Source organism: Talpa occidentalis, unplaced genomic scaffold (assembly GCF_014898055.3).
Source record: "Talpa occidentalis isolate TD23 unplaced genomic scaffold, MPIMG_talOcc4v2.1 talOcc4.17, whole genome shotgun sequence".
Classification (NCBI taxonomy): Eukaryota; Metazoa; Chordata; class Mammalia; order Eulipotyphla; family Talpidae; genus Talpa; species Talpa occidentalis.
Window position 1 is genome coordinate 38,544,055 of NW_023601754.1, and position 137,815 is coordinate 38,681,869.

A 137,815-nucleotide genomic window follows, 5' to 3' on the forward strand; every position below is an offset into this window, starting at 1 on the left:
TGACTTGCCCGCTGCTCCCCTCAGCAGTGTATTTCATCAGTCTGCCTGTTCTGTTCCCCATTCTGTCTCTGGTGGATCGTCTCACCCTCCGGCATATCTGGCCTGTACCCTGATTCTTGTACAAATAAATAAATAAATAAATAAATAGATTTTTAAGGGAAAAAAAAACAAACAAACTAAAAATGGAACTACCCTAAGTTCCAGCAATCTCATTCTTGGGCATCCAGCCAAAGAATATGAAGTCATCAACACAAAAAATGCCATGCGCCACATCGTCCATAGCAACATTATTTATCAATACAATAGCAAGGACATGGAAGCAGCTAAATGGCCGTCAATAGACAATTGGATCAAAAAAGAGTTTGTGCAATGTACATAGTAACCAGCCAGCTCAAGAGGATGCTAATTAATAACTACGTAGTACTCTAAGTTGGCTGAACGTTTATTTTATAAATTCTGGGGATTACTACTTAATGACTAAGACCGTTCTGGTGAGAGCACCAGAATAGGAGTTCTAGCTTGAAAAGTAAAAAGGTCTGCACCCCTAGACCCTCAGGCCTTACTCTAGGTCAATTAAATCAGAAAAAACCAAACCCACACAATATACAACACGGAGAATGAACCCTAGTGTAAACCAGGAACTGGTGATGATGATGTATCATTGTAGGGCCACTAATTCTAACACTGGTGTGGGATGTCGGGGAGAGGGGCTGGTCTTTGTGGGCACAGGAGTGTATGAGAACTCTCTGTCCTGGCTGTTCAGTCTGCTGTGAACTGAAAACTGTTCTAAAAAAAATAATCAAGTCTTTTAAAAATTTACAACACGGAAGGGAAAGGGGTGGAACAAGACAGTTAAAAATGGAATATGGGGCATGTTTTGTCTTAGGCTGCTTCTGCAGGGGTGGGGAGGGCTAGCAAGGACAGTCCTGGCCATTTCTTCTGCAAAGTGATAGAAACTTCTCATTGTCTCGGGGGCCACCTGCGGGGGGACTGACACCCCACTCTGGCCTAGGGGTGCTGACCTTCACTTGTAAGGTCACAGAACTCTACGTTTTCTGAATCTCCTTTTAAAATGGACATCAGGGGGCTTCCCCTGGTTCCGCAGGCGGTTGAGCAGTGCTGTGAAGCTGTCTTTAGCCTCTGCAGTGCTGGTTCGATCCCGGTCAGGCATTGAGGGTCCCACATGGTGAGCAGACCTCTCCTGTCTCGCCCGCTGCTCCCCTCAGCAGTGTATTTCAGTCAGTCTGCCTGTTCTGTTCCCTACTCTGTCTCTGGTGAATCCTCTCACCCTCCCACGCATCTGGCCTGTACCCCGACTCTTGTATAAAATAAATAAATCTTAAAAAAAAAAAAAAAAAAAGGACATCAGGGCCTCCTTGGTGGCACAAGGTGTTAAGCGTCAGCACTCTGAAGCTGTCCACAGCCACCGCAGCATGAATTTAATCTCTGGCCAGGGAGCTGACCCACCGGGCGCAGCAGACCTCTCCTGCCTTGTCTGCTACTCTCCTCAGCAGTGTATTTCAGTAGATCTGCCTGTTCTGCTCCCCACTCTGTCTCTGGTGAATCCTCTCATCCCTTCCTACCTCTGGCCTTCCCCCCATTCTTGGATGCATAAACAAAATAAATGCTTTGAAAAAATGGACATCAATCCTCTCACCCGCCCCCAGCCTACACCCCAGTTTTATGCAAAAATAAAATAAAATATAAATATTTTAATAAACAAAATGGATATCAAAGCCCACCCCACCAGGGCTCAAAAGCCTCCGGGAGCTCCCATCTTACTTCAAATCGGCTCCTAGGCTCTGCCCACAGCAACCTGCCAGGGAGCTTCCTCCTGCCAGCCCGCGGGCCTCTGTCCTGCAGGACAGCTTTATATGATGCAGCTAATCAAGGGAGTGACACCCCAATCGTCACGAGATTCTGTTGGTTAGAAGTCAGGCACTGGTGCCGTCCACACTGACGGGGGCACCAAGAAGCAGAAGTCTGGGGCACCTGAGGGTCTGCCTGCCACTGCGGGGCACCAACCACTTGGGTCATGGGTGGTGGGACTTGGGTCACCCCTGGGTGTTGGACTCTTGTGAGGCTCAGGCTGAGCCCCCTCCGGTCACGACCCAGACGGGGCAGCTGACACTGTGGGCTTCCTGGGAGCAGGTGGCGGTGGGGGCGGGAGAGGCAAAGATCATCGCTGGCCCCTTCCCAAGTTCACCATGTACCCCCAGGCAGGTTGATGGAGCCCTCTGCACCTTGATTTCTCAGCTGCAAAGCAAAGTCCACGGTAGCCACAGCCTGAAAATGCTTGTGAGGGGTTTGGTTCTGACCCTGCCAGGAGGCCCACGGGTATTCACTGTTATCATGATTCTCTGCCTCTGCTTCCCAGTGGACCTCCCACCATTTCTGCAGGAATCTTTGCATCTCTAGCACCACCCGAAATGAGGGGTACACTCTGCCTTCCCCTCTGGGACAAAAGCTCTATTCTGGAAGTTTCAAATCTGTTCTGTGGTTGCCTCACAATGGAATCTCAGGATAATGAATCTCAATGGCATGAATATTTTATCTCTGGCTCTTGCCCTGTGCTAAACAGTGCACATAATTTCTGGGAACAGCCAGGCCTGGTGATTCCCGTGGGTTGGCTGGGCCAGGTCTGGCGCCTTGTCTGAGGGGGAGGCCTGTCTCCCAGCTCAGGGTTTCTTCTGAGGGGTGTGTGTGTGTTGGTGGGAGGGGTGTCTCCACTGCAAAAGCCAGGAAGGGTGACACATGCCTGGCAGCTCCTGCTCCAGCAGCACCTTTTGAGTTGGGGTGCTATAGCTAAGCCTGAAGGCCCTAGGCACAAAAAGGGGCCGGTGAGGCAAGCAACAGGAAGAAAAGGCCCAGCCCAGACTGGTGGCTCTGGGGTTACCCACTCCCATTTCCTGTGTCTCAGCTCTTATCCTCTGGGGAGTGTGGCGAGTGAGGTTTTCCACACCTGAGATTCACCCCCGAAATGGCCTTATCCCATTCTCCTGCCTTCCTCGCTGTGAGGAACACAGGGCTTGAGCTGGGCAACTTGGGTCAAGAGACAGCTTGAACTAGAGCCCCCTCCAATTAGCAGAAAGTGTCTTGCCTCAGTTTCCCCATCTGTGCAGCAGTGGTAGCTAATGAGTTCACTGAGCAGGACCCAGAACAGGGGAGGTTTCGGTGGCCCTTAGCTGTGGCCCCAGGCCGGTCTTGTCCACACCCATCTGGAGTGGGGTGGGGGCAGGCACGAGGGCTGCCAGGGGAGGCCAGCGAGGCCAGCAGGGGCGGGAGGCGGGTCTCGGCATGAAGCCTTGCTTTATTGCACCAGCAGCACCTGCTTGCTCCTCTTGTCCTGGGAAGGGTGGAGGAACTTGAAGAGCACAAGGAACAGGCCAAGGGCCGTGCCCACCAGCAGCATGAGCTTCAGCCCCCTGAGGACTGAGTCGGCCTTCCCCTTGTGCGTGTCCTCCTGGGACTCAGCCTCCTCTTTCTGTATGACCAGGATCTCGGGGTCAGGCTTGGGGTTGAAACGTGCCACCAGCTCCTGCTGCACGAAGCACTTGTAAATGGCTGGCTGGAAGATCTGTAGCCGCCGGCCGCCATTGGAGGGATCCAGGACCGTGCTGCTGGTCTGGCCCGAAAGCTGGCCCTGCCATGTCAGGGGGACGCTGTTGGCTTCCCAGATGACGGGCCTGCAAAAGGACAAGGTCAGCTGCAGCACTCCGAGGGGGAGAGGGTATTTGAGAGGGGGTAGGCCGGGCTCAGCTCCCTCCCTTGGGAACGGCACACAGAAGGCTCCCCCCGGAGAGAAGAAGCAGGGCGCTGGGAATGCTCAGAGCCATCCCTTACAGAGTGGGAGACCCGGCCACAGTCTTTAGCTCCAATTCCTCATCTGAAAATGGGCGTAAAGACTGCACCTACCTCAGCGGCTTACTGGGAGGATTAGCAAGAACTTTCCCTAAAGGATTTATGCCTCTCTTGACCAGCCTGGCCTCCTTCCTTCCACCTTCCTGCTCACTCACCCTGCCTGAGCCTCAATGACCTTCTAGATGCTTCTCTACTAAGCTGGCATCTAACAAGTCCGGCCTCAGGGCCTTTGCCCTGACTGTTGCCTGACCTAGAACGTTCTCCCTCAGTCCACGTGGCTCCCTCCCCCCGCCAGTCTTGGCCTAAATGCCTCCTGCTCAGAAGCCACTCTATTTAAAACTCTCCCTCCCCACTCCTGTTACCCCCTCCTGCCCTATCACCATCTGAAATACTGTATGTTTTATTCACGTAACTGTGTCTTGCTCCACGGGGGCAGGAATGTCAGTTTTGTTCTTCGCTGCATCCCAGGTACCTAGGACAGTGCTCAGGAGAATCCCAGGTCCCACACGCCCTGGCGGCTGTGGACCGAGCGCTCCACAGAGCACACTGACAAGGCCAGAGGCCGCGCCCGCACTGGCTGACACCCCCTTATTGTCAGCCATGGGACCGGCACACGAGTCGTGCCTTTACTGGCACCACCTCAGACATCACCATCACCCCATGAAGCCAGGGCCAGCACAACCTCTGTGCTGAATCTCATAGTGTCCCCCCCTCCCCCTGCCATCCATGGCCTCACTAGAGCCTCAGCCCGTGACCTTATCTGGAAATAGGGCCATGCAGGTGGGACTAGTTAAGGTGAGCTCATGCTGGGGTGGGCCCCAAATTCAAGGTGAACTGCATCTTAGAGAAAAAGACGAGCCGGAGACCCAGAGACGCAGGCCCGGGATGGTGGAGGTCAGAGGGAGGCAGCTTGGATGGCAGAGGTTAGAGCAAGGCAGCCTCGAGCCAAGGAAACTGGAGGAAGGAGCCCGCCCGCCTGGGGTGGGGGCAGGTGAAGCCTCGCTGACACCTTGATTTTGAATTCTAGCCTCCAGAACTGCAAGAGAAGTAACTTTTGTTTTAAACCGCCCTGCTTGTGGTATTTGTCCTGGCCGCACTAGTAATAAGCAAAATCCCGATTGTACAGACAGGGAGGCTGAGGCCCCCAGGGCAGCCGCAGGTCCCAGGCCCCAGTCTATAAAGCAGCCTGGACTGGTCTGGTTGAATCCGGAGCCCAAGACAGAGGCCTTGGGGACCCCCTCGGTTTTCTCTTCAATCTCCCCAGACAGACGGGGCACGGGAGTTCCTAGTCTGGCAAGTGGTGCGGAGTGGGTGCCCAGCCCAGTGCTGGGGCGGAGGCGGGGGTGGGGTGGGAGGGGTGTAGTGTCACGGGTCACATTCACTTCCCTGCACTTCTGAGTTGTGGGGTGTTTTTAGGGAATGGGGGCTACTTTTATACTTAAAGGAGGAGGAAGCAAAGACGGGGCACAAATGGGCATGAGAGAGAGAGAGAGAGAGAGAGAGAGAGGACTAGGAGTCCCAGCTGGAATAAATAAGGGAAAGAAAACCAGATGGAGGTGGGGCCAGAGACCACTGTGCCTGGAGTGGCAGAAATGCCAGAGGCTGCTCGGGGGCTCCCCTCTGACCAGTGTCCCCTGCAGAGGAGGAGCTGCCACTGCCATGTGAGGAAGGAGGTGAGGAGGGCCCCAGGGCCCCATGCATGTGGGGTTTAGGGTCTGTGCGGCCACTCCCATCATGGATCCCCTGGCAAGGATGCCCCTCCAAGCTGCAGTTTCCCTGTCTGTTGTATGCACCTCCCCACCCTGAGCTCCTGGGGCAGGGGAGGAGGGACATGAGAGGATGCGGTCCATGAAGAGAGGTTGCCCAGGCACCAGCCCATGATGAAAACACTGCACTGAGTGGTAGTAGGTCATATTACTAGAGTAAGAGCAGGTGGGTGAGGGAAGAGGAGAAGGGGAGATTTCCCAGGGGCTTCAGGCTGAAAGACAAGAACTCCAGGGGTGTCCCTGAGGCACTAACCTCTCTGCTCAAAGCTTGCTAATGCTCCAGATGAATCAGCGGTCATAAAGCCGCACAACCTCCAGCCCCGCCCCCGGCCCCCATCCCAGCCCCGAGCACCCTGGCTGTCTTCCTCCTTAGGCCGTGGGCTTCCGAAGGCAGGCCCTGCCGCTGTCTGATGCCCACTGTGTCCAGAGTCTGGCCCAGAGCCAGGCAGGGCAGAGTCAGCCAGGCCCTCCCTGAGTGCTGGTCCTCATTCTACCTGTTCCTCAACAGTGCGTGGCCCCCAGGGGATCGTGCCAAAGCAACACCTAAGGCAGGGAAGAACGTGTGGGGGAGGGGTTGACCTGCATGGACGCCACCCCCCTCCCCTCTGGATTGACCTCACAGTCTCCAGGCTGGGAGCCTGGTGGGGCGGGGGATGCCGGTGTCAGCCTCTGTCACCTGTAGATGGACCCCAAAGGGCAGGTGAGCCACACAGATTCTGACTCCTCATTGAGCTCAAAGTTGTCAAAGACGACGTACTCCACGTGCAGACTCTTGCACTGGATGCGGCAGGCCTCCACCTGCATCTCGGGCCGCATGCGGCTGGACCACAGCTTCAAGTGTCCCATGTACAGCCAGCAGGGCACCGGCTTCACGTCCAGGGGATCCTGCACGTAGCAGTAGCCCAGCCGTTTCCGCTCCCCCGGCTTCTCGCAGTGGTTACAGTCCTGCCAGGGTTCCCAGAGGGTGAAGATGAACGCCTTACTGCCCAAGCTCAGACTCTCATTCTGCAAGGGCTTCTGGCCCAGGCCTTTGTGCGTGATATGCAGGGTGTTGGCATCCTGGAAGTCAATCCCGTACACCACACTGCTGTTGCCTTTGTTCCTGCACTGGTAGAAGCCGGTCTGGGAGGGCAGTGGACTTCTGATGAGGAGGCCCTCGGGTGTCAGTCCTAGGTTGGGGACCCTGGTGAGGTTGCTGGACCAGCCGGCACCATCTTGCAGGAAGACGTAAAACCACTGAGCCCCAGAGATGTTGCAGCGCAAGAGGATGTCATTGTCTGAGAGCAGTGCCTTTTGGCATTGTTTGTCTGTGGGACAGCTGATGGACATCTGGGAGCGCAGCACCGGGAGGGCGGAGCTGAGCAGCAACCACAGGACGATCGACATGATGGACTGGGACTGGGGCAGTGGGCGGGCACCACCCAGGCATTGTGAGGTCACCCATGAAACTCAGGCACAGCCTCTGCAGCAGGGTGAGCTGGAGTGCCCCCAATGGGGGCACACAGCATGATCCCCTTCTGCTCTGTGATGCGTTAACACCTTATTTCATTTCTCTTCCCAGCCTCCAGTCTGCTTGGACAGGAAGAAACTTAATTATTGGTTCAGAGTTTCTCTACCACCACCCTGCTTGGGTATTAAAGTGTCACAGGTGAGCATTCCACACTTTTCTTCTGGACACTACTATGTTCTGGGCACACTTTGCACTGGATGTAGTGTGGGGAGTCAATCCTGTCTGGTTACTTCCTGCTCTCTCCCTGGAAACCCTCTTTTTGGGTCATCCAGACCTCTCTGTTGTGCCCAGAGCACAAGCTAAAGGCTCTGCTGGCCTCAGGACCTTGGCACATGCTCATTCCTGGCTCTTTCCAGGAATTTGATTTTGTTTAAAATCAAATTTAAGATGAAATTTAATAAAATCAACTTTATTTTACTTAAAATCGATTTTACTTATTTTGAATAAATATATATTTTCCTCAGTTGCACCTCCTGAAACCCTTTCTTTAACACCTTCTCCGTCCTGTAATTAAAAGTAGTGATTGTGCAGACTTGACCTGCCCTTCACAAATGCTGACGGAAAGCAAATGTTGGCTGTTGTGACCACAGTAGTAAATAGGTTACGCAAAGCCTCTGCCCTCCTCGAGCTCACCTTCAGTGGATGAGACTGATAATAGCAAATACGTCACACCTCATGTGAGATACAATCAGTTCTCATTATTCCCTGCAGCTCCGGTCTATAAAGTTGTCATAAACATCAAATTAGCAAATACTAAGAGGTTATTCGTAAGGAAATACAGCCTTGGGTCATAACATTTTTGTCAAGTGATCAACACATCACCTGCTTTTATGTCCATTTCTGTGTGAAGACACTTTATTTAATACACACTGATTTATTAACATTGGGCTTGTAGCCAACGGCCCTAAAATCAAGCCTGAACAAAGCTTATCGAGCAGGTATCTGCTCCACGAGGCACGTGGCTGCCCTCCTGCACTTAGGAACATGAGCCAACACCTCAGCCTCTGCTTAGGGGCTTTCAAAAAAAAAAAAAAAAGATTTATTTATTTATGCATTCAAGAACTGGGGTATAAGCCAGAGGTGCAGGGAGGGGTGAGAGGATTCATCAGAGACAGAGTGGGGAGCAGAACAGGCAGACTGACTGAAATACACTGCTGAGGGGAGCAGCAGGCGAGTCAGGAGAAGTCTGCTGCACCATGTGGGTAGGTCCCTGGCCGGGGCTCGAACTCATGCTGCAGTGGCTGTGAATAGCTTGATAGTGCTGTGTCTTTAGCCCCTTGTGTCACCAGCGAGGCCCTTGGGGGTCATTTGAAACAACAAACTTACCAAGAAAAAGCACAAAAGTAAAAACGACAACAAACATGGCACCAGGTAGATGGTGAAATGGCTCCTCAGTTATACAGGAAAATTGAAACAACAGGACCAAGTGTGGCCTAGTCAGCCTCAGCTGGGAACGTGCATGGTGAGGGACGCCAAGCTGTCAGCACTCTGCGATGCTATGATTTCTAGGGCATCTATATACTTGATTATTTAGATAGCCCATATATATTTCTCACACATTTGGTCTTCATTCACAGCTCCTGGCTCACAAGTCCCTAATACCTTGGGATTTCCTAAGCATAGAGAGGGAAAGGTGTCTATTATGTTAATGAGGTGACTGGGGGCTCACCCTGGGATGGGGGGCTGGCTGCCAGGGGAGCCAATCTTGTGATTAGAGGATTGGCCCTTCCAGTCCCATCCCTGACCCCCAGGGAGGAGAGGGAGGAGCTGGAGGTTGAGGTCAATATTGCTGATGGCCAGTGACCTAACTGACTATGCACCGTGTAGCAAAGCCTCCGTAAAAGCCCCAAGGGAGTGGCTTCCAGGTTGGTCAACATCTGGAGACCTGGGGGATGACACACCTGGAGAGGACACAGAAGCTCTGCTCCTTTGCCCTCTGCCCTGCCCTGTGTCTTTTCCATCGGTTGCTCCTCAGTTATATCCTTTGTGATCAATGGGTGATCTGGTGTGTAAATGGACTTTGATCCATGTGGTGCGTAAATGGTGTGTAAATGAGTTGTTCTAGTGCATTATTCAAACCTAAAGAAGGTGTCCTGGGCCTCTGATCTAGAGTCAGTCAGAAGCACAGGTGACATACCACCTGGGCTCCCAAGTGGGCGTGGTCTCAGGAGACTGAGTCCTTCACCTGCGGAATCTGACGCATGGCCAGGCAGGCAGCTGAAGTGAGTTCAATTCTTGGGCATCTGAGAAGTGTCTGTGGGGGTTGGGGAGCCTCCACAGCCTCATGGCAGGGATTGTGCTGCGGGAACCTTACGCTTCTGTAAATGACACCAAAAGCGCCATGGGCATTGACTTGGAGGTTACAAGGAAATTTTGGCAAGAAGGTGAGTTCACAAGCATTGAATAATGAAGATTGACTGTCATCATTGCTAAAAACAAAACAGAGCAGGAAATGGGGAGAGACAGTGAGAGGATGGTGTGCGGGCGGGAGCTATTTTAGGGAGGATGATCAGGCCTATCTGAGGCCTCTTGGGATGGGAAGTTTCATAAATGCCTGAATGAAGTAGGATAATGGACCATGTGGGTATTTGAAGGAAGAACGGTCCCAGGAGAGGACCAGAGCCAACATGCTGGGGGTGAGTATATTTAAAGGGTAAGGAGGCCAGAGTGACTGACAGGAGTGGACAAGGGAGATGGCGAATGGATGAGGCTAGAGGTTCACTTAGGTCTTGCTAAGACATCTTGCCTTGCTTCCGAACCTGGGGCGCCCTCAGTCATGGTCCTGAGCCCCGGGGGGGAACCTCCACAGGTTATATTTAGCATAAACTGTATGCCTAGAGCCTATAACCATTGCTTCTATGACATCTTTCCAACAGGGAAATATAATGGACCCAAGTTGGTATGAGCCTAAAAACATATAAAGTAAAACCTGATAATTTTGAATGTTAGGCAAATCCACGTGAAAAAAATAGTAGAGATATAAAAAAATTGATCTAGGGCCTCCCTGCTGGCGCAAGGGATTAAGTCACAGCACCATGAAACTATCCTCAGCCACTGCAGTACGAATTCGATCCCCAGCCCAGGAGCTACCCACATGGCGCAGCAGACCTCTCCTGTCTTGCCTGCTCCTCCCCTCAGCAGTGTATTTCAGTCCATACTCCTATTCTGCTTCCCACTCTGTCTCTGGTGCATCCTCTCAACCTCACACCTCTGGCCTACACCCCAGTTCTTCTACACAAAAGAAAAAAAAGTACAATAAAGAAAATCAACAAACCAAAAAAGTTTGTCTGAGATTGTTCTTCAAAAAGGTGACTGAGATTGATAAAGCTCTTGAAGACTGATCGAGGAAAAAAAGAGAAAAAGGCTAAATAACTAATGTCAGTAATGAAAAAAGACACATCACTTCAGATCACCTTACAGCCATCAAAGGATGAGAGGAAATTATAACTTTTGGCCAAAACTTTTGAACATTTAGATAAAATGGATAAATTAATTGAAAAACAACCCTGGCACATGAAAAAGTCTATATTTACTCTTAAAGGGATAGAATCTATACTTAAAAACCCATGCACAGCACACTTCTAAGCCCAGAAAACTTTACCAGTGGATTCTTGCAAAAATTTCCCACCAATTAAGAAATAGCATCAAATTTTAAAACCTGACCAGGTGTCAAAAAAGATGGAACATTTCCACGCTTCTGTGAGACCTTTCATAAAGATGCACACAATGTCTTAAGCAAAATATTAGCAAATTGCCCCCAGTAATAAATAAAATAAATTCATGACCCCATTGGGCCTACTTCAGGGAGGCAAAATAAACAGTTGCTCAAACTAAACACTTAGTCATGATTCAAAATTTTGGCCTACTAAAGAGGAATTTTATTAACCTGATCACACTTTTCTATTAAAAACTTAGGAGCAAAATTATACTTAATAGAGAAGTATTAATAACATAAGCGTGCCTGCCACCAACTTCTCCGTTTAGCATTTTATTGGCGGTAAATTTAACAAATTAATTAGGTGCGAGGGCAGACACAAATACTGAACATGTTTCTATTTACCGACAGCTAAGATGAAAGATGAAATTTAAAGGATTATTTGTGATCGCATGAAGAAATCAAATCTGCAGGCATAAATATAATCAAAGACAGGTAAAACCTCTAAATTAATAACTACACATTACTGGGAGAAATTAAAGAAAGCCTACGTAATGGAAGTTTTTGTAACGTTCATGGATTGAAAGATGACATATACCGCATCTACCCAAATTTATCTTTCGATTCAATGAAGTCCCAATTTTTTTTAAATAAAAGTTTTTGGATAAAAACTACAATCTGTTTCCAAAAGTTCTACACAAGGAGCCAAGAATAACCACATTATCCCAACAGAAAAAACTGGAAAACGAATGCTACCTGGTATTTTGACTTATTTTAAAGGAATAAGAACTAAGCCATGGAAGTATAGGTGAAAGGCACTTAGACAAATTGTGTGAGTCCCCTAAGATGACAGAAGCCACACTAGCCTCTATGAGGGCATAAACACGGGCTGGAGTGTCTTGGCCTCTAGGTTTTTACCTTTGGTCTCCCCCTAAATATGAGGAGCCTCTGCCGGAAGAGACTAGGTCTTTGTTGGTCACTTCTGTGTCCCCAACATGCCCTGCCCAGGCCCTGAGTCAGAAGGGGTACTGGGAATTCTCGCCGAATGAACGGTCAGGCCCAGTCAGTGTAGGGATCCCCCACCCTCCACCTCCCCACCCCCCCATCCCCCCACCCCTGTTCCTCCCACACTGAGCATGAAGACTGGGCAGGGAGGCAGAGGCTGCTGGAAGGTGAATCCCTGGCTGGGTGGACACAGGCGACAAAGCCAGGTGGGGGGGTCAAAGACAGGGCTGGTGCCCTGGTGCTGTCACCTGTAGATGGAGGCCAACGGGCAGGTGAGCCATATGTTGTTGGTCACCTTGTCCAACTGGTAAATGTCAAAGATGAAGTATGGCTGGTTAATTTCTTTGATGTGCTCGCAGGGAACATCAAGGCAGGCTTCGACCTGCAGCTCGGGCCGCAGGCGACTGGACTGCACCTTCTTGGCTCTCAGGTAGAGCCAGCAGGGAATGGGCTTCTCCAGGGGGTCCTTGATGTAGCAGTACCCCAACCGTTTGCGCTCCCCTGGCTCCCTGCAGCGGTTACAGTCCTGCCAGGGCTCCCAGTGGGTGAAGACCACCTCCCCGGCCCCTAGCTGCAGGCTCTCATTCCTCAGGGGCTTCTGGCCCAGGCCTTTGTGTGTGATGTGCAGGGCGCTGACATCTTGGAAATCGATCTCATAGTCCACCACGAGGCTGCCATTGCTGTCCTGGCAGTGATAGAGGCCCGTCTGGGTGGGCTGAGGGCTGGTCAACTGGAGGCTGCCCCCAGGTAATTTCTTCACGTTAGACATAAAGGACAGCAGCATGGGCTCCTCCTCCAGAATGGATGAGAAGTACCAGAGTGCTCTGGGCTGGTCGCACTGTAGGACCACGTCGTTGCCCGAGAGCAGGGCCTGCTGGCAGAGACTCTTGGAGGTACAGCTGATTAGTTTCTGGGTCCACAGAGTGGGGAGAGAAAGGCTAAACAGCCACAGTGGGGCCAGCATGGTGGCCCGGGACTATAGAAGGCGGCCGGGAGCCACCTATTGTGAAGTCACCCACAGAACTTGGGAACCAGCCTTGGGCCAGTGCGGCCTACAGCACAGTGCCGTTTGTATTGCCCGATAGCATGGGCTAGGCCGCGGGCTCAAAGCTCAGCTGTCCACAGCAGCTGGACAGGAATGAATCAAACTGAGCGAGAACAAATGAGCTAAAAAGCCAAATCATTTGCCCTCTGCAGACCCAATATACAGTGGCGGGATGAGACCTAATGGGAGAAGGGGAGACGCAGAGAAAGGATTGGGCTGTGCAACCTCTAAAACTCAGTGGGAAGATACAATGTCTTGTAGATGGGGAGGATTCTTGAATTAGCACCGAAAAAGACATCATCGTCATCATCATAAGCTTCTGGGGACAAGCAGGTGGGATGGGGGGCTTCTCAAACCTTTGTTCTCTATGGCTCACGTCTTCACTCTCCAGGAGAGATGTCCTTTTCTAGTATCTTCTTTGGCTCCATCTGAGGTAGTACTGGAAGATCTTCCCACCTTGGCCCAGGAGCAATTTCTCAACATGCTTTCTCTGTCCCAAAGTTTGGGACCAAAGGACTCTTGTAAACCTCTAGGCAACTCCACGTTCAAAATAACTATATTCTGGGGTCTCCCTGGTGGTGCAAGGGGTTAAGACACAACCTATGAAGGTGTCTGCAGCCACTACAGCACAAGTTCAATCCCCGGCTAGCCAGGGAGCAACCCACATGCGCAGCAGACCTCTCCTGACTCCCCCACTGCTCCCCTCAGCAGTGCACTTAGGTATCTTAGTACTCCCATCTTAATACTCTCGTTCAGAGATTTTAACAATGTTTAATGATGATTTACTTTGTGCTGTGTCCTTCCTTGATTTTTACCCCTGACAAAAGCTGAATTCTAATCAGACTCTATCTCAAAGGCCTTCCAAATTTTTACCAACTCCAGTCAACATTCACCCCTAACATTCTACATTCCAACCATTCCCCCTAAAGCTTCAGGTTCATTAAATCCATTATCTACCTTTCAAAGTGTGTCAGACATTAGTCTCTATCCTTCTGGTTTCAAATATGTTTTCTTGTGTGCTTTGCTCTGTGTCTAAGCCAGTGCCATGTGATTTTAATTTAAATTACAGCACCTGCCCTCACCTCCTGCAATATTCAAAGAGCTGAAATAAAAAAAAAAAAACCTTTCAACCAAGAATTGTATAACTGAAAAAACTGTCTCCTTCAAAAATGAAAGAAAAATTAAAATATACCCAGATAAGCAAAAGCTGAGAGTGTCTGCTTACTAGAATTGCCTTGTAAACAGTGCTAAAGGGAATCCTTCAGGTTGAAAGAAAAGAATGCTAGACAGTAACTCAAAGTCACACGAAGAAATAAAGATCTCTAATAAAGATACGCAATTATAAAATCCAGCATTATTATACTAATACCCTACCTTTAATTATCTACATGACTTACAAGAAAATACATAACACCAACAATTAATCTGTGTTATGTTTGGCAAAATGTACAAACATGTAATTTGTGACATCAGTAACAAAAAGATGATGATAGAAATGTATAGTAGCAGAACTTTTATGTGCTATTAAAGCTAAGTTGATGTAAATTCAAGTTGAAGTGTTATAACTTTAGAGATAAATATGTAAAGTAGGGAACTTGGAAGCCAAGAAAACAGCTATAGAATATAATAGGAAATGAGAAGGGAATCAGACATGTCACCATGGAAACATTAGCTAACACAAAAGAAGGAAATGAGGAACAAAAGAAAACCAAACAAACAACAAAACCAAACTCTGAGGCATTTAGAAAACAAACAGCAAAACATAGATGTCCCTTCTTATCAGCAATTTCTTTAAATCAAAAATCAGACATTGGCAGCATGAATTTAAAACAAAACATGATCCAACTATGTGCTGCCTACAAGAGACTCACTTTAGATTCAAAGACACATATAGGTTGAAAGTGAAAGGCATGTTTATTTATTTATATATTTTTAATATTTTTTTAAAAAGATTTATTTATTTATGCATATAAGAACTGGGGTACAGGCCAGAGGTGGGGGGGTGAGAGGATTCACCAGAGACAGAGTGGGGAGCAGAACAGGTAGATCCACTGAAATACACTGCTGAGGGGAGCAGCAGGAGAGACAGGAGAGGTCTGCTGTGCCATGTGGGTTGCTCCCTGGCTGGGGATCAAACTTGTGCTGCAGTGGCTGAGGATTGCTTCATAGGTTGCATCTTAACCACTTGCACCACCAGGGAGGACAGAAAGGAATTTTTAAAGGATATTTCATGCAAATAGTTGCCAAAAGAGAGCTGAAGTGGTTATATCACAGAAGACAGAAGAGCCTTTAAATTAAAAAAGGTTTCAAGAATCTAAGGACATACTGTTGGCGTAAATAAATTGAGGCAAGCAAAAATTAAGTGAGTTTATCAAAGAATCAAGACTGAGGACTCTAGCCAGTTACAGCCTCCAGATAGTTCTGGAAAAGTTGTTGGGATTCAGAGTTTCACAATGAGAATTTTATAGAGCCTTCATAGGAAACATTTTACATTTTTCAAGGATTTTTACAGAGAAAGTGTGTGCAGATTTCTGATTACTGTATCTACTTGACATTGTTCATGCATTGGGGACAATAAGGAGGGTTGTTCCAATTTACTGTTCAGAGCCTAATCTTTTGGGAACAGGGAGTTTTAGCAACATCACATCTCTCAGAGTGGACATTTACTGAAGCTTCTGATTTTTCTGGAGGAGGCAATTTCCAAACACTTCTTTTCACAAAGATTGCAATTTTTTCCTGGGCAGTTTCTTTACAGGTCCTGACCAGCCATGTCACAATTTTCTGTTTGTACCCCATTAGTTGGGACCAGGGAGAGGGGTAGCCACTTAATTGTTAGCTTTGGTTAACAATATATTAATAGGGTTCTCCCTGGTGGCATAGGGGTTAAGTTGCCCTGTCATCACACTATTACCACTGCTGTGGACTGAGTTCCATTCCCAGCCAGGGAGCTACCCACATGGCGCAGCAGACCTCTCCTGTCTCTCCTGCTGCTCCCCTCAGCAGTGTATTTCAGTCAGTCTGCCTGTGCTGTTCCCCTCTCTGTCTCTGATGAATCCTCTCACCCCCCCCACACCTCTGGCCTGTACCCCAGTTCTTGTATGCATAAATAAATAAATAAATAAATAAATATTTTAAAAAATAAATAAAATGAACAAACTCCTTAAAACATATGCTTACGTAAACCAATTCAAGAAGAAATAAGGAACCTCCATAGAGGTTCCATAACAAGAGATTGAATGAGTAATTAAAACCCTCCCAGCAATGAAAACTCCTGGAAGCAATGGTTTCATAGATTAGTTCAACCACACATTTATTTATTTTTTTTTTAAAGATTTATTTATTTATTTATGCAAGTACTGGGTACAGTCAGAGAGCAGGACGGTGAGAGAATTCACCAGAGCCAGAGCAGGGAACAGAACAGGCAGACCGACGAAATACACTGCTGAGGGGAGCAGCGGGCACGGCAGGAGAGGTCTGTTGCGCCATGTGGGATCCTTGCTGGTGGCCAGGCATCGAACTGGTGCTGCAAAGGCTTCGGGCAGCTTTGCAGTCCAGCGCTCAACTGCCTGCGCCACCAGGGGAGGCCCTCAACCACACATTTAAAGGACAGTAACATCAATCCTCCCAAGCTCTTCCAAAAAGTTGAAGAGGAGAAATATTTCCTATTCATTCCACACAGTCAGCATTACCCTGACACCAAAGTCAGATAAAGACATCACAAGAAAAGAAAAACACAGACTAATACCCCTTATAAATATAGGTACATTCTCATGAAAATATTAGCAAAGAAATCCAAGCTTCACAGCTTATAAAAAAGGACTATTTAGCATGATCAAGTGGGCTTTATTCAGTATATAGGGGTAGTTCAACCTAAGAAAATCAAAGTAATACACCACATTAACAGAACGAAGCTGGACCCTTTATCTCATGCCATATACAAAAAAAACCCCTCGCAATTGATCAAAGACCTAACTTAATAAGAGCTAAAAAAATAAAACTCTTGAAAGAAAATAATGGGGAAAATCTTCAGGTGTCTAGATCTGGCAGTGATTTCAGGGATATAACAAAGCACACTCAAGAACAACAAAAATAGATAAATGAATAAATAAATAGATAAATAGATAAATGAAACTCTACCAAGAAACTCTGTGCATCAAAGGACACAATCAAGGAAGTGAAAAAACAAACCACTGAATGAGAAAAATATTTGCAAAATATATATCTAACAAGGGATTAATATTCAAAATATAAAAAGTATGTACTCAACAATAACAAAAAAAAACCCCACAAACCAAAACAAACACAACCCAGTTCAAAAACAGGTAAAAATTTGAAGAGACTTTTCTCCGCAGGAGATATGCAGATGAACTATAAGGGCATGAAGAGTGTTCAACATCACTAGGTCTCAGGGAAATAAAAATGAAAACTATGATGAGATGTTACTTCACACCAACTAGGATGGCTGTAATCAAGAATACAGAAAATAACAGGTGTGAGTGAAAATGTGGGGATTAGAACCCATGGACATTGCTGAAGGGAATGTCAAAGGTGCAGTAGAAAACAGATTGGCAGTTCCTCAGGATTAAATAGAAAACTACCATAGGTCCTAATAATTTCACTCCAAGGTATATATCAAAAGAATTGGAAGCAGATATCTGTATACTGATGTTCACAATAGTGTTATTTACAATAACCAGGGCCTCCCCGGTGGCGCAGCGGTTGAGCGCTGGGTTGCGAAGCTGCCCGCCGCCTCTGAGGCGCAGGTTTGATCCCCGGCTGCTCCCCGGCCACCGGAGGAGGGTCCCACATGGCGCGCAGACCTCTCCTGCCGCCCGCTGCTCCCCTCAGCAGTGTACCTCGGTCCTTCTGCCTGCTCTGCTCCCCGCTCTGGCTCTGGTGAATTCTCTCACCCTCCCGCGCTTCTGACTGTACCCAGTGCTTGTATAAACAAACAAACAAACAAACAAACAAACAAACAAACAAACAAATAAATAATACATGTCTCTTTAAAAAAAATTATAATAACCGAAAGGTGAAAACAACCCAAATGTCCAACAACAGATAAACAGACGAAATGCGGTTTATCTGTAACAATGAAATACTATTCAGCTATGAAAAAGGAACAAAATTTCGATTGTGAGCTTTACTACCACGTGGATGGACCTTGAAAACGTACTTAATGATAAACTAGACACATAACGACAAATATTATATGATTCCACTTAGACGCGGCATAGAGAATAGGAAATTTGATACCAGGGCTGGGCAGATGGGAATGAGGAATTATTGTTTAATTGGTAGATTTTATATATTAGGGATGATGTAAAAAAAGTAGTGATGAGAAGTACACAACCTCGTGGATCACCAAAATGATAAATACGATGGCATGTACATTTTATCACAATGAAAATATTTTGAAAAAGGGGAGGGACCTGTATGGAGAGGCGCATGAAAGGGTTGACATTTTACAAAAAGTGGCCAGGGAAGGTATCGATGCAAAGGTGACCTGTACACAAAGCCCTAAAGAAGGTGAGCGATCACGTTGCCATCTGCTGGCAGAGGGAGTGGCAGAGGCAATGAGCCTGAAGTGGGAGTGTGATGATGGGTAAGTTCCAGAACACCGAGGAGGGCCAGCGTGGCTGACACTGAGTGAACCAGTGAGCAGGGATTTCAGGTTGGAGAGGGATCAAGCCACTGGTTTCTGCCTGGAAAGCGGTGTCCCAAGAAGGTAAATCGACTTGTGGCCGAATAAAACAGCCCAGGGTACAGGACCCACCAGACCGCGGTCAGTTTGTGACTCCCGGAGGGGCCCAGGGTTACCCAGGACGCGCTTCCCGAGGCCGCCATCGAGGGGCAGCAGAGCCACGCAGAGCCACCGCGTCCCGCCCGCCCGGCTCCGCCCGCCCGGTGCCGCAGGTGGCCGGGTCTAGGGGAATTCTTAGGCTGAAAGGGGTCCCATGCCTTGCACCCCACACTTCGGTCCCTTTACGAGCCAGAGTTCCCCTAGGCCGGACCTGGGGGCCAGGGATGCCTGGAGGCCACACCACAAGTCGGGAATGGGAAGGCCGAGGAAACTTGGGAAGGAGAATCCCAACTTTTCCAGGGCCTGACCCTGCTCGGGCGTCCCCAGGGGGGCAGAGCCTCCCTTCCAGGGCCTTCGCTCGGGTCGTCAGGTCATCTGCGCTGAAGGCACCAGAGGCCCGCGGGCACCACGGCCCACCGGGACCGCGGCAACCCCAGCCTAGTGGAAAGGTCAGGCGCCACCAACGAACCTCTCCAGCGCCAGGCGCGCTCAGCCTCGCCCCTCCCCGCAGGGTGTACCCAGGCCGGTCCATCGACCGCGGGGTGAGGGGTGTGGGCAGGGAGGGAACAGGTGCGCGGCGGGGCCCGCCCCCCTCACCAGGTGACTCATCCCAGTCGCGTCTAGTTCTTGTGAGTCACGCTCGGGCCGGCGAGGGCCGAGCAGGAGCGGGCGGGACGGGATCCCGGGTCTGCTGCGCCCTCCCCGCGGCGGTCACTTGGTTCCAACCCTCGGGGCCGGGGCGCACCTGGGTCTGCCCACTTCCGGGGAGGGCGCAGGAGGAGCCCGGCCCCGCCGCCCACCCCGGGCCGGGCCCCGGGTTCTCACCCAGTGCACCTGGGCAGATCCATTCCCCAGAGCGCGCGGGGGTAGGGGTGCCTGGCGGAGCCGCAGTGGGCCACGCAAGTTTCTTCGCCCAAGCTGGACGCGTGCACCTCATCAGCGTTATTTCTCCTCATTGAAACCCTAAAGCAGGGCAGGGTGGGCTGGGAATAGGGTCAAGGAAAGGGAGCGGGAAGGGGAGGAGCATGCACCCCTCCCGGGCTTGGTGCGCGCCGCGCCCCCTGCTCTCCCGGCACCTGGGAGGGGACGCGCGAGCCGAGGGCGCCCAGTCGGCCTCGATGGCGCCGGTGGCCCGCGGGCTCCATCGGGGGCCAGGCGCCTGCCCGGCCACCCCTGCTCGCGGCGCGGTCGTCGTGCTGTGGCTGTTTCTCGGCACCTTGTGCACAGGTACGGCTCGCGGGGCCGGGCGCACGGGAGCGGCGGGAGGGCACCAAAGAAGGGGATGGAGGGAGCGCGACGCCGCCGGATTGGCGGGAGAGCTGGGGGTCGGGGAGCTCGGAGACAACAGTCTCGGGATCCCAGGGTCTCGGGAGACCCCCCCGGTGCCAGAGTTGGGGATATTCCCCACCCGCGTCTGGGAGCGCGCCCCCGCCCGCCCTGGAGACGGCAGGAAGTGAAACTCCCGGGACCGCGAATCTTGGAGCCTCCGGAGAGCGAGACTCTTTGTGCCGCAGGGGTGAGGGACGACCGATCCTCGGGGAAGGCTGGGATGGGGGTAGGGGGTGCCCCCGAGATCTCTAAGGCTCGGGGTAACGGGAGAAGGCGCCGGAGAGATGGATCGGACGCTTCCTGCAGGAAGAGCTCCCGGAACGGCGCGCGGGCCTGGGTGGGTGCGGGATTGGGGGCTTCCCACCCGCACCCCAGAACCAACCTCGGCCGCTTCTGGTGGGCTCGGAAGTATCTGTGCTGAGGGTCTGGTGGGATGGACTTAGGAACTTGCAACCGTCTTGTAATGGCCAACTTGCACCCGGATCGAACGTCTGTTGGGTTGGGGGTGGGGTGGACTTTAAATTTCCGCCGCCGGCATTTTTGGTGTGTTTGTTGGAGATGACTCTGCTGGGTAGGATGAGGTGGGGGCGCTAATGGAGATATTGTGGGGGTTAGTTACTCCGTGCTAAGTCAGTTCAGTTAAACGCCAAGATATTCACCCCAAGTTCACTTGGAACTCTTGGTGGTGGTTCTTGCGGCTTGGAGTATGGGGGCATTGTGGTGGCCATGTGCAGGCGGCGGAGAGAACCCCTATCCCTGAGAGAATGGCACAGGGAAAGGAGGGCAGTCAGCTTCAGAGGCCACCCTTTGGGAAGAGGGACCCAAAGGGTGTTCCAGAGGAGCCGGCAGTGTGACCTTGCACCTGCCACTTCAGCCCCATGGGTCTATAAAATAGCAGATTATCCGGGCTACCTCGCCCATCCTGGGGATTAAGGAACAATGTGTGCCAGGAGCTCTGTAAACCCAGACACTTGTGCCCTGCCAGTGACAGGTGATGTTGCTCCTTTCTGTCCAAGCCCTACCCTGAGCTTACGTGGTCCCTGCGACTGTGCTTTTGCCCACAGCCCCTGCCAGCGCTGTCCAGGTGACCGTGTCAGACCCCTACCACGTGGTGATCCTATTCCAGCCTGTCACCCTGCCCTGCACCTACCAACTGACCACGACCCCCACGCCGCCCATCGTGATCTGGAAGTACAAGTCTTTCTGCCGGGACCGCATCGCTGATGCCTTCTCCCCAGCCAGCGCGGAGAACCAGCTCAATGCCCAGCTGGCGGCTGGTAACCCGGGCTACAACCCCTACGTGGAGTGCCAGGACGGCTCACGCACCGTCAGGGTGGTGGCCACCAAGCAGGGCAATGCTGTGACCCTGGGAGAGTACTATCAGGGCCGGAGGATCACCATCACAGGAAGTATGTTGGGTGGTGCAGGGCTCCAGGGGTGGACTGGCCTGGGTGGTGGTGCTGGCTTCCGTGGGCTGCCCTGGAGACCCCCCTGCCTGGAAGTTTGTCTGCAAGAGTCTGAAAGGAGGGCTCCATCCTTCTTTCTATCATTCCTTTTTTTTTTTTTTTTAAAGATTTATTTATACAAGAACTGGGGTGCAGGCCAGATGTGCGGGAGGGTGAGAGGATTCACCAGAGACACAGTGGGGAGCAGAACAGGCAGACTGACTGAAATACACTGCTGAGGGGAGCAGCGGGCGAGACAGGAGAGGTCTGCTGCTCCATGTGGGTAGCTCCCTGGCCGGGGATTGAACTCGTGCTGCAATGGCTGCGGATAGCTTCGTAGGTTGCATCTTAATCCCCTGCGCCACTGGGAGGCCCTACCATTCCTTTAGTTAACAAAGATTCATGGTGCAGCTAACACTCCAGCCCCTGTCTGAAGCCCTAGAAATACGCAGCAAATGAAGAGCGTCAGCTTCCTTCCTTCACGGAACTCATATTCCACTGAGGGAGACACCCTGTGAGCTTTTGAAGACAATGGAGAGAGAGGCAGGGGTTCTATAATGATACTAATAATGATAGCAATAATTAGTAACATTTATAGAAGTAACAACTTATCAAAAGCCTCCTGTGTGCCAGGCTTTAATCCAAGTTTACATGTATTAACTCATGCAGGCCACATAGTAATTATGTGAGTAGATTCCATTATTGTTATTTTACAGAGGCTGTATTCAAGTAGGCACTTGACTCAGGCCCAGAAAGGTCAAGTGACTTGCACAGGGTCACACAGCTGGTAATAGAACTGGGTCTCTGAATCAGCCACTTTGGATCTAGCCTCTCAGTGCCGGGCTAGACCCCTTTGCTTGTGCTGCGTAGTAAGCAAAACACTCAGGAGGAGGTGACAGTGGGAGATTTAACGGGGAAAGCCCATGACTTGCCAGGTGCTTTCGCATGGTCTCCCATTGGATCCTCACAACTGCATTTTACTCTCCTAACAGCAAGGCACAGAGAGGTGGAGGAGCACAGAGATGCATAGCTAGGAAAGAGCCGGGGCTGGGATTTGAGCCCAGGCTCCTAGAACCTGCTGTGAGCTCTGGTTTGGGAGCTGCCTGGGCAGAGTCTAATTTAAAGATATAGACAGAGCCCTCGTCCTTTACCTGATACTGCCTGCCCATGGGAAGTGCCTGTTGGGACTAGGTAAGGGGCGGTGGGGAAGGCATTCATTCATTCTACCCAGTACCCAGTATTTATTTGTTTATTTTTAAAGATTTATTTATTTATTTATTTACACAAGCACTGGGTATAGTCAGAAGCGCGGGAGGGTAAGAGAATTCACCAGAGCCAGAGCTGGGAGCAGAACAGGCGGACTGACGAAGTACACGGCTGAGGGGGGCAGTGGGTGTGACAGGAGAGGTCTGCCGTGCCATGTGGGACCCTCGCTGGCGGCTGGGGATCGAACTGGCGCAGCAGAGGCTGCGGGCAGCCCAGCGCTCAACCGCTGCACCACTGGGGAGGCCCTATTTAGTTATTTTTAAGATTTATTTTATTATTTATGCATACAAGAGCTGGGGTGTAGGCCAAAGGTGTTGGGGGGTGAGAGGATTCACCAGAGACAGAGTGGGGAGCAGAACAAGCAGAATGACTGAAATATACTGCTGAGGGGAGCAGCCGGTGAGTCAGAAGAGATCTGCTGCGCCATGTGGGTCAGCTCCCTGGCTGGGGATTGAACTCACTGCAGTGGCTGCAGACAGCTTCATAGTGCTGAGACTTTACCCCTTGTGCTACCAGGGAGGCCCCTCTACCCGGTATTTACTCAGCAGCTACTGAGTGCCAGTGGGTGTGGGGTGACAGTGGTGACCAGGACAACTGAGGTCCCTGGCCTCAAGGAGATGACATTCTAGTGGGGAGAGATAGGCAGTAAACAAGCGGATAACTATAAGATAAAGAGCGAGGGAATTTCAGAGAATGAGTCAGTGCTGCAAAGAAGACAGGCCCAGTTGGAGTGCTCACATCTTAAGACCTCTATGAGTGTGATTTGGGGAGAAACCAGGATTGGGGCTCCTAGAACCTAAAGTCAGAGAGGAAGATGATGGATGACAGTGGGTGAGGGTGAAGGGTCACCCACTGAATGGATTTATCCTTTCACTGTCTTGAACAGGGCTTAGAGCTTTAATGTTGTGTGTGGGGGCAGAGGGGGGAAGGGAAGTTCCCTCTGTAGACCCCCAAGACATCAGACGATGGGGCATCTCCATGCCCCCTCTCTGTCTGCACCTCAGACAGAAGGCAGCCTTCCAGGGACCCAGCCTGTCAGTCCTGTTCCGGGAGGGACCAGATCTACTTGCCCTAAATTTCCACGGGCAGCTTGGCCTGAAGCATTCTGCTGTTCTGGAAGTCGGAGGACTTCTTGGGGGCTCAGCCTGTACAGGCCTGCTCCCCAGGGAACCCCTCCAGCCTGGACGTGGCATGCCCACCCAGTGGCCCTTTTGGGATGGCCCAGGGACTGGAATTGTGTCTGCTCTGCTGAGTCCAGAGCTCCAGCATGACCCTCAGCTCTCATGTGGCAGATGCTTCAGGCTCCAGAGGCCTCAAGGGCCTGAGTCTTTCAAGCTGGGCCCCTATTTGACAGAGGCCATGGTTTGTAAACCTCCATTGTGTGCATGTCCTCTCAGGAAGCCCAGTCGCCATGGGAGTTTCCTCTGTTTCAGCTTTGAGGATGGAGAAAGGTGGGACCTCCCACAGGGGTCCTTATCCTCACCAGCTGCCGGGTTTGAAAAGTGAGAGCAGTCCCGGGCAAGCCAGTTGTTCAGCACAGTGACCCTCAGCGGGGGGTGCCGCGCCCCCCTCCCACTCTCCCCAGTTGTGGGGGCCACCTGGGCAGGAGTGGTGTTTCTGCCCCCTCAGGCCACTGGGTGCCCATGTGCCCCCCACAGGAGCAGAGTGCCCCTGGGACCCCTGAAAGCATGAGGCCCACCCCTGCTGTGTGCAGATAAGGAAGCAGAGGCCCCATGATGTGGAGGAGGTGCAGTCTGTCCCCCACTGGAACCCCAGCACCTGGAACAAGTGAAGCAGCGCAGGGCACCAAAGTGGGACCAGTGGCAGAGCGGGAACAGGGCGCGCCCCGCAGGAAGGGGGTGGGCCTGGGCCTCAGAAGTGATCAAAGAAGCCGGAAAGTCCTATTTTTCATGGGCTTAGAAAACATCATGCAGGCCAAACAAAACGCACAGAGGCCCCATCCAGCCACGGGAGCCCAGATTTCAGCTCTTGGCTGTGAACCTGGACCGTGGTAGGTGGTTCCGTCCGTTCCTCAGTGATGGCCTGGAACCTGCTGTGAGCTCTGGAGAGACTTGAGCAGGCTCTAAAGTTACAGACAGAAAAATGAGGGCCTGAGAGAGTCTTAAGGAGAATCTAGAGGGTGTAGGAGAAGGCTGGGTATATTTTGATGAGGATTCAGTGAACAGATATATGCAAAGGGACCCAGCACGGAGGAAGGGCTTGACCATTGGGGGCCAAGTGCACAACCGTGTCCGCCGCTCCTGCTCCGAAGGTCACCTTCCCCAGAGTCCTTCCCTGGCCACTTAAACTTGGACAACCCCACCTCCACAAGGACGCCTTATCACCATCTGACACGCCATATATTTGAATTTTGTATTTGTCTCTTTCGCAGTTGGACTCAGCCCTGTGAGGCCAGGGATTTGTATCTGCTCTCAAAGTGGTGGTCCTCAGATGTGTTCAGGGCACATTATACTCCTTTCATGCCCTTGATTACGAAGGTCCTCAAAGGACTTTTGTTTTTAATAGCTAGCAAGATGGGAGAAGTTCAAAAAATAGGACGAAAACAACAGACATCATCTTAAGTTACCATAAGTAACCTAATTTTTACCAAAAAGTAACCATGGTGTTCGAGATAGAACACTTGAATGTAAAGCGTGGCATCACTTTTTATATTTTTTTAATTAAAAGATTTATTTATTTATGCATACAAGAACTGTAGTACAGGCCAGAGGTGTGGGGGAGGTGAAAGGATTCACCAGAGACAGAGTGGGGAACAGAACAGGCAGATCGACTGAAATACACTGCTGAGGGGAGCAGCGGGCGAGTCAGAAGAGGTCTGCTGCACCATGTGGGTAGCTCCCTGGGTGGGGATTGAACTTGTGTTGCAGTGGCTGCTGATAGCTTCATAGGTTGTGTCTTAACCTCTTGTGCCAACAGGGAGGCCCCCGCTTTGTATTTTTGCAAGCCTCCCTGAAGTCTGGCTGAACAAAGCAGCTGGGTTTTCAAAGCTACTTTTGTTCAGTGATAGCACTGTGTCACGCAGCTTGGGGGCCGCCACAGGGCACTCATGAACGGTTAAGGGAAAAAGGCAAGTAGCATTTTAGTAGTATTATGAAAACAGCTTTGACATCAGGGATCTCCTGGAAAGATCTCCAGGTAGTCCAAGGTTACAGATCACACTGAGAACTCTTGCTCTCCAGCTGCCCCAGCTTCTACCGGGATGGCAAGCTGCCTCCAATAATTGCTTGTTGAATATGGAAGGGCTCACTCGAGTGCCTGCTTGAATGTCCCCACATCCCCAGGAGGCTGGGACAGACGGCGGAAGCCAAGGGAGGTCAGCCTGAGCAGGGAAAGGGTATGTTTCCAGGTCCTGGCGAAGCCCTGGGTCAGGCCTGGGGACTCAGCAGGTTCTGGCCAAGACAGGCCGGGTTCTGCTTGCACAGAGCCCATGGGGGTCGGCCATCAGCCTCTAGCTGGCTGGTAGACATTAGCACCTGAGCAGGTGAACCAGCACCGCAAGGGGCCAAGAGTACTGTGCCAGGCAGAGTGCGAGCCAAGGCGGGTGGGGACCTGGCGGGCATGTCTGGCTGGGGAAGGCAAAGGGTGGGATGAAACCTGCACCCAATGCCAAATGCCTTGTGGGCCTCGTCAGGCGTTTGGAATGGAGTGAGTTCTTCCCTCCAAAGAAGGTTCTTTGATTCCTTCAGTGTGCCAGGGGTCTAGACTGAAGATGCCAGTGTTGCCAGGTGCTGCAGACTGGGCACACAGTCAGTTCCCGCCCTGAGCTGTCACACAGAAGGGGTGTGGGTACCTGGGCAAGGTGGTCGGCAGGTCAGTGGGGTGCTGTACCCCCTCATCTCTGACCTGTTCCTCTCTCTTGTTCCGCTGGGCCTCTGGCAGGGTTACCAGTGGGTCCCACCCTGTCCGAGTTGATTAAGGGATTTAACTAATGAGGGCCCCAGGAGTAGAGAGGAGACCGGATGTGCTGAAAGACTTTCATTACTGACATAATTAACAGGCTCCTCGCCCGAGGCTGCTTCAGAAGGGAGCGTCCCCAAGCCCTGGGCCTGACCTGGAATGTGGGGGCTGCGGCTGGTGGATGGGCTAACTCTTTCTCTCACACCTACTCTTTCTCATGCCTGGGTGGCTCCTGATTCCTGGAATCTGACCTATTTATCTCTGAACCTGGCCCTGTGCCCCCGTCTGAGGCGGCTCCTTGGTGCTGCCTATTGAGGGGGGGGGGAAGTGGGGGAGTGTTAGCTTTTTGCTTGGCCAGATGGAAGAGGATGGTTGTGAGTCTGAAGCACTGGCTGAGGGGTCAGGCCATCCCAGCCTGCAGATTCCTTTGGGCTTTAAGTAATCCCATTTCCAAACAGGAAAGAGAACAGCACCCACCTCACAGACCTCTTGAAATCCCCGGTTGGAGTTTAGAACCAAGCCTAAAAGCCCACATGGTACAAATGATCTAATTTCTGTTTGATCCTCTGCAGCCTGCGCCCCTCTGTGGGAGCAGCCCTGCCTGCTGGGGTCACACCTTCTCCCCCAGATGCCCCCTCCCCCAGATGCACTCATACTTCTCTTTCCGACACAGATGCTGACCTGACCTTTGACCAGACAGCTTGGGGGGACAGTGGTGTGTACTACTGCTCCGTGGTCTCGGCCCAGGACCTGCAGGGGAACAATGAGGCCTACGCGGAGCTCATCGTCCTGGGTGAGTGGCTGGGCTGAGCACTTGGGACCTTCTAGCGCCTGCCCTCGGCCTCCAGCTCGCTCTCTGGTCTGTCGCCTGCTTTGCTTTCGCCTCACGGCACCGCCAGTCACTTGGGTTTATCTGTGCCCCACGCCCCAGGCGGGAACCCCTCTCCGGAAACATTTCAAATAAGCCAGAGTCAAGCTAAGAGTGGGGTGAGCTGGAGCCTCTCTTCTTCCCTGCCTGGTTGTTTTCAAACACAGAATGGCCAGGGCTGATGGGCAGTGAGTGAGGAGGGTGTTTGTGTGCATGATCAAGAGGAGACTGAACCCCCTTCTGCTACATCTCACCCAGAGTCCCTTGCCAAGGCACAGGGACTCCTCTGCGCTGTAAAGATGGTGCTGCATGGGCGCTTCCTTGAACAAGCCCTGGGGCCGGGTGGGGTGTCCAGCAGGCCCCGGTGGAATGGGTGGGAAGCTGCCCTTGGCCATTAGCCAGATGCTCTGCTCACCAGCACACATGGTTCCGCGCTGCGCGTGCCGTACATCCATTGCTATCATCACATGCATGATGCAAGGAAACACATGTGTGAGGGAAGATCTGTGACAGGCCAGCAGCAGGGGTGCTCAGACCCCGGGTGCAGTCCGGGCTTGTGCACATGGGCGCGTGCACACGGGCGCAGCACCTCTGCGGCCATGTGGTCTGCATCGGCAGGATCAGGTCATGCTTATCTGCTTAACAATTACAGAGGATCTCAGGGTTTTTGTGGGTTCTGTTCAGAGTTGCTGAACGTATTAGAAATTGACACTGGAAGCCGTTCAGGCACGAGTTCACCAGCACACATGCAGGATGTCCTCACACTTCCCAGGGCCTCAGGAAGCTCCATTCATACCCAGTGAGAAAGGAAAGTGAAAAAGGCAAATAGTGGCATCATGTTTGCATGAAAGTAGGGTGGGCCTCGTGGACAGGATCACACTTAGAGCACCTGTGGCTTAGATGCAAACCCCACTTTGGGGATGGGTGAAGGGCTCAGAGCCCCTGAGGGAAGTCACAAGCTGGACTTATAAGAAGCCACCTCCAGGAAACCTTGGGGTCACAGAGCTAGCACCACACTGACTTCTAGGAGGTAGAAACACTTTTGCCTTCGTGGGCCTCTTCATATTAAAAAGAAGAACATATTTTAGGATTGCACTGGTGTGAAGACAGTTCACTATTAGACATTTAGTAGTATATTTTTTCTTTGGGTTTATTTAAAAAAATTTATTTATGCATACAAGAACTGGGGTGTAAGCTAGAGGTGGGGGTGGGGGGGAGAGGATTCACCAGAGACAGAGTGGGGAACAGAACAGGCAGACTGACTGAAATCCACTGCTGAGGGGAGCAGCGGGCGAGACAGGAGAGGTCTGCTGCGCCATGTGGGTTGCTCCCTGGTCGGCTGATGCCAGGGATCGAACTGGTGCTGTAGGGGCTGGCAGTAGCTTGATAGCACTTTTTAAGCCCTGTGCCACCAGGGAGGCCCTTTCTTTAGGTTTTAAAAAAAATTACATGAGCCTAAGAGAGCTGTCTGTCCCCATCACCTGGGCCAGGAGCCTTCAGGATCTGTCTGGAGGAGATGGAATGCCCAAGCTGAGGTCAAAATCCAGAATCTCATGGGATCCTTTAGAGCAGCAGAGTGCCTGTGGTGTGAGAGAGTGAGTGAATTATGGGATGGAACCTTCTGGAAAGCAGCACCCCCCTGGGGAAGGAGGTGGAGCGCAAGAACCACAGGCTAGTACCTCCTGACATCAGCCCTTCCTGCTTCCGACACACCTTCACCCTGAGCAGCCTGGCCCTGGCCTTCAGAGCAGGGGGCCCCGGGGCTGGCCCTGGCCAGCATAATCTGTCTCTCTTTTGTCCCTCCAGGCAGGACCTCGGGGGTGGCTGAGCTCTTACCTGGTTTTCAGGCGGGGCCTTTGGAAGGTACGGGGGTGGAGTCCCCCATACATCACTTACTGCTTCTAAGTATTCCCTCCTGCCCTAAAGACCGCGTGCTGTGGCCCCCACTAACCCCGGCTGATGCCCACTCTGTGGCGTGTAGTGACCTAGGCGGTTGGGTGGGCCTGGGGTGTAGGCAGGGGGCCCCTGTGACTGGTGCCTGCAGTGCTCTTCTGGGGGTGGGGATCTGGGCAGCTGGTTCTGTCCCTTCTGAGGCTTAGCCTGTCTTGCTCTGATCAGGTCACCCCTCATTTCTTACCTTGTCCAATGAGTTCCCTAACTTTGGGATGGCCTGGGCTACACAGAGGCAGGTGTCCCTCTGCTGTGCTGTGCCCAGCCTCTGGCATGAGAATCCAGCAAGGGCTACAGCTTCCCCCTGAGTTTGTAAACAGCTTTGCAACCCCACCCCCACCCCAAATCCCCTGCCAGTGTCCCCGCTCTCTCCCAGGCCTTCTGCTCACAGCCTGTTCTCTCTCCGCAGACTGGCTGTTCGTGGTCATGGTCAGCCTGGGTGTCCTCCTTGTCTTCCTCCTCCTGGGCATCTGTTGGTGCCAGTGCTGCCCCCACACCTGCTGCTGCTACGTCAGGTGTCCCTGCTGTCCTGACAAGTGCTGCTGCCCAGAGGCCCGTAAGTGCCCCTTTCTGACTGTCCCCATTTAGCCACGCCTGGTCCCGGGGTGGTGGTGGGGGCAGCCGTGTAGCTGCCCCCCAGGATGGGGCCGCTGGCTGGTCAGAGGCTGTGAGGTGAGCCACTTGGGAGGAAGTGAGCCAGGGAAGACTTGCTCGTTCAGGTGATCACTTACATCCTTCAGCCTCCGTTGATTTTCAACTTGCATTTATTTGGAGTTTTTTCTTTTGAAAATATAATCCACCCAGTTGGTTAAAAAAAACATCAAATGGGACAGAACACTACTCCCTGGAAAGTCCAGCTTCCTTTAAATAAAACGACAAAATATTCAGTGAAAAAGGTAAGAAACCTATCATTTAAGCACAGGTTCGAAGCCCACACCCCACACACACGCCATAGGGTACGTCAGGGCGGTAATGTCAGGACAGTCGGGAATGGAAAGGGGCCAGCACCCAAGGAACAAAACGAGCAGGGAAAGAGAAAGTGAAAGGAGGTCTTCCTCCTCCCGCTGTCCCCTTTCTGTCCTCAGGGGGACAATAGTGCGAGGGGGATCCCCTGGTCTCCTGCATATGTTTGCTTTCCTGGCACCTCTGCAGGGTCCATGCTGCCAAACAGTGAAATCACGGGTTGGGGATTTGAGCAGCTGGTTCTGCCCCTTCTCTGACACTCATTTCATGGGCTGGCAGAAGTTCGAAGCTGGCTTGACCCCTTATCTGCTTGAAAGCCCAGAGAGAGTCCCCTTAGCCTCAGTTTCCTCTTCTCTAAAACAGACTGAGGCAGACTGTAGAGAGACTGTAGAGAGGCAGACTGTAGACAGTTTGGGGGTCCTGTGAACTGGGGTGTACAGCAGCTCCATGCAGGGCTCAGCCCATGTGACAAGCTTGCTGCCTGCTCGCTGCTAGAGTCTGCTGTTGGCGTCGGTGGTGACCGCCACCCGCGCCATGTGACCTCAGATAGCCTCGGCTCCCTCTTCTAGACTCTTCCTTCTCTGCAAGGCCCTGCCCTCCTGGGGCGTCATGAGCATTAGGGGAAGATGGGCGTGTGCGTGCCCAGTACGAGGTCACCCGTGCTGACTAATTTTATGGTCACTGAAGTCAGTCAGTGGGTTTCTCAAAGTATTGCTCCACTGCAGAACTTCCACTGCTCTCTGGAGACTTCCGCTACCGCCTGTCCCACTCGCCATTTTTAGTTGGTGGCATCTGCTCAGACACTGGAGTTCGTGCCTTTCACAGGTGGGGAGGGAAGCCCCAGGGCTGCAAGCAAGTTGCAGTTACCCCACTAAATGAGGCTGGAGCCAGGCATGCAGTGCCCCTCCCAAGGCCACATTGCCTCCATCCCGAGACCCTGTTTTCCACAAACAGAGGCCCCAAAACTCCCTGCTGGGTGTCCTGGTGCAGCAGCTCCCAGGGGAGTCACGAAACACCTGATCCCCTGAGCTAGAGGGGTTTCTCCCGGAGTGCTAAGCACCGAGCCTTCTGTTCATTATGCTGAAGCAGCAGAAGGGAGCTCTCTGAACCCCGCTGTTTCCCCGGGCCAGCCAATCCCAGGGAAGACTCAACTTGCCCTGGTCCTGGACTTGACAGCTCAAGGGTAAATCCTCCTGCTGCCCTCATCCCCAGGCCAGAGGCTGGGCTGTGGCAGCTGCCCTTGAAGCCAAGTCCCAGGGCCTGGGACAGGACGGGAGGGGCGCCCAAGTTGGAAACACTAGAGGAGACTTGGCTATTGGGCTCCTGCCTCAGACTGATTCCCATGGCGTCCAGGTCTGGAAAACTCCATGGGAAGGACTCAGCGGGCATGAGAGGGGAGTGGGGCATGGGCTCCCTCCTCCCCTGTGATTGCTTCTGCAGTAGGGGCTCAACTGCTAAAGGCAACAGATTTCAGCCGGGGTTCGGCACAGGGCCTTAATCTAACGGCCCACCTCCCCCCTGTTGCTCTGTAAGAGTGCAGGCGCAGAATGGCCAGAGAGAGTGCGAGTCTGTGTAAACCCTTATCCAATGTTGGGAAACCATCATTCAGTCTTAGTGGACCTATTGGCCTGCCATATCAGGGCCATGGGCTGCCGGTGGGTACCCCCGTCTTAAAGCCTCTGTGAGGAACTGCACAGGTATGGACTCCATGAAGCTCATGTCCCCTGGCCTCAGGGGCCCTATAGAAACTAACAGAGTGTCCAGGGAGTGCGACGGCTGGGGTTGGGATGCCCCAGGACAGATCCCTCAAGATCGTCTATGGGGAGGTGCCAGGCAGCAGACTCTGGGGCGCCTCCTCATGCTCTGTGTGTGTGTGTGTGTGCCCCCCAGTGTATATGGCCGGCAAAGCAGTCACAGAAGGCGGAAGCATCTACAATCCCAACGTTTATGGCTTCGTGTCTCCTTCCAAGACCCCACCCCCACCATCCCTGATTCCCATGGACCCATTCAAAAGCAGGTACCCTGGAGACTTCGACAGGAATAGCTCAGGTGAGGCCTGGGGGAGCAGCTGGAACTAGGGTAGGCTGGACATCAGGGGGGCCTGGGGCTGGGAATGTGGGGCTTTGCTGCAGGTGGGCAGCCACTCACAGCCCATCCATCTCCCCCAGTGGGCGGCCACAGCTCCCAGGTGCCTCTGATTCGTGATACGGACAGCAGCGTGAACTCTGGTGAGAAGTGAGATGTTAGGGGCTGTGCATGCCTCTAGGGGAGGCTGGGCCAGCCTGTCCTCCCAAACGGATGACCTCCATCTCCTGTCCCTAGAAGTCCGCAGCGGCTACAGGATCCAGGCCAGCCAGCAGGACGACTCCATGCGGGTCCTGTACTACATGGAGAAGGAGCTGGCCAACTTTGACCCGTCTCGGCACGGCCCCCCCAATGGACGCGTAGAGCGGGGTGAGCAGCAGGCTAAGACCTGGGAGAGGCGGGGAGAAGGAAGCATGTGTCCTGAGAGCCACCCCAGGGATGCTTGCTACCCCAGCCAAGGCCACAGTGAGAGATGTGGCGGCCCTGCATGTCATCACTTCACAGTCAGAAGCCTGGGGTTCCCTAGCAAGTCCACTGAAAGGGGTGACTCTGCTGAACCCCGGGGCCCCTGGCATTAAGTCCTGACCCCCAGCAATGACCCTCCCCCCCTTCTCTACAGCCATGAGTGAAGTCACCTCCCTCCATGAGGACGACTGGAGATCCGGGCCTTCCAGGGGCCCTGCCCTCCCCCCAATCCGGGATGAGGATTGGGGTCGCCACTCTCCCCGGAGTCCCGGGAGGTGGGACCAGGAGCCCCTCAGGGAGCGGCCGGGGAGCGGCAGGGCAGCGGGGCGGCCCCGGGCGCGCTCCGTGGATGCCCTGGATGACTTCTCCTCGGGGCCGGGCTCCTCGGCATCAGGGAGGTCTCCGCCGAGCAGCGGGAGGCGAGGACGGGCCTACGCGCCTCCCCGAAGCCGCAGCCGCGACGACCTCTACGACCAAGACGAGGCCAGGGACGCGCGCGGCAGGGAGGCCCACTACGCCCGCTACGACGACTTCAGGCCCCGGGACCGCCCCCACGCCGACCCGAGGGCCCACCACCCCCGCGCCCGCGACCCCCGCGACGACGGCTACAGGCCCAGGGAACCCCAGTATGACGGGCGGCTCGTGGACGAGGCCCTGAGGAAAAAGGGGCCGCCCGAGAGGAGGAGACCACACCGGGAGGAGGAGGACCCGGAGGAGGAGGAGGCCTACTACCCGCCCGCGCCGCCTCCCTACTCGGAGACCGACTCCCAGGCCTCCCGGGAGCGCAGGCTCAAGAAGGTGAGTGGACAGCGCCCCCCCCTCCCCCCCCCCCCCCGACAGCCCCCCATGCTCCCCTTCCCGCCCCCCCACACCCCCCGCTGACCCCCCTGTCTTTCTCCCTTGCAGAACTTGGCCCTGAGTCGAGAAAGTCTAGTCGTGTGATGTCACGTTTTGTATGTAGCTTTTGTACTTTTCTTTTTTTAATTTGAAGGGACGCTGAGCACCTCCCCCCCCTACGTCTAATAAAATTGATAATCACAAGGCCTGAGTCTGCCAGAAGCGTTTGTTTTGCCGCACTCGCTCGGGAGCCCGGACGGCTGGGTCGTGGGGGGGAGACTTGGGGGGGGAGCGGGGTGTCTTTGCAGGGACGGCGCGGCGCGCCCACTTCTCTCCCAGGACGGGACGCGCGTCCCGGGCCGGGAGGGAAGGACCCGCCGCCCGCTCCCCCGCGGCCCGAGGACGTGCCCCACGCCGGCCCCGCCCGGCCCTGCGTGCGCGCCCCGGCCCCGCCCCGCCGTGCGCATGCGCCCCGGGCCTCCGCCTCCGCGCGCGGTTGCCCGCCCGCCGGGGGCGCGCAGGCGCGCTCCCCGCCCGCCCGCCCCTCCCCCACGACCTACTTTGCCGTCGCCAAACCCCGAAGCCCGGCGGGGCCCTGGCGCGCAGAGCCCCTCCTCCGGGCCGCCGGCGTTCCATCCGGGCCCGCGTTCCACCCGCGCGCGCCGCCGGCGGGGGCCGGGGCGCCCGGGCGGCCGCGGCGGCGACCTCGCGCCCCGCCGCGCCCCGGGCCCGCGCGCCCGCCCGCCCGCCGCCATCGGAGACGGCCAGCGCGCGCGCTCCCCGGGGGCCGCCCTCCCCCCCGCGCGTCGGCCCGGGCTCGCGCCGCCGCCGCCGCGCGCGCGCAGCTCAAGTAAAGGAGGAAAAAAAGGGGGAAAAAATAGCGAGCCGCGGCGCCGCTGCAGCGATCCGCGCCGGACGGGGCCAGGCCGGGCGGCGGGCGCGCGGGCCAGCGAGCCGGGGCGGCGGCGGCGGCCCTCCAGGGCGGCCCGCGTCCGAGGCGCGGCGCGGCGGCCGCGGCGGCCCAGGGAAGGAGCCCGCGGGCCCGGCGCGGCGGGCGGGGGCGGCCGCGCTGCGCCCCGGGGCCCCGAGCCGCCGGCGGCCGACGGGCGGGCGGGCGGGCGGCGGCGGCGGCAGGAGCCGCGGCGGCAGGAGCGGCGGCGGCATCTCCGCCTCACATGACCCCACTGTTTGTCCCCGTGATCAGCGCGAGCGGCTCCCGTGTCTCCTCCGTCCCCTCCTGCCGCGCGGCGTGAGCGCCGGGCTCGGGGGCCCCCCCGGCCGCCCGCCCCCTCCCCTCCCTCCCCTCCCCTCCCCTCCCCCCGGGCCCCGCGCCCCCCCCGCCCCCGCCCCCCCCATGGACATGCTGGACCCGGGTCTGGATCCCGCTGCCTCGGCCACCGCTGCTGCCGCCGCCAGGTAAGCGCGCCCGGCCGGCCCGCGCCCCCGCGCGCCCCGCCCCGGCCCCTCGGCCCCGCGGCCGGGCCGCCATGATCCCGAGCGGCCGCGGGGCCCAGTTCAAAATGGAGGCCGCGAGGGAGGGGGGAACCCGCGCCCGGCACCCCCGGCCCCGGCCCCCGCGGCGCCCCCGACCCGGCCGGCGGGCCAGGTGGGGACGCTGCACCTGGACAAAGGGGCGGGGGCGCGGGCGGCCCTGACCCCGCTTCTCGCCGTGCTCCCCGCAGCCACGACAAGGGACCCGAGGCGGAGGAGGGCGTCGAGCTGCAGGAAGGTGAGTGCTCGCGCGTCCCGCCGGGGCGGCGGGCGGCGGCGCCCGGGCAGGGGCTGGGGGCGCCCCGGCCCGCCCCGCGCTCACCGCCCCCCTCCCCTCCGCCGACCGCAGGCGGGGACGGCCCTGGGGCGGAGGAGCAGACGGCGGTGGCCATCGCCAGCGTCCAGCAGGCGGCGTTCGGCGACCACAACATCCAGTACCAGTTCCGCACAGAGAATAATGGAGGACAGGTGAGGCTGCGGGCCGGGGCCCTGCGGGCTGGCGGAGGGCTGAGGCCGGAGGGGCGAGCGGGCGGCCGGGGAGGGGCTCGGACCTGGCCCCTGCCAAGGCCCCAGCGCCGGTCTCGTTGCTCTGCCGCCCCCTGCAGGTGACATACCGCGTAGTCCAGGTGACTGATGGTCAGCTGGACGGCCAGGGCGACACGACAGGCGCTGTCAGCGTCGTGTCTACGGCCGCCTTCGCGGGGGGGCAGCAGGCTGTGACCCAAGTGGGTGTGGATGGCGCGTCCCAGCGCCCTGGCCCCGCTGCTGCCTCTGTGCCCCCAGGTCCCGCAGCACCCTTCCCACTGGTAGGTGTCCAGCAACCCCTGGGGGAAAGAAGAGGGGACAGCGACTGTCTTGGGGAGTACCAGGGAGTGGGGCAGGTGGGACACAGATGCTGCCTTCAGACCACCTGGGGTCAGATCCCTCTTGTATAGTGAGACCTGGGGCACCCTCTTTGGAACACCATTTTTCTTCTCTGTAAAATGGATATGACGGTGACAGGAAAAAGCCTGTTAAAGGTGAAAATGAATGGACAGGTAAAGTGATTCCTGAGTACCTGTCAAGTTCCAGAGCTGTCTGAGGCAGGGCAGTGGTACACAGAGACGTTGCCAGTTCCCCCCAGAATACAATAAATGTCAAACACAGCAACAGGGGGACGGGGTGGGGAGCTCAGATGGCCAAGGGTCCATCCTACTCTGTGTCCTCCTACTCCCCAGGCTGTAATCCAAAACCCCTTCAGCAATGGCGGCAGCCCGGCAGCTGAGGCTGTCAGTGGGGAGGCACGATTTGCCTATTTCCCAGCATCCAGTGTGGGAGATACCACGGCTGTGTCCGTACAGACCACAGACCAGAGCTTGCAGGCCGGAGGTAAAGGGAGGAAGGGGCCAGGGCGGAAGGCAGGGGAGGCAACAGGCCCAGCAGGGAGGGAAGCCCCCTCCCCCCAACCAATTCTGGCTCTGCCCCCAGTTTTGGCACAATCCCCTACTTTCTCTGCAGGTCAGTTCTATGTGATGATGACACCCCAGGATGTGCTTCAGACAGGAACACAGAGGACGATCGCACCCCGGACACACCCCTATTCCCCGTACGTGCTGGAGACCTGGCCCCAGAAGCAGGGGCCCCTGGGAAGGCCTGATGGGGGGGCCGAAGGAAGGTTTTCTGCAGTGAGAGCTAGGTGGCCAGGCACTCGGTGTATTATTTGACCTGTTCCTGTTGTTCTAGTATTAGTCGAGAAAGCACCATGTCCTCGTTCTCTGCAAAAGTAATTGCTAAGTCTGACTCCATAATAAACATTTTTGCAAGTGGGACCTGAAGTAACACGTGACCATCTGTCCCCTATTCATTTAGGAAAATCGATGGAACCAGGACGCCACGGGATGAGAGGAGGAGAGCTCAGCACAATGAAGGTACAGTCACAGTGGGGCTCGTGGGCTCCCGGCACCGCCAGGCCTGGGGTGTGGTGTCATACCTGCCCGGTGTGCTATAAGCATGAGAGGTGTTTTGTAGAATGCGGGCTCAGCAGCCCACGGCATCCAGGCATTTTCAGCATGTACATACTGCATACGGATGGGACAGGTTGAAATGTCGGCTCAGAGTGCTCATCATATGGGAAAGCCAGGACTGACACAAAGCTCCATCTGACATCGAGTAGCTAAAGTCCCTCGAAGGACAGCAAAGCTGGCAAGGAGTTGGAGAGGCGTGGCAGTGCTCTGCATGCGGGCCACAGGCCTCTCTGATGTTCCAGCATCAGAGCCCCAGGGGAAGAGCCCCTGGCAGAGGAATGAGCAGATGCAAACACCCAGGCCTGAGGCGCAGCAGACTGAGAGTTTGAAGAAGAGCAGAATTCAGGAAAGGAAAAGAGGAAGTTGGTAGTTGTGGGAGGGCTGGCCCTAGGCTGGTGAGAGGGCCCCCAGGGTCTCCTGCCCTGGGATCTTTATTCTGGTTTGATGGGAAGCCTGGGGAGGGGTTCATGTCCAGAGACTAGATGGTGGGGGAGGCACTAGAGGTTAAGAAAGTGGGAGGTTCTCACAGATGTTGGGCCTGAGACAGAACAGGGCAGGAAATGGGGCAGGAGAGAAGATTCTAGGGCTGAAGAATCAGGATTCATGAGCCAGAGTTTTATGACAGTGGAGGGTTGGTTTTATGACAGTTGTGTGTGTTGGGGAAGGGGAAGTGAGTCTGGGCTGGGTTTGGGGTATGAGGAATTTGAGGTGCCTGAAATCGGCCCCTGACAGTAAGGTCTGCACTTATTGACTGGATGACCTTAGGCTGATTCTTAGTGTCTGCCCCTGTCTGGTCTGTGAAGTGGTGCTCACTGGCTCCGTGGAGGCTCACGATCAGAGTTCAGCAAGTTGAGGCTTGTGAAGCCCTCAGCTGGGTGGTGGGTCACCCTTAAGATGGCAATAAATGACTCGTAGGATACTAGCCAGCTACCTCCCCTCGTTCGCACTTCCTGCTTCCCCCTGGATTAGTCCACTCCAGTCTTTCCCATCCTACAAAAAAGCAGACCTTTTCATAACCTTTCCCTCACCTGACCTGCAGGATATTTGACCCCTTCTCCCTGTACCCTGGGCAGCCTGGCTCATTTCTCTACCAAAACAGCTCTATAAGGTCACCCATGGCGACCTCATTGCCAAATCCACTGGCACTCCAAGTATCTGACCCTGCCTAGTCCCCTCTTTTCTGGAATGTTCCCTTTTCTCTACTGACTCTGATTATGTTCTTTGCTGCTGTCCTGCCTGCTCCTTGCAGCAGGACTTCTGCTGCCCACTCTAGGAAGCGTGCTGTGAAAGCTCTCCATCGCCATGACTGGCCCCTGGAGGTTTGGAATGAGCAGGGCAGAGGGGAGGCAAGTTTGGGCACATTCCCCTGGTGATTCTTCAGTTGGCCAAGGTTGGGGGACTGCTTTGGCTTTTGCTATTTCTTAAGGTCCGGCCTGTTCTTCTGTCGGCCTCAGGAGAGTGAAGTATCAGGCCTGGGGTGATCGTCACTATCCTCACACCACTAACCCCAGTTGTGGGTGTTTATAATTTCTCTGGATTGGGAGGCCGCCTGGGTTTCTCCAGAAGAGAGTTTGTGACTCCAGAGAGGTGGGAACTGCGCCTTGTCAACCCAGGGCTGTCTCTGCGCAGGTGCTTCTCCCCTGGGCTCCGCTCTTTCTGTGAGCTGCCCTTTCAAAGCCCCCATTTCTGGAGGTCCTTGAGACTCCTCGGACTCACCTTGTCCAAAACAGCCTGCTCTCTCCCCTTCCCCAAAGGCTCCCGGGCAACATTTCTTTTTCCAGGGCCGCAAAAGCCTTCCTTGTGTCAGTTCCCCAAGCCAGAAAGGAAAGCCAGCCGCTTTGCACCCAGCCTGCTGCTTCGCATCTGCAGCCCTGAGACTCTGTGCAGAAGTCACCTTCGAATCGGCTGCTTTCTCCTTTTTCCTTCTTTCCCACCATTTCTTGCTTCCGCAGAAACCTATCTGGGCCACAAACTCCGATGCCTGCAGGGGCCCTAGGGAGCAAGGACACTGGTCTGTTTTTGTTTGTTATTAAAGATGCTTGTGTGGTTTTTATTCTCCTTTTCTTTTTTGAAGGGAAAAACAACCAAAACCCCCAAATATCCTCCATTGTTCCTTAAATGCACTTAATGCTCTGTCTCCCTTCTCACCCCTGGCTCCCCCCATAACCTCAGTTCCTTTATCTGTGTCCACTAGTTTCAAATTATTTGCTTTGTGTCCGTTTGTCTACTTTGTTTCCTTCTATCACTTATAAATGTGAAGTCACTCTCTTTGGGGCTAGCTTTGCTTTGGATAATCCCCTCTAGCTCCTTCCCTGTGAATACCATTTCCTCTTTCCTTATGGCCAAGTGGTACTCTGTCGTGGGTAGACCACCTCTTCCCGATCCAGTCCTCTGTCGTGGACGTGGGTCATTCCCATGTCCTTGCTATTATTGATAATGCAGTAAACATTGTGGAGTGCGTAATATTTTGCGCTGGTGATTCCATGTGTGGACAGATGAAATGTGGCATCGGATACCATGGATGACACATAGGTACCAAGTAGGATTGTATGGTATGTCACATTTTTCACTTCCCTTTTGGAATATTTTCCTTAACTAGTTGAGGGCTTTATTTAACTCACTGAAGCAATAGTTTAAAAAAGCGGATGGAAACGGTTTTATCAACTGGGAAAACTTGGGTGTTTTTTTTTTTTCAGTTAAGCTTTTAGCTTTTTTAATGCTCAAAAATATTGAGATCTGTGGGTATGAAGAAAATTCAGTGAAGGATATGAACACATCTGGTGATTAGGTAAGCATCTAGCTTATCGATACACATTCCCGTTTCCAAAATTGCACATGCCTTTGAAATACCAAGAATTTCTCGGTTGTCTCCATAAGCCCCGGAAATACAGCTCAGTAACCAGGGAAGCACTGGACTCACCCCCTGGTGGAAGGGGACTGAGGTTAGTGACTAATGACATGAGACCAGGATCCTGAGGGGACAAAACTACTTGCAAATTAAGTCTAGAGAGAGCGGCAGAGGAATGGCTGCAAGTTCTGTCCTAAGATGTTCCGATTGTAATTGTTCTATTAAAAGCAAGGAAGTTCCCAAGTGGGGATTCCTGAACCCCAGAGGTTCAGGGAGGAAGTCTCTCCCTTTTTCACTTCTTAACATAGAGCCACGCCGCTTTCCTCAAGGGATCGCACCAACTTACATTCCCACCAACAACGTCAGGGTTCTTTCTCCACGTTACCACCAGCACTTCTTGTTGGCGGTCTTTTGATTTATGCTGTTCTCACGGGTACGAGACAATATCTGATTGTAGTTTGGATTTACGTTTCCCTGGTGAGACATGATGACCAACACTTCCTGTTTATCTGTTGGTTTTCTGGAAAATTGTCTATGCAAACCTACTGCCTATATTTTAGTGACTGGCTTGTTTTTTATTATTCAGTTGGATGAGTCCTTTGTATACCTTGGCTGTTAACCCATTATCCGTTATGTGATGTCTGTGTATCTGCTCTTACTTAGTAGGATGGCTTTCAAATCTGCTGGTATTTTCTTTCTCTGTAAAACTCTTAATTTGACATTATCCCAATTGTTTGCGTTTGGTTTTACTTCATTTTAGGACTACAGTCCCCAAAGATGCCTTTATCTTTGATATCTTTGATGCTTTTTTTTCTTTGCATCTTACAGTTTCAGGTCTTATATCTAAGTCTTTAGTCCATTTTGAATTCATTATTGTGTTCAGAGTTAAAGCGTGCTCCAACTTCATTCTTTTCCAATCACTTTCCCCAGCACTGTGTGTGTGTGTGTACAGGGCTCCTAACTCGTCGCAGAACAGATATTGATACATGCATGGATTTATTTCTACGCCATCCCTTCTGTTCCATTGATCTGTGAGTCTGTTTTTATTTCAGCACCAGCTTGTTTTAATCACTGTTGCTTCATAATATAACTTAAGATCAGGTAACATGATCCCCCAGTTTTCTTTCTTCTGAGAAATGTATCCAGCGTTGCTTACAGTTCTATACACATTTTAGGATTTCTTATTCTATTTCCTTAAGGAATGTAATTGGAATTTTAACGGGGAAGGCATTAAATCTGTATGTCTCTTGCGGTAAAATAAAACGGTCATTTGACTATTAGCTATCGCTGCCCATGAATATAGATTATCCTTCTTTTTACGTGTTGTTCTGTCTTCCAATGCACGGTGCCTTTGACTTTCCCCTGTAGAAAGCCTCAACCAACTTGATCAAGTTTATTCCTACCTATTTGATTCTTTTTTTTTTTTTTTGAAGATTTATTTATTTATACAAGCACTGGGTACAGTCAGAGTACAGGAGGGTGAGAGAATTCACCAGAGCCAGAGGGGAGAGCAGAGCAGGCAGACTGATGAAGTACACTGCTGAGGGGAGCAGCGGGCGGCAGGAGAGGTCTGTGCGCCATGTGGGACCTTCGCCCCATGGCCGGGCATCAAATCGGAGCTGCAGAGGCTGCTGGCAGCTTCGCAACCCAGCGCTCAACCGCTGCGCCACCAGGGGAAGCCCCCTAGTTGATTCTTTTTGATGCGAGTATCAATGGAATTGTTTTCTTCATTTTTCTTCTCATGATTTGTGGATAGACATGCAGCAGATTTTTGTGTGTTAATTTTGTAGCCTGCCACTTTATGGAACCATTTGTTGTTTCTAGTAGCTTTCTGGTGGAGTTTCGAGGGTTTTCTATATATAACACATCTGCAAATAGTGGTAGTTTTACTTCTTCTTTTCCAGCCTGAATTCCTTTTAGCTCCTGTTGTCAGACTGTTAAAACCTTTCAAAAAGGAAGTGGTGATAGTGGGCATCCTCAATTTGTTCCCAATCTTAGAGGGAAAGCTTTCAGTTTCTCGCTGTTAAATACGATATCAGCTTAGGTTTGTGATGCGTGGTCTTTATTTTGCTGAGGTAGCTTCTTTCTATTCCCATTTTGTTAAGACTTTTTATCATAATTAGGTGCTGTATCTTTTTATGCTTTTTGTCTTTTGTCCTTTTGTTGATGTGATACTACATCAACTGATTTGCATATGTAAACCGTCCTTGCATCCCTGGGATAAACCCCCCTTGGTCATGGTGTATGATCTTTATAATGTATTATTGAATTTTATTTGCTACTATTTTTGTTGAGCATTTTCATATCTGTAGTCATCAGAGATATTAGCCTGTAGTTTTCTTCTTTTGTGTTAGGTGCTTGCCTGGCATTGGGGTGTGTTGGTCATAGAGTGTATTAGGAAGTATTCCCTTGTCTTCCATTTTTGGGACGAGTTTGAGTAAAATGGACCTAAATTCTTTAAAGGTTTGGTAGAATTCAGTTATAAAGCATCTGGTCATAAACTTACCTTTAAAGAGATTTCTGAGTGCTGCATTAATTTCCATAATTGTGATTGGTCTACTCAACTTTTCTGTTTATTCTTGGCTCATCTTAGTCACCTGTATTGTTCAAAAAATGTATCCATTTCTTCAAGATTATCAAACTTGTTCACATATACTTGTTGGTGGTAATCTCTCATCCTCTGTATTTTTACGGTGTCGGCAATCTCCTTTTTTAGTTCTATTTCTGTTTATAGTTTTCTCGCCCCCTTTCTTTGCAAGCCTAGCTTAGACATTGTTGATTTTGTTTATCTTCTCAAAGAACTAACTCTTGGTTTGCTTGATCTCTTGTATGGTCTTTCTGATTTCTATTTCATTTATTTCTAATTTTTATTATTTCCTTCCAGTTTTGTTTGCTGTTCGTTTTCAAGCTGTCTAGGTGTGACATTAAATTGTTTGTCTGACCTTTTCTTGTTTGATGTAGGCTGTATTGCAATTAACTATTCTTTTTTTTTTTAATTTTTTAAAAAGATTTATTTATGCATACAAGAATGGGGTACAGGCCAGAGGTGTGGGCGGTGAGAGGCTCCACAAGAGACAGAGTGGGGAACAGAAACAGGCAGATCTACTGAAATACACTGCTGAGGGGAGCAGTGGGCGAGTCAGGAGAGGTCTGCTGCACCATGTGGGTTGCTCCCTGGCCAGGGATTGAACTCGTGCTGCAGTGGCTGCCGGTAGCGTCATAGGTTGTGTCTTAACTTCTTGTACCATCAGGGAGGCCCCCTAACTTCCCTTTTATTACTGTTTTTGTGTCTCATAGATTCTGATAACTTTTGTCTTTATCTTCATTAGTCTCCGGTATTTTGTTAGTTTTTTCTTTAATTTCCTCTTTGACTCAGTGGTTATCAAACAGCATGTTATAAAAATACTCAGTATGATTTTCATCTTCATAACTTTATTGACATTTGACTTATGCCCAGACATATGGTTTATTCTTAAGAATGTTCCATGTGTACTTGAAAAAAAAATGCATATTCTACTGTTTTTAGGAGGAATATTCTCTAGATGTCTATTAAGTCCATCTGGTCTCCCTCATCATTGAAGACTAGTGTTGTCTTATTTATTCTTTGTCTTACTGCTCTGTCTGTAATTATCAGAGGAGTGTTAAGATCCCCATTATTACTGTCTCTTTAGTTCTTTTAGTAATTGCCTTATGTATCTTGATGTTGCATTATGTGCTGCATATATATTTATAAATGTTTTGTCTTCTTTGTTGCATCAGGTTCTTAATCGTGATATAATATATATCACGTATATAATATATACTTTTTTACCGGGAATCTGTTTTATCTGATAAAAGTTGAGCTGTTTCTGCCCTTTTTGAAATTACCATTTGCTTTAGAATTGTCTTCTGGTCTTTTAATTTCAGCCTGAGGTTGTCTTTAGTAGTTTTGTGAGTTTCCTATAAACAGCAAAAGTTTTGGACTTTGTTTTATGATCTCTTCAGTCACTCTCTGCCTTTTAATTGGTGAATTCAAGTCATTTAGATTTAAGGTGGTTATTTAAATACAGGTATTACCATTTTATTTGGTCTTGGGGATGTTTTTATAGTTTGTCTTGGTTTTCCTCTTTCTTTTCACTTATGTTTTGAAAACTTATGTTTTTGAGTTTCATTTCCATTGTCATGTATTTTTGTTTGTTTTTGCATAGAAGAACTGGGGTACAGACCAGAGGTGTGGAAGGTGGGAGATGGGTGAGAGGATTCACCACAGACAGAGTGGGTAGCAGAACAGGTGGATCCGCTGAAGTACACTGCTGAGGGGAGCACCGGGCGAGACAGGAGAGGTCTGCTGTGCCATGTGGGTATCTCCCTGGCCGGGGATCAAACTCAGGCCACAGTGGCTGGCGATAGCTTGATAGCACTGAGACTTAACCCATAGGCCACTGGGGAGGCCCTGCTAGGGATTTTCATTGTTGTTGTTGAGGCCGTGCTGAGGCTTGTGTGTGATGGTCTAGACTTGTGACGTGCTGAACAGTCTGATCTCACACTTGCTACAGTGATCCACATTTTTACTCTCTTCCTCTGTATTCTAGATAAAATTTCTGTTATTCTGTAATAGTCCCTTTAGTCTTTCTTTTTTTTTTTTTTTTTTTTTTTTTAATAGAGGCATGTTTTCTTTCTTTCTTTCTTTATTTGTTTGTTTTCATTTATACATGCACTGGGTACAGTCAGAAGCGCGGGAGGGTGAGAGAATTCACCAGAGCCAGAGCGGGGAGCAGAGCAGGCAGAAGGACCGAAGTACACTGCTGAGGGGAGCAGCGGGCGGCAGGAGAGGTCTGCGCGCCATGTGGGACCCTCCTCCCGTGGCCGGGGAGCAGCCGGGGAGCAGCCGGGGATCGAACCGGCACCACAGAGGCTGCGGGCAGCTTCGCAAGCCAGCGCTCAACCGCTGCGCCACCGGGGAGGCCCTCCCTTTAGTCTTTCTTTTGAGACTTGCTTAGTGGTAATATATTCTTTCCATGTTTGTTTTTCTGTAAAGCTCTTTAATCCCTCCTTCGGTTCTGAATAATAATTTGGCTTTATAAAGTATTCTTAGTTGGCGTTAAATGCAATTTGAAGACTTTTCCTGCCTCTCCCTTCTTGCCTGCAAGGTCTCCAGTCATCTGTGGATAGCCTTACCCCTTGTGTGCAACTCTTTTTTTCCTCTCTTGAATGCTTTTAATATTTTTTTTCTTATCACTAGTTTTTAGCAGCTTGATTATAATATGTCTTGGGGTGTGTCTAATTGGATTTATTTTGTTTGGAACTTTTGGATCAGGATATCTGTTTCCCAGGTTAGGGAGATTCTCATCTATTATTTCTTTAAATACATGTTCTGTGACTTTCTCCCTCTTATCTCCTTCTGGGGCCCCTGTGATTCAGAGAGTGTTTCTCTTTCAGTTGTCCCAGAAAGAGCTCCAACGGTTTCATGCTTTTTGATTCTGTTTTCTCCTTGCTGGTTTGTGTGTCTGTTTTCCCCTGTTGTGCATTCAGGCTCAGCGGTTCCATCAGCTACTTGTGCTTGTCAGATAGTCAGGACTTGGATTGTACTTTTTAGTTCAGCTGTGGAATTCTTTAAGCCCTTTATTTCCATTGGAAGCATTGTCCTCTTCTCTCTCTCCTTGTGTTCCTCCTTTTGATTTTCAGTTGTATTTCTTATTTTAATAAATACACTTAGGACTGTTGCCTTCCACTTCTCATCTGCTAAATTGTGTAGTTACGCTGGACTGGGGCTTTTCTCGGGGCTTTTTGGTCCCATCCTCTGTGATAGAGCCCTGTCTTTCCATTTTTAGATTTTTATGGCTTGAGCTTCAGGGTAAGCTTTTTTGTCTGACCTGACATTAAGTGTTGAGCTTACGTTAAGTTTTTGGGCTGTTTACTGGGATCCTTGGGTGTCTCTTGCTTTATGAACCGACCCCTCTGGCCCTGTTGGGATGACCCGATCTCTAGTGCTGGCTGGGGATAGGACATAGCAACCAGGGCGCCCGCGAGGTCCCAACTAGGGAGTTTCAAGACTGGAAGTTTCCTGAGGTGCCGTGGATCCCAGGGAGGGTAGGCATCTACAGCCACACGCTCCCCTGGGCTAGTCCCTCAGGCCCAGTGTCCCGAATAACCTCAGACTAGCACCAGCGTCTCCCCAGTGAGTCAACTCTGGTACTCGGGTTCTGCCACCAAGTCTCCTTGGCCCCCACTGGGGTGTGGAGAGGGGCAGAGGCATCTGGGGCTGCTGTCCAGGCCTGACCACAGACGGGTGGGACGGGGCGCATGCGTGTTGCAGGGTTTGCACTTTCCCCGTCCACGACTGCCACACCTGTCAACCCCCTTTCAGTGGTTGTAGTACCAGGACGGGGGTACAGTCGGAGAAGACTTGGCTGTTGCCTTTGCCCTTCAAATACAGAGCCTTGCCCTAGGTGCCTGCTTATGCAGCCAGGGCCCAGATGGTGGTTATCTCAGCTTTGGCCCTAGGCTGGAGGACAGGCAGGTGTTTTGCATAACATAGCAGCCACGCTGTGGCTTGAACCAAGCTGGAGCCCACTGTCCCTTTGCTCTCGGGCACCCAGGTCCGGCTGCGCTCCAGCACCCCATTTAGCATGGAGGTGTTTCTCTTCTGGCCCTGCTTGCCTGACTGCTCTCTGGCAGTCTGGCTTCTGCTTTGCCGCCATCGTCCCCCAACTTTCTTCCACAGTTCCATCAAGGGTCTCTACTCCCCAACTCCTGGGGCTCTCCGAGGTGGAGCCCTGCCCTGTGCTCTCTCTCCATGCACCCCGTCTCCAGCCCAGTCACTACGCAGCCCTCTCACCTTGCGGCCTTACAAACATTCTTAGCACTTACATTTCAGTTTTTTCCTGCCTCTCTGCCGCGTCCCTTTTCTTGATGCACACGACAATGGCGCCCCCTCTCCCAGGGAAGCCACATCCCTGCTTGTTGTGGGGGTTCGGGCAGGGGAGCAGGGAAGCGTGCCTGCCTCATGCCTCTTCCGTCGTGCTGGGCTGGGGATTGCTCTTTCTACTTCATTTCACCTCTTACTAATTCATTCCTTCTGCTTGCTCTGGGTTTAATTTGCTGGGGTCCCCCCTCCAGCCTTTAAAGGTTTTTTTTCCTACTATTGTTAGGGGGAAAAGGATGTCCTAAATAACGCTATCAACCTTGATAGTTGTGTATTTTACTCTGACACAGCTTCAGCTATATCTCCTTTGAATATGCTGTGTTTTCATTATCTATCACTCATTTCAAAATATTTCCCTTGTGATTTCTTCATTGACTCATAGGTTATTTAGAACTGTGTTGCTTCATTTCCAAATATTTGTGGGTTTTCCCAGTATCTTTGTATTAGGGATTTTGAATTTAGCTCTGTGCGGTAAGAAAGCATGCTGTATGTCACTCGGTCCTCTGGAATTAGTGAGGATGATTTTATGGCCCCGGATAGGGTCTGTTTGGTGAAAGTCCGCGTGTTTGTGGCAAGAACACGACCAGCTGTGAATTGAGCGCCCCCTCGGTAGCAGCAAGGTCAAGTGGGTCGACAGCGTTCAGGTTTTGTGTCCTATTTTTTTGTCTATGTGCTCTATCAATTACTGCCTCTGTATTTGTGATGTTGTCCACTTTTCCCTTCAGTCCTGGCAACTTTTGCTTCAGAATTGTGTGTTAAGTGTGGTATGGCTGTAATCAAAGCCCTTCTGTGCATGGAAGTAGCCTTGGTCTGTCTGGCCTGCCTGAGTCACAGGCCTGCCCACATTGTCCCCTGCTAATAATGGGCCCCAGACTCCAGGGGCCCTAGAGGAAAACGGGGCATGCAAGATCTTCCCAACCTGTTTTTACCACCTTTTCTTACCACCCACCTCAAATAATTCCATGTCATCATTTCTGAGATCTTGTCCGCTGAAGCTGCCCCCCGCCGACACTAGCCCAGGTGTTTCCTTTTGGAATCTAAAGAGACACCCCACCCCACTCGCCTGCAGGAGCCACCATTCCCCCCTGGTGTCTCCATGCACTTGGTGCAGTCTTCAGCTGCAACACGTGTCCCGTGGCATCGTGTCACAGGCTGTTGACAGCTGTCTCCCGACAGCTTTGCTTTAATAGAGGAAAGTGGGAGAAATCTGCAAACCTGGATTTCCCAAGCCAAATCTTCCTTTAGCTTGCCCTCCCTGGCTTTGAAGGTGGGGTTCGTGTTGTTCCTGGGTGACCCAGTGCCCTGTGGGACCAGGCCCTGATGATTGAGTCCAGCATGGACTCTGGCTTCACAGAGGACCCTGCACACAGTAGGGCAGGCAGTGAGTTTTTAAGACATAAATGCCAGTGGGAGATGTGCCACACCCCTGCCCCCGGTGACTTCACATCCGCAGTCACAGCACAGGGCCCAGCGCTGGCCTCTGCAAGGGTGGGGAAGGACCCAGAAAGCTACCTCTGAGGACACCCGCAGTTGAGTCCTCAGGAAGGGAATGCACTGCCGAGAGTGTGGTGGGTGGCTTGGCAGGCCTTGGCTAGACCCTCAGCTCTGCTGCTGCTTTTGGGCCCCGCATCCCCAGGAAGGGCAGACATGGCTGTCCTGCATGGGCAGCTGCAGTTCCCTGTGGTTGTGATGGGGTCTAGGTATTGAGCCCTCACTGCCCCCAGGGCTGCCTCCATTTTTACCATGGAACTGGGGAGGTTTCGGTGCAAAGAGGAAAGCAAGGGAGGAAGAGGAGCCGGGAGGAGAGAGCACATAGGAGGGTGTTGACACCCAGGCCAAAGTGGGGCTGCTGGAGGGAGGTGGAGAGAGGCTGGCTGAGAAGAGTGGGTGACACCGAGTGCCAGGAGAAGATCGTGCGCTTGGCCTGTTGTCGCCAGATCTGTTCTTTGACAGAACAGCAGCGTGAGGAGGCGGTACTGACCAGAGGAGGTGCTCCTGGCCCACCCCTCCTTTCGCACTCTCAGCCCCCTCCCCTGGTCTCCTGTCATTGAGAAAGTACCCCCTTGCTACCCCCAGGTCCCACCTACAGGCCCAAGCCGCCCTCCACACACACCATCTGCGTTTGTCCCTGAGCTGTCCCTGCAGGGGTGAGGGTATGTGGGTGAGAGCTGGGGCTTACTTAGCTCTCCCACCAGCTTCGTACCGTGCTTGGAAGGAAGGAAGGACCGGGCCAGCTTTGCTTCATCATGCCCTGAACCGGGCGTCCTAGACTGCGTGGCAGGCAGACCCCAGAAGCTGCTGGGAGGTCATGGCGTGGCCTCCTGGGAGGCCAGAGAAGGCACATGTCCTGTCTGACTCAGCTGACAGTTTGAATGCGATTGTGGTGATTTATGAAATCAAATATTTGGATTTCTCAAGTGAAATCTTCCACTCATTTGCCAGTCTTGGCCATCCAGATAGGGTTCGTGGTGTTCCTGGGTGACCTGATGCCCTGTGGGGCCAGCCCCTGAGAGCCCAGGGCTGCTGTGCAGCTGGGACTTCTGTGGAGCCCAGGAGAAGGGTTTTTAGCAGGGCCGAGCATGGTTTCAAAGATGAAGGAAAGACGGAATCACGAGTCCAAAGCTTTGGGGAGCCTGGAGGACTCGGGAGCACCGCAGGCAGGGGCTGGGGGGACTGTGTAGGCGCTGGGGGGACTGTGTAGGGGCTCTGAAAGTGCGCTGGCCCATTCCACACACCCCCTTAGCCATGGCTGTTTTACAAAAGATGCCAATTATGAAATTTCCTAATTTTTAAGTGTTGACTCAAATTTTGAAAAATGTGGAGAGCAGGCAAACAAAATGAACCCAGAGCCCCTGCTGTTGGCTCCGCGTCAAAGGTCCGGTGGCCCTGCCGGTGAGGCTTTCTTTGCCCCTCCCGAGAAGTGGGGTGCATCGGGCTGACAACGCCGCCCGCCTACACGTCTGGCCCCTGCGCTCGCTGGCCGTGTGGCTTGGGCGGGGCCGCAGGGCCCGCAGCCCGGGCGGGCGCGGAGGAGGCCGCCGGCCCAGCACACCGCAGGCCCCTCACCACGGCGTGGTTCTTGCCGTTCCTCCTGCAGTGGAGCGGAGGCGGAGGGACAAGATCAACAACTGGATCGTCCAGCTTTCAAAAATCATTCCAGATTGTAATGCAGACAATAGCAAGACGGGAGCGGTGAGTGTCCCCCGCCTGCCCCCTCAGGCCCCAGCTTCCGGGGAGCCCAGTCCCCAGCACCTCCCGGAAGGTCGGGCTGACGGCCGGGCCGGGCTGAGGTGCGGGGCTCCCCTTGACGCCCTCACCCACCCGCAGAGCAAAGGCGGGATCCTGTCCAAGGCCTGCGACTACATCCGGGAGCTGCGCCAGACGAACCAGCGCATGCAGGAGACCTTCAAGGAGGCCGAGCGGCTGCAGATGGACAATGAGCTCCTGAGGCAGCAGGTGCGTGCCGCCCCGGGGGCGGGGGGGGGGGGGCGGGAGCCCCAGGGTGCGGGGAGCCAGCCCCTGGCTCATGTCCTGTCGTGTCTGCAGATCGAGGAGCTGAAGAACGAGAACGCGGTGCTCCGCGCCCAGCTGCAGCAGCACAACCTGGAGATGGTGGGCGAGAGCGCCCGGCAGTGACGCCCGCCGCGGGGCCTCGCCTCCGCCGCCCCTTCCCCAGCCCTTAGCACAGAGAGGGACAGACGCCCCTCCCCCAGCTGCGTTTTTTTATAGTAGATTTTTAACAAAAAAGGGGAGAAATAATGCATTTCTGTGGATCAGCTCCCACCACTCTCCTCAACTTGGAAACGAGACCCTCCCTCCCCGGTCTGTCTGTCTCCCCTCCCCGGTCCCCACGAAGCCCCCGCACTTCTAGTGATCCCTCCCGAGGGAGGAGGACCGAGGCCCTGCCACATCCGCTGCCTCTGTGGTCCCTAGAGGTGCTGAGCCAGAGTGCTCACGGAAGAAGGGGAGCCTTTGGGGGGCCGTCCCGGGGCCTGGACCTGTGCAGGGAGGCCATGGCCCATCCCACCTCTTGTTTCTGGATCCCTGCTCCCTTTGGGTGTGTGTGTGTGTTTTCATTTTCTTTATGGAAAAATGGACAAAAAAATAGAGAAAGTGAGAGAGAGGTATTTAACTGCAATAAACTGGCCCCATGTGGCCCCGCCTTGTCTGTGCGTGTATCTGTTCCTCTCGGTGCGGGGAGGGGTTCGGAGTCCCTGCTGAGTTCGATGAGGCCGGCCTTGAGCTGTGAGTCTGTGGCTGTGCACCAGTCCTGCCATCTTGCTCTGCCTGTGCCATCCGTTGGATGGATGGAAGAATAAGGAACGAATATCCCCCGTGAGGCCGAGGCGTGCCTGTGTGGTGTGGGGCAGAGAGGCGCTGGGGTCAAGGCCACGTCCTGTGTGTTTGGAGGAGAGGCTGGGGTCTCCTGTGTCACCAGGTCTTAAAAACAGATCTGGCTTCTGGCTCTACCCTTGTGGGCTGAAGCCCTCCCCCCGGCGCCAGCCAATGGTGGGGCCTGGCCTTGAGCCCCCCACCCCCAGGGAGGGCAGATGGCCAGGAAGCCAGGCTTGGCCCGTCAGCCTGTCGCCTCGCGCTGTGCCTCTGGCGCCTGTGCTGTGACCCCTGCCCCTGACTGATGATGAAACCTGGCTGAGCGGAGATGCAGTGATGCCCGCCCGGCACTGCTGGGGGATGCTGCGGCCCCCATGGGTGCCCACACGACCCTTCACTGCATCCTGCAGTCCTGAGTCCTCCATCGACTCTCAGATCTAGGCCTGCCGGTCCAGTCGCCTTGCCCAGGTCTCTGCCCTGTGCCCACCCCACGTGGCCCCAGCCGTCTCTTCCTTTCCTTTGAGAGCCGTCTCCTGAGGAGATCCCTCTGGGGCCATCTTTGAAGTGAGTGCAGCATGCAGGGGAAAAGCCGTGTAGCCTTCACTTCCAGGCTCCACACAATCCCTTCCTCCCATTTTTTGGTTTTGAGTGGGTCTTGGCAGTGGTTCCGGCAGAAAGAAGTGTTTGTTCCTTGTCAAGCATTGCCAGCCTCCTGAGTTAGGGTTGACGTGGGATGATACCCCATCTCTGGATCAAGGTATGTGGGTCCACTAGGCCTAAGGTGTTTCTTGTAGTGGGAAGTAGTGGGAGTGGTCACCTTAGGCATTCTTGTTTCCTCTCCCCATGCAGCTGGGGAACCAGCTCTCCAAAAAATAGCCCTTGGTAGTGTTGGCCATTGCCTGTGGTGTAAATCCTCCATGTGGCTGGCTTTGAGTGCAGCCTGCTCCACTGAGCTCCAGTGAGCAGCGCCTAAGACACAGCTCTGTACCCTCCTGCATTGGTGGGTGGCAGGACAATCTGTGTGTTGAGACCTTCAGTCAAGGGCATCCCTGGTGGTACAAGGGGTTAAGCACAGTACTGTGAAGGTATCCACAGCCTCTGTAGCACGAGTTTGATCCCCGGCCAGCCAGGGAGATACCCACATGGCACAGTAGACCTCTCCTGTGTCGCTACTGCTCCCCTCAGCAGTGTATTTCAGTCAGTCTGCCTGTTCTGCTCCCCACTGTCTCTGGTGAATCCTCTCACCCCCACACCCCTGGCACCTCTGGCCTACACCCCGGTTCTTGTATGCATAAATAATTAATTCTTTAAAAAAATAAGACCTCCAGTCAGGCTGGAATGGCATTTCAGCCTCTTGGTGGGTTTGGGCACAGCCCCAATCTACCTTCAGTTGGTCTCTGAAACGAAGAAAATAAGTCTCAGTGGGCATAGTGGGCTCCTAGGAAGGGAGCAGGAGCTGGGAGGCCAGGTCTCAGGTCAGGACCACTGGGGGCCCCTTAACACAGAGCAGAGCCCAGGATGGGGTGGGCCGGAGCTGCTTGGAGGCCAGGTAGCACCTGTAAGTTAACATGAATGAGAGGCACCTGTGTGGGGGGCAGGCATCAGCTATTGGCAGTTCCTGTCGCCATTTTTTATAGTCAGGCGTTCATTTTCCAGAGCGGGGGGCCACAACTTAATGTTCTGAACCTTGGAAAACACCACACGTGTGCTGCCCCCCCCCCCACCATGACGGCCTCTGGCAGCCCCAGAGCCCCCTGAGGAGCACCAGGCTGTGGTGGTTCTGTCAGGCACCCCTGAGGGCCTGGTGACAGTCACTCAGGGAAGAGCTGGCATGGGGACGGCTCATCGACCTGTTCCGTTTCTGGGGCACGGGGTGGGGGGGCTCTATTTTCTGAGGTCAACAGGGTGATGTATCGGGGAAAGTGTTTCTCAGGTGGTTGGCTAAAGGCTTCTGTCTGTGGCCTCATCTGCCCCACCCCCCGACACACCTCTGCTGGCCGAGGGTGACTCAACCCTGTTCCCTGTCACTCTGTTCCCGCTTATCTCTTCCCGCCTTTTCGGCGCCACTACCTTCTTGGAAATGAGTTACTGCAAAGGGGAGGGGGCTCAGCATCCCCTCCGCCCCCACAGGCCCCATAAAAGCAGTGGTAACAGCCTCAGATGCCAGGGACAGTCCTACCTACTACCCCTGACAGGACAGAACGCACAATGGCCCAGAACGTACGGACCCAGGCTGCCTGCCTCCTGCTGCTCCTCTTGGCCAGCCTGGTCAGCGGCTCGGTTCTTCAGCGCCAGGTGAGGCCACAGTCCTGGGGCCTGGGGTGCAGAGGGACTGGAGAGTCAGTCCTTGGAGTTGGGGCGGGGGGACTTCTGAGGCAACTGGAGACCCTTCCACAGGGCGGGGCAAGTGAGGATAGGCAGCTGCCTGAAGGACAGAAATGGGGTGCAGAGTGGCAGGGTCTGGGAGCCCTAAACCGATTGCACACTTTCAGTCCTCTTCTGGATGCCGGGGATCAGGCCGTGAACGAGACAGATGAGAGATTTGCTCCCTGGAGCTTACATTCTGGCCAGGGCTTGAGTCAATGAACAATTCAAACCTAAATAAATCACTGTTTAGCAAATGCTATTCACGAATAACACAAACATTGGTGGTTGGGAGGTGCCAGCCTCCTGGTTCTGTGGGAAAATGTTCCTTGATCTTGGACTCGGGAGGGTAAGAGAAGTTGAGGGGGAGTAAAGACGATGGGGTGGGGGGCGAACTTGGCATGTGAGGGCCCCGCAGCCAGTGAGTATGAGTGAGGGTGCCCGGCGGTGACATCCAGGTGGTCCTGCCGCGTCTGTGGGCAGCTGTGCAAACCTGCTTTTCCCCGAGTGCAGAGGAAGCCCGAAGCTTTTAAAATAGGGAAAGCCACAGCCCGCCGAGAACAAGGGAGAGACAGATTGTGAGGGGGCAGATGCAGGACACGAGGGCCAGACGGGCATCAGGGCCCAGGAGGGCGGAGGCCTGAGGAAGAGTCGCAGCTGTGGGGAGAGGAGGGGGCAGGCCTCAGGGTCTGAGGAAGCGGGGTGAGCAGGGGCCAGAGGGCAAGGCCAATCTGAGGAGCGGGTGGGTGGGGGCATGTCTGAGACTCCCTGGGCCCCGCCATTCTCAATCGCCCTCTGCTTTCACAGACAAGACAGCCTGCACACCCCCAGACCCAAGACAGAGCGGGCGCCGAGGCTGACTGGACGGTAAGCGCCCCGGGGCTCCCTCCCGGCTGCACCCCCGCCTGTCCCTGTGCCTGGCCACTCACCCTCCTTCCTTCCCACAGCCCGGGCCCCGGAGACTGTGGAGGCGAGACACGCACTTCCCCATCTGCATGTTCTGCTGTAAATGCTGTCCCAGCATGACGAGGACGTGTGGGTTCTGCTGCAAGACGTAGCGCCTCCCTGCCAGCTCCCGCCCGCCTCTCCCTTCCTTATTTATTCCTCACACCCTCAACACTCAGCCAGTGGTCTCGGAATAAAATGGCCATCTTTTATTTTATTTTCCATCTTGTATTTTCCATATGCGAGTATCTGGTCTCCCTTCTCCTGCCAAAGGTCTATGCCAGGGGCTTGTTTGGGCCCCAAATTGGGTGGGGTGTGAGGGTTGGCGTGCGCTGAGGGTGCTAGGGGGTCCAGTTTCTGTTTTCTGGGGTTTTTTTTTTTTGAAGATTTATTTATGCATGGAAGAGCTGGGGCGCAGGCCAGAGATTCGGGGGTGGGAGGGCAGGGTGAGAGGATTCACCAGAGACAGAGTGAGGAACAGAACAGGCAGACTGACGAACTACACTGCTGAGGGGAGCAGTGGGCACGACAGGAGAGGCCTGCCTCGCCATGTGGGTTGCTCCCTGGCCAGCTGGGGCTCGAACTTGAACTCATGCTGCAGAGGCCGGGGACCGCCTCATAATGCGGTGCTTAACCCCTTGTGCCACCAGGGAGGCCGCTCTGTTTTCTGTTCTTTCCTCCTTCCTCTACCCATCTTCAAAAGACCTGGAAGTTAAGTTGCTACAGTAGGGGATGGAAATTAAACAGTTGCCTTTCCTGGAAGTCTTGAAACAGAGGTAATAAATTCGAAGGCCTACCAAGGAGGCTTCTCCAAGTAGGTCAGGAGGCGCCACCCAAGGCTGGGCAGTGGAAACCGCAAAGATGGGGAATTTCTCTCTTTTCACCCTCTTCCCTCATGAGTGTGCAGTGGCACCTTTTGGGGTAATGTGGGGTGACGTGGGATGACATCCTGGTCACGGCCTGTGTGCTTGGTGTGAGCGGCTTATACTTTTAAGCTTTCCTAGTTTCAATTTCTAACACACAAGGCAATGACAGACATAAGGCACTTTTTGAGGCCCTCGATTAATTTTCAGAGTAGAAAAAAGGGGTCCTGAGACCAGAGGCTGAGGACCACTGGCCTTCTTGAAGGCCCAGACCGTGAGCGAGGCGAGCTGGCTTTGCTTCCCAGGAGCATCTTGAGTCATGACATGCTGGGCCCATGTGCCCCATGGGAGGTGGGGGGCCTCGTCAGTCTCAGTGCGGAGTTAGGGTCCTCCCGGTCCTTCAAAGCCGCATCCCTCCATGTAGTGAATTTCCCCACTTTTGATAGAATGAGGGCTGCAAGACAAGACATATTTCACTCTGTCTTCTTTAGCCTGGTGGTGCAGGGGTAAAGTCTCAGCACTATGAAGCTATCTGCAGCCACTGTAGCATGAGTTTGATCCCCAGCCAGGGAGCTACCCACATGGCGCAGCAGACCTCTCCTGTCTCGCCCGCTGCTCCCCTCAGCAGTGTGTTTCAGTAGATCCGCCTGTTCCGCTCCCAACTCTGGTGAATTCTCTCACCCCCTCCCCCCATACCTCTGGCCTACCCTCCAGCTCTTGTATGCATAAATAAATAAAAATAAATATAAAAAATATATACATCAGAACTTAGGTGATGTGGCCACGGACAACTTGGCCTCCTTGCAGCCTGCAGGGCGTGGAGAGGCCTGAGCCCCACCTGACGAGGCCTCCTGGAGGTGACTCTTTGCCCAAGGCAGGCCAGACATGCTAAGCTTCTTTTCAAGAGAAGGTAGCCATTCTCATTTTTTTATGTGGAATGTCCTCAGCTTTAAATCTTGGCAAATGATGAAAGGACTTTGATTTTTTAAATCAACATTCTGTGAGCCAAACAAAACCCGACTGGGCACCAGCTCCATCCTGTTCCCAAGTTCTGCCTTTGAAGCCACGAGATGCTCGTCCTCTGTGAGGAAAGGTTTTCCTGCAGGAGGCTGGAGGCCGGGGAGGGTAAGGCGAGGTGGACAGTGTGGCTTCCTGCTAGCCTGGGGGTTTGCATCATCTTCGCTCTGCTTCAAAACCCCTGCTCCTCGAGGTCCCTCCACAGTGCTCAGCTCCTGGAGCTGCTAGGCCAGGGGCTGGGTGTGCAATGCAATGGTTTGCCAATGGCCGAATGCCTCCTCCACATAAAGGATCAGTGTTGAAGGGACAGTGGAGACCTCTCAGGTGAGCAGCTGGGAGATGTAAAGCCTGAAATTGCAACTGACCTTTCAGGACACCAGAACTCTCCTCTGCTCTCAGCACACGCTCCAGGTGGTCCTAGAGAGTGAGGGGGAGCGCTCTAACTTCCACAAGCATCCTGGGACCTCTAGCCCCGATGCGCTCTGTAAAAGGCAGCAGACCAGAATTCACAGGTCGGGATGGGGCCCCAGAACTTGCACTTCAAGCCTGTTTCCAGGCGATTTGGTCGCTGCTGCCTTGGGGGCCGCACTTTGAGGACCGGTGTGAAGTTGCCCACTCTGGCCAAGGCAGCCTGTCCCTGCCGCTTGTCACCAGGACCAGCCCCCTCAATGGAGCGTTAAGCCAGTGGGCGCCAGGGCTTAATGCTGCCTGGAGATGAGCTCTGCTTAGGTTGTGCTGTTCCAGATAAAACACCCCCAAGTCACCATAGCCCACATCAAAATCTGAACTCCTGCTGATATGGGTTCAACTGTGTCCACCAAAGTATATATGTTGAGGGGGTCTCCCTGGTGGTGCAAAGGGTTAAGTCTCAGCACTATGAAGCTATCTGCAGCCTCTGTAGCACGAGTTCGATCCCCGGCTGGCCAGGGAGCAACACACAGGGCGCAGCAGACCTCTCCTGTCTCACCCACTGCTCCCCTCAGCAGTGTATGTCAGTCAGTCCTCCTGTTCTGCTCCCCACTCTGTCTCTGGTGAATCCTCTCTCTCACATCCCCCCACACACCCCCTGCACCTCAGCTCTTGTATGCATAAATAGTTTTTTTTTTCAAAGATTTATTTTTATTCAAGAACCGGGGCGCAGGCCGGAACATGGGAGGGTGAGAGGATTCACCCCAGACAAAGCGGGGAACAGAACAGGCAGACCTACCTAAATACACTGCTGAGGGGAGCATTGGCCAGACAGGAGAGGTCTGCGGCACCATGTGGGTATCTCTGTGGCCGGCGGGGATCAAACTGGCACTACAGAGGCTGTGGACAGCTTCACAGTGCTGTGCTCAACCGCCTGCACCACCAGGGAGGCCCACATAAATAAATATTAAAAAAAAATGTTTATATGTTGAAGTCCTGACCTCCTAGTACCTCAGATTGTACCCTGTTTGGAGACAGGGGCTTTCTGGAGATAAATTAAAATGAGGTCCTAATCCATGAGTCCCAGGGTCCTTATAAAAATGAGAGATTAGGGCACAGAGATGTGTGCATGGGCAGAAGCCGGGCCAGCCACGAGCCCAGAAGAGAGGCCTGGGCAGACCCCTTCCTCACGACCCTCAAAAGGGCCAACCCTGCCAGCTTTTGCCCTAGATGCCCGGCCTCCAGCACTGTGAGCAATGAACCTTTTCCAATGCCCAGTTTGTGGCACTTGGTCACAGAAACCCTAGCAAGCCCACGCAGCTGGCTTATTGGGAAAGGTCAGATGACCCTGAAGCAGGTGCAGTTGCACCTGGTGGGGCGCCCCCTTCAGACAGGACCTGCTCTCCAGGCCCTTAGTCCCCCTACGGTCTGGACCCCGAGATTTCAGATTCCAGGCCGCTTGCCTCCTGTGACCCCACGTGCCTGTGCTGCCTCTCCCCCGGGTCAGGCTTTGGCTACCACCTAGAGAGGAGATGGACCCCCCAACAGCACAGGACACAACCCCAAGAGGGCTGGTGTTGACACTGAAGGCTGTGACTGATGAGTACCCCAGGATCTCGGGGTCCTCCCCCAAAGCCCAGGCACCAGGCCCCTCTCTTCTCCGGACCCAGTGTTCACGTCCCACCCCACTGTCAATGGGCTTTTGTCCCTGACTGGGAAAGGCACGGGCTGAGTCTGACATCATGAGGCCTGAGGTGGGGGTGGGACTCTCCCCCCATCAACCCTCTCCTCATTCCGGGTCTGAGGGATTTCCCACCCCTCACCCCCCTACCTTGCCCAGGGTTCTCCCTTAGGAGGAAGGACCCTCCCTCCCTCCCCACTGCTCTGGCCTGAAGGAGGACAGAAGCTGCTCCAATGGGACTGAACAGTTCAAGGTCAAACCACTACTACACTGAATAGCAGCACCGCCAGCTCCCCACCACCCCCCAACTTGGGAAGGTTGTGAGCAATGGGAGGGGCTGAGGCGGCAGGAGGATTACTGTGGAATCTGCGCTGAGAGGGTCCCCACCCAGCTCAGAGTTGGGGTGACCGGTAGCAGCTCTGCCCACTGGACTCTCTTCTAGAGGACTCGAGGGTGATTAAGACAGACAGACAGGCAGGCAAGCAGGCAGAAGGCCTGCCGTCTGGGAGCTCCTGAATTAGCAGAGAAGCAGCTTCCCAAGAGAGCGCAGGTTGGCAAATGTGCTGGGGGCACTGGAAGGCCCAGGCAGCCTTTCAATGGAGCTGTGTGGCTGGATGTTGAGAGGGGCAGGGAAGAGCTGGGGGCTGCGCTGCTGTAGCCAGTGAGGAGCAGGGAGTGGGTGGCCATGGGGGAGACTTCCAGGAGGAAGGAACCAGCGCAGAGGCCCCGGGTCAGGGGAGGCCGGAGTCCTGGAGGGGCTCACGCATGCGCCCACTCTGCAGCCTGGAGCTTGACTCCCGGCCAGGAGCCGCCCCACAGGCAGGTGGTTGTGAATGAGCAGGCCTTGGCCTCCCGGAGGTTGTGAGCTCGTGAGGGGCGCACAGTATATGGGCCGTTCCGAGGGGTGCGGGCACCAAGGGTGACCCAGGGAAGTGGTGAGAGAGGGTGATGACATGGAAGCCAGGCGTGGCAGGTCCCGTGTGCTCCTGGAGCTGTGGTGGCCTCTGCCAGGTTCCGGGGGCCAGGGCGATACCAAACACAGCCCCCGAGTTCCCTGGAGGCCGAAGACAACAACTTCTGCCCTTGGCCTGGGGCTTGCAGGGTTGTTAGGACCCCCTCCCAGGTGCCCAGAACCAGGGTGCGCGGTTATGGGGGAGAGGGAGCAAGTGAGGGGGCCGCCCCCCATCCGCTCCAGGAAGGAGCTAGTAGAACCCAGGCGTCAGGCTGCCTAGTTGGAGCAGTGGTGACAAGGGCCCCTTTGTGCCCCCTCCCCCGGGGGCAGGGAGGAGCTGGGCCCTGGAGGCAGGCGGCCCCTGGCACCCAGGGGGAGGGGAGGGGCCGGCAAGTGGGGGCCTAGACCCTGGGAGGCCGGGGGACTGTGAGCTGGGTTGGCGGAGCAGAGGGTGCAGGAGCGGGAGCCTCCAAGTGAGTACTGAGGCCAAGCGGCCTGGGCACGGGCCGGGGAGCGAGGCCCGGGGCTGAGAGGACAGCAGGGGTGCCCAGACCCACGTGCAAGGGTGAGGTGCCCCTGGCCGTGGGCAGCAGTCATCTGCCACCGATGTAGGAATGGGGCGGAGGTGGCTGGAGAGTGCTCTGGGAATTGGTGTGTGGTGCCAGGAGCTGGGGCAGTCCAGGGCGGCAGACAGTGATCAGGCTTTGGGGGAAAACCAGAGAGGAGTGAGGGGCCCCTCAGCAGCCCTGGCAGGAGAGGTTCTGCAGGAGCAGGTCCCTGGGGCTTCCAAGTTTGGGGTAGACGGGGTGGGAGGGGTCTGGGGCTAGGAGCAAAGGGGCAGGATGCCCAGGTGATCAGACACCTGCATCCTGCCACCTGGGGCGAGGGGGGAGGAGCCAGAAGCTTTGAGTAAATTGCAGCACCTGCACACAGGTGTGTGCGTGTGCACGCATGTGCAAGCATGCACATGTGTGTGTCTATAGGTGTTTACCTCCCCCAGGGGAATCTTAATCTACATCAGTGTTTCTCAGCCTTTTTTTCATTCCATGCCACTAAAGAAAGCCTTGAATGTGTTTTTCCTAATCCCATCCCACCCCTACCACCCCCAGGCACGAAATTTTAACTCTGTGGATATTCTGTATGTTTATAGACTGTGCTCATTTAGCGTCCTAAGTCCCCGGAATGGTCCCCATCCCAAGAACCTGGTTTCGCCCCACGTAAGAAGGCGAGGTCGCCAGGCTCACGGCACACACCTGTCCTGCCCAGGCTGGCCCTCCCCCGTGTCTAGCTCCCTACCTCCTGTCGCAGGTGGGAGGTGGCATCTGCACGTGTCCATCAGCACGCCTCGGCAGGTCTGTCCCTAGCAACCGCTCAGCGTGGGTGTGTCTGTGAGTGCGGCGTGCAAGCAGGTGTGTGTGTGTGTGTGCATGTGCCTGAGTGAGCGCTGCGTCCAGGTGTGTGGTGCAGGAGCTAGGGCAGTGCCGGGTGGCTGAGCACTGGACTGGGCCCTGGGTCCGTGTGCGGCTCCCTGGGGCGCCTGTCCCTGGCGGGGGCTGGAGCTGTCACATTGCAGGCCAGCGCTCGCATGTGTTTGCACTCGCGCGTGCGTGCGTCTGTGTCGTGGGAAGAGAGTGGCAGAGGCCGGGAAGGCAGCCACTTGGAAGCCCTGGCTCCGACCTAGCGGCGACCCACAGAGCAGCTGGGTGCCAGGGGCTCATCAACCCCCTAACCCTGGTCCTTCCTGGCCTCACCCAGAGCCCGGCCAGGAGTGTCCAGCAGGCTCTCCTCTCACCCCCACCTTCCCCGGGAACCCCCCAGGAGGAGGCTCCCCACCCTGAAGGAACAGGGTTCTTTTGTACCGGGCCCTGGCCTCTGCTGCGGGTGGGGACACCAGGGGCCGTCTGTGGGGTAGGAGGGGGCGGCAGGAATTCACGCGGCATGCTGGGAATGCTGATGCTGACACCCGGTCATTGATGGGCCGGGTCCTCATGCCACCCCCAGACCTCAGCCGTGGGACATCTGCTCCCTCACCCCACTCACCACACCCCAGCTCCCCCCACCCCAAGTCTCTGCTGCTCCCCTTTCCTCCCCTCCATCGCTGCCAGGGCGGTAGAGGCGTGGCCACAGAGGAGCTTCAGGCTGTGTGGGAGGGTCCCAGCACCCATGGACCACAGAGACCTCGTGGGCAGCCTCAGGCAGGACACAACTCAGTGGATACTGAAAGTGGGGGCAGGGCCCTCAGGCCTCACCCCGTCACATCTGTCTGCCCAACTCTTACTCCGGGGTGACTGGCTGACAGCTTGGGGCGGCACCACAGACACTCCCCACACAGGGCGGCTGAGGTGAGGGGCAGGTCCCAACGCCTCTCCCTCTGGCCTCCGGCTGGCCCTGCTGCTGCACCAACCTCAGCCGTCCTCACTGTCTGGAGAGCTGCTGGCCACCACCAGAGAGAAAGGGCAGTTTGGTGGTTCTGTCTGCAGACCTGCAGACAGACAGACAGACAGCTGTGTGGCCTCGGGAAAGTGACTTAACCTCTCAGGGCCTCAGTCACACAATGAGAGTACAATGGCATCTACCTCGAAGAGATCAGATGAATTAGTTCACGCGGGAGCGAAGCTCATGGCACACAGGGAGACCTGGGGCTCAGCGGGCGGCCGCCACCGCCACCGGGGAGCTTGTGATTGTTGCCCCGGACCAGCACAGCAGTAGACGATGAGGCCGTCTCAGGGTTGAGAGAAACGCGCAGGGTGGTCAGGGATTCGGCGAAAGAAATGACAAACAGACACACTTCAAGAGAGAGTGTAAATCTGAGTGTAATTTTCTTTGAGTTGGTGACCAGTATATATATGTTTTCTAAAAGCACAGGAACAATGAATACCAACGAAATCAGCTTGCTCGTGGGTTTAGCTTATCACTGACAGGGCAGTGATTTACATCTGGACCCAGCCGCATTCCTAAGTCGATAGACCATTAGTTTTGTTTTTAAACGATATAATCGCATTTTGTTTTACTATTTTTTTCACCTAAACTATATTTTAATTATTACAGGGTTTAGTAATGTTTCATTTGAGTCAGCCTTGCGTTAAGGATTTCTTATGATTTTTTAATTAACAACCAATGAACTTTATAGAAGAAAGAAGGAAGTTTAGAAAGACAATAAGGGATTAAAGTTGGTAGTTCTAGAAAGACGAGATAAGGTATTTTAGCATTCTTTTTTTTAAAAGTTTTATTTATTTATTTATACAAGCACTGGGTACAGTCAGAAGCGCGGGAGGGTGAGAGAATTCACCAGAGCCAGAGCAGGGAACAGAACAGGCAGACTGACGAAATACACTGCTGAGGGGAGCAGCGGGCGGCAGGAGAGGTCTGGGCGCCATGTGGGACCCTTGCCCGGCGGCCTGGGATCGAACCGGCGCTGCAGAGGCTGCGGGCAGCTTCGCAACCCAGCGCTCAACCGCTGTGCCACCGGGGAGGCCCTATTTTATTTTATTTTATTTTATTTTATTTTTTTTTTTTTATAGAGGCATGTTTTTATTTATTTATTTATTTGTTTGTTCATTTGTTTTGTTTATACATGCACTGGGTACAGTCAGAAGCGCGGGAGGGTGAGAGAATTCACCAGAGCCAGAGCGGGGAGCAGAGCAGGCAGAAGGACCGAAGTACACTGCTGAGGGGAGCAGCGGGTGGCAGGAGAGGTCTGCGCACCATGTGGGACCCTCCTCCGGTGGCCGGGGAGCAGCCGGGAATCGAACCAGCGCCGCAGAGGCTGCGGGCAGCTTCGCAGCCCAGCGCTCTACCGCTGTGCCACCGGGGAGGCCCCAAGGGGAGGCCCTATTTTAGCATTCTTGTAGTGGTTCCTGGTGGTCGTTATCTTTTGATAAGCATCTGTCTTATCTATGTTTTCAGGGAACTTTGCTATACTCCCCTTGCTTCAGGGAGTTTTGCTGTTCTCCCCCTGCACGCTGGTTCCTTGCCCAGCCGGACCTAGGGACCGTGGGAAAGCCATTAGCCCTAAGGGTCACTGCAGGGGGAGGTGCAGCAGATTGTAAATGACAGCAGCAGCTGTTACCCCAACAGACCTAAGTGTCCCCTGGCCGCTAACCCGCTCTACTTTCCTTCCCAGCTGTCAAAATGATATTCCTCACGACACTACCCCTGTTTTGGATTATGATTTCAGGTAATGGGGGGGTGGGGGTGCTGTTGCCCCTGAGTGAGTTGGCTGGAGTGGTTTCTGTGGGTACCTAAACCCCCCAGGCCAGTGGAAGGTGATGGGCATGGCAGGGGGAGGTGATCTGGGCAGGACTTGACCCTCGGCCTGAGGGATCCTGTTCACCCACAGCCTCTCGAGGGGGACATTGGGGTGCCTGGATGCCCTCGTCCATCTCCGCCTTCGAGGGCACCTGCGTGTCCATCCCTTGCCGCTTCGACTTCCCGGATGAGCTGCGGCCGGCCGTGGTGCACGGTGTCTGGTACTTCAACAGTCCCTACCCCAAGAACTACCCCCCGGTGGTCTTCAAGTCACGCACGCAAGTCGTCCATGAGAGCTTCCAGGGCCGCAGCCGCCTCCTAGGGGACCTGGGCCTGCGGAACTGCACCCTCCTGCTGAGCAACCTCAGCCCCGAGCTGGGCGGCAAGTACTACTTCCGCGGGGACCTGGGGGGCTACAACCAGTACACCTTCTCCGAGCACAGCGTCCTGGACATCATCAGTGAGTCTCCCAGAGGTTGTGCGGGCAGCCGGGCTGGGCAGGCGGGGGTCACCAGACGCCCTGCTCAGCGCCTCTCCGGGGAGTGCTGGATGGCAGGTCTGCTTTGGTTGGGGAGGAGCAGTGGGGTCCCCAATAGCCTGACTACCCTCAGAGAAAAGGTGTGTTCTCACTCTTCTGGAAACACCTGGGAGGAAAGCAGTGGGGTCAGGGGTCAAAGACCTCTGGGTCCTGCCCCAGCTGGGTGACTGCGAGCAAGCTGTTTGCCCCCTCTGGCCTCGGCCTCCCCTTCTGTGCGATGAGGTAGGAACAGTGCTGAGAGCTCGGGCTGCGGCTCCGGGCCCGGGGCTGGTGGAGAACAGTGCTGTGGGCAGCCTGAATGGACGAGAAAAACCAGAATTGTACTTTTCTGTGTAATCTCCTAATTCTTAAACACTGGCTGCTGATTCAGATGTATTTTTTAAAATCCTAAACTTAGGCCAAATAAAATGCAGCATGGGTCAGATTTGGCAGTGGGAGTAAGGCCACTGCGGGGTTTCAGGGATTCTCACTGCCTGATTTCTGAGGGGTGCTCCTGCCAGGAGCCCTTGGCGTGGGGTTCCCTGACTGCAGCAAGTCAATCTGAGGAGCCAGGCTAGAGGCCTAATGTTGAGGGGCCAAACAGGCACACACGCACTCACATACACTCACAACCACACACACACACACACATAAGACAGACACATGTACCCACACTCACGTTTACTCATAATATATTACTCACAACACACACTCACACTCATATACACACTTTCATAAACAGCACACACACACTCACACCCACATACACTTATACTCACTCCTACACACACAGACAATACATATGTGTGGTGCCTCCCTGGTGGTGCAGGGTTAAAATCTCAGCGCTATCAAGCTGTTGCCAGTCACTGTGGCGTGAGTTCGATCACCGGCCAGGTTGCTGACCCACATGGCACAGCAGACCTCTCCTGTCTCACCCGCTGCTCCCCTCAGCAGTGTATGTCAGTCAGTCCTCCTGTTCTGCTCCCCACTCTGTCTCTGGTGAATCCTCTCACGCTCCTGCACCTCTGGCCTATACCCCAGCTCTTTGTGCATAAATAAATAAAAAATAAATCTTAAAAAAATCCAGACAGACTCACACACATGTAATATATACACAGGCTCACACAGGACACACACACACATATACAACACACACACACACTCATACACACTTACATACAAAATACACATGCCCCACATACACTCATACATGCACACACAGGCTCACATAACTACAATACATACACACTCACATACATTCACACACACAACACATACATATTCACACACTCACTTGTGCACACATGTGGAAGCTCAAACCAACGCAGACAAGTGGGAGGAGAGAGGCTTCTTTAAGAAGATAATATCAGGCCCAGAGCACATGCTGACTGGGCTTGGGCTGTGGTCTCAGGCGCCTCATCTGCAGATCAAGCAAAATATTGTTATCCAGCTTCTAGCATGGCTGGCCGGGAGTGCTGGCCAGGGGGATGCTGCAAAGTGCTTAGACTGCTATGCAATTCGCATTATCATTACTCCGTGGCTGGATTCGCAGAGGACTCTGGGTGGAGGGTAACCAAGAAAGACAAGTTTGTAGGGAATTCTTTTTCTTTTTTTTTAAGATTTATTTCTTTTTTTAAGATTTATTTACTTATGCATAGAAGAACTGGGGTGCAGGCCAGAAGTGTGTGTAGGGGGGGTGAGAGGATTCACCAGAGACAGAGTGGGGAACAGAACAGGCAGACTGACTGAAATACACTGCTGAGGGGAGTAGCGGGTGATACAGCAGAGGTCTGCTGTGCCATGTGGGTAGCTCCCTGGATGGGGATCAAACTCGTGCTGCAGATGCTGCAGATAGCTTCATAGTGCTGACGCTTAACCCCTTGTGCCCCCAGGGAGGCCCAAGTTTGTAGGGAATTCTGGAGGAAATCGGTACCAGGAATGAGCTGGGCAAGGTGGGGTGTCCGGTAGCGCAGTGCTGCCTCCTCCTTTTCCCCTTCTCACTAGACACCCCCAACATCGTGGTCCCCCCGGAGGTGGTGGCAGGCACAGAAGTGGAGGTCAGCTGCATGGTGCCTGACAACTGCCCGGAGCTGCGCCCGGAGCTGAGCTGGCTGGGCCACGACGGCCTGGGGGAGCCGACGGTGCTGGGCCGGCTGCGGGAGGAAGAGGGCACCTGGGTGCAGGTGTCCCTGCTGCACTTTGTGCCCACCAGGGAGGTCAACGGCCACCGGCTGGGCTGCCAGGCCTCCTTCCCCAACACCACCATGCAATTCCAGGGCTACGCCAGCCTGGATGTCAAGTGTGAGCCTGGGTGCGGGCCGGGGGTCAGGGCGGGGCCGGTTTGCAGCACCTGCCTGCTGTGCTGACCCTCTGTCTGTGGTCTCAGACCCCCCGGTGATTGTGGAGATGAACACCTCGGTGGAGGCCATCGAGGGCTCCCACGTCAGCCTGCTCTGCGGGGCCGACAGCAACCCGCCGCCCCTGCTGACCTGGATGCGGGATGACACGGTGCTCCGGGAGGCCGTGGCTGACCTCCTGTTTCTGGAGCTGGATGAGGTGACCCCAGGGGAGGATGGTGTTTATGCCTGCCTGGCCGAGAATGCCTATGGCCAGGACAACCGCACCGTGGAGCTGAGCATCATGTGTGAGTCCACCATGCCTGCAGCCGGGCTTGCAGTGGGGAGATTAGGGAGTAGGCCTCACCCAGGGTGGAGCGCGGGCTGGCAGAGGCAGGCGTTCTTTTTTATTTTTTTTTAAAGATTTATTTATTTATTCATACGAGCACTGGGTACAGTCAGAAGCGCGGGAGGGTGAGAGAATTCACCAGAGCCAGAGCGGGGAGCAGAGCAGGCAGACTGATGGAATCCACTGCTGAGGGGAGCAGAGGGCCCGGCAGGAGAGGTCTGCGCGCCATGTGGGACCCTCGCCAGTGGCCGGGGATCGAACCAGCGCTGCAGAGGCTGCGGGCAGCTTCGCAGCCCAGCGCTCAACCGCTGCGCCACCTGGGGAGGCCCATGTTTGTTTTGTTTTTTTTTTTAAAAAAGATTTATTTACTTACACATACAAGAACTGGGGTACTGGCCAGAGGTGGGAGGGTGAGAGGATTCACCAGAGGCAGGATGGGGAGCAGAACAGGTGGATCTACTGAAATACACTGCTGAGGGGAGCAGCAGGCAAGATAGGAGAGGTCTGCTGCACCATGTGGGTGGCTCCCTGGTTGGGATCGAACTCAGGCCGCAGTGGTGATAGCGCTGAGACTTAACCCCAAAGGCAGTTCTTCATTCTTTCCACAAGTATCTGGTGAACGTTGACTCTGCACACACAATCACACTTAGATGCACAGACACTGTTCCTGCCACCCAGGAAAGCCTCTTAAATATTGTTTCTCGGGGCCACCCTGGCTGAATTGGGTGATCTGAGATAGGCCCAGGAATCTGTATTTTAAATGAGCCCCATTTTAGTTGTCATGAAGGGGGGTTGAGAGGAAAGCAGGGCTCCCCAGCCCTTGTGAGCACCTTGGAGGTTGTAGGTCAGGGAATGGGGCTCGTCAGATGCGAGCCTTAGCTGGGCACCAGGGAGAAGTCATTCATTCATTCATTCATTCATTCATTCACAAATAGTTATTGAGGCAAAATGCCCAGGGCTGGGGATAATAATAATGACAACGACAGCCAACTTTGATCAGCAGTTTCTGAGTGCTTTACACAAATACTCCCCCAGACAGCCCTGAGGCTGGCTCTGACCCACCTCTTCCTAGCTTCACTGAAACTTCTCTCACTATCCTAGTTAACACTGAGTTACGCAGATTTTCCGTCCACCCCCCGTCTTATTTGTCTCCAAAGCACGATTTCCATCCCGCCAACTAGGTTTTATTTATCTCTGCAGCATCGGCCCACATGGACTTCATCTGCCTTGTTCAGGTTAGAACAGGGCCTGCCACTTAGGTCCTCGGGGCCCCCTTGAAGGTTGCAACTATCATTAAGCCCAATTTCCAGATAAGAAAAATGAGGCCGAGAGGTTAAACGTGGGTCCAGACACAGCTGGAAGGGCCTCAAGCGCAAGCCCCGTGTTCTAAACAAGGCAGCCAGGCCTGAGCCAGGCTGAGCTGGTAGGCTCAGGTTGGGGCGTCTGGGGTCACACCTGGGGCTGGGTGCTGGCTGCAGAAGAGACACCCTGTGGCTGCTGACCATCGGCTCCCCATCCTGGTCCCCAGATGCTCCCTGGAAGCCAACAGTGAACGGGACGATGGTGGCCGTGGAGGGGGAGACGGTCTCCATCCTGTGCTCGACACAGAGCAACCCGCTCTCCATCATCACGGTCTTCAAAGAGAAGCAGGTGGTGGACACCGTCTTCTACAACAACGAGCTGCAGCTGGAGCTGCCCGCCGTCAAGCCCGAGGACGACGGCGAGTACTGGTGCGTGGCCGAGAACCAGTACGGCCAGAGAGGCACCGCCTTCAACATCACCGTGGAGTGTGAGTACCGGACCCCACAACCCCTTCTCCCTGCTCCGAGGCAGGCTGTTTAAAGGGTCACTGGGTTCCTGGGAGGCACCCCTGTACCCCAACACCAGCCGAGGAGGGGAAATTCAGGAAGCTGAGTCCACAGCAGGAAGAAAGTCCCACCTGAAAACACTGTCTCAATATTCTGGGGTGCACTTTTGATGATGGAAATTTCTGGATCCTGGGGCCACCGCCTCTTTGCATTAACTAAAGAAATAACTAGGACATCTAGCCCTCGTGGAGCGTCCCTACGTGCCAGGCACTGTGGGAGCCGCTCATTTCAGTTCCTCACAACATCCCTCTGAGGGAGGTTCTGCTACTGTCCCCCGTTTCCAGAGAAGGGGATGGAGGAAGTGGTTCTGCCACCGGCCCGAAGCCTCAAGCTAGGAAAGAGCAGAGTTTGAGCTTCAAGTGAGGCTGTCTCTGCTCCTCCTACTCTTCTCACTGCTCAGTTGCCCTCATGCTGTGTTCTTATTCCAGAATACTTAGATCAAGCAGATGTCGAGCGCAGAGGACCATGGGAGGTGGGGAGGTGTAGAAAGGCAAGACGAGCCACAGAACTACTGAGCTGCCCTGGAAATGACCCGAACCAGAGCTTCTCCTGACTCCTCTGTGGACAGCACCCCTGCCCCACTCCCATCATTCCCGTGGGTCCCAGCTCCCAAGTCACAGTTCCCACTCCAGTGACTTCCTCTGGAACATCACCTCCTCCCTTCCATTTCTCCTGCTTCTGCTTAGCTCCTAACCTCTGAACTTGACCTCTCCCAGCTCCCATCACTCCCCCGACAGCAGGTCCTGCCTCATGAATTTGCCAGAAGATACTGAGCACAGTCTGTACCCAATGCTTGTACATGGCCATAATGAGTACATGGTGGAGACAGAGTCTTCCCCTGGTGGCACTTTCCACAGTGTGGCTGGCCACTCCACCACTGCACCCGCCCTCCCTCTCCACTTCCTGGCAACAGCCCATGTGACCACGGGTATTTCCACTCTGCTTTCTCCATCCTTGTTGTCCTGGGCGCAGCAACCCCTGCCACCTCCTTCCTCTGTTACACCCCAAATGAGTGTTTCTTAGGAGTTAGAGTCAGAACCATCTGAGAATCAGAGGAAGCCCATCATATACAACACCGCACATACAATACCTCACACACAACTCCTCACACACAACACCTCACACACACCTCACACATACCTCACACACAATACCTCACACACAATGCCTCACACACACCTCCTCACACACAACACCTCACACACAACACCTCACACACACCTCCTCACACACACCTCACACGCAACACCTCACACACACTTCACACACAACTCCTCACACACACCTCCTCACACACAACACCTCACACACACCTCACACGCAATACTTCACACAACACCTCACAGACACCTCCTCACACACAGCTCCTCACACACACCACCTCACACACACCTCCTCACACACAATACCTCACACACATCTCACAGGCACCCACCTCACACACCCACATATGCACCTTTTCACACACATACTACCTCATACCATCTCACATTACCTCACAGACACACATATCTCACACCATCTCACAGACACTTTCAGTTGCAGACCCTCCTGTATAATAAAGGCAGTGGCTACAACCCTCCAGGAAGGGCCTACTCTGAGCCAGAATTATATCCTTTACCAGAGTTATTTTGCTGAGCTTCTGGCCACCCTGGAAATCTCTGAGGAGAAAGTAGAGGTGAGAGTTCCCCCAGACTGCACAGGGGAATTGGTCTAGAATTCTTCTAGACTCTTGCCTGCCCTACCCCCTTCCACTCTCTCCTCCCTTACAGTCCTTGACACTCAAGGAAGGACTCAGTTAATCTGGTTTCTTTTGAAAACAAACATTTGGAGTGCAAGGCCTTCCATCCGCTGAAGGGAGAGGCCGCTTGTCCCCACCCCTCCTTAGCACTCTGCTTCTCAGAGGCCGGTCAGTGCCCATGCCCTGGGAGTGCGGCCTTGGGCAGGGCAGAGCCACCCCTCGGCCTCACTTTGTCCCCCTCGTCTGTGTCCCCGAGCGCAGGCCTCAGTGCTCACTGACAGAGGCAGCGATGTTTCTGGAGCGGCTGATCCCACAGCCCAGAAGGCACACGGCAGCCGGAGGCACCTCGCTGATTAGCTCACGACACGCGGGGGACGAGTCTGAGCTTTCTGCACGTCTTGACCTATTTTGCTCTCACAATAGCTTGATTGGGGGAGGGGCCTGTTCACACTGGTGTTACTGGTGTCCTGCTTCACCTCTGCTGAGCCTTCATTCTCTCCTCTGAAAAATGGGTTTGACAACAGTATCTTACCCCAAAGAGGGTTGTGAAGACTCAGATTATGTGTCATGACACAGCCCACCTGCCCCATGGGTCCTGGGTACCCTTCTCATCCCTCCCCCCAAATTTCCTCTGAACTTCAGACAGAGCTTGTGCTCACAGGCGCCCTCTGCTGGCAGGTGCTTCTAGTCACAGCCCCCAGGTGAACTGAACATGCTAAGGAGGGAGTCTCTGTCTGAGGAGCCCCCAGCCTCTGTGAGTTAAAAGCCATCACTGTTGTTGGCACAGGGGAGAACTCCAACTCAGAGGCGCAGGGAAGCCGAGTGGGCTGACTGGGGCCGCCCAGCCTGCAGATGGCTGAGCTGGGGTTTGAGACAAAGCCGCCCCACCCCAGTCTCCCATTCTTTGTGGGGCATGGGGTTTGTCTAGAGTCAACCAGCGTTCTATAGATCTCCCTGGCTGCCTGCAAAGCTGTGACACCATGAGCCATGTGGCAGGTGTCCTCAAGCCCACAGCCTCTGGGACGGGTACCGTCCCTGGAGCACCAGCGCAAGGGCCTGGTGAAAGGATTTTTTAAAAAATGAATTGATTCTCAACTTAGGTTTGTTGCTATAATTTGTGGTATGGTGTGTTGATTCACTGACACGACGGCAAGCATGGTGCCTCTCTGTGTACATAGAATTTGGGGTGTATCCTGCATTTCTATTTTAGTGAAACTTGAAAACAGGTGAGGTGAGTGGGGCAGGGGTCTCTTGCCCATGTGGAAGAGGGTTCGGGTCAGGACAGAACCGTAGTTCAGTCTCGATTGAGCAGAGGGGAGTTCTGGAATCTCCTGGAGGGAAAGCAATCCCAGTTTTTAAAAGCAACATTCAATGTTCTATTATAATTACTGATTTTGGAAATTGAAAGGGAAAAAAAGCTACACTAGCAGCATTTTTGGGGGGGTAATACAAATGGCAGCAAAGCTTGACAAAATGATCTTGGGAGGAGGGTAATGTTTGGAGCCAGTTGCTATGGGGAGCCATTTGGGGGGTCCATGGTGCAGGGAGACTCTAGGCATCTGCAGGACAAACTGAAGGGATTGCTGAGGAAATTCAAGCTCATCCCACATCTCCTCAGATTGGCTGCTGTGTGAAGGGCACATTTAAAATGTGAGGGCAGAGGGGATCAGCGAGAAAGCCTGCCTTGCTGGGAAGAGGATGTGTGAAGACTCAGGAGACTGTGTTGACGCCCACGGCTCCTGACAGAGCCTACCTGCCCCGTGGGTCTTAGATGCTCCCACCTCCCCCCACCCACTTCCTCTGAACCCCAGACGGGACAACCTCTGCACCCTGCCGAGGTGGTGCTCATAGGCGCCCTCTGCTGGGAATGGTTCTGTGAGTCTCCTCGCAGCCCCTGGGTGGGCCGCTGTCACCCTGGAGTGGGGAGAGATAAGTGCTGGGGATAGCAAATGCATAGTGAAGTGGGGTGCACGTTACATGGGGTGGTTGCAGCAAGGGACAAAGTGTGGGTAGAAACCACAGGCAGTGAGGAAGTGAGCTGGGCAGGTGTGAGGGACAGGTTGCAGGCTGAGGGGAAATACAATGACCCAGGGTGGGAAGAAGCTCCAGGAGCGTGAGAAACAGCGAGGAGGTGACGGCTGCTGAGCGGCAGGGCATGAGCCAGCATGGGAGAAAGAGGCTAGTGTCCCTGGGTCCGGTGGGGCCTGGTGGACCAGGACCAAGAATTCAGCTTTTTCTAAGAACACAGGGAGCAGCCAGAGGACGGTCTGGTCAGGGAGCTCCTCCATCTGCTCTATGGTGAGCAAAGTTCCAGAAGGTACGAGAGTGTCAAGGGGAAATGCAGCTCCTCTGGGCCAGCGGCCATTGCCCTCGGCCCGGGAGTCCCCTGAGCTCCCCTGGTCTTGCCCTGCAGTCGCCCCCGTGATCCTGCTGGAGTCCCACTGTGCAGCGGCCCGAGACACGGTGCAGTGCCTGTGCGTGGTGAGAGCCAACCCCGAGCCCTCCGTGGCCTTCGAGCTGCCATCGCGCAACGTGACTGTGAACGAGACGGAGCGGGAGTTCGTGTACTCAGAGCGGAGTGGCCTCCTGCTCACCAGCATCCTCACGCTGCGGGGACAGGCCCAGGCCCCGCCCCGGGTCATCTGCACCTCCCGCAACCTCTACGGCACCCAGAGCCTGGAGCTGCCCTTCCAGGGAGCTCGTGAGTAGGGTGACTGGGCTGGGAATCATGGCGGCAGAGAGGGCTCCCCTTGGGTTCCAGCTCCTCCCTCCCCAAGGCTGGCCGTCAGCCACCAAGCGTCCGTCAGGCCATGCGTGTTGATCCAATGGTAAAGACGCCCTTTCAGAGGGGGAGGCCAGCTGCCCCTCATCCCTTGACCTTGCCGGCCCCTCCCTGGCCCGTTGGGTTAGTCGGTCAATGCCAGGATGTGCCAGCTGTGTAAATACATCACTGTCGTCTCTGCCCTGGCCCGTTTCCTAAGAACCCAGGTCCTCGCTCCCACCAGAGCCCTGAGGGCGCCTGGGTCTTCTCTGTCCCCAGACCGCCTGATGTGGGCCAAGATCGGGCCCGTGGGAGCCGTGGTCGCCTTCGCCATCCTGATCGCCATCGTCTGCTACATCACCCAGACGCGCAGAAAGTGAGTGGCCTGCCAGGCTGACCGGGCATGGGCAGACTCCAAGGGCGGGGGCAGAGGGAGCCTGGAGCATGGGCGAGGGAGGGCAGATCCTGCCGGAATGGTCCGTGGCCGGGAGAGGGCCCCTGCCCGCAGGAGTGGTGTCGGTCGGGCCCCGGGGCCTGGATGGATGCTGTCCACCCGTCGTTCCCTGCTGCCCACCCTCTGCGCTTTGGCCTCTTGCCCTGCAGGAATTCTCCCGCATGCTCTTGGGGCTGATGAGGGAAAGCCTGGCTCCCCCGGCTTGCAGCCCCAGCATCAGTCACAGTTGGTTCCAGAGGCCCCAGGGATCACAGCAAAAATGCTCCCAGCCCCACCCACCTGCCGCCCCCGTGCGCAGAGATCTCCCCTCCTCAAGGCAGTCCTGAAAATGACTCACCCTCCCTGCTCCACATCCGGGGAGACAGACCCAGGGCCGAGGGGCACCCAGGGACGCCAGGCTGGGGTCCCACAGCGGGGCAGGGACCAGGGCCCCGAGGCCCGCCCTCAGCCACACAGCAGGGGGCGGCCGTGGCGGGCACCATCTTAGGGAGATGGGTGGGAACAAGCCTGGGGTGCCTGAGGCCCGACTCCTAAGGTGGATGGGGCTGTAGGGAGGGCGAGGGAGGGGCCCTGGGAGTCCTGCTGGGGCTGACGTGTCCTGCCCTGCAGAAAGAACGTGACAGAGAGCCCCAGCTTCTCGGCGGGGGACAATCCCCCCGTCCTGTTCAGCAGCGACTTCCGCATCTCTGGGGCGCCGGATAAGTATGAGGTGAGGGCCAGAGCTCTGTGGCTCCAGGCGAGCAGGAGGACCCGGATGCAGGGATCCCGAGGGCCTGGGAGGGGCCTGGGAGGCCAAAGGGCAGAGGGAGGCCGGCCCGGACAGAGAGGGTGTGCCGAGGGCCTGGACCTGGACTGGGAGGGGGTGCTTAGGCCGAGGCTACGAAGGGGGCTCTGGGGACTCGGGGCCCCAGGGAAAGCCTCGTGCTCCCTGCCTGGGTCTATGACTGCATTTCCTTCTCCAATAGTCCAGAGAGGTCTCTACCCTGGAGTGAGCGCCCCAGGAGGTAGGTTCCGGGGGCCTCAGTGTGCCCAGCCCTGGGCCCTCGTGGGGCCTGGGGGTTGGCGTGCATGTGTGTGTGTCCCCGTCAGGCGTCCTGCATGGACCCCAGTTCAGTCCGGCCCTGCTGGCCTCGTCTGCCCTGTCCCATCGCTGTCCCGCTGTCTGTCCGTGGCCACTGTCCTGTGTGTGTGTCAGCGGCCCGTGTGGGGTCGGGGCGTGGGGATGAGAGTGTGATGGGGAAGCCGAAGCCACACCTGCAGGGCCCCCCAGGGTGAACAGGGAAGCACAGCAGATGCAAACCCAGGGGACGGGCTCGCCGAAGCAGCGTTTACAGAAACATGGAAGGGTGGGCCCCGGCCAGTGGCTTTAATCTGGGAAAGTGTTACTAGGCAGCCCACCCCCAATTCCCATGTTGAAGAAGACTCCCCAGAGACGAATTTGGAGGGGACCCCTAAACAACAAGCCCCTCATTGCTAAGGCGTGGAGCGAAGGCCCCAAGTACGAGCCAGGAGCTGCGGGACTAGCGGCGCTGACAGACCTCGAGCAGGGAGGCTTCCGCAGGGCTTTGGGGTGCAACTCTGGAGCTGTGGGGTGCACGCCACCCCAGCCTTTGCATCCAGAGAAGGTGGACCCGGACTCTGCTAAAGGGTTGGTTCCCTTCGTAGAGCGAGAGGCGCCTGGGATCTGAGAGGAGGCTGCTGGGCCTGCGGGGGGAGCCCCCGGAGCTGGACCTGAGCTATTCTCACTCGGACCTGGGGAAACGACCCACCAAGGACAGCTACACCCTGACGGAGGAGCTGGCCGAGTACGCCGAAATCCGCGTCAAGTGAGGGAGTGGGGGCGGCCCGTGTGGCCACCCCCCTCAGGACCCTCGCTGGCCCCCACTGGCTGTGGGCTCCCTTCCTTCCCAAAGTAGAGGGGCCTGGGGCAGGAAAGGGATGGGGCAGGTGCCAGCGAGGTCCTGGGGGCCTGACCTCCCCCTCCTTCCTAGCTGCCCCTACCCTGCCACTCCCCACCCCCACCTTGTGGCTCCCCTCTAATCTCCTTTAACCTCATCTGTCTGGAGGGGAGCTCTGTCTGTCCGTGTTATTTATTGCTACCCCATGCCTGGTTCCCTGCCCCCATGCCTGGCCCCAGGGCCTGTATGTATGGAAAGGACATGAAATAAATGCCCCAAGTCAAAAACTCTTCTAGCTTCTGATGACTTCTGATCCATCTTGGGGTGACCGCCACCCCTCTCTTTGCCCTCTGCTGGGTCCTGTGGGGCCAGGACAACTGACACGAGGTTGCTCTGTCGCCTGCTATGTTTGACTTCTGGGTCATTTCATGTAACAACCCTCATTCCTGCCACTTTCCCTTTGCCAGTCAGAGCAGCAGGTGCCACTGGGCTGGCACTTGCACATGGCCACATCTCACTGAAAGACATGGCGGCTGCCCCTTCTGGAAAGGCCTATGCTTCCTGTTTGCCACAGTCCCCGCTCTTCCCTGTTGTCTTACACCTGACTGGCTTCACTCTCTGACTTTAAGGACCCAGATCTCAGTGCTTTTTGTGCCCGTGTTGGATGGCCTTCCATCCCTCACAGCCCTCACAAGCCCAGGACTTGCACTCAGTTCTTTTTCTTTTTCTACATCATCTATGTCCACGTTATCTGTCAGGACTTTTAAAAGAGCCAGACTCTGGTATAAATGATGCTAATAACTGACATTTGCTGAGTGCCATGTGCAGCTACCTGATTTGTAGTCATTCATCTCGGGAACCCTCAACTAAGACAGTGGTTCTCCAAGTGGGGAGGGTGGCCCCTGCATGGACAGTATCAGCCTCATCCGGGCCCTTGTCAGGTGAATTCTCAGGCAGCACCCCAGCCCAAATCGCCTTTTTCATGAGTCTTCCAGCTGCTTCCGAGGTGTCGATGTGGGGAGCCTGGAGAGGGCGAGGCACAGAGAGGTGACATCGCTCTCTTGAGGGCCCCCAACTGTAACTGTGGAGCCCCCATTTGAGACCCGAGCTCTGACTGGGGAGGGCAGAGGCATTATTCAGGGTCTAAGAGCAGAGCAGGAAGACTGCTGATCGTACACTGCTGATGGGGAGCAGTGTGTGGGGCAAACCCAGCGTTTAACAACTGCTGAGCCATAGAGGGTGGGAGGGGAGACCCCCCCGTTTTTCTACAATTATATACAAGCACAGCCAGAAGCGCGGGAGAATTCCCAGAGCCAGAGCTGAGGAGAGCAGCGGGCGGCAGACCAGGAGAGGTCTGCGCGCCAAGTGGGCCCCCTCGCCCAGGGCCCAGGAATCGAACCTGCGCCATAGAGGCTGACGGGCAGCTTCGCAAGCCAGCGCGCAGCCGCTGCGCTAACTGGGGAGGCCCGCTGGGTCCCTTGTATTACAAGCCTCCTTAAAACCTTCCTGCTGGGCAAGGAGTGGGGCTTCATTTATCACCTTATTAGATGATCCGCTGACCCAGGCTCCTGCTTGCGCATGCCTCGGCCTCATCAGGACGCTCCCTGATGGACTCACGTTTCCACCTGCCCCTCGGACCAAAGAGTTTTTTGGTGGCTGGCCCTGACCTCCCTCCTTAACAACCTTGGCTCCCTAGTGCTTGCCAGGATCTCCAGGCTGCAGTTGCGAGCACTCGGGAGCCAAGTCTGTTAAGGAGGGAGGTCAGGGTCAGCGACCTAAAATTTCTTTGGTCCGAGGGGCAGGTGGAATCAGTGAGTCCATCAGGGAGCGTCCTGATGAGGCCGAGGCTATGCGCAAGCAGGAGCCTGGGTCAGGGGATCATCTAATAAGGTGATACATGAAGCCCGACTCTTTGCCCACTCTGTCTCCCCCGCATGTCTCTGGCCTTCCCCCAGTATTAGCCACATAGATGCCTAATGTGGACTGGTATTTTTATAGGAAAACAGTATTTGTGGGTTTGTTTTTACTACTGTAATTAGAAGTTTCATGAGGCTTTAATATTTAAAACAGGCGATGGGCATATTGTCCCCGGAGCCTCCTCCCGTCGTGTGTCCAAGCTGAGGCCCGGACAGCGCAGCAGGGACACCCTCCCTGCAGCTCCCAGCCCGCCTCTGAGCTGCGGCGTCAGGAGCATAACACAAGGGGCGCCCCGTTCACCCCCGAGGCTGGGTGGTCTGTTACAGCGACAGGTGTGGAGCAGCCGCCCACTTCGCTGCAGGCCTTAAATCCTATTATTTCTTTTTTTTTTTTTTTTAATAGAGGCATGTTTTTATTTATTTATTTATTATATTTGTTTGTTTGTTTTGTTTATACATGCACTGGGTACAGTCAGAAGCGCGGGAGGGTGAGAGAATTCACCAGAGCCAGAGCGGGGAGCAGAGCAGGCAGAAGGACCGAAGTACACTGCTGAGGGGAGCAGCGGGTGGCAGGAGAGGTCTGCGCACCATGTGGGATCCTCCTCCGGGGCCGGGGAGCAGCCGGGGATCGAACCGGCGCCACGGAGGCTGTGGGCAGCTTCGCAACCCAGCGCTCAATCGCTGCGCCACCGGGGAGGCCCAAATCCTATTATTTCTTCCGCAGAAACTAAAATGCGTCTCCCCTTACACGCTGTGTGAACATTCACCATCATTTTCCTGCCCAGGCAACGAACGGCCATGGCCATCGTGGGTGATCAGGGCTGCGTTTAACCCGCAGGGTGTCTGCTGGGAAAGAATAACCACGTTTCTCCAGTTCGACGGGGAGATGCCGACGTGCAAACCACATGGGAGCTTGGGGTCCCAAGCTGCATGCGCGAGGCGTGTCTGTATTTGAAAGTGAATATTAACCCCCCGTGAATGCAGCGCCTTGGCTCTCCCGCTGGTCCCGCCAATCAGACCAGAGGGGCCGAGCACTGCTGGCTCCGTGCACAGCAACCACAGGGAGGGGGGCTTTGCTATTCACAGCCTTTCTGGAGACCAAGATCCTCAAACTATCCCATGACCGGATCTTTATATCTGGCTGGCTGGGGTGGGTGGCAAGGTTGGTGGAGCAGGAGGAGAAACTGAGGCTGCAGGAGCCTTGGCAGGCAAGGAGAGTATAGAATGGCTGTTGAGTGAATGTCAATCCCCCACACCTTCCCCACTGCAGTGGAGAAAAATGATGGCAGAACCCAGAGACCCTGCTTGACCTCACCCCAGGAGCCCATCCTCCCAGCAAAGCCCCTAGAAGGGGGTGGCATCTCCGACCCCCGGGACAGGGCCATGCCCTCAGTAGCACCCCCACAGCAGGCTCCCATCTACTGTACCTGGCCCCTCTCAGCAGGCGAGCTGTGCCCAGGCCTCCTGGACACGGTCATGAGTGTTCTCCTGCAGCCCCCACTTCATGGGCAGTGCGTGTTCAGCTGACCACAAAGGAAAGTGCTAGCACACCCCTGTAACCCAGCACACGCTCACAAAGCAGCCGGAGCATCCAGTCTCGAGTGGCCTCTTGGGTGCAGTGGACAGCGCAGTTACACGCAGACCTTTGGGGGAACTGTGGGGAGCTCCAGGAAGGAGCTGAGGGGCTGGGGAGGCTCTGGGGACAAAGCACCGGTGGGCATCAGCCTGGCGAAGGCCTTCCGGGGCTGAGGCTTGAGCACTTTCCAAAGGGAGAGTCTGTGTGTCTTTCAAAGGGCTTTCCCATCTTTATGGTCCAGGGAATTGCTTGGGGGCCTGCGGCTGGAGGGCGACGTATTATAATTTTTATCATGGAAAGTCAGGTAAAGGTGAGTATTTTCTCTGCGGGGCATCTGATTTCAACTACAGCGCACAAGACTAGGCAGGAAAGGCCTTGATTTCTCAGGTTAGGGGCGGCAGTGCCTCCTCGTGGCCACCAGGGGCCCCACATGATCGGTGAGAACAGAGGAGGCCCAACCTCCAGCCCAGGTGAAGGAAAAAATGGGGTCTCGGGCTGTGCTCAAGGGCCTGGTGCTCTTGTCCAGCCTCGGGGCTCACTGGATATGTACATCCTCCTATTCTAGAAACAGCATTCATTTTCCTTTGGGGAATCCCCCACATTCAAGTCAGGGTCAGAACCCCTCAATGCATCAGCTACACTGCGATCTGATGAGGGATAACTCAAATCTGTCAAATGAGAGTTAGGCCTACAGTTTTTTTCACTGGAGCTATTTGGACAGAGGCATGCCCTTTCCAGTCAGCTTAGAGGTTTTTGGGGTTTTTTTTTGGGGGGGGTAGGTGACAGACATCTCTCTCTCTCTGATTATAGAAGAGGCTGCTTGGAAATGAAGTTGACATACAGAAAAATAGATTCAAGAGAGAAAATGAGGCACAGTCCTGATGAAAATTATTTGAATAGCTGGATCCAGCAGTACCTGAAGCCATGGCTCCAGGGCATGTCCAATGAAATGAGTCAATTAAGGTCTCTCCTAAGCCAGTGAAAATTGGTTGCTCACCTTCCAGGCCTGATTTGTGCCAGGCAGCAATATTAAAATCAGACTTCATTTTCCGCAAAAGCTTAAGTTATAACATAATTTTAATGCAAATATGTGTTTTCTATGCCAGGATTACTGACACATGAAGGTTTTTTGGCAAGCCACTTAGCAGTACAGGCTTTTCCTGTCTTCAGAGGAGAGCTCATTCACATTCAATAACCCTGTCTGAGTGGTAAAGTCTGTGCTTTGCGCATGTTGGATGTTATGTGATAGGATTGCATCTGATCTGAATCTGTGTTTAGCAGGTCTCCCCGACACTGTTCCCGTGAAATGAAGGGGTATCCCCTAATGACTGTGTAGGGGGCAGGAATGGACACAGTGCCAGTTTTCCATGATCCCAGCAGACGGGGTAAGGGAGGAATCAGAGTCCTCGAGCCCTCGTTGGCTTTTGCAGGCTTTTATTGGGATTACCAGGTACACGGCAGGCAGGGGTACTGGGGGCCTGGGAGGCTGGCAGGCCTCCTAGCCCCCAGCAAGTCTTCACTCTATCTGGGCTCTCTGACCTTCTCTCATGGTTCTGCTGCTTCTCGGCTTCTGCTGGCGTCGCTGTGATGCCACCCTTATAAACTCCGTCTCTCAGCCCAGGTGAATCCCATCTACCTATGCCCACACCCTACTCCAGGTGCCCGCCATCAGGCATGCATTCGGGACCGCAGGGTTCCATCATCCATCCTAATGGCTGGAAGGCAGAAAAGCCTGATACTTTTTTACCTTACCCTACAGACTGCCACAGAGGGGTGGAAGGGTAGAAGTCCAGGTCCTCCACTCAGCCTCCCTGGACTCCTGGGGGATGAACTTTCCGTGTTATTGCCCAGCAGGGGTGGGAGTTAAATACCCAGGTAGGCACCCGCTGAAACCACCTGCATGGTAGGGGAGGGTAGCTCTTGCTACTCCCCACGGGGTTCCCCCTGTGGCCTTGTTACTCGAGTGGTGATGAAGTCCGCATTCTCCGCCAGCCTCTCTAGCAGTGAGGACAGGGCGGGGTGCTCAACACCGCTGTGGGGGTGGCATTTCAGGCTCCCCACATGGTCCCCACTAACACTGTGGGGAAGGCCAGGCAGTGGGGATGAAGGGTCCAGCTCCACACTCACCTCCTCAAATGGGGTTACCTGGGGGTGTAGTGGCAAGAATGGACACAGAGCAGGTTTTCTGATCCAGCAGACTGGGTAAAGGAGGAGTTAGAGTCCTCAGTAGCTTTTGCAGGTCTTTTGTTTAGATCTACCAGGCATATGGCAGGCAGGGGTGCTGGGGGGCCGGGAGGCTGGCAGTCCTCCCAGCCCCCAGCAAATCTTCACTCTATCTGGGCTCCCTGGCGTTCTCTCTGCTTTTCTTCTCTCGGTTTCCGTTCGTTCTTGGCTTCTGCTGGCGTCCCCGTAATGCCGCCCTTATAAACTCAGTCTCTCAACCCAGGTGTACCCACTTCAGGTGCCCGCCATCAGGCATGCGCTCAGGACCACAGGGTTCCTTCATTGATCCTAATGGCAGGAGGGCATAAAAGTCTGATACTTTTACCTTACCCTACAGGGGGAGTCTGGGTTCTTCATTATAGCCTGGCAAGGGTGGACATCTAGCCAACCACCCCCCCAGACTTTGCCATGGGGGTGTCAGGGTGTGGGGAGGCTGCAGGTTCTCCTGTATGTGGCTGGAGGAAAGCAGTCATTGCTTTCCTCATGGAAAGAGTTTGGTAAGAGTTTGATCTTTTTTTTTAAAAAAAAAAGAGATTTATTTATTTATGCATACAAGAGCTGGGGTGTAGGCCAGAGGTACAGGGGGTAAGAAGATTCACCAGAGACAGAGTGGGGAGCAGAACAGGCAGATCTACTGAAATACACTGCTGAGGGGAGCAGCAGGCAACTCAGGAGAGTCTGCTGTGCCATGTGGGTAGCTCCCTGGTCAGGGATCGAACTCGTGCTGCAGAGGATGCAGATAGCTTCACAGTGCTGAGACTTAACCCCTGGCGCTACCAGGGAGGCCCCATCCCTGCTTCTTTCTAAAAGCAGGGTGTTGTGGACCTTTTTTTTTGCCTGTGCCCATTGGCATTTCCGGTGTCAGCTTCCCCAGTATTCAGGGGAGGAGGTTGAGACACAGAGACAATTCACCCAGGCGGTTCACACCTTTCCACTCTCTGGCCCCAAGCTTCCGCACACACCCTCTGCTCACCTCCCAGTCTGCTCAGATTTGTTTTATGATATCCGGGGCTTTTCGTTGCACGTAGCAAAAGGAATGGGGTAAGGGCCTCCCTCTGCCCAGGACATGGCTGCTTTCTGAAGTTCATCATTCTATTTCCTTCCCAATGATCAGCAGAGTCGATAGTGGTGCCGGAGTGAAGTCACCTTGGATGGTTGTGACCTTGAAGACTCTTGAGTATGTAACACTAAGAGTGAAACTTGGGCCTCCCTGGTGGTGCAGAGGGTTGAACGCAGCGCTGTGAAGCTGTCCGCAGCCTCTGCAGTGCCAGTTCGATCCCCGCTGGCCTTGGAGCACCCCACATGGCAAGCAGACCTCTCCTGCCTCGCCCGCTGCTCCCCTCAGCAGTGTATTTCGTCAGTCTGCCTGTTGTGTTCCCCGCTCTGTCTCTGGTGAATCCTCTCACCCTCCCGTGCATCTGGCCTGTACCCCAGCTCTTGTACTAAAAAAAAAAAAAAAAAGAGTGAAACTTCCCTTCTCTGTAGGATTTGCATGGATTTGCCTGTGGTCTGGTTCTGGCCTCCAAACACTCACGGACCAGAAGCCTGATCAAGATGGCTGGTTTTAGTCTCAAGACGTACCCCTCAGGTGCACGGACAGAAGTTGGTTTCTCCTTTCTTTCTTTTTTTTTTTTTTTAATTTTATAGAGGCATGTTTTATTTATTTATTTATTTGTTTGTTTGTTTTGTTTATACATGCACTGGGTACAGTCAGAAGCGCGGGAGGGCGAGAGAATTCACCAGAGCCAGAGTGGGGAACAGAGCAGGCAAAGTACACTGCTGAGGGGAGCAGCGGGCGGCAGGAGAGGTCTGCGCGCCATGTGGGACCCTCCTCCGGCAGCTGGGGAGCAGCCGGGGATCGAACCGGCGCCACAGAGGCCGCGGGCACCTTCGCAACCCAGCACTCAACCGCTGCACCACCGGGGAGGCCCGGTTTCTCCTTTCTGATCTAGGAGCTCTTCTGAGGACCCTGGGGCCTGCTGGAACCCCCCCAACCCCCCCCCCCGCCCCGTGTCTGTCAGGTCTGGGCCCATGCATGCTTGTGAGGGCAAGTCGCGTGGACAGGTGTCACTCACTGCAAATACTTGAGCATTGACCTGAGCTGTTTTCAGGCTGACAGTTCTGAGCTGCTTGGCCTGAGCCGTTGGCCCTTCCTGAGGGCTGGTGGGAGGCTGCTGGGGCAGGGCCGCTCTGACGCGCATCTGATACTAATCATCCTACCTGGGGACAAAGCCTCAACATCTTCAAGTGTTCCTCTGACCTGGCTCCGATCCCACCCCCAGATCGTCCTGCCTCTCAGTGGCCCTCAGAGTCGAGAGGTGGGGGGTGTGGCCAAGGAGGATAAAAATCAGTCACTGGAGACTTTGCTGTGCTTCCCCTTTCACTCTCAGACGCTGCCAGGGTCCCTGAAGAGGGAAGACACAAGGAAACAGGTAAAAAAGGATTTTTTCTTTTGGATCCAACATGCAAGGAGCATAGAGGGGCTGCTGTGGGCCGGGCACAGACCCTCTCTCTTGCCTGCATTACCACAGGCTGTGGGGTTCTGTCTCTGGGCATCCCCCCAGCCCCACCAGGCCTGGCCAGTCTTCTGAGAGCAGGATGGCCCCTGGGCTTCCGGGAGGGCAGATGGACCTGGGGAGGTCAGCTCTGAGGTCCTGCCTATGCTGTGCAGGCCTCAGGCCTAGAGCCCATGACCTGGCTTGAGTCTCGTGCCTGCTCGCCAGCCTCCTGGCCCGCCCTCAGCAGCCTCTACTTCCGGGCCAGGGGCCCTTCTTCTCGTGCCCAGGGACTGCTTGGGGCTCTTGGGGGTGACCATGCAGCCCCGCTCAGACAAACCCCTGCCCTGTGCATCCCAGCATTCTCCAACCAGGCCCCAGTGAGGTGTGTCTGGTTGCTGCTGGCAGAGGGGCCACAAGGGCCCAGCCCCTGGGAGAGCCTCTTTGCCAAGGGGAACAAAATCTAGCCTGTGTGGGATCCCAAAGGGGGCCCAGAGCTTGTCGCCCAGAACGCTGGCTCTGGGGCCCTGCCCAGCTCTGCGTGACAAGCGTGAAGTAGATGCTCAGGCTGCAGACAGGTGCGGGGCGAGACTGGCCCTTCGCTGGGAGACGCCTGAAAACCACACGCAGCTGAGGAAAGGGCTTGAGAAGGTCTAGAGCTAAGTTTCCTCTTTCATTTTTTTAAACTCAGCTTTTCTCAAATAGACGTGACCTTAAAGCCTCTTTGGGCATATAACAATCTCAGCACCTGCAGACCTGGTAGCAACTCTGCCTAGAGAGCTCCCCGCACCCCTAGTCCAGCCCCAGGCCAGGCCAGCACGGCTGCCTCTGGTGACTGACCCCTTCCCGCTTTCAGCAGCAGCTGGGCTCCCTCACCAGGACTGCACACCCAGGGCCTTTGGCAAGAGGCCATCAGCACCAGGGCCCGGGGAGGTGGTGCCTGGGAAAGGCAGGGTGGGTGGGAGGTGAAAAGGCACTGACCGCAATGAGAAAGGAGACACACTCTGTGGGCACATCCTGCCAGCTCCCCGGGGACCCCTGAGGGAACAGCCATGCAAATAGGGACTTAAATTTAACTTTATGTAAATGCAACTCTATGTATAAGTCTAATAGCTTGGCCCAAGCTCACTGCAGGGGGTGGGCGGAGAGAAGTTGCAAACTGGCGCCCGCCCTCGACCTCTGACCTCCGCCTCTGGTCCACACACTGGCTTTGTCTGACCAGCGCTGTGCTGGATTTTTTATAGCAGGGCATTGCACCTGAAAAATCTGCTTGTTTCCTTTAAAAGAGGAAGACCAGAGGGTGGTGATCCCATGTTATCAGCCTGTTGCTGAATGTCGCTGCCTTTCCACAGGGCCTCTGTGCCCGCCTGCTTGACTGAGGCTTCTGACCCAGCCCCTGTGAACATCTGAGCGGGCCCCTTGGGCCTCAGCTTCCTGAGCCCTTCCGGTGCCCTCTAAGTGCTCTCCTGGCATCATACACCATCATTAGGTTTAGAGTTACTTTTGCCCTTGGTCCTTAAAATCAAAGTCAAGGCTGACCACATTTCTCCCCTAGGAAGACCCTCAACTCATTGCCCCAAAGCGAGCTCCAAGTTACCTGGGATCTGGCATCTGAGGTGCTCCATAGTCTGGTGCCACTCACAGCCTGACAGGTGGGCAGGAAGCTTGTAAAATGGTGGGTGGGCCAGGTGTTGGGCAGGAGCAGCTGGCCCTCCAGGCCCTGGGCTGGTCATAGAGGCACGCGGGCTCCAGGGAGGGGCTGTGGGCATCCAGCATTCCACATCCTGCCCTGCAATCGAAATGGTCCTCCCAGCATTGGGGAAAAGAGGTCAAACTCGGGGGGTCAGCAAGGGGTGCCCCCTGGGAGAAACCAGCCACCAGATGACTCAAAAATAAACTCTCCTGGCCCAGGGTCCGGCCCAGACAGCACCATGTGCCTGCTCAGGCCCTTGCTGGTCCTCTTGCTCGGTAAGAACCACGGCCTCCGCTGGGACCTGGGCTCTGGGGTGGCAGTGGGAGCTGGGGCAGACAAGAGCAAATGTGGGGGGCGGGCAGGCGGGATATGTATGTGTGTGTATACATCTCTCTTTGTGTCTTTTCCTCTCTCCCTCTATCCTCAGAGGGGATGTTTTGTTCCTTTGAAAGCGCCCTGTGTCCCTCAATAATGCTTTCTGATCACTGTGGTGGGTTCCAGAATACTTGGCTTTTTCTGACGCAAGCGCAAGCTTCTGGAAGGTCGAGTCCCCGCCCATCCTCTACGCCTGGGAGGGGGCCTGCGTCCAGATTCCCTGCAGCTACTCAATCCCTGGGAGTGGAAAGTCGCTGACACAGCTGATCGTGTATCAAAATTATTCGTATGATAAAACCCAGAGGGAGTTCCGGGGGTCCATCCTCTATAATAGCACCGTCCTCCCTGGGAGCACAGAGCTTTCTCCTCACTCCGGGAAGGTGAGATTTCTGGGCAACACCAGAAACGACTGCACCCTCCTCATCAACTCCGTGAAGGCCCAGGACACCAGTAACCTGGGGCTGAGGATGTTAACGGAAGGGGACATGTGGATGCATCACCTGCACCTCAACATCTCCGGTGAGGCCCTGGGGAGGGCGTCTCCGCCACAGGCACAGGCAAGGAGGGAGCTGGAAGGTTCCCTCTAGCTGACCTGTAGCCTGCAGGGACGAGGCTGGAGTTGGGGAGTGGGTCAGGGGGCGGCGAGTGACTCGGGCACATGAGACAGTGGGGCTTTGCAAAGCAGAGCAGGAGCTCTTGTTCCTCCTCAAGCCTCCCCCTGCCACGCAGCTCCTGCCCCCTCTAGAATCTGGGACCTGGGTGGCCTGATTGTTTGAAGAGAAGGTAGAAATCTGGATTGTTCAATGGAATCTCCCAATATGTTAATGTTGGTGATTCATTCCAGTGAGCCCTCCCAGGCCAGGGGGTGCCATGCAGGAAGTCCCAGGCAGAGGTCTGAGGCCTGCGCCCAGGCTGGGAGGCAGCACTGCTCCATGGCCTCTGCCCCTTTCCTCGCTGGGTCATTCTGTGCAGCATTATGTTTGGGGAAAGAGCTGCAACTTCAGACACTAGTCTGAGGGGGCCGAGCCCCAGAGGTGGGTCAGCAAGGGGTGCCCTCTGGGAGAAACCAGCCACCAGGGAACTCGAAAGAAACTCTCCCGGCCCAGGCTTCCCTACTAAAGGAATCCCCTAAATGATTTCTTTTTGTCCCCACTGTGGAGGTCATCAACAAATGCAGGGTTGGCATTGATGCTAAGAAACGCATGTTGAACTCCACTGGTGAAAGTCTCCCAGGGGTAGGGAGCGAGAGCTAGAAAACAAACATCTGGGAGAGAGAAAGGAATAAGCACAACCGGGAAGGAGGCCCAGCATTCACGGGAACTCCTAGGGTGTCCTGGCCCGGCAGAAGGGGCTACAGCAGAGAGGAGAGGCTGCAGAGAGTTGGGGTCACTGGTTGGGGCTCCTGAGGGTGATTGGATGGAGGCGGGGGTGAAGTCAGGGGTCAGGGGCTGGCGTACAGCGGCCCTGGGCCTCCTAGGCCTCCAACAGGCCCCTACTCTTTTGCAGAAAGAGCTCCCCCACCTCATATCCAGCTCCCTCCAGAAATCCAGGAGCTCCAGGAAGTCACTCTGATCTGTTCACTGAATTTTGCCTGTTCTGAGTACCCGATCCAACTGCAGTGGTCCCTGAAGGAGAGTGGGGGCACCTCGACTTTCCTGAGCACCAACACAGTGTCCAGCCAGAGCAAGCTCACGTTCACGGCTCTGTGGAGTCACCACGGCAGCAACCTGACCTGCAGCCTCCGGGACCAGGCGCAGCAGCTGCTGTCGGAGAAAATGGTGCAGCTGAACGTGAAGCGTGAGTCTCCCAGCACCTGCGCCTGCGTCCTCAGTGACACAGGAGGACATGTCGTCCGTGGGCCCCCACAGCACCCCCCAGGGGTGGCCCCGCACAGCCACCCCCCGCCTCCTCCAGCCTGTGGTTAGCTGGGTATTTCAGGAAACATGCGCTTTAGCGGCTGCTTTGCTCTAACAGAATGAAGTAATCCCATCTACCCTCCAGCCCCAGCTTGACCGAGGGGGCAGGGGCATCTGGTCCGGGTTTCTCGTTGTTTCCCCAGGGAAGGGTGATGAGAACTTATTTCTGCATCATTTTTTGCGCCTCATTCATTCACTGGATCAAGGCTGAGGAGGCACTTGCTCCGTGCCGGGGCTAATTAGGGCGGCGGGGACCGAGGAGGGAGTAACGTTCTGGGCCTTTCTGGCCAAGCGCGGTCTTGGAGGCACAATTAAGTAGAACAACCAGGAAACAGAAGGGCACTGACGCAGCGAGCAGGAAGTGTGTTACGGGAAGGCCTCCCAGGGAGGGAGACGTCTCTGAGGAGGATGAACTTGAACTGAGAGAAGGGAGGGACAGAGGGGTGCAGATATTTTCGGGAAGATTCCTGGGACTGGGTCAGGAAGGAGAAGGATAAAGGCCTGAGGCAGGAAGCTGGTGTCTCTGCTACAAGCCAAGGGCCAGAGCTGCCGGAGGCACCGCCTGGAGGGGCTGGTGGTAGGAAAGGAAGCCGCTGGGGACAGCGGAGCAGGCCTGGATTCTTTTTCCAAGTGTGGAATCCCCTGAATGGTGTCAAGCAGGGCAGTCAGGGTCTGCTCCACCGTGTTAGGGATCGAGGCCCAACCGGCAGAGGCCCAGGGTAGGGAGCGGGAGGCCATTTCAGCGGCTGTGATAGCTGCCTGGGCTCTGGGGCCAGGCCGGCCTTGTTGACCAGGTGACAGTGAGTCCATTGCACGCTCACCCAGTAGCCGCTGCTTGAGCAGAACAAAGGCCCCAAGTCCTAGCCAATTTACACCCTCTGTCTCCTCCCTCCTGCCCCTCTGTTCCTCCAGACAAACCAAAGCTGAAGATCGAGGTCAGTCCCCAAGATGCCATTGTGACCGAGGGGCAGTCGGTGACCATGACGTGTGAGGTCATCAGCAGCAACCCAAAGCACCACACCCTATCCTGGTTCAAGAATGGGGAGTCACTGGGGAAGCAGGGGTTCACCCTCACGCTGTCCACAGCAACCAGGGACATGAGTGGGAAGTACCAGTGCGAGGCCATAAATGATTTAGGCCCAGGAAGGTCGGAGGAAGTGGACCTGCAGGTGCACTGTGAGCCTCCTGGGAGCTGGGAGGGGCGGCTGGGGAGTTAATGGGGTGCAGTGAAGGCCCTCCTCACCTCCCCACCCCTGCCCCTTCTTCCAGATGCTCCAGAACCTTCCAAGGTTGAAATCCAACCCTCAGCACCTAAGGAGGGAAATGCAGTCATTCTGAATTGTCAATCACAGGCCAACCCTCCTCCAACAAATTACACCTGGTATCACAATGGTCTTGAAATGTCGGGGGTGGCCGACACCTTCCAGATCCCAAGCGTCGGCCTCAGGCACGCTGGGAAGTATTCCTGCTTGGCAGAAAATAGTCTTGGTCGTGGACAAGTTGGCCAGGAAGCTGAGCTGGATGTCCAATGTGAGCAGTTGCAGAGACTCTGGGTCCTGGCGGGAGAAGACAGAAGTGGCAGGAGGAGGAGGAGGCAGCCGGTCCCGGGGTCCCCGAAGGAAAGCAGCAGAAGCTGGGTCCCCTGACATCAGCTTTGCGGGAGGGTCTGGATGACAGTTGCATTCGAAACTCCAGAACAGGGCCTGGGTCCTGGCAGGGTGCTCCAACTGATGTTTGTTGAGTGACTGAAGTGCAAGGTGACAGCGTCCCCCGAGGACACTAAGACTTGGTGTCCCGAGCCAGTGGCTTAGTCCCAGATGGGGTCCTGAGGTTTTCCAGAAGAACCAGGGCAGGGGGTGTCAGACGCCCTCCATCGCCAGCTGCTTAACACAGTCAATCTTGTCACTGAGCTGAGCTCCACGCAGAGACTAGAGCCCTGGCTGCTGGAGCGTCACAGGCTGGGCCATGGGGGGCGGCTAGTCCTGACCGTGTGAACAGCCATATGTGAGAGCAGGAGCAGGAGCGCTTGCTGCCGAGGGGTGACTGCGCCTTGCACCCCATTCTAAGGGCATCATTTCATTTCATCCTCAATTCCCCGAGGCTCCGTGCTCTAAGACCCCCTCTTGACGATGAGCAAACTGAGGCCTCCTGCCCACGGCCACGCAGCTCTCAGCAGCAGGGCCGGGCAGTCTGGCTCCGGAGCTGTTTTGTTCCAATTTCCACTTACTGTGGCAACAGGGCACGGCGGCCCTCTGGGAGACAGCGTGCTGTGCTCTGCGTGGGGACCAGGGCTGGTCCTGACTGTGCCATCTTGCCTCAACCCACAGCCAGACCGAAGGCCAGAGCAGGGTTTCTGTGCCCATGCAGAGGCAAGGGAGGCTCGAGCCTGCCTCTGGTTCACTGAGGGCCGGCATGAATGCGGGGGTGCCAGGGAGCAGGAGGAAGCAGGAAGGAAAAGGTCTTATCTCTCTTTCTTCCAGATCCGCCCAAGTTGGTAACTCTGATGATTAAAGACCCCGCACAGATTCGAGAAGGAGACAACGTGACCCTCTCCTGTCACTACAACTCCAGCAACCCCGGAGTTAACCAGTATCAGTGGAAACTCGGGGCTTCCCAGAGGGAATCCCACTCTCAGGTGCTGACAATCCAGAGAGTTGCCTGGAATGAGGGGCCAGTCACCTGTGCTGCCTGCAACCAGTGGTGCTCGTGGGCAGGTCTCGTCAACCTGGATGTCCAGCGTGAGTGACCTGCAGGGGCTCTGGGGGACGCCCAGTGGGTGTGTGGGTCTCCAAGGGTGAGGACCCTGGGGTCTGCACCAGGGTCTTCAGGGGAATTAGGGGAGAGAGGCCCAGATGCAGTCCTGGGGACAGAGAGAGGGTCAGGGACAGAGAGAGGGTCAGGGACCCGAGAGGTCAGCCAGAGGCCCTTGCTCTCCAGATGCCCCCAGAGATGTCTCCATTAAGAGCAACTCCAGTTCTGAGGTTCGCTCCGGGCAGCCGGTCTTCCTGAGCTGTGACTTCTCAAGTAGCCGCCCCACAGACGTCCACTTCTTCTGGAAGAAAAACGGGATCCTTCTGAAGAAAGAAAAACAACTGCGCTTCAACTCCATCACTCCAGAAGATGCTGGAAGTTACCACTGCCTGGTCAACAATTCCATAGGACAGACCCTGTCCGAGGCCTGGGAGCTCCGAGTGCTGTGTGAGAGGCTGCCCCGGGGCTGGAGCGGGCGGGCCACGGCGACCCCGGGCCTGACCTCGCCTCTCCTTCCAGATGCACCCCGGAGGCTACGTGTGTCCATCAGCCCACAGGATGGGGTGGTCGAGGGGAAGGAGGCCATCCTGACGTGTGAGAGCGATGCCAACCCGCCCGTCTCCCATTATGACTGGTTTCACTGGAACGACCACAAACCCCAGCAGTCTAAGCAGATGCTGAGACTGGACTCTGCCAGCATCCAGGACGCGGGGGCCTACTGGTGCCAGGGGGTCAACTGGCTGGGCAAGGGCCAGTCACCCCCCAGCATCCTGACTGTCTACTGTAAGAACCTTCCCTCTCCTTCTCTGGCCCAGCCACTGCTGTAGCCCCCACTTCCGGGAGACCCGCCTCTTGTCCTAGAGGCCGCTGCATCCGTACCCGGATGTTGCAAAGCTGAGCCACCCCAGCGGCACCCTCAAGCCAGGCTGTGCGCTCCAGATCACCTCACCCCTCCCGGGCCTAAGCTTCCCCTCCGTCCTGCCGGGCAGCCTGCCCCTGCCCTGCACCCAGCTGCCCTCCGTCGAGCTCAGCCTCTCCTGACTCTCTCTAAGAGAGTTCCCTCTTCCAGGCATCCCGAGCTCTGTGGGTGTCTCTCTCTCTCTCATTTTTTTTTTTTTAAAGATTTATACAGAGCTGGGGTGTAGACCAGAGGTGGTGGTGGGGAGAGGAATCACCAGAGACAGAGTGGGGTGCAGAACAGGCGGATCGACTGAAATACACTGCTGAGGGGAGCAGCAGGGAGACAGGAGAGGTCTGCTGCACCACATGGGTCAGCTCCCTGGCCGGGGATCGAACTCACGCCACAGGCGGTGACTGCAGTTAGCTTCATAGTGCTGATGCTTAACCCCTGCGCCACCAGGGAGGCCCTGTCTCACCTCCATGGTTTTTAAGAAACACAAAGCAAGTATATGGCAAGAGATTAAAACAGCAGGACAGACACCATTCTCTTCTTGATCCCTGAGAATTCTACCCCACCCCTGCCTCGAGGCCTTTGCTGCTGGAGGCTGGTTGTGTCACCTCACAGACTCACCGGCGTGGGCACAGCAGGAACGCAGCCTGTGCACCCTTCTTTGCTGCTCACTGTGGGCGGGCTCGCACCTTGCCTGAGCCTGCTCTTCCTCCCGTGTAGTTACCGCCCTCGGAGGCTGGGCCATGAGCTTGCACACGCAGGTGTCTGAAGACTGGAAACATCGGGAGGTGTTTCATTTACTTATTGTACTTTTTCCGATGAAGGCTTGGAGTCCTGGCTTTAAATGGAGAGGGTCGTCTCTTGCAGAGCCGCATGCTAGAGGGAGCAGCCTGGACGTGCTACTGGAGCTAGCGCATGATGCACATGAGCTTTTGCAGTCTCCTGGGAGATCCGCTTCTCATCCTAGGGGCCGCTGCATCCATTCCCGGATGCTGCAAAGCTGAGGCACCCCAGTGGCACCCTCAAGCCACGCCATCTCTTGCTGTGGGTGCACTTGCAAGATCAGCCGCAGGAGAAACTCCTACTGGGAATAGTGGGGTTGGGGGACACATGGCTTAAGCTCTGGTACTAGAGCCGAGCTGCCCTCAAAGAGGGCGTCCATTTGTGGGGGTTATGTTCTCTGGATTTGCCCATGTTGGTCTCAAAGCAAGAGGCCCAGGTGAGGAGTTTGCCGTCTCCTCTGAGGGAAGGCCCAGAGGCTGGAGCCGGCTGCTCGGTTTTTTGTTTTTTTTTTTAATCACATGCCCATGTGGAGTCTCCAGGCAGGACAGGCCAGTGCAGAGTGTGTCAGATGCCTGCCAGGCGATGACCACAGACCAGCGCGGGGTTATCTGATGGAGCCTGTGCCATCAGCTGACAGTCACCCCTTTCTCCATCAGATAGCCCAGAGACCATCGGGAAGCGCACGATCATGGGAGTGGGGCTCTGCCTGGTAGTGGCCATCCTGGTGATGTGGGGTGTGAAGCTGCAGAGAAGGTGAGCTTGCTCTGCCCCTCCCTCCCCTCCGATTCTGGGGAGTAGCCCTGTAGGCCCTTGGGCCCAGCCCACAGGGTCCTGTTTCCAGCCCTTGATCCCCACTGAGTGGGTCTTCATTTCTTAGGTGCAAGAGGATTCAGAGCCAGCAGGGGCTTCAGGAAAACTCCAGCGGGCAGAGCTTCTTTGTGAGGAATCAGAAGGTAGGATGGAAGGAAGATGGGATGCGGGGCAGCCCTTGAGTTAAGCAGAGGAACAGAGAGGAACCTGGGGCGTCAGACCCAGTGGGACCTGGGTGGAGACCCAGCAGGCCCTGGAGCACAGACCCAGCAGGACCTGGGGTGCAGACCCAGGGGGACTTGGGGTGTCAGACCCAGGGGAGAGGCACCCATGTGGGGGAGGACTGGTGAAGACAGGAGCCTTGTCTCTCTCCCAGGTTAGAAGGACCCCCTGTGATGAAGGCCGCCATTCTCTGGGCTGCTACAACCCGGTGATGGAAGACGCCATCAGCTATGCTATGCTGCGCTTTCCCGACACGCAGAGGACTGGGTACAGAGGGTGCCGGGAGGGTGACGCCCACACCCTGGGAAGGCTGTGGGAGGAAGAGCTGGTGTCCTGCACCCACCCCCTGTGCCAGGCCCCGCCATCACCCATTCCCTGCCCCAGCTCTCTAACAAGCCCCGGGGTGAGGAATGGCATCCGGCTTGGGCCTGTCCCGCAAGCCGGCAGCAGGCGCGCCCAGGGCCCATGTCCATCGCCAAGGCAAAGACGTGGATTATACATCCATTCACTTACCTGACACCTTAGCTCCTACTGTCCATCAGCCATAATCCATGGGGGGCAGAGAGGCTGGGGTGCTCGTGGGATGCAGGTGAGTCCGGACAAAGGAGAGTTCCCGCCAAGCACTTCGTGGGTGATCATCTGTCTGCTCTCCCTGTCAGAAATACAGGGGCCTCAGAGTCGCAGGGACCCTCCCCAGCCTGGGAGGACACGGTCACCTACTCCGTGGTGCAGAGGCATCCAGTGGCTAAAGCACAGGTAAGGAGGGAGGCCAGCCTCGGCCGTGAGACCATGTGGGAAAGACAGGGACACTGAGTGGTGGCACAGGCAGGGTAGTGGGAAGGGTGCACAGGCACTGTGTAGGCAGAGGCAGTGCAGGCACCGTCCCATCTGAGAGGTGACTGCCGCCAGTTTCTGGCCAGGAAGATGTTTGCTCGGGCTCTTGGGCCCCAGATGGATCCCACTTGGGCAAGAAAACAGATGTTGGGGGCTGGTGACCATGAGGCCAAGCTGACCATGGTGACTCTCTCAGGGCGACTATGAGAACGTGACTCCAGATACTCCAGAAGAGGAGGGGATCCATTACTCAGAACTGATTCATTTTGGCACCGGGGAGCGGTCTCCGGCGCTGGAGAGCGTGGAATACGTGACCCTCAAGCACTGATGATACAAACCTGCTGAACTGGAGGTGCCCAGGGCGGAGGGACCAAGCAGTCCTGGAGCTTTCCCAGCCCCTGCTGCTCAGCCACTGTTTTGCAGTCCCCCCGACATGTGCGCCCAGTTATCACAGCCCCATCCACACAGAGCACTTCGGGGCCAGCCCAGAGATAGGCTTCCTTCTCAGCACCGGTGACCCCGATGTCCAGAAGGCCCCTCCCTTGTCATTTTCCACTCTCCTCCCACCCAGAAACTCTAAGCACCTGCCCTGCGTTGTACAGCAACTCCAGCCACCTGCTGCAGCCCACCGCTGCCAGCCCTACCCCCAGCTGGCCAAGTCCTCCTGGGATTGACTTGTGGCTTTTCCCCCTTCCCACCGACCCCCTTACTGACTGCTCTGATACCCCACTCACTACTCGTTTGCCCAGTCTCTGCCTCTGCGGCCAAGCCCAGGGAAAGGAACAGAAATGAGGCAGGAAGACGCACTGTCGGCGCTGGCTTCTCTGTGTGCCAGCGAGGCACCCCCAGGAAGGCTTCCCCAGAGGAAGGGGAAGCTACTGCAGCCCCGCAGCCATTGGGGTCCTGTGGTCTGAGGGTGCAGGCCAGCAGGTGACAAACAGAGAGCTGTACAATAAAGGTGGTTCAGGCACCACTGCAAAGAACCAGCGAGGCATTTCCAGTCTGTGGCATCAGAGTGGGGACAGGGAGCTGGAGTAGGTGCTGGGGCCTTGGGGGGAAAGCCAGGTAACTTCCTCACCAAATCCAGGGGCGCCTGGCCTGGTGGCGGGGTGCAAGGACCCTGAGCTGACAAGCAGGAGTCTGAGTCTTGAACGTCCACTCAACTGGAGACTCAGCAGTGATGTTGAGGAAAGCTCAGCAGCCTGTCTGGGTTTCAACCGCTTTATCCTCAATGGAGACGCCACCACCAACTGCGCAGGTGGCTCCGGATAGGAAGTGGGCTTGAATTTATGTCTGCTGGGGTCACCCTATAAGAAGGCTGACTCTATAGCCGAAAGTCCCTAAAAACCAAATCCCCATCTGCTTTGCATCTCTTGAAGTATGTAAAAAGGGGAAGCCAAGGACAGTGATTTGCAAAAGTGACCCTGCCAAGTTCTTTCATAATCCGCAGCTGCCTGGCAGTTTCTCGAAGGCTGGCTGCCCGGAGAAACCTCACAGCTTTTCTGTCTTCCTATCGCCCCTCCAGCCAGTCCTGGGTGTGATCGCTGACGGCACCTGCCCGTTCGCTCCTCCCTCCTCCCCTCCCCTGCTCAGGCTTCATCTCTGTCCACCTGTCCACCTGCCCAGGCCCACACCCCAAGGGGCAGGAGCATGTTGGCCCCTCAATCAGCAAGAAGATGCTGAGAGAAGATGACTTCTGGTGGGTTTTGTAATTAGGGGAGTTCCCGTGAATCTATGTCCTCCCCAGCAATTTCTTGGGGAGGAAGGAGGGACTCAGAAAACTGTTTACGTGACAGTGGCAAGGGTTGGGGGCTTTTGTGTTGAAAGTGAGGCCTGGTCCTGGGCAGCCGTTCACCCAGTTATCCAGCACCCGCCGAAGCACCCAGCACAGAACCGGTTGTTGAGGTAGGATAAGGATAAGGCAGAATTTGAATTTTGGGGCTCTCTAGTCTAGTCGCAGTAGAGATCTGGAGAACCTTGTCTCCCGCCATATCCAGCTCAGCTCTTCTCCCAGACTCTTGCTGTGAGAGGTAAAATGCACCCCTTTGGATTTTCCTCCTGGTTCTGTCCATTTCTGTGACTCCCAAAGACCAAGGGCTGTAGGGCAGGTTCCCCTTGAGCAGGCTGAAGGCACCCCAGGATCCCTGGGCCCTGGCGCAGGCTCCCTGGCAACGCGGGTCTCCTCCCTTCCTGTCCTCGGCCCAGCTGCCAACATAAACCCACTTCAGGATCAATTGACCGAGAGACGAGATGCCACTGTCAACAGCCACCGCTGAGGCGTGCACAGCAGGTGCTGGGGAGCCCTGAGGTGGGGGCTGCGGGATGCAGGCAGCCTCCCCTTTGCCCCAGACCTCATGGTCCACTGGTCCGTCGGGGCGGGTGACTCAACTCACGAGACCCCTGTGGGGCGCAGGACAGCAGTGGACAAAGCAGACAGAAATCCTCCCCCCGTTAACTAACGTTCCAGAAATGTTCTAGCAACGCTACTGACACAGACCGGGGGGCCTGTTTGTGAGCAGGCATGGAGGGGGTGCCGCTGAGGAGCTGTCGCTGCCTGGGGGCCTGAACCACAGGCCAGGCCACAGCAGAGATCTGGTGACCCTTGTCTCCCGCCCCGCCTGGCTCTGCTCATCTCCCAGACTCTTGCTGTGGATTTTTCTCCTGGTTCTGTCAGGTTCTGTGATTCCCAAAGAGCGCATACTAGTCACAAACAACAGGTGGAAAATTCTGCTTTCCAAGGGCTCCTGGACCACTGATGTGGGCCGGGGAAGGGAAGCCAATGAGAATCTACTCAGTGACTGAGGTGGAAAAAAGGGGTCATTGATAGGCTGTGGGTCCCCTGTGGCTCCTGCTGAGCCCCGTGAGGAACACCTCCAAGGAAGGTGCTTAGAGGTGGGGAAGCCCCTGTCTCCCGCGAGCACCCCCACAGGAGCTGGCTCTGGGTGGCTTGGATTTAGTGACGGGCGTAAAGGCCTGGCGGCCCCAAGAAAACTAAAGACACTGTGATAAGTGAGGTCGACCTGGGAGTCACAGGCCCAGAGACAGATTCACAGAGCCAGCCCGGGCCATCTGATCCCACTTTCAGTATCCCCCTGGAGGCCCAGCCCCTGCCCCGGGAGGCTGCCTCTGAGGCCCTGTTCTCTCTGCCCTGCCTCTGCCTGGCCCTCCTCATCTCTGCCTGGAATGATAAGGTGACCCAGACAGGGAGGTAAATGACAGACTCCCCAGAGGCTGAGGAGGAAGCTGAATGGCCAGCGAGGGGCACCTGCCATTTTCACCTCAGTGAGTCCCAGGGCCGTGCTCCCTGGATATCCATGCAGCCCAGAGAGAGGCCGGTGGAGACCACAGGCCAGGCCACCAATGCACTTCACCCCTGTCTCTCCTCTCCCTCCTGCCAGAGGGAGAGAAACCACCCCCCTCAAGCTGGAGAAGGGAAGACGGAGCTACCTCCTCACAAAATAAGCCCACCTTTGGGGGATGGCAGAAGCTGTACCCTGGAATGATTATTTCATGATTGCCACTGGTGACAGTGTGAGGATGAAAGCACTGGGTACATTCTGTGGTCTAGAAGGGAGCCAGGGAGGCCAGGCCTGCCCACAAGCTTGTCCATCTGGGAATAGGGAGCCTCCAGGGGAGGTCTGAGCAGGTGTGTGTGTGTGTGTGTGTGTGTGTGTGTGTAGGGGTGTTAAAGTTGTGTTCTGCTTGTACCCACCAACCCAGCCCCCTCAAGGTGCTGGTTACACACGTCTCACTCCTGAAGACAACCACTGCTCTCTCTCCCCTTCCCCGGGTACCATCACCTCTGTGGACCCTCACCTCCAGGCGGGCCTCAGCTTCCAGCCGGAGATGCCCGATTAGCTGCTCACCCATGCTGCTAGGGCCTCAGGCTAATGGCTCTGCCACCCCGCCCTGCTCTCCCTTCCAGCTCACTGCCCATGCCAGCACCCGCCCACAGCCCAGCCAGGGGACTCCTGGCAGAGACATCTGGCAGCACCAGGAGGTGAGTCCTCTTTCTGTGGCTCCTCTCTCCACCAGCAACCACTCCCTAGGCCCCGACACTCTCCGTATTGGCTGTGGGACCCGTGTCACTGATGGTCACTGCTTGCCCTGGGTCTCCCCTGGGGATATCCTTTCCCTATCCTTTGCCACAAGCTCCACCTTACCCAAAGCCCACATATCTTCCCCTGAGCTAGGAGTTGCCACACACCCTCCCATTACCTATTGGGCAGCCCCTTCTCTTTCGGGAGGAATTGCGGGTGGGGGAACCAGTGTACCTTCCATTCCAAGGACAACACCTGCCATTCTGAATCCTCTTTCCCCTTCTCTCCCCAGAGTCTCAGCAGTCACGAGGCCTTCCCTCCCGTGGGACCTGCGTGCCTTCCTTCCAGTCTCGACTGTTGCCCCCAAGTGCTTTCCTCATTTTAAGGGGGGCTGTGGTGGAAAGCAGGCAGACGGGGAGGGCTAGCGGTGCTGGCTTCTGATCCAGACTCCACGGCTAGCTGGCAGACCCTCCATCTCATCCCCTGGACTAGCTCCCTAGATGGCTTCTGACTCCCAAGCACTGCTCAAGCCAGTTGGGATTCCAGGGGTCCCCCCACCCCCAGGGTCAGAGATCTGAGGGCCTGGAGTGGAGCAGGAGTCCTGGAGGCCGCAGGCCCCATGGACCTGCCCCCGCAGCTCTGCTTCGCCCTCTATGTGGCAGCCTTTGCGCTGGGCTTTCCGCTCAACGCCCTGGCCATCCGGGGGGCTGTGACCCATGCCCGGCTCCGCCTCACCCCCAGCCTGGTCTACGCCCTCCACCTGGGCTGCTCCGACCTGCTGCTGGCAACTTCTCTGCCCTTGAAGGCGGTGGAGGCCCTGGCCGAGGGATCCTGGCCCCTGCCGGCCGAGCTCTGCCCGGCCTTTGCCCTGGTCCACTTCGCCCCACTCTACGCGGGCGGGGGCTTCCTGGCTGCCCTGAGCGCCGGCCGCTACCTGGGCGCTGCCTTCCCTTTGGGCTACCAAGCCATCCGGAGGCCCTGCTATTCCTGGGGTATATGTGTGGCCATTTGGGCCTTTGTTCTCTGTCACCTGGGGCTGGTCTTTGGGCTGAGGGTTCCGGGAGGCCAGGAGGACAATACCACCAACTCCCTGGGCATCAACACAGCTGTCAACGGCTCTCTGGTGTGCCTGGAGGCCTGGGACCCAGCCTCAGCCGGCCCTGCCCGCCTCGGCCTCTCCCTCCTGCTCTACTTTTTGCCCCTGGCTGTCACGGCCTTCTGCTACGTGGGCTGCCTCAGGGCGCTGGCCGCCTCGGGCCTGAGCCACAGACGGAAGCTCAGGGCGGCCTGGGTGGCCGGGGGCGCTCTGCTCACGCAGCTGCTCTGCTTAGGGCCCTACCACGCCTCCAATGTGGCTGGCTTTCTGCACCCCAACATGGGAAGCTGCTGGCGGAAGCTGGGGCTCATCACCGGTGCCTGGAGCGTGGTGCTCAACCCCTTGGTGACCGGCTACTTGGGCGGGGGCACCAGTCAGGGGACAGTGTGTGTGGCAAGAACAAAAGGGGGGACATCCCAGAAGTAGCAGCTACTGCTGGGGGCAAGAGGCAGGAGGCTGCTTTTCCAGGCCCCCCAATGGGAGGCTGCACCAAAAGAACTACAGGGGGGCCTTGCCCGGAGCCACAAGGGGGAAGAGCTGAGCCTGGCAGAAGACAGCAGTCCAGAGGCGGGGAGAATGGAGACCTGGAAAGTAGGTCGCAGCAGGAAGGTAAGCTTGCCTCTCACACCCGCGGGACTCATTTCTGCCATCTCGCTCCTCATGTGCGCTTATCTGCCTTTTACCAGGGGGGAAGACACAGAGGAAGGAATCTGCTTTTTTCATTTTTAAGAAGTGGGGCACCAGCCAGAATTGCAGGGGTTGTGTGGGTGGGGGGGCTGAGAAGAATCACCAGACACAGAGTGGGGAGCAGAACAAGCAGATGCACCGAACACACTGCTGAGGGGAGCGGTGGGCGAGACAGGAGAGGTCTGCGGCGCCATTTGGGTAGCTCCCCAGCCGGCCGGGGGATCAAACTCGCGCCATAAAGGCCTCACAGCGCTGAGCTCAACCCGCTGCACCACCAGGGAGGCCCAGGAATCTGCTTCTAAACTAGAGGGAGGGCCACCCTGGTGAGGGATCCACACTGGGAAGTGCTACTCCAAAACCACTTCCTAGGGAAGAATATTTTAATTTCTGAAGACAGGAGGCAGGAAGGAGGGTCAGGACACCGTGCTGCCACTTGGGGGCGCCATGGGAACGTGAACGGAAGTTAGAAGGCAAAGATGCCTGAGCAGGAGGGAAAATACTGGTCAACACCAAAAACAGCCACCCACAAAGAAAATCTCAGTTATGTGACAGGCACCCTGCCAAGCACCACAAGGCGTCTCATTTCATCTCACACGATCCCTGCCTTACCCGTGTGGCGGCTGGACACACGGGCAGGTTGTGCACTGTGCAAGGTGCTGGGACCAGCCCTGTTAGTGCTCTAGCCTGTGCCCTGCTCACTGAGTGAGCCATGTGCCCAGCCTTAGTTCTTCATGGGTTCTTCAATCAGGCTGAGGAACATGTTATTCTGATTTGCACAAAGACACTCTCTACTCCTCAAGCTGTGCTCCAGGGCTGCCACCTGGAGGGGGCACCGTTGGATTTAAGAACGTATTGCACATAAGATGTACATTTCATAAAATTCACCCATTTTAAGTACACATGTCAAGGATTTTTAGTATATTTTGGGGCAGGCAGTTACCTCTGCATCCTCTCCAGAGCACTCTGTTACCGCCAGTAGATTCCTTCATGCTTATTTACGACTCATCACTCATCCCGGCTCCCTGCCCTGTCCCAGGCAATCAGTGGTCTACTTTCTCTCTATATAAATCTGCCTCTTCTAGACATTTTGTATCAAAGAAACGGAATACAGGATGTTTTTAGGGCTGGCTTGTTTGAGTCAGCATTAAGTTTTGGAGGCTCACCCATGTCACAGAGTGCTTGGGTAAGTGCCTTTAAGGTGCCAGAGTTCCCACTAAAGGACACCGCACATGGCCTGTCCATTCACTAGCTGATGGTCACGGGCCCGTGGACTCTTGGTGGTCACAGTGAACACTGATATGACCACTTATGTGTGAGTCTTCCTGTGAACATGCTTTCGGTTCTCTTAAGTACATACCCATTGTGCTCTGGCTCCCACAGTAAATTTATGTTAAACTTTTTAAAAAAGATTTATTTTTGCATTGAAGAACTGGGGTGTAGGCCAGAGGTGTGGGGGTGAGAGGATTCACCAGAGACAGAGTGGGAAACAGAACAGGCAGACTGACTGAAATACACTGCTGAGGGGAGCAGTGGGCAAAACAGGAGAGGTCTGCTGTGCCATGTGGGTAGCTCCCTGGCCGGGGATCGCACTTAGGCCTCTGAGGTGATAGCGCTGAGACTCAACCCCTAGTTCCGCCAGGGAGGCCCTATGTTGACCTTTTAAGAAACTGCCAAACTGCTCTCCAAAGTGGCTGCAGTGCATGAGACTTCCCATTGCTCCATCTTCCCACGAGCTCGGTGTTTGATGGTGTTGCTCATGGCCATTCCAGTGGATATAAGATGCTACTGCCTTGTGTCCTGCAAATATTTGGGTTAATAAATAATCTCACAAGCAGGACAAAACTTGGGTCTGAGCCCGGGGTGTGAAACTGACCAAACTATCCCCCAGAGCTGTCACTTCCCCACTGAGAGGCTCAAGGACACAGGATTTCAAGGCCTGGTGGTGACTAGGAGAGGCAGAGTGTTCGCTATGGGTCTTGTGTCCACTATAAAGTAGCTGCTATCACTGTCCCATCTCCCAGAGGCCAACCCTCACCAGTGATCGGCTCGATGGCGGCTAACATGTTAAGGACCCCCAAGGCAGCGTCAGGCTCATTAGCAGCCTTGACATGTAGTTGTGCTTTTATCCACACAATAAAAGCCTACGTCACAGGTGTTATGATTGTCCCTGTTGTACAGATAAGAAAGCAGAGGTACAGGGAGACTGAGTCACTTGCTCCAAATCACCCGGTCAGTACGGGACATGACATGGCCAGCATCCAACCCAGGCCTCTGACCCCTGAGCCCACAGTCTCCATCACTGCATCAAGCTTTGTCCCTCACAAGGCCCAGTTGAGGAGGCCATCCTAGAGGAGCAGGAGGAATTCAAGTAGAGGGTGAGGGAGAGAGAGAGAAGCCAGCTAGGCCAGACTGGAGCCTTCCCTGGAGGCTGCCTGAGGAGCAAGGCCCGCCATGGGGAAATTTCCTGCTCATTTTGCATATTGGCGTGGCCACGACCAGAGCTAAATACTTCTTTTGTGCTGCTGCAGAAGGATGAGTGATGTCATGGGCCGTCAGGTCTTTGTCAGTTAAGTTGATAAGCCACCCACAGTTGGGCCGGGGGAGCCGGGAGGTGCTGAGCAGCAGAGCACCTGGGCTTTCCATTTGGCAGGTGAGCATGGCACCCCACAGGGTGGTGTGGAGGGTACCTTGGGGCGCTTGCTTTCTTGGGGAGGGTACTTGACACCCAAGCTGGCGTCTGCCTGGGGAAAGCCAGGGGCGGGATGAGGGGGTGAGAGAGTGGGGTTGTGGTCGTGTTTCCTATTGACAGTGGAGATGCTGTGGCTTGGTGGGCTTGAGACCCCACCTCACGTACCGTCTCTCTCTCTCTCCAGTGGCCGTCACCATGGACACAGAGCTGGACAGGCTCTCCTCTGGCAGTCACTGGCTCAACTTCTCCGTGTACCTGTTCATCTTCCTGGTGGGGCTGCCCCTCAACCTGCTGTCCCTGATGGTTTTCGTGGGCAAGCTGCGGCGCCGCCCGGTGGCTGTGGACGTTCTCCTGCTCAACCTGACCATCTCGGACCTGCTCCTGCTGCTCTTTCTGCCCTTCCGCATGGTGGAGGCAGCCAGTGGTATGTTCTGGCTTCTGCCCTTCATCTTCTGCCCTTTATCTGGCTTCCTGTTCTTCACCACCATCTATCTCACTTCCCTCTTCCTGGCCGCTGTGAGCGTGGAGCGCTTCCTGAGCGTGGCCTACCCACTATGGTACAAGACCCGGCCCCGGCCTGGACAGGCCAGCCTGGTCAGCATGGCCTGCTGGCTCCTGGCAGGCGCCCACTGCAGCATCGTCTACATCACCGAGTACTCGGGGAACTACTCCCAGACTGTCAATATGACCTGCTACCAGGAGTTCCAGCAGGAGCAGCTGGACATTCTCCTCCCTGTCCGGCTGGAGATGGCGGTGGTCCTTTTTGGGATACCCCTGCTCATCACCATCTACTGCTACAGCCGCCTGGTGCGCGCCCTCAGCCGGGGAGCCAGCCAGCACCGGCAGAAGAGGGTGGTGGGGCTGGTAACCGCCACGCTGCTCAACTTTCTCGTCTGCTTCGGGCCCTACAACATCTCCCACGTCGTGGGCTTCATCCAGGGCAAGAGCCCGACGTGGAGGAAATACGTGCTGCTCCTCAGCTGCCTGAACTCCTGTGTCGACCCTCTGGTCTACTACTTCTCGTCATCTGGGTTCCAATCCGACTTTCACCAGCTGCTGGGGAAGCTGACCGGGTGCTGCGGCCCGTGCAGGCGGAAGGGCAGCGTGAAGCTGAAGTCTGAGGGAGAGGGGCGGATGCAGGGTCTGTCCCATGAGGACAGACCCCAGGAGAACAGCTGGGCGGGTGACCAGACCGGGGTGCCCAGCTCAAGCCCGGCAGAACTTTAGGGTGGCAGGTGCAGACTGAGGACACCAGGCACAGGAGGTGCCCCATCTTCCGAAAGCCCAGCTCTTGCTGTCCCCACACACTGCCCTTCCTCCCCAGTCCCTCCCACCACATGGGTCCCCTGGGAAACTGGTCTAGGTGACAGGGAGCTCTGGAGGAAAACGAGCTGTCCAGGAAAAGGGCCAACACCCTACTTTCCTCTTTGTTTTTCTGTCTGGGTTATGACCCTGGATCTAGGTCTGTGTTATTTTCTGAATCTGCATATTTTACATATTTTATTATGGAGACACATTGTTTATTTTCTGTGTTCCTCTGCTGGGGTTTTATGCCCTCACTGACTGTGGAGACACGGTCCCTTCCCGGCTAGCCACTTTTAACCTGTTTAATTGTTTTCCCTGCCACCATGCCCTGCATCTCTTGTCTAGTTCTCCCTCCCTCTCCTACTTCAGAACCCTCACTTCGTTTATCAACGTCTGCTAGTATTTTACTTGGTCAAATTTTCCACTATGTAAATGACCAGTATTTGTCTTTGTTATTCTTTTTTTTTTTTTTTCCCGGTGCACACGGCGAGCTCATTAAAGGAAAAGAGACAGGTTGACGCCTGCGTAGACACAGGTTCTCGGGCAAGAGCTGCCTGTGTGTGTCGTTCTGACTCACCTCACTGCACACAATTCCCTCCAGCTCCCCCTTCTGCTGTAAGTGGCTGCATTTCCTCCTTTCTTCCGGCTGAATGGTGCTCCCTAATGTGGATAGGCCACATTGTCACGATCCAATCATCTGTCCGAGGGCATTCTGTGGTTTTCTGAGGGTAAAGGTGGAGCGGAGAGGCATGTCCAGGGCCCGAGGGAACAGCCGGGTGTCTTGGGACAGAATCCATTCCCTGCCAGGCCTGATCCAGAAGATGGGGGGACCCTGGGCTCTAGGCAGCTGGGAACATCCCGCTCTCAAACGGGCTTTTCCAGAACATTCCCACTGTCTAACAAAGTCAGATTTCCAGGGATGTTTTTGGAGAATGTCAGAAGAGAAATTATTTTGAAATTATCAAAATTATTTTTTAAAAATTAAATAAATTGGGCAGCAAGTAAAAGAAAGGTCTCTCTGTTAGGGGGAAAAGGATGTCCCAAAGCAAATTCCATATAGGCTTTGTGGACTCCACCCCCACCCCAGGTCAAAGCCAAAGACACTGGGAACTCCAAATCCCATCACCACCAAAGGGAAGGTGGCTGGGACCTGAGGGTGGGGTTAAGCAGCCAGGTGGATACAAAAGGCAGACACGTGGGCTTTGGGGGCTCTCTCCATTTTTGGGCTCTTGGCCAGCAGCAGCGTCCGGCCAGCTCTGAGAGTGACTTTGGGTTTCCAGGTCGTCGGATCGGGTAGGACGCATTAAAGACTTTATTTCCCTATTTTCTCCCTGAGTTGTACATTTTCCTTATTTCTTTTTCTCTTGTAAATAAACCTTTTATTAACCCTTTTGTGTGTGTCTGTAGTGGAGTATTAATAAGTCCCTTTAAAGCGCGCGGGTGAGGACCCACAGCCAGGAACCCGTTTAATATCGGGGTTGCTCTATAACATCTCCTCAGTCTGTTTTTAGATTGTGGTGTATGCGGTGGGGGGCAATGGTGGGTGGAACATCGAAACACCTGGACTCTGAAGGGAGAGGGCTCAAGAAGCTGGGAGAGGAGCTGGGTTGGGGGCACGAAGAGTAGCTCCCCGAGCTTAAGGGCTCATTAACTTCTCTCATTATTCCTGGTATAGACGAGGGAAGTCTTGTAGGAGCAGGAGTGGAAGCTGGAATCACTTGGCTCCAAACCCCAAGTCTTGCCTGGAGGCTGTTCTGCCTGGAGCTGTGCCCCACCCACAGTGGCAGGGGTCCTTGAACGGCTGGAGTCAGCTGTGCAGCTGCCCGGGCCCATGTAAACCAAAGACCTGATAATGGCAGTGCATGCAAAGCAGAGCCCCTCTCTGAGCGGCTCCACCCTCGTCCTAGACCAGACACGTCTTGAAAACAATTAAGTGAGCAAATGAATCAGCACTGTGACTTCAGGTGACTGCAAGACAAATGTATGCTCCGAAAAACTATTTTTACCAAAATGCGATCACTTAGTAAGTTTTCGTTTTCCACTGAGCGGTGGGACATGAGCGAGAGCTGGGCTGGGTGTCTGCTCCCAGCCCAGTAACCAGAGAAATGCTGGCAGCCGCGTGAATTCAGCCCCCGGGGTAGAGAAATGTTTAGTGTGGGAGCAGATGCTGGACTCAGAGTTCCAGAGATTTCAACGGTCCTGTCTTTAGCCCCTGCTTTCTTCCTGGGGTTCAGACTGGGAGGGTGGGGACCAGCTGTGGGTGGGGTTTGGGTTCAGGTGGAAAGAGACATCCTCTCTGTGCAGAGATGAAGGCCTGCCCTGTGTCTCTGTCCCGTGGCTCACCTGTCCATCCCAAGGCACTCAGGCCTGGCAGCCACTGAGAAATGAACACAAGCAGGGGTTACTGTGGCTGGGAAGGGAACCAAGGTGGCATGGACTCGTGGGTTGGCAGTCACCCAAATGAGGACCCAAGTCAGAGGAAAGGGAGCAGTGGGGAAGCTGGTGTTTCAGAGAGAACCATGAAAAACTCTGCCTTGGGCTTTCCAACAGGGAACGTGAGGCAGCTTAACCCTCTGCCATCAGCCGGCACGCCCCATAGTCTGTGTAGATAAAGACCAGGGGGAGGGGATGAGGAATCACCAGGATCCGGGGCAATCCTTGGGTGGGACCCCCAAAACTTAGGGCAGTGCCACCCAGGAGACCACACCCAGAGGCTGCCCCAGGTGCCCTGGCCCACCGGACAAGACTCAGCTGATAAGGGAGTGGGGAAGAGGTCAGAAGTTCAGAAACACTGTGACCAGAAACCTCTGGAAGCCCTCCAAGAAGTCAAGGAAGTGGCAAAGATGGCTCGGTGCAAGCTGGCTGGGGGCAGTGAACTGGGGTCACTGCAGGCTGTCTCTAGACCAGCTGACTGTCCATAAATAAACCCATCAGTCAGGGCAGGCAACAGGGTGGGCCAGAAGCAGATAGGAGGTGAGGGCCAGAGAGGCAAGCTGACCGGATGCTTTCTTCAAGTTGCTGCATCACCTGCAACCAGGAGCTGGTGGAGGGCTGAGCCAGGGGCCCCTCGGGCAACACGTGTCTGATGGGGCGGGGAAGCTGTGAAACAAAGCAGGAGAGGTCGCTGTGTTTCAAGTGCTCCCTGTTATAAGAGGAGAGGGTTGGGGAGGAAGATGTGGGGTGAAGAGCAGATGGGCATGCGCAAGAATCTGGGGACTCTGCAAAAGTTATTGCAAGAATCAACCAAAAGGAGGCAGGGCAGTAATAACAATACCTGGCGGCCGATTCTGGGAGAGAATTCGGGGCGATAAGGGTGTGGATGGAGGAACAAATAGAGCAAGAGTGTGAGAAAGGGCTCAACTTTTCATCTTCCTCTCTCTGATGTGACCTCTGGTTTAAAAAAAAGAAAAAGAAAAAGCTGCAAGCAATACAGGTAGTTGTGACTCCCGAAACACACAGGCTAGGAAGAGAGGCTTGTTGGCTTCCTTTTAAGGCCAGTTCTGAAGATCCAGTGACACAACCGAGGCATCAAGATGGTGGCCTGCGTTCTGGGGAGAGGAGGTTGGGATCACATTCTAGAAACAGAATGGAATAGAAGGAATGACACCTGATGGACAGAGGTGGAAATGGGCAATGCATGAGGCCTACCATGCACTGAGAGGTGCGTGGTCAGGGCAGAGAAAAAGCTGCACGAGAGGCTGCACGAGAGGCAAGGGACACAGAGTATTTTTGCTTCTTTTGTGTGTTAACTGTTTAAGTTGAAGTATCATTGTTGTACACCCTTGTTAGTGTCTGGAAACACAGGATGTTCCCCGCCCGCCCCCCCCCCCCATCGGCTATAGTCATCTTAGCTCTCCCTCCACCAAAGCACCCATAGTCCTTCTTCCCCTGCCCTTCTCACCCCCTGGATGCCTCCCAGATCGATGGTTAGCTTTCTAGGATTGGCTTTAATGTTTATCTCTGACCCTTTGCTTGGTTTCTCTGTATTCCACATGCAAGTGACATCACCCGGTATTTATCTTTCTCCTTCTGTCTTATTTGGCTTAGCATAATCCCTTCCAGCTCCACCCATGTTGCTGGAAATCTTTTTTGATCACCCAGACCACATCTTCTTGATCCCTTCATCTGTTTGGGGACAGTTAGGTTGTTTCCATAGTTTGACTAGTATAAATAGTGCTGTAGTAAACATAAGAGCGCAGGTTGACTTTCAAATTAATGGGGACTCAACCTGAGGTGGTGGGGGGGAGCAGATATTGTTTAAAAATAAAAAAATAAAAAATAATTAGTGCTTTTGCATTCTTTGGGTAGATTCCTAGGAGTGGAATTGCTGGGTCGAATGGCACACCCATTTTTAGTTTTTTGAGAAAACTCCACATTTTTCATAAGGGCTGCACAAGTCTACATTCCCACCGACCGCGTAAGAGGGCACCTTTTTTCTCCACACCCACACCAGCATGTGTTGGAAGAGGGGAGATTTTGCTGAACTTAGACTAGAAGGGTAAAGTGAGCCAACCAAATCCACCATCCCCTATTGCAGACCCTCCCCCAGCCTCTGTGATCAAGATGTAGTTGGCGCTAATCATGACAGTCTTGTTTCCCTTTACGTGACTTGTCTCAGGGTGGACACATGACCCAATTCTAGCCAAAAAAAAAAAGTAAGAAGTCTGGGGCCTCCCCTGGTGGCACAGTGGTTGAGCGCTGGTCTGCGAAGCTGCCCACAGCCTCTGCAGAGCCAGTTCGATCCCCCGCCGCCGGGTGGGTCCCACATGGCATGCAGACCTCTCCTGCCGTGCCCGCTGCTCCTCTCAACAGTGTATTTCGTCAGTCTGCCTGTTCTGTTCCCCACTCTGGCTCTGGTGAATTCTCTCACCCTCCTGAGCTTCTGACTGTACCCAGTGCTTGTATAAATAAATCTTTAAAAAAAAAAAAAAGTAAGAAGTCTGCTGGGGGCTCTGGGAAAGAGTGTCCTCCATACTGAAACAGGTAGGTGTGTGAGAAGCTACCCTCTCCTTTTCTGGTTTAGAAGAGTTTACGTTAGGATGTGATGCTTGGAGCTGCAGCAGCCACTTTAGCACTATATGGCCACAAACTTGAAGAAGAGAGTTAATAAGCTAAGGGTGGCAGAAGGGCCTGGGCCCATGGTGACTTTGTTGAGCTGGGACCACCACCTCCAAACTCACTGTTAATAAACATTCCTATGGTTGACTTGCTATTTACCAGGTATTCTCTAACTTGCAGCCAAATGCACCTTCATTTGAATATATCAACCTATAACTGATTATTCCATATCCTACTAAAATCTACCCCAAGATATGTTCTATTATTTTTAAATGATTTTTATGATCCTGGCATTTCTAAACTCTATTTGTTTTGTAGGAGCTATGAAGTCATGTTTGCACTGTATATTACAGATGACACGGAGAGAAATCTCAAGGATGATTTCCTTTGGATCCGGTCCCAAGATATTGTGTCTGCTCTCATTTAGAAAGGGACATTTCAGAGCCCATTGGTTGGGGCTGTATGAATACAAGAATTACAAGACGACCCCCCCCAAAAAAAACCCCTACTAAATAGTTCCCTTTTAAAGGTCAAGTTTCATCGATAATTTCAACTGCAAGCCCCCCTTTTATTGATTAAAAATTCTCATGCTTATTTTGAGATCTTAATTTGGCATGAAAACAAGACAGGGTTGAGTGGGGCGGGGATCACGAGTGATGTCCTGGAAAGGGTACTTGGCCTTGGAAACGGGGGAGCAATCTAGTCTCCTTGAACCCAGAGTCAGGGTAACACACACTGTGCCCACATGAGGAGGAAGAGCTATCCCTGGGCACTAACTTACTGCCTGCAACTTGTGCAGAGGATTAGCCTCCTGCTCACTGATTCCTTGTCCTCACCCTCCTCCTTCTAACAATTGTTTTCTAGTGGTTCTCTATGCTTAGAACACAGCCCTCGTTTTCTAAGACCTTAGAAGCCACCTTTAAAAGAGCTCCTTGTTTACTTATCCTTTGGAAAACAGTGACTTTATTTCCTGTAAATCAAAGGTCAGCCAGAAAAGATGCAAGCAGAGAAGTTCGCTGCAGAGTGAGCTGACAAATGGGCTGGCAAACTTGGGCATTGGTTGGGGTGCCCTGATTGGGGGTACTCAGGTGCTGAGAAACACATGGGGATTTGGAGGCCTCGAGCTGGCCTCCTGGGTACTGTGGGGGAGGAAACAAGCCTCCCTGCATGTGCAGCAGTTTTAGTCATCGAAGCCCCAAGCTGGAAACAACCCAGGTGTCCTTCAAGAGAAAGGATTTTTAAATAGTGGGAGGACAGCACAAGGGAATACTACCCAGTCATGAAAAGTAGCCATCGACTGGCACAGAGGACAAAGCCTCTGATTAATACTGTGCTTGATAGTAACAAGTATGTTTTTGGCCTACATCCCTGTTTCTGGGACAGAGCTCCCAAAACCCTTAGAATTTCCAAAGGGATTAAAGCAAAAAGTTGTCTTATGTTATACAAATAAGGCTACAGTTGGGCTCCACCTAAGGATGGGGGTGATTGTGGAGCCACCTGATGGGAGGGGGTCCAAGCACTTAGTCCCACTCCTTCATCTCCAGGGAAGGAGAGGGGCTGGGGGTCGAGTCAGGCACCGATGGCCCATGATTCCATGCACCGGGCCTATGTAATGAAGCCTCCAGTATAGATCCCAAAGCACAGGACTCAAGAGTTTCCAGGTTTGGGGGCCATGTGGAGATTTGGGGAGGTGGCATGTCTGGAGAAGGCAATGGAAGCTCCAGCCCCCTTCCCACAAGCCTTGACCTATGCACTCTTCCAGCTGGCCGCTCCTAAATTCAATCCTTTTCTACCTTGTGATCTACTAAGTGAAATGGTTCTCTGAGTTCTGTGAGCTGCTCTAGCAAATTAACTGAATTCTGAGGAGGAGGTCATGGGGACTCCCAATCAGTTGGTCAGGAGCACAGGTAGCAGCCTGGGCTTGGAACTGACATCTGAAGTGGGGGCGGTGGGGGGTGTCTTATAGGACTGAACCTTTAAACTGTGGGATATGATGCAATCTCTGGGGTTGATAGTACCAGAATGGAGTCGTTTGTTGGTGTGGGGAAGTGTATACACCCCCCCCACACACACACACACACACACACACACACACACACACACACACAGAGCAAACTGGGTTCAGGAACCCAGAGACCCAGGAATCATTTCTAAAAAAAGATTGAATTCTTTGTTATTTTTAAAATGATCCTACAATTAAAAGGAGCTTTTGGAGGTAGGGGTGCCTATTTCTGTGAATTTCAGCACACGGAGGTTCCTGTAACCACCGCCAAATCAAGATAAACAACAGTTACAGTCACATCTTCCCCTCACCCCTAACCAAGGACAGCCACAGATCGGCACTTCGTTAAAAGATAAAACTTTTCAAGTTTTATATAAATGGAATCAGAGAGTCTTTAACTATTGGAGACTGGCTTCTTCACTCAACCTAATGTCTTTGAGATTCACCCCAGTTACTGAGAAAATCAATCTGTTCCTCTAATCACTAAGCAGTTCCTTCCAATGTGTGACTGTGCCACACTGCTCATCCATGTATCCAAGGAAGGACATATGGATTGTTTCAGCTTTGGGCGACTAACATTCATGCGCAGGTTTTTGTGTGGATGTGAGTTTTCGGATGTGCAGTAGTGGGACGGCTGAGTCATAGTGGTAGTTGTATCTCTAACTTTTTTAAGATCCTTCAATCTGTTTGCAGCAGTGGCCATGCCAGTCTGCGTTCTTGCTAGCATAAATGACAGATTCAGTTGCTCCATATCCTCACCAACACTTAGTGTTCTCAATGTTTCCATTTTAGCCACTCTGCTAAGTACACAGTAGTCAGTAGTGGTTCCTGATTGCTTCTCCTTTCTACCTGTATCCAATTCACCATCAAATCCTGTTGCTTCTGTCTCTGGAATATCTTGTATGTTTCTCTCTAACTCCACCCACCATCCTCTCTCTCCTGGGGCTGCTGTAAAGGCTTCTAACCTGGCCTTCTCTTCTTGTCCCCATTTGTTCCCCCCAAAGCCAGAGGGGACTTTCAGGAGCCTACACTGAACCACCGCCTTGCCCTGAATAAAACTTCCAGCAGCTCCCTACTCGGACATCTTCAAGACCTGCCAGGTGCCCACGCCCTCCAGCTCCCCTCTCTCTCCAAGCTCTGCTGGGACCATCCCCCTTCTCTGATCCCCCCACCATCATTCTGCTGGGCCGGCCCCAGGCGGGTAGAAATGGCCATCTCTCACACACTGTTTCCACCATACTTCACCTGGCTGGTTCACCCCTTCTTTTGGGGTGTCTGCCCAATGTCAGGCTTTCTCTGATGATGCAAACTCTAGTGACCCTCCTCGCTCATAATATCTCACACTAACCATTCATTAGTTTAATATGCAGCTCTTCCCTCTAGACCTGGAAGTCCTGGCCAGCTGTTACTATGTCTCTTTGATTCACTACTACCTACTAGATGCCTAAAACAGTCCCTAGCACACAGTAGGCATTTGGCATTTGATAAATAGGTGAAAGAATAATAAAAAGTATTTCTTGTTTTCCATGATAAAATAACAGGATCGCCCTAACACAGAACAGCATGTAACTCTCAGAGAGAACACAGTAGATCTCTGTGTGCTGACATGGACTGATTTTGACCCATTATTGGGCAAAGAGTGAAGTTTCAGAACAACATCAATAGTATGAATCCATTTGTGCACTTTAAAACTCTGTGTTATAGATGCACACAAATGAGTGTTAACAAGAGAGAGGTTACCTCTAGGAAGGGAGACATGACCTGGCGTTTCACACTCAACTTCTGTATTCTTGTACAATAAGGATATATTTGTGCATTATTTTGCCATTGTCAAAACTTAAAAGGAATCATAATGGGAGAGCATGCACCACCCTGACTCTAGTCAAGCTCGAAGAGGTACTAAGGGCAGAGTCAGGCTGCCTGACAAATCATAGGGCCTTTGTGAGGGTCACTGTGACAGTGGGGACAAGTCATTCAACACACTCAGTCTCCTTCCCCCAGCGCCCAGCCCTGGAACAGGATGGATGGATGGATGGATGGATGGATGGGTTGACGGATGAGTGGGTAGGTGGGTGGGGGGATGGATGGATGGATGAGTAGGTGGATAGATGGGTGGGTTGGTGTGTGTGTGTATGGATGAATGGGTGGGGGTATGGGGGTAGAGGGGTTCAAATGTCCCAACAACCCATGCTTTGAGAACATCAGTGTTTTCTCTAGGAAAAGGAAGGATGCTGTACCTGGAAGATGGAGAAATGGGAACAGGACAGATTGCCAAGAAATAAGCAGCAGAGCAGATGCCCAGGACCTGCGTGTGGAGGGTCTCTGTACCCCTCGCCCCACTGTGGGGAGAGAGGGCCAGCTCGAACCCCTGGACACTGCCATTTCTCCCACTGATGTAACAGAGAAAACACATGACAGGGGTGATTTTAGGCTGATCACAGCCAGACAGAGTCCCCCCAACCCATCTACCGTGAGCCGGTCACACAGAATCATCAGCAATGAGTTCAAAACACTCAGATTTCAGCACTGGCCTATCAGTCTCTCCCCAAGCTGGTCTCCAGACACCCCCAAAACAGCGACACAGGAATTTCTCCAAATCAGAGGGCTCCTGAGCACCCTTGAGACGCATGGCAATAGCTTTTGGGGTACAGTGTCAGACTTTGGGGGCAGAGCCCCTCTCTCCATAGCTGGGTAGGGGAGCAGTTTAAAATGCAAAGAGACTGAAGTGGCCTTGGGCCGTGGCTGTCCTATGTCCTGAGTATGCCCCCAAGCGTTCTGGGGGTGGGGAGGGTGGGAGGAGAGGCGAGGCTAACTAGCACTCAGGGCTGGCTGGAACTCTGGTCTCCTAAAAGCCAGTGTCATGAATGGGAGCACGGTGGCTCCTGTCAGGGTGTGGCTGGAAAGGTGGAGACCACGCCGGGCCTGGAACTGCTCTGGAAAGGAGCAGGCAGCGGAGCCCAAGGTGTGTTTTGAAATCTGGCAGACTTTGCCATGCACGAGCTCTTTAGCTTGCAAATTAACCCTGTGGGGTTAGCGTCATTTGTGTTCTTTACAGACACCTGCCCTGAGGATGGCATCTGTGCCATGAACACGGGGGCTCAAGAGGGAACCTTCGCTGCTTCCCTTCCAAAACCGAGCATTATATACCAAGCGCCGCCACATCCCGTCTTCTGTGCAGACTCTGGAAACTGGTTTAATCAACATCAGCGCCAGACGCACCGCTAGGCCACATGCAGAGAGCGGGCAAGTTGCAAGAAGCAGACATGGAGGAAAGTTCTGGAGAGCTGTGAGTGCACTGTGTTCTGACCCCAGTGGCAAGAAGAGGGGTTTCCCACTCACTGAGGAGATGCACAGTTCGGGGACTTCAACACAGCCCCTAGCAGAGCTTGAGGTACCCCTGAAGTTTAGAGGACACGGGCACGTGCCAGATGCGTGAGGGGAGAAATCAAAGGCGAGAGGCTCACTGGGCCTGGCACAGCAAGATGGGAGAGGAGGCGGGTTGCAAGTTAGTGGCTGTTCCAGCGGCGATGGGAGCCAGTCCATGGTCAGGTCACAAATGACCCGTTCCAAGGACCGCCTAGTCACAGAGAGGCTGCCCCGGGGCTAAGAGGGGTGGAAGGTGGCTGTGCAGAGGGGGTGCAGTTCAGCCAGAGGAGCACCAGGGTGGCCCGTCCAAGAACCTGAGAAAGGCCTGTTGGGAGAATGGGTGGGCCCCGCCTCCCCCCCACCACAGCAGGCATCATCTTCAGGGCGTCACTACATCACATCCACTGGACACCACTACCCCTCTGCCTCTACTGCCCACTAGGGCGAGGCCCTCAGTGGGTCCAAAGCAGAGCGAATGAGTGGGAGAAGAGACAAGGGGGAATGGAAAAGAGAGAAACGCGTCTGTGCCCACCATCCTCTGCGCGCTGGGAGCAGGGAGCGAGAAGCCCTGCTTGGAACAGAATGGGGGCTGTGATATTACATTGCCCTGGAGCTACCGCTTATTAAACTGCGCTGAACTCCCTGTGTCATGCCACGTCCTGACATGGCCACAGCTCCCACACGACCTGGGCCCTGACCTCCTTCCCTGACTGCCTCGGTCTCCCTGCAGCTTCCCTGAGCTCTTCCCGCCACTGTGGCGCATCTCAGGATCAGCCATCTCCTTGCCTGGACAACCTTGCGCCTCAAACTCTTCCCTCCTGCTGGTCTCTGCTCAAACCCCCTCCTCTCCCAGGGATGCTGGGGTGCCGTCCTCTCTGTCCCTTACTCTCCCTGTCCAGGCTCTGTCACCCTTATTAGCATCAGCCCTGCCCCGGCTTGACGTGTCTGCTGAGCAGCCACATGTCTGCACACATGTCTCTCTCGCCACCTGCAGACACCAGCACGTTTGCCCCCGATTCCCTGGCCAGCGAGGGCTGTTACTAGGGGGCTGCTCACAAAATCCCGAGTGAATGTGTGGGTGTCTGTCCCCTTGTCTTTTATAGCTCACTGTTCTTGTCCCTTGCTTTGTCATTGGATGACACATCCGGGAGTCTGATGTACATCGGCTTATGCAGATCTGCCTCATTCTTTGCCATAGAAGCTTCTAGGGACTGGATGCCCATAGACTAGACATAGCGCTTCCCGGTCTTTTACCATTACAGAGTCATCCAATCACCAACGCCGCGATGAGCCTACTTCTTTGGATTCTAGGAAGTATATCCACGTAATACTCATAGGTGGCAAATGGTTGGGTCAGAGAGTATGGGATTTTTCATTTTGAAAGGTATCACGAAAGGCACCCCTGAAGGCGTGTCACAAGCAACAGGGGGAGAGAGAGGAGATGAGGCTATTACCAGAGAAGGGCACGGGTCCAGCTCCCCCACTCCAGTCCCAAGCTCCCCACAGCACGCGGATAAGCTCACAGCGTACCAGCCACTGTCCCTGCTCCACCTGCTGGGAATTGGGGGACTGAGGGGTCCTGCTCCCAAGTCCAAGAAAGGGACTTCTTGGGACCTTCTGGTTAAGACTGAAAAGAGGACCCCACAGACACCAGGGAGAGCAGGAAGGAGTCGGGGTTTACTGGTTAGCACAAGAGCCAAAAAGATTGCTCCGGGAGCCTCTCTGAGCATGAGAGACTGGGAGGGCTAGGGCTAGGGGCCTAGGGCTTGAGAACAAAGGAATTAAACATTTTTGGCTGAGAAAGCAAGGGAGTGGACATGGCTAAAGTCCAGATACTGTGGCTGGCTGAGGGCACCCATCGGCTGCAGCTCGGGGGTCATGCGGGGCCCATGGTAGCACCGCGTCACCATCTCCAAGGTGAGCATCTCACAGAGGCCGTGTGCCCCAGCTCCAGCTGCTCTAGTGGGGTCTCACGGTCTGTGACTCCCTTTCCTTCTGGGTCTCTAACACCCCTTCCCCCACAGCAGCCAACTTGACAAGCTGTGGAAAGTTGATGCAGGCCGCCGGACTGGCCCTCCCTGATGGTGCAGGGGTTAGGATGCAGTACTATGAAGCTATCTGCAGCCACTGCAGCACGAGTTCGATCCCCGGCCAGGGAAATACCTACATGGCGCAGCAGACCTCTCCTGTCTCCCCGCTGCTCCCCTCAGCAGTGTATTTCAGTCAGTCTGCCTGTTCTGCTCCCCACTCTCCTCTCTGGTGACTCCTCTCATTCACCCCTGAACCTCTAGCCTACACCCCAACTCTTGTATGCATAAATAAATAAAATAAATCTTTTAAAAAAGCTTCCCAGTCATTCCATTTTCAGGGGTCCCCCAGAGGATGCTCACCCCATTGCTGCTGCTGAGAGGACAGGGGTGGATGTGTGTTGTGAAGCTATCAGGAGGACCTAGCCAGATGGGGAGTGTCAAATTCTGACACGCTGCAGCCGCTTATCAGGACATATCAAAGATCAACGGATGAGACAAGCACCCTCCGAGGTCAAACAAGTCCAGACCAAAGTCATCTCTGCCACGGCCCGGGAGGCAGAGCATCTGACCTGTCCCTCCCCAGCCACGCTGGCCTCCTTGTGTTCCTCCCCCATGGCAAGCTCGTTCCCATTGCAGGCATTTGGCCCATGCTGTCCCGTCTACCTGAAAGTTCTTTGCTTAGCCGGCTTCTTCTCAACTCTCAGACATCCCTTCTCTGCCCAGGCCTTCCCTGGTAGCGGGCAGATACCGACACACACGCCCGAGCCATTCTCCAGGTTACCTAGATTGTCCCCTCCTTCACTGGAAATTTCCAGATTCGTCTGCTTACTTGTTTACTGTCTGTGTTGTCCACTCACCTCCCCAGCGTGCCATGCGGAGGACAGGCTGGGCCCAGGGTGGAGCAGCGGGCGTGGGAGGCTGGGAGCGAGGCGTGGTGGAAAGTTGGCTCCCCTGCAGGCGCGGGTCGGTCGATCGGCAGCACTGCTTAGCTGGGCTGGACTCGCCAGTGGCACGGCCGGCTCCCAGGACGCAAGCCTGCGTGAGGCCCAAGAGGCTTATGTTTCTGAAATAGCCTAGCACAAAGTCCCCTTTCTGATGATCCCAGGACCTCAGCATCTAGGACGTCCCCAAAGCGGCACCTGGGGCAACAGAATGGAGGTGCTCACTGCCCTTGGCTTGCTGGCGAGTACTCACAGGCACCACCACCTGGCCCCCTGGCCCCACAAGTTCCTAGTGCCCATCCGCTACAGGGCACCAGGCGAGGTGTTTCTCTCGGGACAAAAGTCAAAACATCACTTCCAGGAGAGCCGATCTTACCCAGATTCAACACTAACACCCTAAGAGGAGTGGGGTCACCCTAAGTGGCACTGAGCTTTACCAAGCTGAACAGGAGAGGCTCCCTGGGTCTTGGAAATGGCCCACGGCCCTGGCACCTGCTGGCAGAAAGGCCTCCACAGCGCTGCCCCTGACCCTTCTGTCTGTTCTGCATGACTGGGGGTGGGGTGGGGGGCAAGAATTTCAGAGCAACAGGACAGGCCTATTGACAAACTCTGGCTTCCCAGTAAGTTTCTGATGCTCAAACACGAATCTGTGCCTTCTAGTGAGTTTCTTTTCTTTTTTTTTTTTTTTTGAGATTTATTTATTTATTTATACAAGAACCGGGGTACAGGCCAGATGTGCGGGAGGGTGAGAGGATTCACCAGAGACAGAGCGGGGAACAGAACAGGCAGACTGACTGCTGTTCAGAAATACACTGCTGAGGGGAGCAGCAGGCGAGACAGGAGAGGTAGCCCCCTGGCCGGCCAGGATCGAACCTGCACTGTGGATAGCTTCACAGCGCTGCGTTCAACCACTTGCGCCACCAGGGAGGCCCCCTCTGAGTTTCTGATGCTCAATCAAAAACAGATAGCAAAATGGTGCAAAGTGACTTGGTAGAGAACAGAAGGTGATCGTGTGTGCTCGGCACCAAATTCCCGGATGTGCATTTCAGGACAGACACCCAGTGGGAGGATCAGACTTTGGGTATAAAGAGATAGACACTGGGGCACCAAGGCGGGGAGTGATGAGCTAAGTGACAAGGGATCCTTTCTGGAGGGGAAGCTTGGCTGAGGGTCTCTTCCGGGGTGGGTGGAGGGGAAAGAACAAGAGTCTCCACTGGCAGGGCCTGGCAGCCAGTGGCCAGACACACACATCCGCTGGGGAGACAGAACGGCCATGCGCACCTGAGTCTTCACGTGTCTGCCTCGAGGCATCACCAGGGTGGCCCCAACAGGGCACAGCCCCCCGCAGAGGGAATGAATGTGGGAAAAAACCCACGCCCCAACTCACCATGCCAGCAACACGGACTCGGGACGAGGGAGACATTTGCAGGAAAGGGCCTGGGGGGCCAGAGGAAGTCAGGCGATGCTGAAGTTACTAAGCAGCTTCAGCTGGAGCCTCCTGGAAGAAAACAGGAAATTAAACAGGTCAGGGGCCCTACGGGGAAAGAGCCGGAGGCGGGTGGGAGGGAGGCCGGACAGGTGAAGAAAGATCAGAAGAGCAGGGCGTGAATGTGTGTGCAGAAGAGTTCGGAATAACTGGTCCTGAAAGGAAACAGAAGACAGAGCTTGCAATGCAGCAGCAGGAGGAGATCCACCTGGGCAGCTAGGGTCTGGGTTCTGGGAGGCAAGGGGAGAGGCTCCCAGGCCTTAGAAGACAGAATTTGGTGGGGACAGAGGACCAGGCAGCGCTGGGAAGAGCTCAGCTATTGACCTTCCTCCTTGTGACCACGTGACCCTTCCAGGTATAAAAGCCTGTGGTTTGTAGAAGAGGAAAAGGTGGACCAGCTGGACAGAGCTTCCCCTGCTTCGGCGGCTGACATACGTGAAAGGCGTCTGTCTACCGCCAGGAAAAGGCAAGGCACTTGATGTTGCTGGTGCTCAGGGCAGAAGGGGTTGGGAAGAGACGGGACAGGAGTACGTGGAGAGAAACTTCCAACGAGGTAGCAGAAGGGGGGAGGGGTCAGCATCCAAGGAGGGGAGGGACAAGGTCCCAGAAAAGGAAGAGAGGGCAGGACAAGTCCGTGGAGAGATGGTTTGGGGTCGGGGGAGAAGCTGGAGACAAACAGAAGGTGAGCTCAGGCCCAAGCAGTCAGGGCATCTCCCTGGCCACCTGGTCCTCCACTTCTGAGATCCTCTGAATGGGGAAAGAGAGTCGCAGGTGGGCCAGGAGTGCCATGTTGCCAGTCATAAGGCGAGGACTCAAGTTTATTTTCAATGTCTGCGTTTTAATGGTAAATTAGAGACGGTTCAAGATTACTGGTGGTTGACATAAACCCCACATGTTCATGCTTCCTTCGCGGGGCGAAAGCGAGTTTGCAGGCAGCGTCCGGGAATTGTGATTTCAGTGGACGCACGGTTTCTGTGTGGTGCAGAGGGGGACAAGCTGGTGCAGGCAGGGCCTGGGTGATCTTTTCAAGTCACGTGGCTGACCTGAGGCCGGGGCCCGGGACAGAATCCTGGTGACCTGGCCCAGCTCAGGCCCCTTCCGTTACTGCACAGGAACTGACAGGTTTTCTTTGAGTGGCTCAGCATGGGGTCACGAAGCAGGGCACTGAGACTCACTTGGGGCCTCCCCTGCTTTTCCCTCAGCCTTAACCAAACCCCATTTTCAGGGCAAAGCTTGTGTTCAAGCTGGATTGAAGCAGGAAGTTGCTAAGTCTGCTGCCTGGGGGAGTCTGCTGCTTAGATTCTGCTGCTTGCTGGAACGGAGAAGTTGCTGGGTTACTGCTTGTCCACAGTGGTAGCCACGACTACCTTGGCCCCCTTCCCAAACAATAAAGAATGCTTATGCTATGATGGATGGGGTGACGAGTTTCCTCACAACCTGTATAAAACCCTGCCTTTCCTGTTCTTCGGGGCTGAGACTTTTGGGAGCTATTCCACTGAGCCCGCTGGTGTGACAATTATCTCTCTCTCTCTCCACCTCTCTGAGCACCGTCTGGTTTCTCTGGGAAATTGCCATAACACGGTGACACAGGGAGAGGAAAGAAAAGGCAGTAAAGCTAAGGAGAGCGAGAAGTCACAAGCAGGCTGAAGGGAGTTTGGAGAAACTCAGAAACAGTCTGGCACTTGCTCCTGCCCTATGGAATAGGCAGCTGTCTCCCTCCCCGCAGGTCACATAGTCATTCAGTTACCAACAGGTGTTTGTTATGCACCTGTGATGTGCTGGGTACTCTGGACAAGACAGATGATGTCGCTACTCTCACGTGACGGGCACAGTGTGGACTTGGAGACCTCAGAACTTTCCCTATGACAGCTTCTGGCTCATCAGCATTCTTAGGAACAAATTCACATTGTCTCCTCTTTCTCTGTCCCTTTGGTAAGGTAGAAATAGAGAGGAGGAAGGTGCAAAAGGAAGAATTCATTTGGAGATTAGGGTGCCTTCTCCGCCCGCCCCCACTCTCCGCCACCTGCCAACAAACCGGAAGTGGAATAGTACTCTTTGCAGGTTAGCGAGAATCCTAAATGAATGCAGTGACGCTGAGAATGGGATCACCCTGGCTGGGGGCTGGAAACCCATGGTCAGCGAGCAATCTGCCCCATCTTTGTCTTTTCAGAAAGGATGGCCATCCAGATCCGAAACTTGTGTCTTCTCTTTCTCTATATCATCTCTTTCCTCATCGGTCTCCCTGCCAACCTCGTGGCCCTGCGGGCCTTCGTGGGCCGGGTGCGCCAGCCCCAGCCTGCCCCCATCCACATCCTGCTGCTCAGCCTGACGCTGGCCGACCTCCTGCTGCTGCTGCTGCTGCCCTTCAAGATGATCGAGGCTGCATATGACTTACACTGGCCCCTGTCCCACACAGCCTGCACCCTCACTGCCTACGGCTTCTACAGCGGCATCTACTGCAGTACGTGGCTCCTGGCGGGCATCAGCATCGAGCGCTACCGCAGCGTGGCCTTCCCCATGCAGTACAAGCTGTACCGCCGGCCAGTGTATGGGGTGATCGCGGCCCTGGTCGCCTGGGTCATGTCCTTCGGCCACTGCAGCATCGTGATCATCGTCCTTTCCATGCAAAACGAAAACACGACAGTCTGTTATGATAACTTCACCGCCGAGCAGGAAGCTGTCTTGCTCCCCGTGCGGCTGGAGCTGTGCCTCGTCCTCTTCTTCATCCCCATGTCCGTCACCATCTTCTGCTACTGGCGCTTCGTGCGGATCATGCTCTCCCGGCCCCACGTGGGGGCCCAGAAGCGTTGGAGAGCCGTGGCTCTGGCCGCCGTGACCCTCTTCAACTTCCTGGTCTGTTTTGGGCCTTACAATGTGTCTCACGTGCTGGGGTACATCCACAGTGACAGTCCAGGCTGGCGGGCGTGCGCGGTGTTCCTGGGCGCTCTCAATGCATGCATCGACCCCCTGATTTTTTATTTCTCCTCCTCGGCGGTGCGCAAAGCCGTTAATAGGAGGTGCCAACTGCTGCAGAGCTGGGGTGCCTCGCTGGCGGGGTGCTGGCGGAGAAGAATCGGGGAGCCTGCAAAAAAAGAAAATGTAAGCTTAGGGACTGCCAGTGGCAGCGTCTCAAAAGACTAGATTTGCCCACTCGGTGTTACATTTTTGGGGGAGAAGAGCTCAAACAGGGTAGCAGTGAAACAGAACCTAGGAGCTCCCTGTGTAGCTTAAGAGGCAAAGGGGAGCGGATCCACCTCTTCCGGGGGGGTGACTATCTGTGTTTTGTCTGTCTCCTGGGGATTATGATGCGTCCTTACTCATGGTTGGCACTTGTTGGTGATCAGTGCAGAGGTCCTTTGGCCCTGGAATATCAGTCTTGGAATTCTATAACTTTCCCACTCAAAAGGCAGACCTCATTTTATAGTGGAATTTTTTAAAAGGCCTGCCATCAGCCAAAAGAGTAACCCTCACTGAAGGCCTGGATAAAGGTGAGCCTTTTTTTGGGGGGGGGGGCAAAAAAGTAATTTTTTGGAATTTGATATATATTTTTTTAATTGCAGTAAAGTTAGTTTGCACCATTGTATTTGTTTTAGGGGCTATAGATCAAACCTCTACAAATGTGTTCTCACACCATTCCCACCACCATCGCCCCAATAACCCCCACCAGCTCCACTGGACCCCTCTATCCTGCCCTCCCAACCCATCATCCTCCCCTTTCTGGGGGCCTTGGTTTCATAGTCAAATGTCAAGGGTTTGTTATTGGCTTGGTTTTGTCTAACCTTCTGTTTTGTTTCTTTATAGTCCACAAGTATTTATCGCTCCCCTTTGGACTTGCAATAAAGTATTTTTAAATTAAGATACTTAACGTTGTTTTATTTTTTTAAAGATAGAATCTGACCGCATACTTAACACACTATCAGAGAGTGTAAGCATAACTTTTCTATGTACCGAGAAACAAAAAAAAAAAAAAAATCATGACTCGCTTTATGGAGATACCCGCTTTAGACGGTCTAGAACCCAATCTACTATATCTCCAAGGCATGGCTGAGTCCGTAAGATGGCATCATCCTGGTATCTACTCTGTATCCACCGCAGAATTCTTCACTGTCCTCGGCCTTGACTCAGAAGGGGGGGTTCTACCTGCTGAATCTGAACAGCCAGCACAGGCCACAGTCTGGAGAACAAACGAGTACCTGCCCGGGCGTCCCGGGACCCAGCACCTTGGTCAGTCAAAGCAGCTGCTGGCTCAGGTGTAGACGGCAGGCAAGAACAGCAGCAGTCCCTGAGAGACAGCGGCCCGCGCTGGTGCAGAAACTCGGGTCAGGAGACTTTAGCAACGACGTATGTTCGATTCTCGATCACCAGCGTTGTGATTGTAGCTTCTTTTTTTCTGGTTCAGTCTTTCCAGAAAGGTCTGTTGTCTTTGCAGAAAACCCAGATCTTCTCTGGTATTTCGACTTTTTAATTTAATGAATATCTAATTGTATCTCTGTTGTTACCTTCTTCCTGCTCTAATGGGTCTTCTAAGTTGTTATTGTCCAATTTTTAAAGTCGGGTGCTCATTCATTTTCAGCCTTTCTTCTTTGTGGGTAGAAGGTTGAGTGGCTGTGAATTTCGTTCTGCAAGTGGCATTCGTGGGATACCACAAGTTTTGATTTGTGGAATTTTCATTATTTAGAGTTCTAAATGGGCTCTAAGTCACGTTTTTTTTTTCATTGACTCAATTTTAGAAATTTTTTAATGTCCAAACATATGGTTTTGGGGGGCTAGATCTTTATGTTATTATTTAGTGCTGATAAAATTGCAACGCAATTAGAGATTATGGTCTGGATGGAACCAGCTCTTTGAAACGTGTTGAGAATTGTTCTTTTGGCCTACAATATAGTTAATCTGATGTTCCATGGGATTCTGCAATTACGGGTTCCATGTTCTCTTTACACGCCGTCACTTCAAACTTGTTCACCTATGATATTCAAATCTCCCTATTCCTGTCTATTTGATCTATCAGCTACACAGAGAGGTGTGTTATACGTGCCTTCTATGAAGGTGGATTTGTCATCTTTCCTTGTACTTCTGTCTTCCTAGTAAATTGAAACTTCCATCATTCCTTTTGCCTTAAAATCTATTTTGTGTGATATTAATATAGCCACATAGACAAGGTAGGTCAGTACTTACCCTACACCTTTGTGCATCCTTTTAATTTCAACTTTCCTAGATCCTTGTGCTTTTTTTTTAAGATTGTATTTATTTTTGTGTAGAAGAACTGGGTTAGAGGTACAGGGGTTGAGAGGATTCACCAGAGACAGAGTGGGGAGCAGAACAGGCAGATCCACTGAAATATGCTGCTGAGCGGAGCAGTTGGCGAGACAGGAGAGGTCTGCTGTGCCATGTGGGTAGCTCCCTGGCCGGGGATCAAACTCAGGCTGTAGTGGTGATAGCCCTGAGACTTAACCCATAGGCCACCGGGAGACCCCTGATCGTTATGCTTTTGATGTGTGTTTTATAAGTAGTATATAGAGTAGTTTGATTTTTTGTAATTAGGTTTGACCATAACTGTCATGTAACTGTATAGTTTTATTAATTTATATTCATGTAACAGACCAATGGAATCAAATAGAAAATCCAGAAATAAACCCACAGATTTATGGTCAACTAATCTTTGACAAAGGAGCAAAGACTATGCATTGGAGCAAAGAAAGTTTGTTCAATAAATGGTGCTGGGAAAACTGGGTCGCTACATGCAAAAGAATGAAGCTTGACCACTACCTCACACCATACACAAAAATCAACTCAAAATGGATTAAAGAACTAGACATAAGACCTGAAACCATAAAATATATAGAAGGAAATATAGGCAAAACACTACGTGATTTGCACATCAAAGACATCTTTACAGACACATCACCCAAAGCAGTGATAGTGAAGGCAAAGATCAACAGCTGGGACTACATCAAATTAAAGAGCTTCTGCACAGCAAAAGAGACAATAACAAAAACAAAGAGAAACCCCACCGACTGGGAGAACATTTTTGCACACAACACTAATGATAAAAGACTGATCACAAAAATCTGCAAAGAGCTGATGAGACTCAACAACAACAAAGAAAATAATCCAGTCAAAAAATGGGCAGAAGAGCTAAAAAGAAACTTCTCTGAAGAGGAAATGCAAATGGCCAACAGGCATATGAAAAAATGTTAAACATCACTTGTAATCAGGGAAATGCAAATCAAAACTACCATGAGATACCATCTTACACCAGTGAGAATGGCACATATTAAAAAAACTAGCAACAACAAATGTTGGCGAGAGTGTGGAGAAAAAGGAACTCTCCTGCACTGTTGGTGGGAGTGCAAACTGGTCCAACCACTATGGAGAGCTGTGTGGAGATTTCTGGACCTACTAAACATAGAGCTTCCATATGATCCAGCAATTCCACTCCTAGGTATTTACCCAAAAGACACAGAAACATCAATTCCAAAGAGCACCTGCACCCCTATGTTTATAGCAGCACTATTTACAATAGCTAAGCTTTGGAAACAGCCCAGATGCCCAAAAATAGATGACTGGATCAAGAAGATGTGGTACATATATACCATGGAATATTACTCAGCATTCAAAAAAGATAAACACATGCAATTTGCAGCAACATGGATGGCGCTGGAAGGGATCATGCTCAGCGAAATAAGTCAAAAAGAAAAAGAAAAATACCGGATGGTCTCACTCATAGCAGGAATCTAGAAAACTTAAATAAGGGACCAGGAAAATGAATAACTATAAGAAAGTGAAAATCAAAATCAACAAAAAACTATGAACCAGAGACACTTTTTGGGGGTGGGGGGGGGAGGGGAGGGATTGGGGTCAGAATGGGGGGGTTGCAATTGTATGGGGAATATAAAAATAAAATTTATTAAAAAAAATAAAAAATAGGGCCTCCCCGGTGGCGTAGCGGTTGAGCGCTGGGCTGCGAAGCTGCCCACAGCCTCTGCAGCGCCGGTTCAATCCCCGGCCACTGGGAAGGGTCCCACATGGCGCGCAGACCTCTCCTGCCGCCCGCTGCTCCCCTCAGCAGTGTACCTCGTCAGTCTGCCTGCTCTGCTCTCCCCTCTGGCTCTGGTGAATTCTCTCACCCTCCCGCGCTTCTGACTGTACCCAGTGCTTGTATAAATAAATAAATCTTTAAAAAAAAAAAGAAAAAAAGAAAAAAGAAAATAAAATAAAAGATAGTCTATCAAAACTAAAAAAAAAAAAATTTATATTCATGTAATAAAATTCCATCCAACATGGTTGGATTTATGTTTAAATACTTTCATAGATGTACAGACACCCACTGAAATATATATTCATAGCATGTGTGGCCTAATAATAACATTATATTTTTACAGTAACATCTGTACCAACATCTGTCATCTCTGCCAGTCAGATGAATCCAATCATCATAGTGAATCCATGTTATTAAACAAACAAACAAAAAATCTACCATCTTGTACTTTGTTTTCCCCACCTTTTAGCATTTCTTCTTTCTCACCTCTTGCATCCTTTGTTACTAAGTTTCTTATTTCTTTTCATTTCTTGTATCATTCTTGTATTCATTTCTCATGTCACCGACTTTTGGGAAACACATGCTCTATTTCTGTTATTTTAAATATTTTGACATGTTGGGAGTCCCATAGTTGCCCCCTTCCCTTTTTCCTCTTCTCTTTAAGTCAGTCTACTAAAAATGGAGCTACCAGATGACCCAGCAATTCCACTCCTAGGGATCTACCCAAAGGACACAAAAACATTGATTCAGAAGAACAATGATTTCAGAAAATAGATGACTGGATCAAGAAGATGTACTATGTAGACACAATGGAATATTACTCACAATCAAAAAAGATAAACTCATGCCATTCGCAGCAATGTGGATGGAGCTAGAAGGAATTATGCTCAGTGACATAAGCCAGAAGGAAAAAGAAAAATATCAGATGGTTTCACTTATAGGAGGAATATAGGGGAACCAAACAAGACATCGGGGAAAAAAATAATAACAGTACAAAACACAACAAAGCAAAACCAATTACAAATCAGAGACATCTTGCAGGGGAAGAGGAGGGAGAGGGATCAGAGGGAGGGAGGGAAGAGCACAGGGGACTGAGGTGATGGTCAAAATTCTATGGGGGCTACACCTGGTGGGGGAAGGGGAGCAAGCATCGTTTAAAAATGAACAATGATGTAAAAAAAATAATAATATAGGGCCTCCCCTGGTGGTACAGGCGGTTGAGTGCCACACTGTGAAGGTGTCCACAGCCTCTGCAGCGCCGGTTCGATCCCAGCTGGCGATGGTCCCACATGGCGCAGCCATTGCAGCACGAGTTCAATCCCCAGCCAGGGAGCTACCTACATGGCGCAGCAGACCTCTCCTGTCTCGCCCGCTGCTCCCCTCAGCAGTGTATTTCAGTCAGTCTGCCTGTTCTGCTCCTCACTCTGTCTCTGGTGAATCTTCTCACCCTCCAGCACATCCGGCCTGTAACCCGACTCTTGCATAAAAATAAATAAAATCTTAAAAAAAAAAAAGCCCTTTAAAAAAATATATAAAATAATATTAAAAAAAATCCTGCACAGCCAGTCCAGGAGGCCTCGACTCTGAATCCAGGAGAGCAGTCTTCCAAATCATCCCCTTCAGGGATCAGACAGGTCAAATTACTTTTATGATGATTTTAAGATGCTCATTGTTTTTTTCATTCTCTCACAAATGAACGGCCCATGGAGGTTTTCAGAGGCCACCTGCAGTGTGCTATCACCAGAGATAACTGCAAAGCAGGTCTGAAAATACACCTACCACACCTTAACCTGGCCAAGGACGAGAACCCCAAAAAGCAGGGCTGCTCTTCTCACTTCTAATTTTTTTATTTCTGCTTTGTCTTTGGGTACTCTAAATACGATTTTTTCACTACCCCATTCCTTATATTCCTTTGACGCTTTCTCCCTACCTCCTTCCTCCTAACTTCAGAAGTCTCATTTTGGGGCCTCCCTGGTGGCACAGGGGTTAAAGACAGCACTGCCAAGCTATCACCAGCTACTGCAGCACAAGTTCGATCCCCGGCCAGGGAGCTACCCACATGGCAATGCAGACCTCTCCTGTCTCGCCCGCTGCTCCCCTCAGCAGTGTATTTCTTCAGTCTGCCTGTTCTGTTCCCCACTCTGTCTCTGGTGAATCCTCTCACCCCCTGCACCTTTTGCCTGCACCCCAGTTCTTGTATGCATAAATAAATACATCTTTAAAAAAAAAAAGGAAGCCTCACTTTATTAGTTTCCACCAGTTTTCACAAGTATTGGTGAATACTTGCTTTGCTGACTTGTGCGCTGCATGAATGTCCAGTATTTGTCATTCTGATTTGCTTTACTCCACTTCTCCCATCACTAACTTTTTTGAAAGTAGTTATAGTTTGTGAAAATATGTTATTAATATTAACATGTAATGGTTTGGAGACTACTACCATTTTAAAATAATGCGATACATATTTTTTTTCTGTTTTAATTCTAATATGGTAAATGTCAATAGCAATCACCTACATAAACATAAAAGAACGTTGGGAGGGGGGTTCCTCAGCAGTGCTGAAGAGTATAAAGGATCCTGAGATCAAGTTTAGGAATTGCTGATTTATTGAAATAATGGACTCAGCTCTGCTGAATGTATCTGCACTTACAGAAAGCAGTAAGCACAGTGGGTATTAGCAGATAGTGATTCCAAGATTTACAGTTGACACTTAAGACCATTTCAACTTCAGAGATGTGAGTTTAAAGTCTACTTGGTCAACAGCAAAGCTTTTAGAGGTGTGAGATACAGAATGTAAAAATCAGTATTCTACCATAAAAGAAAGAGTAACAGAAGAAATTTAAGGAGATGAACTATACTGGCTCTGCAGGGGCCTAAGTAAGTTCATTGCTCTGTGCTAGTTAAGAATCTTATTCTTTATTTTTTTTTTTAAGATTTATTTATTTACGCATACAAGAACAGGGGTACAGGCCATAAGCGTGCGGGTGAGAGGATTCACCAGAGACAGAGTGGGGAGCAGAACAGGCAGACTGACCGAAATACACTGCTGAGGGGAGCAGTGGGCGAGTCAGGAGAGGTCTGCTGTGCCATGTGGGTAACTCCCTGGCTGGGGATTGAACTCATGCTGCAGTGGCTGTGGATAGCTTCATAGGTTGTGTCTTAACCCCTTGCAGCACCAGGGAGGCCCATTTTATTCTTTAAATATAAGTTTTTCTTGTTTTCTGGGGCAGGGTTGCCTTGTCCATATTTAGGGGGTGCTATGTTGATCCAAAATATAGGGTTTCTGATCTTAGCAGTTGTGTGAGATGGAAGAGGAGGAAAGCTCAATATTAATTATATTTGCCCTGTGTCCCCTGAAAAATAAATCTCTACATCAACATCATTAAAACATCAACAAAGGGTAAAGAAAGCTTGTCAGGGCCAAAGTCATGGCCATACGTAGCATTCAAAGCCCCAGTAAAAGCCCAGTGTTGCTGATAGAGCACTTGAGAGCATCTAGTTCATATAATCTAATTCTGCCCTGCCCGGAAATAAATGATTCCCAGAGAGACGTGCTGGGGTGAGGGCAGTGATGGAAGGTTTGAAGGTACCACTAGCTAAGTTTCCTCAGGCACTTGGATTTTCATGTTCCTGGGGGACAAGGGAGCTTACGCTGGAGAGAGTCTTGGACGTGAAGTAAAGTCAAGTCATTTGGTTTCTGTGCAGTCCTGTGAACCCCTCTCCTAAACCTGGGTGGGGGCACCCCACCCCCATCCCCCAGCCCACCCCTCCAGCTCTTCACAGCCTCTGAATAGGCCTTTTGTACAAAAAGTTGCTAATTGTCGTCTGTGTTACCTTAAACAAATATTATTTGGCAAAGATTCAAGTATACTAAACACAAACTTTTCATCCATCCACTCCGTCCTACTTTTCATCCATCCACTCCATCCTACTTGGCCAGTAAATACCCCCCTGAGATTCTAACTGGCTCACTCAGTGGAGGCTACCCTCCCAACACACACACACACACTCACACACACACACACACACACACACGGGTGGAGATCTAAGAGCCTAGCCCATTTACAATATTACTCCCACGAGGAAGCCCCACTGCCAGGGCGGGGTGCTGAGTGATAAGAGGGAGGCGGGGAAGAGCGAACAGATTGTTGGTTGATGATTACAGCCTGATTTAGTGTGCCCTGCAACCCTTTTCAAAACTGAGCCAGGGGCCTACCTAGTTGGCTCAGGGGTTAAGTCTCACACTATCAAGCTATGTCCAGTCACTTCGGCATGAGTTTGATTCCTGGCCAGGGAGCTACCCACACGGTGCAGCAGACCTCTCCTGTCTCACCTGCTGCTCCCCTCAGCAGTGGATTTCAGTTGATCCACCTATTCTGTTCCCCACTCTGTCTCTGGGGAATCCTCTCACCTCTGGCCTGTACCCCAGTTCTTGTATGCATAAATAAATTAAAATAAATCTTACCAAAAAAAAAAAAAAAAAAAAAAAAAAAACCAAGCCAGCACCCAGAGGTGGGCATTGGTTGGTTTGTTTGGCTCTTTTTAGGCCACTCAGCCTTCTCTGTTTCCCCAAAGCTCTGTTCCCACAAATCTTATCTCTAGATCACCAGCCATGGTTAATCCTTTGTTATGCTTTCAAAATTCAAGTATCCTGCTGGGTGTCTTTTCTACTTTCTGGACAGCACCCCGCCCTCCCTGTGTGGTGCTGACTTCGCACCCCACTGCAGGCTCCAGGGTGGGTGAGTGGCCAGGGGCCAGGAGGGTCAGCAAAGATTCCTTGGGATGCAGAGATGTCCCCAGGCTTGGGATTTGCTCCGGCTAAGGAAAGCGGAGTCCAGCCCTTCTCTTAGCTATCTGGAGAAGGCACCTCTCGTGCACTGAATGCAGCCGATGAGGACATTCACGGGGCTTTGGGGCCACTTCGAGGTGTCTGCCCAAGCCTGAAGGCACCGGGAAGGAGAGGAGCACTGCCAAAGCCAAGTTCAGAGATTTGCTGTCCCCAAACAGCAAATGTCTCTTCTTTAGCTTGTGCCAGTCTCAATCAGGTGTTTGGTGACTTGCAACCAGAGATGTCACTTCACCACTAGCACAGCTGCACCAGCCATTCTTCCATATTTAAAAAATTTGTATTAAAATGTTCAATTTGGGGACCTCCCCTGGTGGCGCAGCAGTTGAGAGCTGGCTTGCGAAGCTGCCCGCAGCCTCTGCAACTCCAGTTCGATCCCCAGCTCCCAACAAGGGTCCCACATGGCACGCAGATCTCTCCTACCGCCCGCTGCTCCCCTCAGCAGTGTACTTCGTCAGTCTGCCTGCTCTGCTCCCCACTCTGGCTCTGGTGAATTCTCTCACCCTCCTGCGCTTCTGACTGTACCCAGTGCTTGTATAAATAAATAAATAAATCTTTTAAAAAAAATGTTCAGTTTGGAAACGTAAAAACATAATGACGAAGGCCTCCCCTGGTGGCGCAGTGTTGAGCGCTGGGCTGCGAAGCTGCCCGCAGTCTCTGCAGCGCCAGTTCGATCCTCGGCCACTGGGCGAGGGTCCCACATGGCACGCAGACCTCTCCTGCCGCCCGCTGCTCCCCTCAGCAGTGTACCTCAGTCCTTCTGCCTGTTCTGCTCCCCGCTCTGGCTCTGGTGAATCTTCTCACCCTCCCGCGCTTCTGACTGTACCCAGTGCTTGTATAAAAATAAATAAATAAATAAATAAATAAATAGGAAAAAAAAAAACATAACGACGAATATGCCCACCACAGAGTGAATGCTTATGAACGCTCACCTTTCTTCCTATTTTATACGTCCATATTGCTGTTATGTTTCTCAGACTTTGCTGAAGTTCCTCTCGTTTCCAGATGCAACTTTATGGTGGAATTTAAGTGTGGCATTGAAGACCTTCCTGGTCGTGGACACGCCTGTGTTTTGCCCACAAGATGTACTTTGTACTTGAGTCCATCAACACAGTTTAGTGCTCTTTTATGTGTTCTTAAATGCCCATAAATATCACACAGCACAAGTCACGCAGTCACTGGCTGTTATCCACCCTAAATCATGTCTCTGATGTCTCTCTGTTTGATAAGCATCACTGATGCTTACAGATCTCATTCATTCATTCTGCCTCTTGAAGAACATCTTACCACATTCATAAACCAAGTGCTATTTCTTTCTATTATTGATAGGCTTTTCACTGGTGTACAATGCTGCTTTGGACATCCATGTCGCTTTATCTCATGTGGGAAAGTTCCCCGATGGAGGGAAATCGTGGGGGCATGGCATCTGCTTTCAGTCTCAGTAGAAGTCATCAAAGTGCTCTCCAAAGTGATGGCAGAAATCCAGCTCTTTCTCAGAAAAGGCTCACAATACAGTGCCCTCCCACCTTTTTACAGGGTCTTCTGCCAATCCCAGCCCTGCAGCTGACACAAAGGGGACAGATGTCATGGGGAGGGGAGACACGTGACACCTGCCAGCAGAAAAAGGGTCCAAACAAGATCTAAGACGCCTCAGGTAGCCTAGCGGGTGGCCATATACACGGAACCGTGGTGGGGATACTGTGGGGAGCAGACAATCTCCCCCAGACTCCAGGGGTAGAGAAGGGGTCCATATTCCTATTCCTCAGCTTTCTTAACCAAATCCAGATTGGTATGGATGATCTAGAAAAGCACAAAGATGAAGTGAACCAATTAAATGCAGCCGGGAAGGTACCCCACCTGCATCCTGCTGTTTATATAGAAAGTTGTGTGTTTGGGGTAAGATGGTGACTCGAAAGGCTGGACAGTCTTGGTCCCAGAGGAGAGTGCAGATTATTGATGGCATGGAGGAGAACAGGATGGTAGGGCCTGGGGTGGGGGGTGTAATCTGGGAGAGGGGCATCAAGAGTCCTTGTTCGTGGACATGAGAAGGAAGTCCCTGGGTCATGTGTCATGGGCGAAGACAACGCACTGTCCCTGTAGTCAAACTAACAGGTAACCCCACTTTCTTCTCCGGTGCTCATGTGTCTGGGAATTCTGGAGCGGTTTTGCAGGCCTAGGAATAACCTACTCAATTAGATGATGAATGGGGAAAGCAGAGCCAACAAGGAAAGTGGCAGGGGCAGGGACAGCACCCGAGGCAGCACATAAGCTCATCTGGAAGAACCAGCCCAAAGACAGGCATGGGTAGGACACCTGAATACGAAAGCAGAACAAAGTCTGAACAATGAGCTGATCTACAGGAGACCAACTAGATTTGTGGGAACATAGTTTTGGGGAAACAGAGGACTGAGGACCTGAGAAACAGCTCAACTCTTCACCTTCCTCTTCCTGAAACATCAAATTCAAGTGTGGATGTCCTCAGCTCCCAGGAGACACTGCAACACCGGAAGTACCTGTGTCTCTGCACCTGATCCTACAAATCAGTGAATCCATTTAGGGCTGAATTCCAAGAACCATTGCTGTATTGGATAGATACCCAATATACCAAGTCAGTCCTGGGGAAGGTACCCTAAGGTGTGACTCAGGAAAGGAAAGAGAGGCGAGGTCCAAGTGACCATAGAGTCACAGGCTGGCGGACAAGAAGAGAAGTTCCATTCCAGTGGCGGAGTGAAACCAGAACAGGAAATGACAAAGGAAACTGAGTAGGGATTTAGAAAACTGGTGGAGGAATTACACGAGTTGAGCGGGGAGGCACCAAGCAGAACTGGCCTTGTCAGAGTAGAGAAATGCCCTGGAATCTTCCAGTGGCCTGTGATTTACTGTCCTCCTCTCTGAGCCGGGCCTGTTTCCCATGGGGTGGCCAACCGTGAGTGGGTGCCTGGGGCTCTGCCTACCCAGCATCCACTCCTTTTTCTGGCGGCATCTTCCTGGGAAGATGGGAGGGAAGGAAAAGGGCAGAGACTGGCCCCAAGCGAGGAACTGAGGAGAGCACGTGACCCAGTCCAGCTAGAGTGGATCATTTCTAGATGCTTCTAGAATGATTTGGAAAGAAGCATCCTCTTTCCATAGCATGGTCAGGCTGGTCAAAGGTAATCCTGGAGCTTCTGGGAGCCAACTTTACAGGCACTTGGAGAGGGCCTGCCCGAGATGGAAGCTTTAGGGTCAGAATACAGAGCTGAGACATGGGGACAGATGGCTGATGGCTTCACTTGAGCACCTGGACCTGGCCGATCCTGAAGCCACTTTGCCTCATACTCTTCAGTTACAACATCACCCAATTTCCACTTTTGCTTAATCAGCTGGGGCGAGTTTCTGTCAACTAGAATCAAGATGTTAACACAAATGTTGTAAATAAGTTGTCGCTACTACTAAAGAATAGGAGTTTCTGAATTACATCTTTTCTAATTTTTAAAATAAATTAGAGCAGAGTCAAGGAACCCTAGTAATCGTCCTGATTCACCTGCATTCTGACACGCGAGGGTTCGTCTCAGCCCTTGGGCCAGGAACACACGTAGCTCCAGACATATTGGTGACTTTTGCTGCAGTAACAGGTGTCCAGTAACAATAACTTAAATCAGAAGAAGTGTGCCCTGCGGTTTTAGAAGTGTTGCCATACCTATTATCACACTTGAATCACAGGATAATCCTGTGAGTTGGTTTCTTGTGCCCTTGTCAGAAGCCAGGACTCCAAAGTGCAGACAGGCTAAACGCCCTCCTGGAAACACAGCCACACAGTGGTCACTCCTGGACCAGAGCCTCTGTGGGTCTTCCGAGCCAGCACTTCCTCCAGAGTCAGGAGCTGGTGTGAGGGAGTCGGGGCCCACGGCATGGACTTCTGTCCCAGAGCAGCTGGGTGGGTGCCAGGAGCAAGACCAGGGTCCTGGGAGGGATCTGAGTCTGCAGGGGCCTCTGCCTGGGTCCTGGGGGAACAGGAAACACTAGCGAGGACTTGCTGCGGGTTTGGCCTGGTCTCTGTTCCCTCTGGGCTAAACCACTACTAGCTCTCCGGAAAGTCTCTCACTTGCAGGGCTTCTGGAAGACAAAGACCCACTTCCTTTTCCAGCCACACAGAAACCTGCCTGCATCCTTATTTGTCCTTCATTCCTTCATTCAACTGCATTGATTGGGCACCTACTTATTCTATGTCAGCTCATCTCAACCTTCAGGGACTAGCATGGTGACCAGGACAGAGAAGCCACCAGCTCTCATAAGTTTATGCTCTGGAATTGGAGGAACATGGGCACACCCCTTCAGGCCTAACATCTTACCTCCCCAGGAATGAGAGGCACTGTAATAATTATGACACAACTGAGCTAACAAAAGAGCTGAGCTTTCGCAGTGCAGTTCTGGTGTCAGTGTGGCTTCCTTCTCCCCATTTCTGGGCCACGGGGTGGTGAGGAGCAGCAAATACAAAAATACTGGTTTGGTAAACCTGCAAGAATGCCTGTGTGTGCATTTCTAATGATTAACTACAACAAAAAGCTTTTACTGGTGCAAGATACAGCTGAGCCTGTGACCTGAATAGCTCCTCCCTGTCACCAAGACCTGTTGGCAAACCAAAGGCAAACAAGACAAAGCCGTGTTGGATTTGGGTTTGCAAACCAAGTCCTGCAGTGAGGAGGAGAGGCGGACGTCTTTAGGTAGAGGCGCCAAGGAAAGGCTGTGAAGACAGGAGACAGGAGAATGGAGAAATCAGGGTTGACTTCATACTGATGACATGGCTGTCTCAGCTACAGCCTGGCCCTGGAGTGGAGCCAGGTGCGTCAGAGGCTGCTGCAACTCTGCCATCTCACCAGGGAGCCTGAACATTTCCCTCTGGGGACTAGCACCCCCCCCAACTCCATAAAAAATTGGAAGCGGGCCTCCCTGGTGGCACAGGGGTTAAAGACAGTGCTATCAAGCAATTAGCAGCCACTGCAGCACAAGTTTAACCCCCAGCCGGCCAAGGAGCTACCCACATGGCGCAGCAAACCTCTCCTGTCTCTCCCGCTGCTCCCCTCAGCAGTGTATTTCAGTCAATTCACCTGTTCTGCTCTCCACTCTTAGTCTCTGGTGAATCCTCTCACGCCCCTCCTGTAACCCAGTTCTTCTATGCACAAAATAAATAAAATAAAATTTTAAAAAAAGTTAGAAGCAAGGTTTCCAGGTGGCTGTTTGAAGTCTGGGTGAGGACTGCTGGTGGCTAGGACTCGAAGGACTCAAGAGGGGCCACACTGTTGGGGACAAGGCAAGTGGGGCTGCTTCCAAGGGACAGACAGACCCGGGGGGTGGGGGGGAGTAGGCAGAAAGAGAGCAGGTGGGAGAGAGACTAGACAGCCCAGTGCTGAGCGGGCAACAGGGAGGAAGCCGCAACAGATGAGGCCACAGCCACATGCGAGAGGCATCTCCGCTGCCCGCTGGAACTTCTGACTCAGAGGCTGTGGACAGGGTCTCTCCAGAGCAGGAAAGGAACAGGAGAAGTTGTGGTTACAGCACTCTGGGACACTGTGTGGTCTAGAGTCAAATCTGTTCCTCTGGAAAAACGTGGAGACTTGTGCCTCCCTGGTGGCTCAAGGGGTTAAGCATTGCACTATGAAGCAATCCACAGCCTCTGCAGCACGAGTTCGATCCCCGGCTGGCCAGGGAGCAACCCACATGGCGCGGCAGACCTCTCCTGTCTCGCCTGCTGCTCCCCTCAGCAGTGTATTTCGGTCAGTCTGCCTGTTCTGCTCCACACTCTGTCTCTGGTGGGTCCTCTCGCCACCCCGCATCTCTGGCCTGTGCCCCAGCTCTTGTATGCATAAATAAATAAATCTTTAAAAACAAAAACAAAAACGTGGAGACTTGCTCCTGTAAAAGAGCTTAGATATCTGGTTTCCATTTACAATAGGGAAGTGCTGGCGGTTTTGCAAACTATTTCACATGCGTTACCTCACTCCTGCTCCCAAACAATCCTGCTCTATTTATGGAGTGTTATACCCCTATACCTCGCTGTTGGTCAAGGCAGAGGCCACATGGGAGGGAAGGCAGGCTGTCATGTCAACCGCTTACCTTTGGAAGGTTCTAGAAGGAACCAGGTAAAACGGCATCCAGAATGGTCAGTAGAAACAAACACACACAACCAGAGTGGTTAGCCGGGGGCCCTTCTGAGCAAACCCGATGGTTTCACGGGGATCTGTAACTTGAACAACCGTAAACTTGAACAACAAAACCAGCCACTCGCTCTGCCTCTGTGACCACGGCTCTCAGACCTTAGTGTGCCCCCAAATCGCCTACGTTAAAACATGAATCAGGGAGTCCCACCCCCAGATTTTCTGATTCAGTGGGTCTTGGTGGGGTTGGGGAGGGGTGTCAAGAAAGCGCGTTTCCAGCAAATTCCCAGGTGGTGGTGCTGCTGCCGCCCAGGCCACTGCCAGAAAGCTGCTCACCTGCGAAACCACCATGCCATCCCCCAACCCCCCATTTCCTTGGGAGATGAAAGCCCTAGCAGAATCACTCTTTTTCAGATGGAAAGACGAACATGATGGAGGAGGTTAGGAAATGGGTATAGGCGGTCAGTTAGGAATGGGGCACCCCAAGTCCCAAGTCCATTTATTGGCCTGATTAAGAAACAATCGCAGACTAGGGGGTGCCTCCCCACCCCGATTTAATTAAAAATGGAATGTTCAGAACACCAACATAACAGCACAATAGCGATGGACTAAAGCTGGTTTCGGAAAGGTAGGCTGGGTAACGTGGGAAAACTCAGTGGGCCTCGGTAGCCTAGGCGACCCTGCAGGCCCAGCCAATCAGCAAGAGACACATCCAGCAACACCAACAGCCAAACCCCCAGTCGTTGCCCCCTGTGCCCATATAAGCACCTGCTTCTCGCCCCCACAGTGGCCACCCACTCAGGACCCCAATCCGCTCAGAGAGCTTTCCTGTCCTTCCTCTTATCTA

The 137,815-nt window shown here is 53.7% G+C and overlaps 9 protein-coding genes across 12 annotated transcripts; 7 read left to right on the top strand and 2 right to left on the bottom strand.

Moving 5' to 3' along the window:
• Positions 1-3,291: 3,291 nt before the first annotated feature.
• FAM187B (family with sequence similarity 187 member B) lies at positions 3,292-7,046 on the bottom strand. Its single transcript, XM_037517964.2, has 2 exons — positions 6,304-7,046; positions 3,292-3,686 (listed from the first exon to the last, which is right to left on the bottom strand). Exons 1-2 carry the CDS (start codon positions 7,011-7,013, stop codon positions 3,311-3,313), a joined length of 1,086 nt encoding a protein of 361 aa, XP_037373861.1. The 5' UTR covers positions 7,014-7,046; the 3' UTR covers positions 3,292-3,310.
• A 4,995-nt stretch (positions 7,047-12,041) lies between these two features.
• On the bottom strand, positions 12,042-12,805 carry LOC119250230 (protein FAM187B-like). The gene has a single exon (XM_037517997.2). The coding sequence runs from the start codon at positions 12,759-12,761 to the stop codon at positions 12,042-12,044; it is 720 nt and encodes a 239-aa protein (XP_037373894.1). The 5' UTR covers positions 12,762-12,805.
• Positions 12,806-19,748: 6,943 nt separating this feature from the next.
• LSR (lipolysis stimulated lipoprotein receptor) lies at positions 19,749-33,975 on the top strand. 4 transcript variants are annotated; one of them, XM_037517913.1, is made up of 10 exons: positions 19,749-19,872; positions 21,039-21,383; positions 27,277-27,396; positions 29,278-29,334; positions 29,831-29,977; positions 32,275-32,433; positions 32,553-32,612; positions 32,707-32,838; positions 33,089-33,732; positions 33,841-33,975. In XM_037517913.1, the coding sequence occupies exons 1-10, from the start codon at positions 19,764-19,766 to the stop codon at positions 33,874-33,876; spliced, it is 1,809 nt and encodes a 602-aa protein (XP_037373810.1). In that variant the 5' UTR covers positions 19,749-19,763; the 3' UTR covers positions 33,877-33,975. The 4 variants fall into 4 exon arrangements, with proteins under 4 accessions (XP_037373810.1, XP_037373811.1, XP_037373808.1 ...); XM_037517911.1 differs by having other exon boundaries at positions 19,764-19,872; positions 32,710-32,838; XM_037517914.1 differs by lacking the exon at positions 29,278-29,334 and having other exon boundaries at positions 19,755-19,872.
• A 1,013-nt stretch (positions 33,976-34,988) lies between these two features.
• On the top strand, positions 34,989-51,177 carry USF2 (upstream transcription factor 2, c-fos interacting). The gene is made up of 10 exons (XM_037517968.2): positions 34,989-35,187; positions 35,454-35,500; positions 35,612-35,730; positions 35,868-36,068; positions 36,480-36,630; positions 36,760-36,847; positions 37,111-37,169; positions 50,115-50,209; positions 50,345-50,473; positions 50,564-51,177. Exons 1-10 carry the CDS (start codon positions 35,126-35,128, stop codon positions 50,651-50,653), a joined length of 1,041 nt encoding a protein of 346 aa, XP_037373865.1. The 5' UTR covers positions 34,989-35,125; the 3' UTR covers positions 50,654-51,177.
• Positions 51,178-63,710: 12,533 nt separating this feature from the next.
• Positions 63,711-76,036, top strand: MAG (myelin associated glycoprotein). Its single transcript, XM_037517906.2, has 9 exons — positions 63,711-63,756; positions 63,919-64,287; positions 66,349-66,645; positions 66,731-66,988; positions 68,558-68,818; positions 73,052-73,339; positions 73,679-73,775; positions 74,463-74,562; positions 75,519-76,036. The coding sequence occupies exons 1-9, from the start codon at positions 63,711-63,713 to the stop codon at positions 75,681-75,683; spliced, it is 1,881 nt and encodes a 626-aa protein (XP_037373803.1). The 3' UTR covers positions 75,684-76,036.
• Positions 76,037-85,604: 9,568 nt separating this feature from the next.
• On the top strand, positions 85,605-95,230 carry CD22 (CD22 molecule). The gene is made up of 14 exons (XM_037517880.2): positions 85,605-85,613; positions 85,873-85,929; positions 86,156-86,548; positions 87,536-87,826; positions 88,858-89,121; positions 89,215-89,475; positions 90,426-90,683; positions 90,883-91,143; positions 91,216-91,479; positions 93,046-93,142; positions 93,267-93,342; positions 93,576-93,688; positions 94,081-94,177; positions 94,452-95,230. The coding sequence occupies exons 2-14, from the start codon at positions 85,893-85,895 to the stop codon at positions 94,581-94,583; spliced, it is 2,544 nt and encodes an 847-aa protein (XP_037373777.1). The 5' UTR covers positions 85,605-85,613; positions 85,873-85,892; the 3' UTR covers positions 94,584-95,230.
• A 3,684-nt stretch (positions 95,231-98,914) lies between these two features.
• Positions 98,915-99,817, top strand: FFAR1 (free fatty acid receptor 1). The gene has a single exon (XM_037517981.1). The coding sequence runs from the start codon at positions 98,915-98,917 to the stop codon at positions 99,815-99,817; it is 903 nt and encodes a 300-aa protein (XP_037373878.1).
• Positions 99,818-102,962: 3,145 nt separating this feature from the next.
• FFAR3 (free fatty acid receptor 3) lies at positions 102,963-103,994 on the top strand. Its single transcript, XM_037515493.1, has one exon. The coding sequence runs from the start codon at positions 102,963-102,965 to the stop codon at positions 103,992-103,994; it is 1,032 nt and encodes a 343-aa protein (XP_037371390.1).
• Positions 103,995-121,130: 17,136 nt separating this feature from the next.
• LOC119250217 (free fatty acid receptor 2-like) lies at positions 121,131-122,098 on the top strand. Its single transcript, XM_037517976.2, has one exon. It carries the CDS (start codon positions 121,131-121,133, stop codon positions 122,094-122,096), a length of 966 nt encoding a protein of 321 aa, XP_037373873.1. The 3' UTR covers positions 122,097-122,098.
• Positions 122,099-137,815: the final 15,717 nt, after the last annotated feature.

What these genes read in the sequence shown, in the direction of transcription:
- LSR (XM_037517913.1), top strand. Translation starts at nt 19,764, where the DNA reads ATGGCGCCGGTGGCCCGCGGGCTCCATCGGGGGCCAGGCGCCTGCCCG. An exon ending in TCAGGCGGGGCCTTTGGAAG is followed by an intron (nt 29,335 to 29,830) that starts GTACGGGGGTGG and finishes CTCTCTCCGCAG; the next exon opens with ACTGGCTGTTCGTGGTCATG. An exon ending in GGACAGCAGCGTGAACTCTG is followed by an intron (nt 32,613 to 32,706) that starts GTGAGAAGTGAG and finishes TCCTGTCCCTAG; the next exon opens with AAGTCCGCAGCGGCTACAGG.
- CD22 (XM_037517880.2), top strand. Translation starts at nt 85,893, where the DNA reads ATGTGCCTGCTCAGGCCCTTGCTGGTCCTCTTGCTCG. An exon ending in TCTTTGTGAGGAATCAGAAG is followed by an intron (nt 93,343 to 93,575) that starts GTAGGATGGAAG and finishes TCTCTCTCCCAG; the next exon opens with GTTAGAAGGACCCCCTGTGA. An exon ending in ATCCAGTGGCTAAAGCACAG is followed by an intron (nt 94,178 to 94,451) that starts GTAAGGAGGGAG and finishes TGACTCTCTCAG; the next exon opens with GGCGACTATGAGAACGTGAC.
- FFAR3 (XM_037515493.1), top strand. Translation starts at nt 102,963, where the DNA reads ATGGACACAGAGCTGGACAGGCTCTCCTCTGGCAGTCACTGGCTCAAC.
- MAG (XM_037517906.2), top strand. Translation starts at nt 63,711, where the DNA reads ATGATATTCCTCACGACACTACCCCTGTTTTGGATTATGATTTCAG. An exon ending in CGCCAGCCTGGATGTCAAGT is followed by an intron (nt 66,646 to 66,730) that starts GTGAGCCTGGGT and finishes CTGTGGTCTCAG; the next exon opens with ACCCCCCGGTGATTGTGGAG. An exon ending in GGGCGCCGGATAAGTATGAG is followed by an intron (nt 74,563 to 75,518) that starts GTGAGGGCCAGA and finishes TTCCCTTCGTAG; the next exon opens with AGCGAGAGGCGCCTGGGATC.
- FFAR1 (XM_037517981.1), top strand. Translation starts at nt 98,915, where the DNA reads ATGGACCTGCCCCCGCAGCTCTGCTTCGCCCTCTATGTGGCAGCCTTT.
- FAM187B (XM_037517964.2), bottom strand. Translation starts at nt 7,013, where the DNA reads ATGTCGATCGTCCTGTGGTTGCTGCTCAGCTCCGCCCTCCCGGTGCTG. An exon ending in CCTTTGGGGTCCATCTACAG is followed by an intron (nt 3,687 to 6,303) that starts GTGACAGAGGCT and finishes GTCCTTTTGCAG; the next exon opens with GCCCGTCATCTGGGAAGCCA.
- USF2 (XM_037517968.2), top strand. Translation starts at nt 35,126, where the DNA reads ATGGACATGCTGGACCCGGGTCTGGATCCCGCTGCCTCGGCCACCGCT. An exon ending in CCAGAGCTTGCAGGCCGGAG is followed by an intron (nt 36,631 to 36,759) that starts GTAAAGGGAGGA and finishes CTTTCTCTGCAG; the next exon opens with GTCAGTTCTATGTGATGATG. An exon ending in ACAATAGCAAGACGGGAGCG is followed by an intron (nt 50,210 to 50,344) that starts GTGAGTGTCCCC and finishes ACCCACCCGCAG; the next exon opens with AGCAAAGGCGGGATCCTGTC.
- LOC119250230 (XM_037517997.2), bottom strand. Translation starts at nt 12,761, where the DNA reads ATGCTGGCCCCACTGTGGCTGTTTAGCCTTTCTCTCCCCACTCTGTGG.
- LOC119250217 (XM_037517976.2), top strand. Translation starts at nt 121,131, where the DNA reads ATGGCCATCCAGATCCGAAACTTGTGTCTTCTCTTTCTCTATATCATC.